We start from the raw sequence: 144,179 nt of genomic DNA, 5'->3' as shown, positions 1-144,179 counted from the left end.
GCAGTTCTCGCCTTCCTTTAGCTGGTGGGTTCCCCGAGGCCTGGGAAACATGACAAGCCAGAGTTAAATTTGGGCTCAGAGCTTCATTATAATATTTAAATGAACAACCCACCTCCTGGGAACGGGTTGGTTGCCCGCCCCCCGCGCCACCCCCCCGCCCCACCCACCTCCCATCCCGCCTCCATTAAAATCAGAAGTGGGCGGGTTGGAGGTGGGTTCTGGTCAGGATTCAGATTTTTAGCTCTTTAACCCCCCACCCGACCCCAACCCACTGATTTTTGGAGATTAAAATCCCCCCCCCCCCCCCACTGTTTTTAAAAGCTTCCCCACCACCGACGTTGAACTGACTGGCCTATAATTGCCAGGTTTATCCTTCTCCTCTTTTTTGAACAAGGGTGGAACATTTGCAAACCTCCAGTCCGTTGGCACCACCCCCCATATCTAAGGAGGATTGGAAGATTGTGGCCAGCACCAGCCAGCGTTTCTGCAGACTAGAGTCTTTCAGTAACTGTCTCTCATTCTGCCATCGCCATTTACACCTCATCTAGAATCATCTTTTGTTTCTTAACTTGTCCCATTACCATCTCCTTTTGCCTTGCACCATCATCCCTTTTGTCTCTTAATCTCTCCTGCCTTCCACCCTATCACAGACCTTCCCTTTTGTTCTTTCCTCCCCTCCCCCCTCTCCCTGCCCCTACACTTGCTTAAAAACCTGTTCCATCTCCAGCTTTGTCCAGTTCTGACGAAGGGTCATCGACCTGAAATGTTAACTCTGTTTCTCTCCTCACAGATGCTGCCCTGGCCTGCTGAGTATTGCCAGCATTTTCTGATTTTATTTCTGTAGACCAGCCCTTGCACAAGTTCTGCAATCTTTCTTTTTTTTAAACAAAAGCAGCTGTGGAAATTCTGGATGAATAGAAAATGCTGAAAATGCACAATAGGCCAATGAGCGAGTGCGAGAACAAGGAAATGAGTTTCTGTTGCGGCCTTCCATCAGAACTGAAGAAATGATGGCCGCGTTCTGGAACGCATGTGGACTTTGTTCACAAGGAGGATTCCACGTGTCATCGAGTGCTGCGTTTGTTAACCCTCAGATAGCAATGGAGGATACCTAGCTTGTCCCTTGTAGAGGTTCTACCCAAACACAGCCACAGCAAGACATGTGTAATTTCATATCACACATATATATAAATATGGGCAACATCCTCAAGAGTGGAACTTAATGTTATATTTCCATGGTAATCTGTGGCGCGATCGCACCTGCTTCTGCCCTCAAGTCCGGACCCCACCAGACTTTACACGGAAATTAGCAGAGCACCATGGGACAAGCAGGTATTGGTGCCACTTTGGGCACTTCTCTGGCGTAGCCCACCCCCGACAGCAGGAAACTGCGCCACCCAATCCCACTACAATCTCCATGTCCCCCCCACCCCCACCCCTGTTTAAGGTGCCCAATCTTTAAAAAGAAAATAGGAGGAGATTAGTGAAAGTAAACGTGGGCCCATTAGAAGCAGCGACAGGAGCAATTATAATGGGCAATAAGGAAATGGCAAAGACATTAAACAAATACCTTGGGCTGGATTTTCATTGGCCCGTGGAGTCGGGATTGAAGGCGTGTGGGGGTTTAAAATCCCAAAATTGTGGGTCCCGACCCCATCCCACACCCAGCCCGCCTCCATGCCAGTTTCAAAGGAGGTGGGTACCCGCCCCGCACTGTGACCCGCCTCCCCGAGGTGGGAAGGGGATTAGTGCCAATTAACTGCCTGTTAACAGGTAGTTAACAGGCAGTTTTTAGCCTAATCCCTATTTTCATTGTTGAAATGTGGGATTCCCGACGGCTCCAAACCACGCCAAGTTAGCGAGGTGGGCCGTCAGGATGAATGGCTTGGAGGGTTCGAGATGTCCGGTGTTCAGGTGAGTGATGGGTGCATGAGTGCAGAGGTAAGTGTGTTTGGTCTGTGTAAAGTGTTTAAAGAAGTTCTACTGACCTTTACTTACCTTTACAGCCTTCCTTCCTTCAGGTCTCGGGAGTTCCTCATCTCACCGGCACAGAAAGCAGAATGGCCGCCAGCTGTCAAAATCTGCATCCTCTGCTTTCTGTTCCGGGGTGATCTCTAAATCATCCTGAGAGGAAGGAATTAACCTGGAGTACAGATTGTCAGTGTTTGGCAGCTTCAAACAGCTGTGAAACGCTGATATTTCATCTGTCAAAAGGTCTTGACAGGTGAAATTTCAATCTGTGACGTCACCTGTTGCCGGGTGGCCCTTAATTGGCCTGCTGAGCCCACTGGGTGGGCTCAACAAGGTCAATCAAGTCTAAATCATGTGGGTTGGCTGGAACTCGATGGAGGCGGGACTACAACCCCGAAATGGTAGGACAAATCCGACCGGGCCAATTACCGTCCCATCAGTCTACTCTCAATCATCAGCAAAGTGATGGAAGGTGTCGTCGACAGTGCTATCAAGCGGCACTTACTCAGCAATATCCTGCTAACTGACGCCCAGTTTGGGTTCCGCCAGGGCCACTCAGCTCCTGACCTCATTACAGCCTTGGTCCAAACATGGACAAAAGAGCTGAACTCAAGAGGTGAGGTGAGAGTGACTGCCCTTGACATCAAGGCAGCATTTGATCGAGTGTGGCATCAAGGAGCCCTAGCAAAACTGAAGTCAATGGGAATCAAGGGGAAAACTCTCCATTGGTTGGAATCATACCTAGCACAAAGGAAGTTGGCTGTGGTTGTTGGAGGTCATTCATCTCAATCACATGACATCACTGCAGGAGTTCCTCAGGGCAGTGTCCTAGGCCCAACCATCTTCAGCTGTTTCATCAATGACCTTCCCTCCATCATAAGGTCAGAAGTGGGGATGTTCACTGTTTAGCATCATTCGAGACTCATCAGATACTGACGTAGTCCGTGTCCATATGCAGCAAGACCTGGACAACATTCAGACTTGGGCTGACAAGTGGCAAGTAACATTCGCACCACACAAGTGCCAGGCAATGACCATCTCCAACAAGCGAGACTCTAACCATCTCCCCTTGACATTCAATGGCATTACCATCGCTGAATCCCCCACTATCAACATCCTGGGGGTTACCATTGATCAGAAACTGAATTGGACCAGCCATATAAATACTGTGGCTACAAGAGCAGGCCAGAGGCTGAGTATTCTGCGGCGAGTGTCTCACCTCCTGACTCCACAAAGCCTTTCCACCATCTACAAGGCACAAGTCAGGAGTGTGATGGAATACTCTCCACTTGCCTGGATGAGTGCAGCTCCAACAACACTCAAGAAGCTTGACACCATTCAGGATAAAGCAGCCCGCTTGATTGGCACCCCATCCACCACCTTCAACATTCACTCCCTCCACCACTTGCGCACTGTCGCTGCAGTGTGTACCATCTACAAGATGCACTGCAGCAACTCGCCAAAGCTCCTTCAACAGCACCTTCCAAACCCGCGACCTCTACCACTTAGAAGGACAAGGGCAGCCGACGCATGGGAACATCACCACCTACAAGTTCCCCTCCAAGCCACACACCATCCTGACTTGGACCTGTATCGCCGTTCCTTCACTGTCTCTGGGCCAAAATCCTGGAACTCCCTTCCTAACAGCATTGTGGGTGTACCTACACCATATGGACTGCAGCGGTTCAAGAAGGTGGCTCACCACCATCTTCTCAAGGGCAATTAGGGATGGGCACTAAATGCAGGCCTAGCCAGCCAGCGACGCCCACATCCCATCAATGAATAAAAAAAAAAAATTTTTAAGTGGCGACAAATCCCCAGGACCTGACGACTTGCATCCTAGGGATTTAAAAGAGGTAGCTGCAGAGATAGTGGATGCATTGGTATTAATCTTCCAGAATTCCCTAGATTCATGAACAGTTCCCAAGGATTGGAAGGTAGCAAACATAACCCCGCTATTTAAGAATGGAGGAAGAGAAAAAACGGGAAATTATAGGCCAGTTAGCCTGATATCAGTAGTAGGCAAAATGCTAGAATCTATTATTAGGGATGTGATAACAGGGCACTTAGAAAATCATTATATGATTAGGCAGGGTCAACATGGTTTTATGAAAGGGAAATTGTGTTTGACAAATCTGTTAGAGTTTTTTGAAGATGTAACTACAGTAGTAGGATGGATAAGGGGGAACCAGTGGACGTGGTGTATTTGGAATTTCAAAAAGCATTCGATAATGTGCTACACAAGAGGTTATTACACAAAATTAGGACTCATGGGATTGGGGGTAATATACTAGCATGGATTGAGGATTGGCTAATGGACAGAAAACACAGAGTAGGAATAAATGGGACTTTTTCGGGTTGGCAGGCTGTAATTAGTGGGGTGCCGCAAGGATCAGTCCTTGGGCCTCAGCTATCTACAATCTATATCAATGACTTAGATGAAAGGACTGAGTGTAACGCATCCAAGTTTGCTGATGATACAAAGTTAGGTGGGAAAGTAAGCTGTAAGGAGGACACAAAGAGGCTGCAGAGAGATGTAGACAGGTTGACTGAGTGGACAAGAACATGGTAAATGGAATACAATGTGGGGAAGTGTGAAGTTATCCACTTTGGTAGGAAAAACAAAGAAGCAGAATATTTTTTGAATGGTGAGAGATTGGGAAATGTTTGCATTCAGAGGGACCTGGGTGTCCTTGTACATGAATCACAGAAAGCTAACATGCAGGTACAGCAAGCAATTAGGAAAGCAAATGGTATGTTAGCTTTTGTTACAAAGGGATTAGAATATAAGAGTAAAGAAGTCTTACTACAATTATACAGGACATTGGCGAGGCCACACCTGGAGTTACTGTGTACAGTTCTGGTCTCCTTACCTAAGGAAAGACATACTTGCCTTAGAGGGAGTGCAGCGAAGGTTCACTAGACTGGTTCCTGGGATGAGGGGATTGCCCTCTGAGGACAGATTGAGTAGGTTGGGCCTATATTCCCTAGAGTTTAGAAGAATGAGAGGTGATCTAATTGAAACATATAAAATTCTTAAGGGGGTTGACAGGGTTAATGCTGAGAAAGTGTTTCCCCTGGCTGGGGAATCTAGAACATGGGGTCACAGTCACAGGATAAGAGGTCGGCCATTTAGGACTGAGATGAGGAGAAATTTCTTCACTCAAAGGGTTGGGAATCTTTGGAATTCTCTACCCCAGAGAGCTGTGGATGCTCAGTCGTTGAGTATATTCAAGACAGAGGTCAATACATTTTTGGGAACTAAGGGAATTAAGGGATATGGGGATAGTGCAGGAAGTAGAAGATCCGCCATCATGTTGAATGGCGGAGCAGGCTCGAAGGGCCAAATGGCCGACTCCTGCTTCTATTTCTTATGTTCTTAAAAAGGAAAGAACTTGCAATTATAAAGTGCCTCTGGATTTCCCAAATCGCTTCACAACCAAGGAAGTACTTTTGAAGTGTTGTCACTGTTGTAATGTAGGAAACACAGCAGCCAATTTGTTCACAGCAAGCTCCTAGAAACAACAATAAGATAAATCAGCAGATCATCTGCGCTTGATGTTTTGATTGAGGGATAAATGTTGGCTGGAACACCAGGAGAATTCCGTTGCTGATTAAAATATGTCATCGGATCTTTCACACCCACACAAGCAGACAGATAGGACCTTGTTTTAATATCTCATCTGATAGACAGCACGACCAACAGTAAAGCGCCCCCTCAGCAGTGCACTGATGTGTCAGCCTCGATTATGGGCTCAAGTCTCTGGATGGGGCTTAAACCTACTGCCTTCTGACCCAGAGGCAAGAGCGCTCCCACTGAGCCCCGGCCGACACTGCCTTGGTTTAGGATGCAGGCAGCAGAGTTTTGGACAAGTTGCCAGTTTCACGGCAGAACCTGCAAGACCTTCATCCACTTTCTCTGGAGCCATGAACTGACTGCTCCTTACCCTCCGCTCAGCTGGACCAGTGAGTCAACCAGTGCCATTTCCTCAATACTGTTTGGTGATCCCTGGTTGAGTGCAAGTGAGCGTGAAAGTGATGATATGGGTGAGATTCTGCAATTGGCGCCAGATGTAGACTCATAGAATGGTTACAGCACGGAAGAAGGCCATTTGGCCCGTTGAGCCCGTGCCGGCTCTCTGCAACAGCACTTCAGCTACTCCCGCTCCCCCCGCCCTTTCCCCGTAGCCCTGCAAATTTCTTCCCATCAGATACTTATCCAATTCCCTTTTGAAAGCCGCGATTGAATCTGCCTCCACCACCCTTTCAGGCAGTGCATTCCAGATCCTAACCATTCGCTGCGTAAATAGTTTTTTCTTACGTCGCCTTTGGTTCTTTTGCCAATCACCTTAAATCTGTGTCCTCTGGTTCTCGACCCTTCCACCAATGGGAACAGTTTCTCTCAATTTACTCTGTCTAGACCCCTTATGATTTTGAGCACCTCTATCAAATCTCCGCTCAATCTTCTCTGCTCTAAGGAGAGCAACCTCAGCTTCTCCAGTCTATCAACGTAACTGAAGCCCCTCATCCCTGGAATCGTTCTCGTAAATCTTTTCTGCACCCTCTGATGGGCTGGGTATCACGTCTTCACTTCAGTCATGTGCTCCGTCTTTGCTTGCTATCACTGAATTATGTCTTTGTCATCTTATTTTGGAGTTTCAGGCAAACATTTTTTCCTGCTACAATCTGTTTTGATAATCAGAGTATATTATCTATGCAGTTGATCACCATGAACTGACTGTGTCCACAAGACCTGCAACCTCTCCATCTTCCACAACTTGGCACATGTTACTCTCCAGTATTTCCACTGGCTCTTCTTCCTTAAGGATTAATGGCCAGACGTCTGGGAATCTTTCACCTGTGACCTGCCGTTCTCTGGCATTGTGGCCTAAGCTCTTCTGCAAGGCGAATACTTAAATGTGAAGTGGTAGCAGCAATCTCTGATCTTTAGCTCAAGTGGCATTCAAAGTGGGGAGGGAAATAAAAAGACCTTAAAGGAAATTGAACGTGGGAGGTGTTAAGTATGTGTATTGTATTGAACAATTAACACAAAGACTTAAACGTATAACTCAAACAGGTCTTTACTGGTTGGAGGTAGGGACTATACTGAATACAAGATTACTGCACAGTGCTTATATACCGGTGTGTTCACCCCCGGTATTACGTCTACAGCAGCCTGAGAAAGTAGTACATCTCTTAAGGTGGAACAGGCTTAAGCTCTCTTAAGGTGGAACAGGTTACATACACAACACTCCTCCCTTCTTAGCTTTATAGTCATCCCCCCATTTAACCTAACGTAATAACAGATATACATATATAACTTCATGTTTAACGTAACATAATAACATATATACATATATAACTTCATGTCAAAACAGATCACAGATTCAGTCTCTGCGGAAAACAGTTCACAGATTCAATCTCTGTGGTGTAGTCGGTTCACGTTACTCATTCAATAGTCCTTTCATGGATTTAACAGCTTGAACTTCCGAACTGATTTGGCTCCGTTCGGAGGGACCACGTGTGTGATCTGGTAGAGGTGATAATGGTTCAGATGGGTCATCTTCTGTTTCGACTTTTCCTTTTCTGCTTCTTGGATCCTCTCTGGGCTCCACTGTCAGCTGCCAGCTGCATGCAAAGTTTCTCCTTCTCTTCCTCCTTTTTCAGTAGTAGCGCCACCATCTCCCGGTGTTTCTTAGACTTTTTGTGATTCATCATGGTTTCTGCACTTTGGGAGTTTTCATCACAAGCTGGGCAGACCAGGTCACTATAATATTCAGTGTCACTCAATAGGTCATGGTAATATTCGGTGTTGTCCTGATCTAGGCCAGCGAGAGGGTCTTCTATTTCCTCCATACCCAGCTGGGCGTTAGCCAGCTTTTGTTCCAAGTCCAGACATCTTTCCTGAAGAGACTTCTTCATGCGTACCTCTTCATCCAGCTTTTTCTGGGCTTTCAGCAAGTCGTTTACTAATGACCTCATTTGAGATTTTACTACTTCAACTTCTTTTGGAGATTGATTGATCGGACTATTCAATCCCTCTACCGGAGCAGCTGTTTCAGCGGTCTGTTGTTCTATGTTGACGTGAGTCAGCGTACTTTTGGCATCCAAGGGCTGCTCTGTTGCAGTCATCTCAGTCTGTGTTGCCACCTCAGCTCTTCCAATAACCTTTGAGAGCTCCGAACCCCTTTCGTTTGAATATTGAAGTTCGTGTTCAAGTTTTTCCCATTTCAGAGTCCTGTCCTTCAGCATATGCAGGAGTTGGCTGACCGTTAACTCCTCTGACATCAGACGTTTTGTGTGCTCCTGCTCCATTTTCTCCATCAGCTGCTTCTGTTGTCTTTCCAGATTCTCCAACTCTATATCAAAGAACTCTTTCGTTGCATTCAACTCTTGCTCAAAACGGCGAAGCATTTGTTCTAATTGCTGTTGTAGTTTGAAATGGAGTTGAGTTCGAGCCCGGTGTCCCTCAGAAATGGGCACATCAGTAGACTTGCCAGACTCAGAATCCACAGTTAAACTATGTTGTTGTTGCTCAGTGGAATTCTGTGCTGAAACTTTGTCTTTTGCACCTGAGTTGGGCTTACCATCATCCGTTCCAGAGTCTGGGCCGACTATCTTCACCGAGTTCTCACTCGTTATTGTTTGTAGGAAATGCCAGTCCATATTCATTTTCCTAATCCACTCCCGTCCTAGTAGTGGAGGACCTCCTTCAGATATCACATATAAGTCCATTATTTGACTGTCTTCGCCCTTGTGGACCACTGCAACCTCTATTTTCCCGATGGGGTACACTCTTTGCCCCGTGTATGTTTTCAATATAATCCCCGTATCCTGTAGGGGAATATGTTGGAATAACTTTCCGTAATCTTTCTTATTTATGACCGTCAATGCCGATCCAGTGTCCAATTCCAGTTTTACTTGGACTCCTTCTATCTGAAGAGTGACCCAAATTGTCTGGAGGTCTGCACCCTTACCAGCGTTGAGTACTCTTAAGCTAGCCAGTTCATTACAGCTTGCGTCTGAATCGGACTCCTGTTCGGTCACCTTGTGTACCTTTGCGTATTTTCCTTGCGGTGACTTCTTGTTGCTGGTCTTCTTCCCTGACCTGCATACTCTAGCTATGTGTCCAAGCCTACCACAAGTTCTACATTCTTGGTTTTTAAACCAACACTGGTTCTGATCATGCGTTGTCTTTCCACAACGATAACATTTGCCAGAACTCACACCCAATTTGTGTGCACTGAGCTCCGGTGACCGTAGCTGCATTACTGCCGTGCCTCTCGCTGCGGCTTCGTGTGCTGCTGCCATAGTGACCGCCTTCTCAAGCGTCAGCTCATTCTCCTCGAGCAGTCGCTTTTGTGTATCCTGTTTAAATAAACCACACACAAATTTGTCTCGTAGTGCATCTGTCAGTCCCGTTCCAAACTGGCAATATTTCGCTAATTTACGCAATTCCAGCAAATATTCAGCATTGCTTTCATGCTGTAGCTGCCTTCTGTCGTAAAATTTAAATCGTTCCGCTAGCATCAGCGGCGTGGGGTTTAGATGATCTTTCAGGACAGTAACAATCTCATCGAACGTCTTATCCGCCGGTTCATCTGGTGATAACAGGTGTTTCAATTGCCCGTATGTCTTCGCACCCATTAAATTTAATAATGTTAGAGCTTTATCTTGGTCACGAATTTTATTGGCCTTACAATAATTTTTTACTCTTTCAACATATATGGCCCAATCTTCGAGGTCATTATCAAAGGTGCTAATATTCCCGTGTTTAGGCATTGTAGATTTGCAATTTCTCAGATTTTCTTTTCTTTACTTGTTATCAAAGATGGCGGCTTCCCGCTCTTGCCGTCGTCCTCCGCCCACAAAATGGCGGTTTTCCCGCGCTTGGCGGTCTTCACTCGTCCCCCGACGCCGTCTCCCTTCAGCCCCCGAGTGCGGCCCTTATCTTCGCCGCGATCGCCCGAGTGCGGCCCTTATCAGCGGATGCGATCGATGGCCCGGCTGCGCCCCTCACTTCAAAGCGGCCCGGCCCTTATCTGCCGATCGCTATCGCCCTACCTCTCTCTTCCCCCAGCCCTGTCTTCTACTCCGGTGCACAAGCTGATGGAGGCTTCAGGGTCCTAATGCCTGTCGCTTCCAGTGGGTGGTGTGGTTTGAAACCTCTCTTCAACCGCCGTGGAATAACTGCCGCAGGGTAAGAACCTGACTCGTCGCCAGTGTTAAGTATGTGTATTGTATTGAACAATTAACACAAAGACTTAAACGTATAACTCAAACAGGTCTTTACTGGTTGGAGGTAGGGACTATACTGAATACAAGATTACTGCACAGTGCTTATATACCGGTGTGTTCACCCCCGGTATTACGTCTACAGCAGCCTGAGAAAGTAGTACATCTCTTAAGGTGGAACAGGCTTAAGCTCTCTTAAGGTGGAACAGGTTACATACACAACAGGAGGTAAGCGTCAAAGGGTGAACATGAATGGCAAGATGTGAGAGTAAGTTAAGTGGAGGGGTCCATGTGAGGATCATAATGGCGCACGGAGCAATTTGTGCTCAGTGAAACCCTACAGGGCCATGAAAGTAGAAAGAAAGAGTTGTATTTATATCGCACCTTTCACAAACTCAGGACGTCCCAACGTGCTTTACAGCCAATGATGTAAGCCAATGACTAAGACCAGGAAGTAATGCCTTCTGTCTGAAGGTCTCACCAGGCAGTCCTGGCCTGTAGTTAACAGGTCACTTACCTTTGTCGGGTCATTAAACATCTTCATCCATTGTAGGGGAATCCTTGGAGTTAGGGGAAGGCCACTGAGTTCCACTCTCGACTCCTAGCACTGCATGCGGGCGGCAGTATTGCCTTATCTCTTGCCTCCAGTCCTAAGGATGGCATCTCTCCTCCTACCTAATGGCATTTCTGTTTTTCTTCCAGTCACCTGGGCCCCTTTAACTGAAGCAGGCATTTAAATCCTGCTTGGGCCATACATTCCACCTTACTCCACCAAACAGGTGTCCCAGGGCGTAAATAACCAGTTACTGGTGAGGCTCATATCCAGGCCCCAGCTGCAATATTGGGATTTCTGACAGGGTCAATGCCACTTGCCACAAACAATAGGCACTACAGGGACTCAAATTCGTAAACCGGCAGTTGGCAGTGAAGAGGTCTGCCAATGATGTAGGAAAACTCCACAGCCGCATTTCCAATTAACATTTCTAAAATAATTCGCCCTGTTCTCTGGAAGTTACGCTCAAAAGGGTCCTAGATTCCTAAAAATTAAAAAGGCTCAAGAGTGACATTTAAAACAAAATGATTCTTTTATTTTTGTTCTCTAGCCTATAAAGGCTAATATATTAAATTGCTATCAGAATGATAGCTTAATTTATTTTGCCATTCACAGGAACTTGACAATTAACATAATTTCTATTACAAACATGGAATATAAATGTTAAACCTACAAGTATTTGGCACTTAATTTTTCACATGATATGTTAAAGGTATTCTATAGATAGGTAGATAGCTGATGTAGTGCCTGACAACAGGGAAATATTTGTATTGAATAAAGTTCATAGGTTTATAGGTTTTCAAAATGATGAAGGGAATTGATCCAAGTGATTTTTCACAGAGATGAAAAAGACAAATAACAGGAAACTGAAGCTAGGAGTAAGAAATAAGTCACACTGAACTTTCCCCCAAGGGGTGAGAGAGATGTTCAAGAAGTTATCAGAGAAATCTGTTCAATCATTTTATTCTGTAAAAATACTGAATCCACCAATGTTCTGCAGGTTGAGCTCGCACACTTTGCAAAACATTTGGAACTGTTTAAAAGGCTTTGTGGGTTTGCAATGTTTCTATCAGATTTGGTGCAATTATTCCATTGCTACTTTGCTAGTGTGACACAATGGGCCACTGATTTATGTCCTTTATGCAACTCACAAAGGCTTCTTCGACAGCACCTCCCAAACCCGTGACCTCTACCGCCTAGAAGGACAAAGGCAACAGGCGTATGGGAACACCATCGCCTCCAAGTTCCCCTCCTGACTTGGAAATATATGGCCATTCCTTCATCCTCGCTGGGACAAACTCCTGGAACTCCCTCCCGAACAGCATTGTGGGAGTACCTTCAAAAAGGCAACCCACCACCACCTTCTCAAGGGTAATTCAGGATGGGCAGTAAATGCTGGCCTTGCCAACGATGCCCACATCCCATGAATGAATAAAAATAAATGTAAACTAGAATTAAACTTTTAGAAGCAGATTTTCCTGTTATTGCACCAGGACCTGTGGGAGCACCTGGACAACAAATAAAGGAAGGCGGGTGGAGGGTGATTTGCCAGTGATAGAGCTTGTCTGAATTTCAGTCCATTAAAGGTATTAAAAGACACAAAAAGTCAGTTCAAAGGGCAAAGCTAATAATGTTATTGGGAAATTATTTGAATGTTCTGTTCTGTTTAAAACTTTGTGGAGTCAATTTTAACCTCCGGCTTGTATCGGGTGAGTGGGGTGTGAGGTATGAGGTATTTTAACTTCATCCATATGCCACCAATCAACTGCCCACCTGTTCAGCAACTGGGAGAGCAAGTTCGATGGCCAGATTCTACTGGCATCCACGAAGGAAGGTTCTCTGGTAGGCAGGGAGGTCGTATAGAGGGGGTTTGGGAGGGTCTCCCAGGAGTGAGGGTGATGGAGTCTGGGGCAGGGGAGACTGCGACTTTTCTTGTACGGCCCGAGAAAGATCACTCCTGCTGACCAGGCAGGAGAACCATGGCGACCTCCCCAATCAGGCCATGGTTAAAATGTAACCAGGATCCCCTTGGTATAATGCCACCCTGATTTGCATAAAGTTATGAGGCTCCTGCTCACTTCTGCCACGTGCCCCAGCCTCCTAACAGAGGGTGGCCAGCGGGATCCAGTGAAAGCCGACAGCTAAGGGGAAGGGGAGAATGTGGAAAGGGGAGAGGGTGGAAGGGGAGAGGGTGGAAGGGGAGAGATGGAAGGGGAGAGTGTGGAAGGGGAGAGTGTGGAAGGGGAGAGACGGAAGTTGAGAGGGTGGAAGGGGAGAGTGTGGAAGGGGAGAGGGTGGAAGGGGAGAGGGTGGAAGGGGAGAGTGTGGAAGGGGAGAGATGGAAGGGGAGAGTGTGGAAGGGGAGAGTGTGGAAGGGGAGAGACGGAAGTTGAGAGGGTGGAAGGGGAGAGGGTGGAAGGGGAGAGGGTGGAAGGGGAGAGTGTGGAAGGGGAGAGGGTGGAAGGGGAGAGTGTGGAAGGGGAGAGGGTGGAAGGGGAGAGGGCGGAAGGGGAGAGGGCGGAAGGGGAGAGGACGGAAGGGGAGAGGGCGGAAGGGGAGAGGGCGGAAGGGGAGAGGGCGGAAGGGGAGAGGGCGGAAGCGGAGAGTGTGGAAGGGGAGAGTGTGGAAGGGGAGAGGGTGGAAGGGGAGAGGGCGGAAGGGGAGAGATGGAAGGGGAGAGATGGAAGGGGAGAGTGTGGAAGGGGAGAGGGTGGAAGGGGAGAGGGCGGAAGGGGAGAGGGTGGAAGGGGAGAGGGTGGAAGGGGAGAGTGTGGAAGGGGAGAGATGGAAGGGGAGAGGGTGGAAGGGGAGAGGGTGGAAGGGGAGAGTGTGGAAGGGGAGAGGGTGGAAGGGGAGAGGGTGGAAGGGGAGAGGGTGGAAGGGGAGAGGGCGGAAGGGGAGAGGGTGGAAGGGGAGAGTGTGGAAGGGGAGAGATGGAAGGGGAGAGGGCGGAAGGGGAGAGGGTGGAAGGGGATAGGGTGGAAGGGGAGAGGGTGGAAGGGGAGAGGGTGGAAGGGGAGAGTGCGGAAGGGGAGAGGGTGGAAGGGGAGAGTGTGGAAGGGGAGAGGGTGGAAGGGGAGAGGGTGGAAGGGGAGAGGGCGGAAGGGGAGAGGGTGGAAGGGGAGAGATGGAAGGGGAGAGGGTGGAAGGGGAGAGGGTGGAAGGGGAGAGACGGAAGTTGAGAGGGTGGAAGGGGAGAGGGTGGAAGGGGAGAGTGTGGAAGGGGAGAGGGTGGAAGGGGAGAGGGTGGAAGGGGAGAGTGTGGAAGGGGAGAGGGTGGAAGGGGAGAGTGTGGAAGGGGAGAGGGTGGAAGGGGAGAGGGCAGAAGGGGAGAGGGCGGAAGGGGAGAGGGCGGAAGGGGAGAGGACGGAAGGGGAGAGGGCGGAAGGGGAGAGGGCGGAAGGGGAGAGGGCGGAAGGGGAGAGGGTGGAAGGGGAGAGGGTGGAAGCGGAGAGTGTGGAAGGGGAGAAGGTGGAAGGGGAGAGGGTGGAAGGGGAGAGGGTGGAAGGGGAGAGATGGAAGGGGAGAGTGTGGAAGGGGAGAGGGTGGAAGCGGAGAGGGTGGAAGGGGAGAGGGTGGAAGGGGAGAGGGCGGAAGGGGAGAGGGTGGAAGGGGAGAGGGTGGAAGGGGAGAGTGTGGAAGGGGAGAGATGGAAGGGGAGAGGGTGGAAGGGGAGAGGGTGGAAGGGGAGAGTGTGGAAGGGGAGAGGGTGGAAGGGGAGAGGGTGGAAGGGGAGAGGGTGGAAGGGGAGAGGGTGGAAGGGGAGAGGGCGGAAGGGGAGAGGGCGGAAGGGGAGAGTGTGGAAGGGGAGAGGGCGGAAGGGGAGAGGGTGGAAGGGGATAGGGTGGAAGGGGAGAGGGTGGAAGGGGAGAGGGTGGAAGGGGAGAGTGCGGAAGGGGAGAGGGTGGAAGGGGAGAGTGTGGAAGGGGAGAGGGTGGAAGGGGAGAGGGTGGAAGGGGAGAGGGTGGCAGGGGAGAGGGTGGCAGGGGAGAGGGTGGAAGGGGAGAGGGTGGATGGGGAGAGGGTGGAAGGGGAGAGGGTGGAAGGGGAGAGGGTGGAAGGGGAGAGATGGAAGGGGAGAGGGTGGAAGGGGAGAGGGTGAAAGGGGAGAGGGTGGAAGGGGAGAGGGTGGAAGGGGAGAGGGTGGAAGGGGAGAGTGTGGAAGGGGAGAGGGTGGAAGGAGAGAGACGGAAGGGGAGAGGGTGGAAGGGGAGAGACGGAAGGGGAGAGTATGGAAGGGGAGAGGGTGGAAGGGGAGAGACGGAAGGGGAGAGGGTGGAAGGGGAGAGTGTGGAAGGGGAGAGTGTGGTCTGTGAACAGTCATGTTTTTCAGCTTCCTCAAATTCATACTGGAATCCCTAAAAATTGTATGTTAATTTAAAAGTGCCATGAACGCTGCTGCTTATATTTTTGAAAATCACCACTTAGTTCACGTCCCTTTTACCCTGTGGGGCTGAGAGTGCTAAAGAGAATTGGGCCCATTTTAATTTGGCAATTCATTTCCCATTTATTACTACATAAACAAAGTAAAATCAGCATCTTGGGAAAACCCATGACGTGAAGGAGAAAGGCAGCCCAATGTGTACAAGCTAATTATCCCGCTGTCGTTGTTGGCTCGCACCCCAGAAAGGTTTTATTGCTGTACACATTCTTTCGAATCTCTACAGCCATTTCCTTTAGATGGCCTGAGTTCATGCTGGAGCAGCAGGCACTGAATTCAAAGACAGACACCTTTCATATCTGTATCATTCCCTGTGATTTTGTATCATTCACTTCAAACAAAGACTTCAAGATGTCTAAAATCCTTGAAATATTGGAGCTGGAAGTAGAGATGATTTTTTTCTGGAGAAACGATATTAATTATCATAATACAACATTTATATATCAAGGATGTATTTTCTACATGACATAATTGTATTATTAACAATTTTACACTAAAATTTCTGGTTTTGAATATGTTAATATATTGCTGTTCGGAAATCTTGTCAGCAATGTATATGATACCTGGAATTCTTTAATAAAATTTAAGAACGTATTTATTATTCTAATTTTTTCAATTATTATATATGCAAGAATGCCAGGAAATTTTCACAAAGGAAAAATGCAAATATAAAAGTAATTGCTGTGCATTTCTTTTACAAATTGCTCAGTTACATTGTTCAAGGGTTCTACGAGACTCTGAAATAACTCTGGCAAAATATTATGTCATTCAGAAATCATCAACGCAGTCATTTATGGTTATTCGCACAGCGACCTGGGAATGGCAGTATTCCTGTTTATAACAGGTAAAAAGATTTATTTCCTTTGTCTTAGGTTCCAGAGCAGTGCAGTGCTGAACTAAACCTTATATTGGCCCAGAATTTCGGGTCTCCACGGGTGAGTACGTACAGGGTACTCACCCGTAGGCCCAATGGAAGTGCCGGTTTCCTGCATGCACTGCGCATGCGCGGGAAACCGGCACTTCCGTTCCCTTGAAAGGAGGGGCTCAGAAGTCGAACGCGTGCGCAGGAGAGGCTGCGTGTGCGCATTGAACTTACGTCTTTTTTCCAGGTTTTCCCGAGAGGGTAAGTCTCCAGAAGTTACACATTTAAAAAGCAGTCACAAGGCCTGCTTTTTACAAGGTAAGTAGTGAATTAATTAAAATTAAAACATTTTTTCCACAGGTTTATTATTTTTAAATGCTTTAAAGAAAGGTAAGTTTATTTTTAGCCCCATTAGAAAATATAATTACTTTTTTCAAAAATTTAAATTATTGTTTAAAATAGTTATTTCATGTAATTTATAGTTTATTTTAAAAATGTGATTTAAAAAAAAAATTATTTGAAGATTTAGTGATGTTTTGGGGCTTGTAGTATTTCTAAGTTTGACAGCCCTTCCTGTCAAACTTATGAACGAAGCATTCCCTGCTCCGATTGGCTTCCCATGGCCCACGTGATCCCAGGGGACGCATCGAACTAACTGCGCCCCTGGGATACGCAAGCACTGCGCGCCGGCAGCTGGAGCAGGCCCAGGATCGGAATTCCACGGGGGCCCACAGCACAATGGCCGGCGCGCAAGTTAAGTGCAGGTGTTCTCTCAGAAACGGCTTCCAGAACTTACTTTGGGCTGAATCCACAAAGCTGTCTGAGGATTTGCAGGAACCATTTTAAAGTGTCCCAATAAGTTGATCACGGGGTCTGGCAGCCATTTTGAATGCCCCTTTTTCTGGGCTTCTTTTAAAATAGTCTTTAAAATCATGGCCTCTTCTGCCATTCGACCCTTTATAATATAAAGTTCAATTTTGCGAATCCTACACTCCCCCCTGATGATACTGTAACTTACTTGAAGTATCATAATTCTGGGTGAGCAAAATTTTCTGACTTTCCATAATCTAACCATTCCCAGTATTTACCTATCTATGACCCCATGACACATGCATTTCCCATTTCAGAAAAACCTAGTGTACATTAAGTATCTATAGATGGCAATACCTTGGAGTTAAAATCTGACAACTTACTTCCAGGTGTGGAGGGGGGCCTTATACCCCTACATCACCTGGTGCATGCACACTATCTTTTAATAATAACAACACATCTAATACACTTCAATACAAAAAATAAAGTACACACAAGAAAATTAAAATGCACATGAATACATGTCAAAAATAATACAGAGGAGGGAGGGAAAACTTTAACTTTATACAAAGCAGCAAAAATCTAAACGAGTGTTTCTTCTTCTACCCGCACATAATGCTCCCTCCATTCCCCTCTATTCTCGTACTTTTGTGAATGTTTGACCTCTTTACAGTGTACAAACAGTAAATAAACTACAATGATAACCTGGCACACTACAAGAATGTGGGAGGCTATCCTAATCCAAGAAGGGACTTCTATATTAGTGAACAGGTCCCACCACGGTGGGGTCACTATATCTAATATGTCTGCCCCTATCTCTAAAGTCTTCTGCTCCAGTGTACAGAAATGTTTCTGTGAAACAACAACGGCTTTTAATATCTTGGTGAGGTGTTCAGGGAGATGGGGAATGATATATCCAAAATGTGCAACTAATCGCTGCAGATCGGTGAAATTCTCTTTAACAGTGATGTGAACAGTGGAAGGTTCAGGAATGGGGACAATTCGCTCTTTGGCCACTTGAACTTCTACCCTGGGCTTGAAACAGAAGCTGCTGTCACTAACCGGACACCAACCGCGGTGTCCATGTTGGTAGTGGGGCACTGCAGTGGTGACACAGTATGTCCCACCTCCTATATATGCCACCTGCGGGGGCACATGGCCTTGTGCCATTGCCTCCATGGTGTAATTTATAGGCTTCGCGCCAGCAGTTCTGAACCCGCACTGTGGTTTTGAATGGGCATTCAAGTGCTGGGGACACAGGATGATGTGTGCTCCCCGGCTCCGGCACCCGAAGAGGTCGGTACCCGTCATTGCATGCTCCCATCGAATGACGTAAGGTGGGACCCCTGTGTAGCGAATGTGCGCACCCCCCTGAATGACTCCAATGTTCTCCACCCTGTATACTGGGGCGGGTTTAGCTGTCTTTCCCATCACCGGCATTCTTACCACTATACCCATAATGGTATGATTAGACCGTCCACAGTCCACTGGGACTAGGTAGGCCTCTGAAGCTAGTCTGAGTTGGCACGGACTCAATGCATTCTCAAAAGGGTGGAGGGCTGCGAGGTGCTTGTTGCTGATCCAGGAGGGGACCAAACCTTGTTTCAAATCCTCCAGGTTACTGCGGCCCTCGCCCAGTAACCACGCCCCGTATAGCACACAAGCTTCATTCTGCACAGCCTGATCGGACGCATTCCGATCCTCCCTGATGAGAGCATTTACCATTTTCGCATGTTTCTCCAGCTCAGCTATTATCTCTTTTAAGTGTAGTGTCATGGCCTGGTCCTCATGTAACTCAGAACCCACTATCTTATTCTCGTCAGTCAGTATCTTTCTTAACTGTGTTTTCAAACCATTGATCTGTGTTTGCAGCTCCACATCATCCAGTGTGTTGATGACGGAAGTTCCTGCATTAAAAGCTGTGAAAATATCATTTACTGCACCCCTTCTTTGCCTTCCTATCCTGTCCAAGACCTCATGTGGTGTGGTGTACAATTCGGCTCTGTCGACATCGGCAAAGTCGAATTCGTAAAACTGTTTAAACATGTTTGTTAACAGGACCTGGTATAATTGCTCCGTTTCCCTGGGGCACCACTCTGGCAACCGCACCTTGGTGAGGTTTAAAATCACCGAAGCCACCGCGTAGTGCACCCCTTGGTACAGCACCTGACCTGTGGGTACCAATACCAATCCGTTCCCGGGTCCCTTTGTTGTGGTGGGGCACCCTTCCTTGAGGGCTTTAGGTACCGGAATTGTGGGCAGGGGCTTGCGGGGTCGGGTGATGAGCTCAGTGGCGTTTACTGGGATCTGAGAGTATGGGACTCCGCACGCCCGTGAGCTGACGTCCCACCTCATTCCTTGTCCAGCATCCTGCCACTGCCTTTGGAAAAAGATGGAGACGCCTGTGGGGCAGACGCATTCTGAACCCCACATACAGATGTAGATCCGCTCATCTGGTTCCCACCATTTGTCCCAGCAGACACTCAACCCCCCATGAGTCCCCATAATAGTCCGATGGGTATTGTTACCCAGTCTCTCCCACTCGACCGTGAAGTTCTTCATGGTCTTACTCAGCTTCCTGAGCCACCACCAGCGGCTCAAAGGTACATGTCCCAGACAGTTCAAACAAATCCTTTTCCCAACGGTGACGCTGATTCTTGGTGCGATGATCCTCACCCTGGGGCACATCAGAGACATTTCTCTGTATGCGAACCCTGTCTGGCTGGAGTATTCAGTAGAGTTCGACCCCAGCCAGCCTGGCCATCTCCCTTCATGGAAGTAGACAGCAGTCTCTTCAGCGTCCCGTGGGCCGGTTCCATCAGTCGCGATGGGGCCTCTGCTGCCAGAGCACCCATAAATGGTGGAGTCCTTAGTGCAGCCCCGGTAGGCCCAGCTCCATCCGATCAGCATGAACGTGACAAGGATCCCTCTCATCTTTCTCCTGGTTCCTGCAACAAATTAAACAATGCCGCCAGGCTCCCGAGAGATTCTGGCTTAGGTGAAGGCATGATCGGGTCTTTCGACCTCGATCCAAAACAACACACATACTGAGCAGATTCCAAAACTACTTATAACTCTTATCATTTTAATATTTACTCACCTTAAACTTAAAACTAAAACTTAACTTATGTACAGCGCCACCCATCCCCGGGCGGCTTGCCTAATCCCTGATTGGACTGCAGCTCGCCGCTCCTTGCGGTGGGGCTGCAGTGACCTGTGGCTTGGGTTCCCCGCAGCCTTTTGCTGTCAATCGGGGACTGCGTTTTGTCAGGGATTTCTCAAGTCGGCGTTTACTGAGAACGGGGGAATCGGGCCAAGGTTTTACCGGCTGAGGCATTCGAGTCGACCTGCGAAGAGGTACTTTGGGCGTGGCTCCCTTAGCAAACGGACCTTTGGGTGGGACTTTAGCTCTCACAGCCCGTGGCTCTTCCACGACTGTGGGCTTCAGCTCCCTCCCCTCAGGCTCCGCCCCTTCGGGATTTGGGTCTGTGGCAGACGACTCCTCCTCACCTGTCCCTACAGGTGGAGAATCTCCGCCCCCAATTTCTACCTCCCCCACGCTTGAGTCGAAGGCGGGACCTCCGTCCTCTGACTCCACCTCCTCCAGAATCGTGTCGAGTGCGGGGCCTTGCTGTTCGGGCTCCTCCTCGTCCGAGTCCCAGGCCATAGGGGAAGCCTCCTCCCAGGTGGGCGGAGCAGCTTCTCCTTCCAAGCAGGCTACAACGCCAGCTTGTGTGGTCTGTGACTCATCGCACGCCTCAGGCTGAGGATCTTTACCCTCAGACCTGGCTTCGGTTGCTGATACTCTAGCACCCGGTTTAAACAGTTTGCACCGTTTTATGTGAAACCACTTGTTGCAGCGGGACACCTCTACTGCGCGACTGGCCGGCGCCGGTGGATTTTGCACCGATTCCTGTCTATCCTGGTCTGTACCTCTCTCGCCAGCGTGGAGGGTCAGACCCAGGAATTTGACTTCCTGCCGGCCGACCTGTGCTTTCGTTGGGTTTTCCTTGACACTCTCTATCCCTTTCATACTTGTACCCGCTCCCCAGAGACAATGATTTCTTAGGTCCACGTGGATCCCGTGGGCTACCAAGAAATCAGATCCAAGAACCCCCGTTCCATCCCCTGCCTCCCACTTCATTAGTGTACATCTCCACGTGGCGCGGAGTGGTCCTAAATGAATGGAGAGGGGAAGGGAATGCGTGCCAGTCCGTTCCTCGCCCGTGAAGCCCGATAGAAGGTATGGAATCCCGGTGGATAGAGGCGAGGCGGTAGGGTCATCTGCATGGATCATGGTGCACGGTGCTCCCGTATCCAGCAGATAGGTCCCTTTCACCTCTTCCACCTCCATCTCCACGAGGGGTCGTCTCCATACATCATATCGCAGCGCACACAAGTAAACGGGCTGTGCCGGCTCTAGTCATGTGGGCACAGCGGTCGAGGTTTCAGGAGCGACAAGACCAGTGGTGACGGCTATCTTCCCCTGCGAAATCATCAGAGACCGCATTGTCTCTATGATTGATTCAATCGCAGTGGGATCCATAACTGCACCAGCTCTTTGTGCTGGGGCAGGAGCTACGGCTTGGGTTTGGGCTGGTGCTGGGGCGGCGGTCTGGGCTTGGGCTTGGGCTGCGGGAAACTTTCCCTTATTATCCTTCCACGGATTTCTACAGTCCTTGCGCCAATGTCCATCCTTCCCATCCCGTAACAATTGAGCTTGGCTTGGGCAGTGCGATTCCCCTCCTGACGCCACTCCTTCTTGCTTGGGGCTGCGGGTTTTGCCTCATGCACCTTTCCCTTCTGAGGAGGTGTTTCCTGACCGCTACAATTCTTATACGCAACGTTGAGCTGGCGGAGCACCGTCTCCTCTGTGACACCGGGACCTTGGGGATCAAACCAAGATCTGGCTAGGGCCCGTATCTGCGGCAAGCTGTTGGTAACCAAGCAACGGAGCCAATGAACCCGCTGTTCGTCGTTCATTGCAACCCGTTCAGGCATGCCCAGACAGATGCATCGATACACTGGCCACAGCCTTTCTGCGAAAACCCGTGGGGGTTCTCCAGGTAACTGCACGGTCCCTTCCACACGGTCGAACGGACTACCGTCGTCCACTCCCATTACTTCTAAGACTTCCTCCCTGAGATCTGTATACCCTTTCCGTCCCCTCTTACTCTCATCTGAGAGGCACTGAAGGATTGTGCAATCCAGGGAGAAAAGCAACAGTTTCACCTGTTCCTGTTCATCACAGTCATTAATAAGAACATAAGAACATAAGAACATAAGAAATAGGAGCAGGAGTAGGCCATATGGCCCCTCGGGCCTGCTCCGCCATTCAATAGGATCATGGCTGATCTGAATCTAGACTCACGTCCACTTCCCTGCCCTCTCCCCGTAACCTCTAATTCCCTTATCTGCTAGGAAAATGTCTATCTCCATTTTAAATTTATTTAATGTTGCAGCTTCCACAGCTCTCTGGGGTAGCAAATTCCATAGATTTACTACCCTCTGAGTGAAGAAGTTTCTCCTCATCTCAGTTTTGAAAGGGCAGCCCCTTATTCTAAGATTATGCCCCCTAGTTCTAGTCTCACCCATCAGTGGAAACAACCTCACCGCATCCACCCGATCAAGCCCCCTCACAATCTTATATGTTTCGATAAGATTGCCTCTCATTCTTCTGAACTCCAATGAGTAGAGTCCCAACCTACTCAACCTTTCCTCATACGTCAACCCCCTCACCTCTGGAATCAACCGAGTGAACCTTCTCTGAACCGCCTCGAGAGCAAGTATATCTTTCCTTAAATATGGAAACCAAAACTGCACGCAGTATTCCAGGTGTGGCCTCACCAATACCCTCACCAATGGCTGCTGTTTCCTCTATCTCCCTGAAATGAATCGAGGGATCTCCCTTTACTGTGAGTCGTGTGAGGTGGCTCACCATGGACCTTAATTGCGGGACAGCATATGGCACCACGAGCTGGTTCTGGTGGGGTCCGACATCGCCATTGGCGGCATTGGGACCGAACCTCTGGTGCCGAGCGGGACACATTGGTGCCGGTCCCGGCTTCACTACCAGTGGCTGTTCTTCCTCACATTCCACCTCGGCTGCCTCCTCTTTTATCACCCCCTGTTTTTCCGGCCAAGTCTCACTATAGCTCGGTGGTGCTGAGGACTCGGTGACTGGTACCACAACTACTTCAGCTGGAATCGGCTGTTTTGATTCCTATAAAAAGTCCATGTGACTGGCTTTCGGGCTGACGAGACACACCATGCCTTTTGCCTTAACCAGGGCCGTTCTTAGGTCCTCTATGGTCTTTTGGCAGGGGCCGTGGTCTGTGCTCTCAAACCCATGCTCGAGGGCTAGCTTGTAAGCTGCCTTAACCTCCACTACTCTCTCCTCCTGCGCTCTTAGTTGTTGTGCGAGGCAGGCGTTTTTCTCCCGGATCCTCGTTTCATTGATCTTTGCCTCAGTAACCTGGCACTCCAGGTACTCTATCCTAGCCTGATGTTGACTAGCTACCACTTGGCGTTCCTGATTCAGCGCTTGAAGCGCTGTGATGAGTTTTTCCCCTGTCACGGGGCCGTGCATTCACGGGGCCGTTATGCTAGGGTTTCGGTAGTGGACCCAAGCGCAGGAAACCTATCCAAGGACTCGAGACCGGGTAGAACTCGAAAGATGCTTCACTTGAGACTCGAAAACACAGAGACATGGTAACACTCGAAAGGAGATTCAGTAGAGACTCGAGAACGCCAGAGACACAGCAAGAGCTGTTACTTGCAGGCAGGTGAGCAGAGGGAAGTGCCGCTGAAGCTGTTTCAGTACCCCCCCCCTTTTAGGGACGGCACCTGACGTCCCATAAGCCTAAGATGATCACAATTTTATTTATTTATTTATTTTTATTTTTTTTATACTTTATTTTAGCGAGACTCGAGAATTAAACACAAAAAACACAGTGGGAGCTCGGGAGCGCTCGAGAGTTTAACAGCAGAAAACACAGCAAAAGCCCAAATATTTGCCCAAGATAACTTGAGAGTTTATCTTGTGCAGGAGAGCTCGAAAGTTATCTTGTCCAGGAGAACTTGAGAGGTTATCTTGTCCAGGAGAGCTAGAAAGTTTAATTTGTCCAGGAGAACTTGAGAGTTTATCTTGTCCAGGAGAACTTGAGGGTATCTTATCCAGGAGAGCTCGAAAGTTATCTTGTCCAGGAGAACTTGAGAGTTTATCTTGTCCAGGACAGCTCAAAAATTTAAACTTGTCCAGGAGAACTTGAGAGTCTATACGATCCAGAAGAACTCGAGAGCCCAACCCGTCCAGGGGAACTTGAGAGTATCTTATCCAGGAGAGCTCGAAAATTTCTTATCCAGGGGAGCTTGAGACTTTTATCCAGGAGAGCTCAAAAGTTTCTTATCCAGGGGAGCTCAAGACTCTTATCCAGGAGAGCTCAAAAAGTTTCTTTTCCAGGGGAGCTCGAAAGTTTATCGATACCAAAACCGAAGAGTTCAAGAGTTTATTTTGTCCAGGAGAACTCGAGAACTTAACTTGCCCAGGAGAGTAGCAAAACACAGTGGGGGGTCTTCCTCCTAGGAAACTCGAAAATTAAACACAAAGACACAGCGGGGAGTCTTCTTCCGAGGAGACCAAATATTTGCCCAAGAGAGCTCGAGAGTTTAACACAGCGAAGGCCCAAGAATCTAGAGAGTCCATTTGAGAATTTAACACAATGGGAGGCCCAGGAGACTTGAAAGTTCACTTGAGAGTTTAACACAATGAAGGCCCAGGAAATTCGAGAGTTCACTTGGGAGTCTAACACAGTAGAGGCCCAGGAAGCTTGCAAGTTAACTAGAAAGTTAACACAATGAAAGTCCAGGAAACTTGAAAGTTCACTCGAGAGTTTAACACAATGAGGGCCAGGAGGCTTGAGAGTTCACTCGAAAATTTAACTTGAGAATTTAACACAGTAGAGGGCCAGGAAGCTTGAGAGATAAACACAATGAAGGTCCAGTAGACTAGAAAGTTCACTCGAAAATTTAACACTATGAAGGCCCAGGAAACTTGAAAGTTCACTTGAAAGTTTAACACAATGGGAGGCCAGGAAACTTGAAAGTTGACTCGAAAATCTAACACTATGAAGGCCAACAGGAGGCCCGAGAGTTCACTTGGGGGTCTAACACAGTAGAGGCCCAGGAAGCTTGAGAGTTGACTTGAAAATATAACACAATGAAGGCCCAGAAGACTTGAAAGTTCACTCGAAAATTTAACACTATGAAGGCCCAGAAGACTTGAAAGTTCACTTGAAAGTTTAACACTATGAAGGCCCAGTAGGCTTGAAAGTTCACTTGAATTTAACATAGGAGACTTGAAAGTTCACTCGAAAATTTAACACAGTGGGGGTCTTCTTCCTAGCAGACTCAAAAATTAAACACAAAGACACAGCGGGGAGTCTTCTTCCTAGGAGACCAAATATTGCCCAAGAGAGCTCGAAAATTAACTCGAGAGTTTCAAACCTTGGCTGGTTGGTTTCTGCTGAGTCCATGTATGGCTCAGTCCTACTGTCACGGGGCCGTGCATTCACGGGGCCGTTATGCTAGGGTTTTGGTAGTGGACCCAAGCGCAGGAAACCTATCCAAGGACTCGAGACCGGGTAGAACTCGAAAGATGCTTCACTTGAGACTCGAAAACACAGAGACATGGTAACACTCGAAAGGAGATTCAGTGGAGACTCGAGAACGCCAGAGACACAGCAAGAGCTGTTACTTGCAGGCAGGCAAGCAGAGGGAAGTGCCGCTGAAGCCGTTACATCCCCACCCATGGCCTTTTCCTCTATCTCTGCTGCCTGGGTTGTGATCCTGGCTGCCTGTGCTGCAACGACCCGGTCCAAGATCTGGACCTGCTTCTTGTAACACATCAGCCACACTGCCTTCTCCACTGACTTCTTATGCTCTTTGCTCTCTGTCCACCTGATGGCTGCGTCCACCAGACGCCCATCCAGTAAGAGATCGGAAATCCACTGCTTAGTGAGATTTACCTTGCCAAAGACATAATCCACTATCCTCTCATCCATTGCATTTCGACCATTCAAACTTGGATCTATTACATTGCAATCCTGCTGCCAGAGTCCTGCCCCGGTCGCCATTTTCTGTAAGGGCTTTTAGATCGCAGAGGTTTCTCTCTCTAGAGGCCTCTCTCTCTTGCACAGTAAAACCTTGAGTGGTTCGACCCACTCGCCCCTTAGATTCTATACTCTGGACTTTGGGGCAGGAACTACAATGTAGAGAAAACACTTATAGACCAAGTTTGACGAAACAAAATGAAATTTTATTGCATATGGAAACACAAATCAAATGCAAGCAAATAAGAGAATACATGGGAGGGGAAAAACACAAACAAATCATAACGACACAATACTAACTAAGGCAAATACAGGCATATTATACTCTACAAAAATCATCATGAAATAGGGAAACACACGGAACATCGAGGGACAACAACTCATGTTAATTATACCCTTAAATATCCACCCCCTTAAACCTATCTAGATCTGATTATGGAGGGCCAGAAACATGCTCACCAATCCAACTAGGAAGTGCAAGGTTTTGAACCAGTCTGCGTTTGGTCCTTTCAGGCGTCCCGTCTCCACGTGGATCGTGGAGCCCCAGCGAGCTGCGCCTCACCTCTCTCCTGAGGTGGGGGTCGGGGGCGGCTGGACACCGGCTGGCCTGGATGTCGGCGGGGTCGGGGATCGTCGGCTCGACCCCGGTCAGGTTCTTTCTGTCGTTTTATTTTGTCTCTTCACCCGAGCCTGGAGAGGGCCTCTCGTTTCGACAACGGCCCGGGGTTGGTCGATGATCTCCCGATGTTTTACCCCGGGGCGGGACGTCGGTTCGAACGACCTTCTTGATGGCGGCTTGGTCTTCTTCTTCTTCCTCTCCGTCGATGGAGAGGAGTCCCGCTGATCTTCTCCCGAAGCGACTCCTCTTTACCCAGCTCAAAAGCTGGACAGGCCTGCAAGCTGGAAAGCTGACGAGCGTGTCTCCTGTGTCTCCTTCCCTACTCCTACCCGTGTGTTCTCACAATTATACTTCTTTTCCAGAAGCCCTTATCTTGTGCCAAATCAGGTTAGTCTTTGTTTAACTTTTGGCGGGCTTGTTGCACAACGGGGTAGTTATTATATTTTAAACTGTTCTTGGATGGCCGTTAACGGGCCATCTCTGGTCTGGAATGACCTTCATTGTTTTTAATGTCCTGGTGATGTCCTTAACGGGCCCTTGATGCTCTTCTCATGAATATGAAACTGTTCCCTTTTGTCTGGGTCAACATTTAGATGGCCTTTATCTACAGGCCGATCTTAACTGGGTCTGCATCCAATCTATATTTATATGTGGGTGTCTGGTTTCGTTCTCTCAGAAACGGCTTCCAGAACTTACTTTGGGCTGAATCCACAAAGCTGTCTGAGGATTTGCAGGAACCATTTGAAAGTGTCCCAATAAGTTGATCATGGGGTCTGGTGGCCATTTTGAATGCCCCTTTTCCTGGGCTTCTTTTAAAATAGTCTTTAAAATCATGGCCTCTTCTGCCATTCGACCCTTTATAATATAAAGTTCAATTTTGCGAATCCTACAATTACTGAGAGACACAGCCGGTGAGCCCCACCATCACCCCACCTTTATCCTTCCCAGTTCTCCTATGAATGACATGGCTCATCCTGGAGTACAACTTTCTAGCACGGAAAGCATGTAGTCTCCAGTATTGCTTACACAGCCAGTGCAGCAACACAATGTAGTGAACAAAGAACAGTTTGAAATGATAGTCCGTCTCATACAGTTAATGTACCAATTAAAAATCCATAGTAAAGTATCAGTGAAACATTATACCTGTCCAGCTGAGGGGCAGAAGAACCTATTAACATAATAATTATCTTTTTACCTTAAGAATATTAATCTGGTATATAGGTCCCTCAACTATCTTGTTACAAATATTCAGCATGAAATAGTTATAGATGCTTAATTGGCATTAGAGAATAGAAATAATCTGCTTTTTACGGATTTATTCTTCATTAGGGAAGAACGCAATAAGATTCATCGCACCATTCCTGATGGAGTCTTTTCAATGCTGATCAGGTTACCGTTATACTTGGTGCTCATTGATCTTTCAGCATAAGAGCCAAACATTAAAAGAGAAAACCATTTGTTGCCCATAGCAATGCGAAGATGGTCCAAAGATTGATGGGCCCAATGTGCAATTGTAATCTCTGGAATTCAATTAGATCGTGGCAGATCTGTACATCAACACCATTTACCCACCTTTGCTCCACATAACCTTTGATACCATTACCTAACAAAAATCTATCAATCTCAGTCTTGAAGGCTCCAATTGACCATGGCTCAGTTGGTGGCACCCTTGCCTTCTGAGTCACAAAGGTTGTGAGTTCAAGTCCCACTACAGAGGCTTGAGCACAAAAAATCTAGGCTGACACTTCCGGTGCAGTGCTGAGGGAGTGCTGCACTGTCAGAGGTGCTGTCTTTTGGATGAGACATTAAAACGAGGCCCTGTCTGCTCTCTCAGGTAGACGTAAAAAGTCCCATGGCAATATTTCCAAGAGCAGGGGGAGTTATCCCCTGTGTCCTGGCCAATATTTATCCCTCAATCAACATCACTAAAAACAGATTATCTGACCATTATCACATTGCTGTTTGTGGGAGCTTGCTGTGCGCAAATTGGCTGCCATGTTTCCTACATTACAACAGTGATTACGCTTCAGAAAATTACTTTGTTGGCTGTAAAGTGCTTTAGGATGTCCGGTGGTCGTGAAAGGTGCTATACAAATGGCAAGTCTTTCTTTCTTCTTTCTTTCTTTCCAATTGTCCCCCAGCTTCCACAGCCTTTCGGGAGAGAGAACCCCAGATTTCGATAGAATTTCAAATGAGCCCCCATGAGTGCAAAAGACCCTCTGGTGCACTCAGTCATAGGGTGAGTTTTCCTGTGATAGCCGAGAGTGAGCACTGGAAGGGAGTATTACCGACAGCCTGAACCTGACCTTACCCAACGTGCACATTTCCAGCAACGATCATGATTAGGTGCATGAGCCCTGGATGATGACCCGCCCCTAACTCAGGGGCGCTGAGACCTAACACTACCCTGACAGATAATTCAGCTGTCAATGGGGATCGAACCAAGTCGGTACTCTCAAGCTATTCATGACATTATCCTGTCGAACTATCGAGGGAGCCTCCTGTGCACTGTTCTAAACAATATTCATAACGATTGAAAAGCACCAAAGTTTGAGAGATGTTTCAAACTGATTGCTCAGAGCTTGAAATGGAATGGCGGCACACACAGACGCAGCGGCTTTGCTTCTCCCAGGACGGTGCTATTTACGTTTAATGTTAATGTTATTTGTACTGGACTCATGGGAGCTTGCAAGATCACATTTCGTTGTTCATGTACTTGTGCATTGTACAATGACAATAAAGTTGAATTATTATTATTATTATTTAAGGTCATCAAAATCAAACATTTGAGACATTTTTGAGTCACCTTTCTGGTGGTTAACCCATTCACATATCCATGTAAGATAAAGCTGTAAAATAAATCAACATCTGTTTCCAGACTTTGACATCCCAGCTGTTTGTTCAGACGCTGTTTACACTTTACACCTCTGCTGTTTCTAGATTACCTACCTGTGTCTCTGAGTGAACAAGAACCCTAACAGGTAATGTTGATTTTTTTGCCCACTTTTACGATATTTATACACTGTAGCAGTTACAAGTTAGACATCATATACGTGACACCAGAATCTGTTCACTACTCTGATAATTGGGTATATCCACGTTTGCGTAGGTTTGTTTTGGATGAAATCTATTTCTCCTGAGCTGACTTAATGGCTGTGTGTGTGGTGAGATTGCATGAAATAATCTGTGTTCCTTTAATCCTCACAGCTGGAGGCCGGAAGAGCTATTGGATCACCCGATGCCTGTTTTTAGGGTGTGAAGTCCAATATGGCATGCAGTGTGCACGTGCACAGGCCGGCCGGGAGAGTGCTGCATGCCAAATTGGTTAGGGTGCCCGGGAGTAGTCCAAGGCACCTGCCTGGAACTAGTGTGAGGCCCACTGCCCATGTGAGTCGCGGCCCAATGCCCATTTCAGGCCCTTTGGGAAATTAGATCACGACTGATCACAGCAGTCACCGCTCATGCTGTGGTCAGTGTCTCAGGGTGTGGCTCAGTGGGCAACAGCCTCGCCTTTGAGTCAGAAGATTGTGGGTTCAAGTCCCACTCCAGAGACTTTAAGTCCAATGATTGAGGCTGTTCCTTGCAGTGCTGAGAGAGCGCTACACTGTTAGCGGTTCTGTCTTTCGAAAGAGATATTAAACCAAATTTCTTCTGGATGCTGGTGCAATTGTATGTATTTTTGGAAGTTTTCTAGATAGTTCAAGTTTCAGTACTCTTCAGGAAGTGGTCTGGCTGGGCCTTTAGTTATTTTTGTGCCATTAAAATATTCTGGCGAAAGAAGTTGCTTCCAGCCATGGGTGGCCTGGTAGGGCTTTCTCTGGGAATTGAACATGACTGGGAGAATGAAGCGAGGCCGTGCAGAGAAGGACAAGCTGCTAGAAGAGGGAAGAGGAGGAGGGGGAGAAGGCCTCTCAGTAGGAGTCCATATCCGTCGAGGGTATTTAGGGAGCAATTCTCTTACCTCAACTTCAGCGAGGACCAATGCTTGAGGCGTCTTCACTTCACAAAGGAGGTAGTCATTGAAACCTGCCAACTGCTGCACTCACAACTGCAACCTCAAAACACGACATGATTCGGCAGAGTCAACATGGTTTTATGAAAGGGAAATCGTGCTGGACAAATCTGTTAGAGGTTATTGAGGGTGTAACTAGCAGAGAAAACAATGGGGAACCAGTGGATGTTGTATATTTGTATTTTCGAAGACATTCAATAAGGTGCCACACGTGAAGTTGTTACACAAGATTAGGGCTCATGGGATTGGGGGTAATATATTAGCATGGATAGAAGATTGGTTAATGGACAGAAAACAGAGAGTAGAAATAAATGGGTAATTTTTGGGATGGCAGGGTGTAACTAGTGGGGTACCGCAAGGATCAGTGCTTGGGCCTCAGCTATTCACAATCTATAACAATCACTTAGATGAGGGGACCGACTGTAATATATCCAAGTTTACTGATGATACAAAACTAGGTGGGAAAGTAAGCTGTGATGAGGATGCAACAAGGCTGCAAAGGGATATTGACAGGTTAAGTGAGTGGGCTAGAAGGTGGCAGGTGGAGTATAATATGGGGATGTGTGAAATTATGCACTTTGGTAGAAAGAATGGAAAAGCAGAATATTTTTTAAAAGGTGAGAGACTAGTTAATGTTGGTATTCAGAGGGATTTGAGGATCCTTGTACACAAATCATAGGAAGTTAATATGCAGGTTCGGCAGCAATTAGGAAGGCGAATGGTATGTTAAAGGGCTTGACAGGGTAGATGCAGGGAGGATGTTTCACCTGGCTGGAGAGTCTAGAACCAGGGGTCACAGTCTCAGGATAAGGGGTCGGCCATTTAGGACTGAGATGAGGAGAAATTTCTTCACTCAGAGGGTGATGAATCTTTGGAATTTTCTACCCCAGAGGGCTGTGGAGGCTCAGTCATTGAGAATATTCAAGACAGAGATCGATAGATCTTGTGGGTACGAAGAGCGTCAAAGGATATGGGGTTGGGGCGGGAAAGTGGAGTTGAGGTCGAAGTTCAGCCATGATCTTATGGAATGGCGGAGCAGGCTTGAGGGACCTTATGGCCTACTCCTGCTCCTAACTCTTACGTTCTTAGGGCAAGGACCGCATTGCATTCAGCCCTTTCTGATTGACAGCAACTCTCTCTACAGCCTCGATTCCCTCTTTAACCAATATTTCCACTCCATCTGCTTTCTTATCTGTTCTAGCCCTGCTGAGTATATTATTTTCCAATCTTGTCTAGTTTGCAGCCACGTTTCTGTTAATGCCATTAAGTTTTGATCTTCCCATAAAATATTTGTTTCCAGTTCCCCCAGTTTATTTCAATACTTGCATTTTTTTACTTTTTGTTTTAGCTTTTTATACCACTACTTTTCTGATGATTAATTTGTCAAAGCTGGCAGCCCGACCACCTACGCTTCAGTCTTTTCCTTGTTTATATCTAGTCCATTCGGATTTTATTCCTCCACTCTGTATTCTTCTTGCAAAATTATTTTCTGCATATTATTATATATTTCTCCATTCTCTATTAGCTCCTCCTTCCTAGTTGAATTAAGATATTAATTGGATTATAACAAATATAGACAAATAATATGAAGCATTAAGGAAATAAAATATTTTAAATAAATAAGGGACATGTTTTATTTAATCTTTTATTTCCTTAGTCTATTGCTTTCCTGAGATGATCTGTTATATCATTCCACTAATATTTCTTCCCTGTATGCTTTATACATTTATGATATATACGTGTGTGTGTGTGTCCTACTTTTAGTGATCCTATTTTTATAAACGTCCACCTTATATATTTCAGTTCCGAGCAAAGTTTGCACCTGAAATATCGACTGTCCATTCTCGCCATAGATGTTGATTGATCTATTGTGCGCTTTCAGCTTTTTCTGTTTTCGTTTCAGATTTCCAGCAACCGCAGTATTTTCCTTCTTTCTTAGAGATCCAGTAAAACTGTGGCTAATGGCCGATCATTTCGCCCTCGTGGATTTGTCCAAGGTCATCGATATTCTGGAGCTCCCGCAACAAAACTGTCCTTACATCTTACAACAACCATGTAGGACTGAGAGGAGGAGGAATGTCTTCACTCAAAGGGTTGGGAATCTTTGGAATTCCCTAACCCCAGCGAGCTGTGGAGGCTCAGTTATTGGAGTACATTCAAGACAGGGATCGATAGATTTTTGGATATTAAGGGAATCAAGGGATATGGGGATAGTGCGGGAAAGTGAAGATCAGGTCGAAGATCAGCCATGATCTCATTGAATGGCGGAGCAGGCTCGAGGGGCCGAATTGCCGACTCCTACTCCTATTTCTTACGTTCTTATAAACATAATTCTTCAGAAATAGCAAATCTATGCCATTTTCTTTCTATATATAACTGTATATTAGATATAGATAAGCTCAGGGAAGTCAAATTGAAATTATTCTTGAGCTGATTGGGTAGTTCCTTTATCACAGTCCATGAAAACTTAGATACGCACTTGAAGTGCCGTAACCTACAGGGCTACGGACCAAGAGCTGGAAAGTGGGATTAGACTGGAGAGCTCTTTTTCAGCCAGCGCAGAAACGATGAGCCGAATGGCCTCTTTCTGTGCCGTACATTTCTATGATTCTATGAAGACAACACCAATATGTCAACTTGACGTTCTATGGCCCTGGACTGTGATGGTCGGGGGATTTTGAACGGTTACATTGGCATTCATTCTCATTGAAACTGGAATGGTTCAGTAGCTTGGAAAGAATAATTTAAATGCCCATATATTCCACAAGCAGGGCAATTATAGCTGATTATAGCGGTCAACAGAATTATTGACATTATAAAACTGACGTGTGTCTATTATCATAGCAATTTTGTTCGACAAGGCTTCCCATGCTGCCTGTGGCTACCAAGGTGGATGCATTTATCGAGCAGAGGATTAAGATTACTGCATCTTTGCACAATATTTGGTGACATTCAACTGTACTGATTCTCAATGGTTAGCTTTTGAGTGCCACTGAAACATAGGATTCACGGGCAAATAGTTCATATGTCTCAATAAATAGATATCATAGCTGAGAATTCCGTCTTATAATATCAAAACTGAAGAAGTTTATAAGAAAGAACAAATGTGGATAAAAATAATCAATCAATCTGAAGCTTTTATTCTGTACAATGCGCTTAGAAAATAAAAATAAGATGCCAGAGAAAGTAAACCTGATACTGTCAGAATATTCACCCTGAGACCAGTGGATTTCACTTCATTCAAATTGACTACATCTGTATTGATTATTTTATCACCGCATATCAAAGGTGATCCAGACATTACATAAATATTCTTGTTCCCACATTAGCTGCATTCTTCTAATCCTTTATGACATGAACAGACTATCTTCAGTTCTACAATATGGCAATTCCGTTAAAGAAGATTACATTTATTTTAATTCACTGCAAGAGATTACATAAGAACAGAAGAATTAGGAGCTGGAGTCGGCCATACAGCCCCTTAAACCTGCTCCACCATTCAATAAAATCATGGCTGATCTTCGACCTCAACTCCACTTTCCAGCCCAATCCCCATATCCCTTGATTCCCCTAGAGTCCAGCAATCTATCAATCTCAGCCTTGAATATACTTAATGACTCAGCATCCACAGCCCTTTGGGGTAGAGAATTTCAAAGATTCACAACCCTCTGAGTGAAGAAATTCCTCCTCATCTCAGTCTTAAATGGCCGACCCCTTATCCTGAGATTATGCCCCCTAGTTCTAGACTCTCCAGCCAGGGGAAACAACCTCTCAGCATCTACCCTGTCAATCCACCTCAAAATCTTATATGTTTCAATGAGATAGCTTCTCATTCTTCTAAACTCCAGGGAGTATAGGCCCAATCTACTCAATGCTATCGCACATTTTGTACTTTTGCCGAAGACCAGTTTTACCCACTGGTGTGCCTTGTGATGCTGGCCTCCCAATATCAGCAGGTTGTTTGATTTCCTTGGACCATGTGTCAATGCAGCAACCAATTATCTGCAAACCGTGCAGGGTTTGAAAGCTTGTCAAAGTTAGCTGCTGAAGACAATCTTCAAAGATCAGATGGATAAAGGTGCTAGTGCAGGCTGTTAGTTTTAGGGGTGGTCATATGAGGAGAGGTTGAGTAGATTGGGACTCTACTCATTGGAGTTCAGAAGAATGAGAGGCGATCTTATTGAAACATATAAGATTGTGAAGGGGCTTGATCGGGTGGATGCGGTGAGGATGTTCCCAATGATGGGTGAAACTAGAACTAGGGGGCATAATCTTAAAATAAGGGGCTGCTCATTCAAAACTGAGATGAGGAGAAACTTCTTCACTCAGAGGGTGGTAGGTTTGTGGAATTTGCTGCCCCAGAAAGCTGTGGAAGCTACATCATTAAATAAATTTAAAACAGAAATAGATAGTTTCCTAGAAGTAAAGGGAATAAAGGGTTACGGGGAGCGGGCAGGAAATTGGACATGAGTCTGGGTTCGGAATGGTCATGGCCCTGTGGGTAGTGGAGCGGGCCCAGGGGCCGTGTAGCCTTGTTCTGCTCCTACTGTGTTCTAATTCTGTTAGATTTCAGGAGATGGTTTTATTCCTGTTCCTGGCTGGGGTGGAGATCGCCTTTACAGAAGGTAAGTACTGTAGAAAATATAGGGACAGAGTGATCTCCTGGAAGAATTTCGATCGCCTAGATGGGTCGGAGAGGAATTTCCCAGATTTTTTTCTCCCAAATTGGCCATTGGGTCTTTATCTGGTTTTTCGCCTCTCCCGGGAGATCACATGGGTTCGGGTGGATGCAGAGTGATAGAAGATTTGAGGTTAGGATCAGATCAGCCATGATCTTATTGAATGGTGGAGCAGGCTCGAGGGGCCGATTGGCCTACTCCTGCTCCTATTTCTTATTTTCTTATGTTCTTATGTTACTAATATAATGGCAGTGCATCAATCTCTGTAAGGAGGGAGCCTCCATATTACTCCCACAGACTGAGGGGGTGGTTGTTGTCTGTCTGAAGTCAGAGGCCGGGCAGTGGGTGAGACGTGTGCACCAGCTGCCCGGAGGGGACAGCGTGAGACTCCGGCGATGTTCTCAGTTTGTAATGTATTTTCACATGGTTTGTCACATGAATTATCACATGGTTTAGTATGAGCATGCTCAGTTCGCTCTGGCCTAGTAAACAAGCACATGGACCAGCAACTCACCCTGTCTCTGTCCTTCATTTGTTCTACTCACATATATTATATTTTTGGCGACGAGAATGGGATCCCAAAGCCATTTTTAGCAATCATGGAAGGACACAGTGTTCAACCTTTGAGAGGAATAGTTTAAGGTGAATTTGTGACACCTAAACTGAATTTTTGTGATGTTTTACTGTTAATGCTCGTGCAGAATCGTCCATGCTTCACCTTCGTGTGTATACACAGCAACAGCAGCGTTGATTCTCACAGGTACACAGGTAGCATGCTGAGTCACTGTTCAACGGGATCGAGACAATCATGGCTGAGCCTGTGGGGTCCATCGGAAGCCTCGGCATGTATGACCGAGCTCGCGAACCATTCAATTCTTACATTGAGCCAATAATATTATTGAGCCCGAAAGTACCAATGAGAATGTTCAAGCTCAAAATAAAGGGAGGAATTTTGCCAGCCCTGGGGCGGTGGGACTGCTGGGAAAATGGCAGAAACTGGGAGCGGGTACCGAACCTGCCCCCAACCCGCCTCCATGCCATCTTCCCGGGAGGCGGGTCCCCAACTCGCACTGGGACCCGTCTCCTTGAGGTGGGAAGGGGATTACAGCCAATTAACTGCCTGTTAACAGGCAGTTAAGAGGCTTATCCCCATTTTACCCACATAAGTGTGGGCTTCCTGACGGCTGCGAACCTTGCCAGGGTCAGCAAGGCGAGCAGTGGGTCTGCGGGGGTGAGAGGGGTCCAAAAGTCCGCTTTGGAGGTGAGTGATGGGTGCAAATATGAAGAGGTAAGTATGGGAGGTGAGTGTAAAGTGTTAGAAAAAGTTTACTTACCTTTGCTTCTTCCTGCAGGTTTCAACCCTTGGGGATCCGGAGGCTCCTCATCTCAATGGTAGAGATGACAAAATGACTGCTGCATTCTCAGATGCAACAGCCATCTGATTTCTGCTCAGGAAAGAGGTTTGGTGAGTCTTGAGTACAAGGACTCACCTTAAAACAGAGATTGTCAGTGTTTGACAGCTTCTCAAAGCTGTCAAATGCTGACAATTCATCTGTCAAAAATTTTTTACAGATGAAACGTCATACGCTAACGTGCTGTGTCACCGGCTTTCCCTTAATTGGCCGGCTAAGCCTGCAGGGTGGGCTTAACAAGGTCAATCAAGGGATAATAGCGTGGGTTGGCCGGACGTCGCTGGGGGCGGGACTGAAACACGACAACCAGCAGTCCCGCCCCCAACGCGTCCCCATTGACAAAAATCAAGCCCAAAGTCATTCGTAAACGTAAAAACCTATTTTTCTAATGGAGATCGGGCCAGATGTCTACGGAACGTTGACAAATGAACTCACGCCCAGGAAAGTGAAGGATGCGTCGTTTGAAGACATTGTCGAGAAACTGGAGGACCATTTTGACCCAAAGCCATTAGAAATAGCAGAGAACTATAAGTTTGGTACCAGAAACCAAAAACAAAGTGACACCATCAGTGAGTACATTGTAGCTCTTAAAAACTTGTCTTTGCATTGTAACTTCGGCCCCTTTTTTGGATCCTACGTTGCGAGATAAGTTTGTGTGTGGACTGGTGGATGAGCGCACACAGTCCAAGTTACTGAACACTCCAAACCTAACGTTTGACATAGCAAGCAAAATTGCTCTATCTATGGAGATGGTGTCTAAGAATGCTGGGGAGCTCCGTCCAACTCAAGGGACTAGTGCAGCTGAGGTCTACAGTCACAAAGCCACCGCCGAACCTAAAGCTGTGAGACCGAGTCAAAAGCATGTCAGTGAGAGCAGTTCAGTGAATTGTTATCACTGCAATGGAAATCAATCACCACAGTCCTGCCAATACAGAAATGTGAAGTGTTTTCACTGCTAGATGCAAGGCCATATTTCAACAGCTTGCAGAGCTAGATCAAAAGCAGGAAGTAAGCACCATTCTAGTGGCAATGCAAAGCAGCAACAACAAAAGAGAGTTCACAATATTGAAGTGAACACAACTGATGTTGAAGACTAGGCATCTACAGTATCTATGCCACTAGCGGCAATGCCAGCAGTCGTGAGAAAGACTTCCATACAAAACTTCTGATCAATGACCAATATATTGATATGTGTATCGACACAGCAGCGGACTGCTCTATCATGAGTAAGGACACATATGAGAGTAAGTTTAATCAAATACCACTTACAAAGAGTACCGTAGAGTTAAAAACCTGCTCCGGAGAAATCCTAGAGACGTGGACAAATGGAATGTACAGTTCAGCATAATGGCCAGTCAGTAAAGCTGCCTATTATTGTAGTGAGCGACAACAACAGGCCAACCCTCATGGGCAAAGACTTGTTGAGAAAGTTAAAACTAGACTGGAAAAACATCTTCAATGTAGATGCTTCAAAGAAGCGACTGGACACAATGCTGAACAAATACGAAAGCATGTTCACAGACAATTATGAGGGCATCACTGGGTATGACGTGCATATCCGCATCAAGTCCAATGCAAAGCCTGTCTATTGTAAGGCAAGGCCGGTCCCCTATGTGTTGAAAAGTCAGGTGGAGGAAGAGCTAGCGAAGCTCAGAGTGAACGGAGTGCTAGTAAAAACTGACAAAAGTGAATGGGCTACCCCGATTGTGGTAGTGCCCAAAGCAAACAAAACTGTACGCTTGTGCGGTGACTGCAAAGTTACTGTCAACCAAGTAGTTGACGATGAGCAGTAGCCATTACCTACATCACAAGATTTGTATGCAGCACTCTCTGGGTCAAAGGTTTTCTCTAAGCTTGGCCTGTCGCCTGCTTACACTCAAACTGAATGTTGACAAAGAGAGTAAACAGTATCTCACCATCAACACACACAAGGGACTGTACTCATACACCAAGCTGCCATATGGTGTAAAGTCCTCCCCCAAAATCTTCCAGGCTATGATGGATAAGATTTTGCAAGGAGTTCCAAATTGCTTATGCAATCAAGACGATGTGCTGATCGCAACAAGCAGTGAGGAAGAAAATCTAGAAGTGTTAGATATGGTGCTTCAAAGGTTGAATTCCCAAAATGTCAAATTGAAAAGGAGCAAATGTGCTTTTGTGCAACCCAAGGTTGTGTACCTTGGTCTGAAAGTTGATGCAAATGGCTTGCAACCAGTTAAGGAAAAGGTTGATGCTGTCATCAATGCTCCAAAGCCACAGAACGTGTCTGAGTTAAGATCTCTCCTTGGAATGGCCCAGTACTTCGCACATTTCTTACCTGAGTTAGCGACCATGTTCACTCCGTTTCACGAGCTCCTCAAGAAGGATGTCCAGTGGAAGTGGACAAAAGCACAACAGGAAGTGTACGACGCTTGTAAAAGAAGTCTCTCTAGCGATGCTCTTCTTGTGCACTACGACACAGAGCGTGAGCTTAAGTTAGCGTCTGATGCTTCCAGCTATGGTGTGGGAGCTGTCGTAAGCCATGTAATGGATGACAGCAAAGAGAAACCAATCGCGTTCGCATCGTGAACCCTCACAAAGAGCGAAAGAAACTATGTGCAAATTGAAAAGGAAACACTCGCCATAGTGTTTGGAATCAAGAAATTCCAACAGTTCCCAATCAGCAGAAAGTTTACCCTGATAACTGATCACAAACGGCTCCTAGCAATATTGGGGCCCAAATTTGCCATCCCTGCAATGGCCGCACCAAGAATGCAATGTTAGGCAGTGTTGTTGTCACAATATGACTACACGATTGAATATCGCACTTCAAAGCAAAATGCAATCGCAGATGCCTTGTCCAGGTTGCCACATGAGGACTCGTGTTGGGAGTGAAAGTGAGATTTTCACTCTAGGTGCAGTTGACAAAGACTTTCCCGTGAATGCAACTGAGATTGCAGATGAGACTCAAAAGGACTCAGTACTGAAAAGAGTGTATGAAAACACCTTGAATGGATGGACTGATCAGTGTATGGACACAGAATTGAAACTATTCCATAACTGTCGTACTGAATTGTCTTGTGAGCAAGGTTGTATCAAGTTGGGAAACAGAGTGGTGGTACGTACTTCTTTGAGAGATAGAATTCTGGCCGAACTTCATACTGAACATCCAGGGATCGTCAGAATAAAATCAATTGCAAGAAGCTTTGTTTATTGGCCTGGATTGGACAGTGATCTTGAATCACTTGTCAGCAAATGCAGCGTTTGCCAAAATTACAGAAACAAACCACCCAAAACTCCACTACAACCCTGGTCATGGCCAAGTAGACCTTTTCAGAGAGTACATGTAGACTTCTGTGAGAAAGCAAATGATTATTTCCTGGTACTTGGTGTAAAGTCTGTGGGTTGTGCAGTTAATAAATACACAGACTTCAGAAGTAACAAACAAACAGGTCTTTACTATTCGAAGGTCCGGGCGAATCTGCCCCAGCAATCATGCCACAACACTTATATACTGGTGTGGTCACTATCGGTATTACAGTATACAGAAGCCAAACAAATAGTGCCACACCTAAAGTAGTTCCCTTAAAGGTGAACGGTTACATTCAATAGTTCCCTTAAAGATAGACGGGTACATACACTACAATCCTCCCTTTTTAGCTTATTACTTACAGAGTCCCCGTTAAACATACATATCTTCAAATTCCTATAAAGCAAATTACAGATATAATCTCGGTGGAGTCAATGTCATATAAAACAATTTACAAATATAATCTCGGTGGAAACAGTTCACAGGTTCAGTCTCTGCGGAAACAGTTCATAGATTCAGTCTCTGATCTTGACTCGTTCCGAACAACATTTCTTTGGTGTAGCCGGTTCACCTGGCTAGCGTGACTCCTCCATAGCCTTTTTCTTGACGTAACAGCTTGAACTTTCGTCCTGTTGAACCAGCAGTGCGGGCTTTTACAACCATCTGGCTGTCTTGACATTTTCCAGTTTTTCAACTAATTTAGCTCCTTTCGTAATGTCCCGCCTGGAATGGTAGAAGTGCTAATATTTTAGACAGTTATTATCTTCTGCTTCTTCTTTTTCTTTTCTGCCTTTTTGAAACTCTCGGAGCTCCTTTCTCGGCTGCCAGCTGTAGCGCCACCAACTCTCTATGTTCCTTAGACCTTAAGTGCTTCATCCGGATTTCAGCACTTTGAGAGTTTTCATCACAAGCTGGGCAGACCACATCCTCGTAATATTCAGTGTCACTCAACAGGTCATGGTAATATTCAGGTTCGTCCTGAGTTAGGCCAGCGAGAGAGACTTCTTCTTCCTCCTCACCCGTCTGGACGTTAGCTGACGGTGGTTCCTTCCCTAAACATCTTTCTTGAAAAGCCTTCTTCATGCATTCATATTCATCCCGCTCTTCCTGGGTTATCTGCCATTCCTTCACGACGGACCTCATTTGTGAGTTCAATACCTTCCTTTCCATCGGTAATTGCGTTATCAGGCTATTTAACCCTTCTACTGAAATAACGGGTTCCACATTCTTCTGTTCACCTTGACGTGATTCAATGTGCTTTTGGCATCCTTGTAAAATTTGTGTTGCCACCTCAGCTATCTCCGTGACTTTTAAGAGCTCCGAACTCGTTCCCCCTGAAGATTGAAGCTCGTGTTCAGATTGTTCCCCTTGCCGAGTCTTGTCCTTCAGCATATGAAGGAGTTGGCCGACCGTTAACTCTTCCCTGGGAACACGGTGGATCAGAGTCTTCTCCATTTCATCCACCTCTTTCTCCAATGCTTCCACCTTACGTTCCTCTTGAACTTTGGCTTTCAGCGCTCGGCAAAGTTGCGCCCTGATGCTCTCTAGTTCATGTTCAGGGACCATTCTTACAGTGTCCTGTTCTTCCACTGAAAGGATTCCCAGTCGAATCTGTTCTTCAAGTTGTTGAACCTCGGTCATTGCCGCCTCATACTTGTCTTGGGTGTTGTAAGAGCCATAAAAGCTTAAGAAAATACTTTAAAATAGTGGCTAAATGGCATAATACAGTTAATTTACCTGACCGACTTATTGTATTAAGAAACCCCCTATTTTCTTGCTCCAGTAGTATAGTCCGACACCCCCTTCATTCTTGCCACAATGGAACAGTCCCTAAGCCACACATGGGTGCAGCCATTTTACAGTTTAAACTGCACGTGGTGAAAGAGGCAGAAGCTGCGAGGTTTGGAGCAGTACAGTTTTTGACCGTGTTCGTTTATACGTGTTTGCTTTGTAATTCCGTTTGTTAAGTGTTATAGTAAACAGTTTAAAAGACAAAGCTACGTTTGGGAACGTTTTATTTCGACACGCGTCTACTCGTTGTTAAAGGCCCCACAGCTCAGTGGCCTGCCTGTTTGGAAACTAAGAAGCGCCACTACATTAGTCAAAAACTTGCTCCCTAAGAAGGAAGGGACGGAATCGTCGGCGAACGTATACATGAATGGTCATGGAGCCAGACGACAATATAAGAAAGCGAAGGTACAGTGACTGTTACTTGCTTTGTTCATTCTATTGAGAAGCTAAATAAGAGCTGCGGGTAAAATGGCCGAGGCCTTGCGGAGCCAGGAGCTTCCCTCAGCCAGAAGGATTGCTAGCCAAAAGAGGGAAATAAAGCTCACCCCAAAGGCAATGGAAGAGAAGTTACATAGAAGCATAGGTGCAAGGAAGGCTAAATTAGCTCAGATAACTGGAAAAATGAAGATAATTGATCGCCTCATGGAAGATAATGCTAATATTAAGAAAGCTGAAGACATAATGTATTACGATTTCTCCAAGCTGCATGAAGAATTTAATGTACTCAATGAAGATGTATTAGCACTTCTGTCTGAAGAAGAGGGAAACGATGATCAGCACAACTGGTTTGATCTTAAATGAACCAGCATTAAGGACTATATCAAGGCCACGGAACAGTGGATTTTAAAGATTCGTCAAGATGCTGATACAGCAGAGAAAGATAAAGTTGACGATGAAGTCGGACCAGACGATAGCATTTCAGAGACTTCCGCCAGACCGAGCAAAAATCGAAAAGAAGGTAGCTGTGTTTCTGGACGCAGGTCAGTCGCTTCCACCACAAGCTCGTCGCGACGCATGAGAGCGGAGGTTGAACGGGCGGCGTTGATGGCGCGCGCAGCATCTTTAGCGGAGAAGCAAGCTCTTGAATGGGAAGCGGCCCGACTGCAGGTCCAAGAGGCCCAACTGCAGGCCCAACGGGCCCAGGTGCAGGCAAAGAAAGAACAGCTGGAGATAAAAACAGCTATCGAGGTCTCAGACGCCAGGTTGAGTGCGTACGAAGATTATGAAGGCTCACGGGATGGCGGGAGCCACTGCCAGTCAACGTTGTCACATAGAGTTGGATCCAGGGCACCTTCAAGAGTTACAACAGAGCCCGAAGGCAATCCCCTGGCATTACAGCGTGGAAGAGTGGCCTCTCCACTAACAGGAGCACGTGATGCTACCCCAGACGTCAGACGGTCTAGACTAGACCCTGCTGATGACCACCAGAGGCCTGAAGACACAGGGAGAAGCCTATACCGAGTGATGCAACGTCAGAACGAAATTACAGAGATGCTTGTAAAACAACAGGATCTGTTTCGACTCCCTCAAAGAGACATACCAGTGTTCCAAGGCGACCCACTCAAGTATAAGCCCTTCATCAGATCCTTTGAACAAGCCATTGACTCCAAAACAGAGAGCAGCAGTGATAAGTTGTACTACCTGGGACAGTACACCAGTGGTAAACCACAAGACCTGGTCAGAAGCTGTGAACACATGAGACCGGACCGGGGATACATAGAAGCCAGGAAGTTGCTGCAGGAGCACTATGGTAACGAGCTGAAGATAGCCACTGCATATATTGAAAAGGCTACCAAGTGGCCACAGATCAGATCGGAGGACGGAGAGGCATTGAACGCATACGTTCTTTTCCTCATAGGATGTCGCAACACCATGGAGGATGTTGAATTCATGGAAGAGATGGACAATCCTACGACTATGAGAATCATCATCTCTAAGCTTCCTTACAGGATGAGAGAACAATGGAGAAGAACAGCCTTTGAGATAATGGAGAGACGGAAAAGTAGAGCCAGGTTTGCAGACTTAGTGAATTTCATAGACAAACAGGCTAAAATTGCTAGGGACCCATTGTTTGGAAACATCCAGGATGTCAGCCCGACTACTGATGGAAGAGTGAAAGCCAAGCCTGTTGAATCAAAGACTCTCAGGAAAGGTGGTTCCAGGGGAAGCAGCTTTGCAACTATCGTCACTCAGGCCGAGGAAGAAAGGCCCCAGAACTCCTCTACCAAAAGGAGCAGCACAGGGACGTCTGCTGATGCCTTTCAGAAGCCATGCTTATTCTGCCAGAAGAATCATACATTGGATTTCTGCAGCGACATCAAAGCACAGCCACATAAGGACAGAATCGAATTCCTGAAGTACAACGGCCTATGTTTTGGATGTCTCTCTCAGGGGCACCTGAGTAGAAACTGTAAGCAAAGAACAACATGCAGAGAGTGCACTCGGAAACATCCCAGTCTGCTGCATATCCATAAAGAAGAACAAGTCCCTAAGAAGAGTGAAGAAAACAATACCGACGAGACGGTTGTTTCAAGTGCTCTGGTGTCGCTAGAACCAGAGACTTGTGGACTTACTGGGGCCGGTGACAGTGATTGTATTCTCGCGATCGTACCAGTAAGGATCAAGTCTAAGAGGAGTGAGAAGGTTGTGGAGACTTACGCCTTCATGGATCCAGGTAGTTCAGCAACGTTCTGCACAGAATCACTCATGCGACAGCTGAACGTTCGAGGCAGAAGAACAGAAATCCTATTACGCACCATGGGTCATGAGAAGGCAATGCAAAGTTATATCCTGTCAGACCTAGAAGTGTGTGGACTTGAAGAGAAGGACTTCATAGACCTGCCTAATGTTTTCACACAGAGGGAGATTCCTGTTAGAATAGGGAACCTAGCCCTGCAGAAGGATGTGGATAGATGGCCTTACCTAGAAAAGGTGCGTCTCCCATACATTGAAGCAGAAATTGGCCTATTAATTGGAACCAATGCCTACAAAACTATGGAGCCATGGCAGGTGATAAACAGCAAGGATGACGGACCCTACGCCGTCAGGACAGCCCTTGGATGGGTAGTCAATGGACCGGTAAGGAGAGATGATGGCAACAAGTCGAACAAGGAGGAACGACAAAATGTCACAGTTAATCGCATCTCGATCGCAAGCATCGAAGAGCTGTTGATACAGCAGTTCAACGCAGACTTCTCAAAACGCAGCTGTGAGGAAAAGACAGAGATGTCACAAGAAGACCATCAGTTCATGGATTTGATGACAAGGTCTACACAGTTCATTGATGGCCACTATCACATTGGTTTGCCACTGAGAAGACAGACCGCGAAGATGCCGAACAATCGCTGCATAGCAGAGCAACGCGCCATCAGTCTAAAGAGAAAGCTGAACAAGAACCCCGACTTTCACGAAGACTACAAAGACTTCATGAGAAACATCATAGCGAAAGGCTATGCTGTAAAAGTGCCTGAAGAACAGTTGAACAGAGACGATGGAAGGGTCTGGTACATTCCTCATCACGGGGTGTATCACCCAAAGAAGAAAAAGATCCGTGTAGTGTTTGACTGCGCCGCCTCATTCAGAGGAACTTCACTGAATGATCAGCTGCTTCAAGGTCCTGATCTTACTAATACCCTCATTGGCGTCTTGACTAGGTTTAGACAAGAGCTCGTTGCCATGATGGCAGACATAGAATCAATGTTCTACCAAGTCAGAATCCCTGATGAAGATGCTGATCTTCTGCGTTTCCTTTGGTGGCCAGATGGCGACGTTAGTCAAGCGATGGTGGAATGTAGAATGGCCGTACACTTGTTTGGAGCCACATCATCTCCCAGCTGTGCAAGCTACGCTCTCAGAAAAACTGCAGAAGATGGCAAAGGCAAAGCACCATCAGAGGCCGTGGAGACAATCTTCAGAAACTTTTATGTCAATGACTGTCTGAAGTCCGTGTCAACAGAAGACGATGCCATCGCACTGTCAAGAGACCTTAGAACTCTGTGTTCGAATGGAGGATTCCATCTGACTAAGTGGATAAGCAACAGCAGAGCAGTTCTAGCTTCTATCCCAGAAAAGGAAAGAGCCACTGAAGTCAAAGATCTGGACCTGAGCCACGATGTCCTTCCTATCGAGAGAGCTCTTGGTGTACAATGGTGCATCGAGTCAGACACGTTCAACTTCAGGATAATGGTGAACGAAAGACCATCCACAAGACGAGGGATTCTCTCCGTGGTCAGTTCCATCTACGACCCTCTCGGATTCCTGGCACCACTCATTCTGCCGGTGAAGCTGATGCTACGAGAGCTGTGTAGAGACAAGAGAGGGTGGGATGAAGATATCCCAGAAGGTCAAGCTCAGAGATGGCACAGATGGCTGACAGATTTGCAACAACTTTCTAGCTTCAACGTCAGTAGATGCATCAAGCCCGCGAGTTTTGGAGTTACAAGGACGGCTCAACTACATCATTTCTCGGACGCCAGTGAGGACGGCTATGGCACGGCTACTTACCTCTTGCTGACAAATCAACAGGGCCAGAAACATTGTGCCTTCCTCATGGGGAAATCCAGGGTGGCTCCGCTGAAGCAGGTCACCATCCCGAGACTGGAATTGACGGCAGCGGTTGTTGCAGTTAAAGTTGACCAGGTGATGCGTAAAGAGTTACAGCTCCCATTAGAAGAATCTGTCTTCTGGACGGATAGCACGACGGTGCTGAAGTATATAGAGAATGAGAAGATACGCTTCAAGACCTTCGTAGCAAACAGAATCTCATCCATTAGAGAAGCTACACAACCATCTCAATGGAGGTATGTAAACACCTCATTAAACCCAGCAGATCAAGCCTCACGGGGATTGAAGGCTGAAAACTTCACGAGGAGCGAAACTTGGATACAAGGCCCAAGTTATCTGCTGGAAACAGAGAGATCATGGCCAGAAAGACCAGATATGCCAAGTCAGATTGCTGAAGACGACGTCGAAGTCAAGAGACCAGTCACAGTAAATCTCATAAATACAAAAGAGAACTTCGACACAGTGAACAAGCTTGTTAACCATTTCTCAGGATGGCACCAGTTGAGGAAAGCAGTTGCATGGTTCCTAAGGTTGAAAGAGTTGCTGCTACACCGGAGCGGTAAGAGAAAAGAGTACCGAGCCACTATCAGTCAGTCTGAAAGTAACCCTGATAAGCAGAGAATGCTTCTACAGCAGTACATGCATCAGCACAAGACCACATTGGGCAAGAATTCACTGACCGTGGAGGATTTGGCCAAGGCTGAGAAGGAGATAGTTCGCTTCAGTCAAAGACAAAGATACCCAGAAGAAGTCGAAGCTCTACAGCGAAATACTCCAATCAAGAAAGGTAGTCATATCTACAAGCTGGACCCTACACTGCAAGATGGAGTACTGAGGGTGGGAGGGAGACTAAACAAATCTGCTATGCCAGAGGAGGCCAAGCATCCTGCTATCCTTTCTAAGGACCTCCGGGTTGCTACTCTCATTCTTCAGCATATACACCAGAGTATTGGACACAGTGGGAGGAATCACGTGCTTGCGAAGCTAAGACAAAGATACTGGATTCCAGGAGCTAATTCCGTAATAAGAAAAATACTCTCTGAATGCATTGTTTGCAGACGGTTACACGCTAGAGCTGGGGAGCAGAAAATGGCAGACCTGCCTGAAGACCGTTTGTTACCAGACAAGCCCCCATTTACAAACGTAGGGGTGGACTATTTCGGGCCTTTCGAGGTAAAGCGAGGACGGAGCCTTGTCAAGAGATATGGTGTGCTTTTTACTTGTTTGACCATCAGAGCAGTTCATATTGAGGTGGCACACACGCTTGACACGGATTCCTGTATTAACGCCTTGCGGCGCTTTGTCTGTAGAAGAGGACAGGTGTCCATTATGCGTTCTGATAATGGCACCAATTTCGTCGGAGCGGAGAGAGAACTACGGGAAGCGATTGAAGGTTGGAATCAGCTTAAAATACAGGAAGCCATGATGCAAACAGGAATTAAGTGGATCTTCAATCCTCCGGCTGCATCCCACCACGGAGGTGTCTGGGAAAGACAGATACGCACCGTAAGAAAACTACTCAGTTCTGTACTGAAGCAGCAAGCGCTTGACGACGAGGGACTCCAAACCGTTCTGTGCGAGGTCGAAGCCATCATTAATGACCGACCGATAACTAAGACATCAGATGATCCCAATGACCTCGAAGCCCTGACTCCGAACCACCTGTTGTTGTTGAAAACACAGCCAGCCATGCCCCCGGGAGTCTTCAAAAAGGAAGATCTGTATGCCCGTTGGAAGTGGAGGCAAGTTCAGTATATGTCAGACCTTTTCTGGACCAGATGGACAAGAGAATACTTACCTCTGCTACAGGAGCGTCAAAAATGGTCCAAAACAAAGAGGAACTTCATTGTCGGAGACATTGTCTTAATCGTGGATGATTCAGCCCCTAGAAATTCTTGGTTGATGGGAAAAATAATTAAGACCATGCCAGACTCCAGAGGCGTCGTTCGTCACGTTTGTTTGCAAACCAAGACCAGTACCCTGGAAAGACCGATCACAAAGCTCTGCCTGCTACAAGAAGCAGCGTGAAAGGTTCCTGAACGAAAAAAGTGGACATTTATATTGTAAATATGTTGAACTCATTAGTTTATGACTCTTAAGAATGTTTGAGTAATTGATATGCTTCATGTGCCTAGTCAATTAGGGGCCGGAATGTAAGAGCCATAAAAGCTTAAGAAAATACTTTAAAATAGTGGCTAAATGGCATAATACAGTTAATTTACCTGACCGACTTATTGTATTAAGAAACCCCCTATTTTCTTGCTCCAGTAGTATAGTCCGACACCCCCTTCATTCTTGCCACAATGGAACAGTCCCTAAGCCACACATGGGTGCAGCCATTTTACAGTTTAAACTGCACGTGGTGAAAGAGGCAGAAGCTGCGAGGTTTGGAGCAGTACAGTTTTTGACCGTGTTCGCTTATACGTGTTTGCTTTGTAATTCCGTTTGTTAAGTGTTATAGTAAACAGTTTAAAAGACAAAGCTACGTTTGGGAACGTTTTATTTCGACATGCGTCTACTCGTTGTTAAAGGCCCCACAGCTCAGTGGCCTGCCTGTTTGGAAACCTAAGAAGCACCACTACAGGTGTCCTTCAATGTTTTTATAAGTTCTTGGACATCCTGTCTTTCATGCTCTGCCATGATTTTCACCTCTAATTGCTCATCTATGGATGGAGCTTCTATCGATGAGTCTGTCTTGGCCTTGAGTTCATCAAGAATTTCCTGCAGCCTTTGGACTTCTTGCTCATGTTCAACCTTTAGTTGTTCATATGCTTCTACTGAAACTAGCTTTTCGGAGGCTGCCGAGTTAACCCCCTCCAGAATTGTAGCCTGGGCCTGTTCATACTGTTCTTTCAACTTCTCACACTCTGCTTGTAAGGAGTCGTAGAGAAGAACTGGAATAAAATCCTGGCTCCCTGAAGATTCCTCTTCCTTTGGTTCATTCTGTAAATATTCTAGTTCCTGAACAGCATCAGGGGAATGTGATTGGTATTTGACCACGATGGCTCTATGGTCGCTCTCTGCTTGAGCTAGCTGTCTCTGTAGTCTTTCCAGGTTCCCCCATTCGGTGTCCCAGAACTTTTCCATATTTTTCATCTCCTGTACGAGACGGTCACTCAACTGTTCTAATTGTTGTCGTACTTTGACATAAGTTTGCGTCCGAGCTCGGTGTTCTTCCGTCATGGATGAATCCTTTGCTTGAACAGGCTCAGAATTCTCTGTCAACCTGGAGTTCTGCTCTGCAGCTTTATTCTTCTTGGTACCATAAGTCCTTCTGCATGTCTTCGTTTTCTTTCCCATCGTCGGCAAGTCCCTTTTAGCCTTGTCTTCCATTTCCGACTTGGTCTTATCATCATCCATTTCAGAATCTGAGCTAATAGCTTGCACTGAGTCCTCCCTCATTATGGCTTTTAGGTAATGCCATTCCATGTCTATTTTCTTAATCCACTCCCGTCCTAGAAGTGGTGGTCCTCCCTCAGGTAATACGTACAAGTTCATTCTTGGGTGTTCTTTACCCCTATCTCTCACCTTGACTCTTATTTTCCCCACGGGGTATATGTTATGCCCCGTGTATGTCTGTAATACGAACTTGGTATTTCTTAAAGGTATGTGAGAGAATAGCCGGTGGTAGTCCCTTCGGTTGATGACTGATAGAGCTGATCCAGTGTCCAGCTCCATTCTTACTTGGATTCCAGCTATTTTTAGTATGACCCAGATGGCCTGTAGATCCGTTTCTTTACCCACATTGTGGATTCTCAGACTACCCAGCTCCTGGTTGTTTGGGTCTGAGTCTGAATTCTGTTCGTCTGAACTCTTCTCAGCCACCTTGTGTACCTTGTTGTACTTTTCTGGTGGTGGCTTCCTTTGATTATTGGTCTTTTTCCCGGACCGGCATACCTTCGCGATGTGACCCAGTTTGCCACACTTCCTACACTCTTGGTTCTTAAACCAGCATTGATTCTGGTCATGCGTTGTCTTCCCACAACGGTAGCATTTTGTTGTGCTTGAAGTAATTTGGTCCACCCCGAGTGCCGCCGCCTTTAGTTGCATTTCCGCCGTTCCTTTCGCTGCGGCTTCGTGCGATGCAGCTATAAGGACAGCCCTGTCCAGTGTGAGGTCGTTCTCTTCCAGTAGTCGCTTCTGCGTCCCTTCTTTGGACAATCCGCATACGAACTTGTCCCGCAGCGCTTCTGTCAGATTCCCTCCGAACTGGCAGTATTTCGCTAGCCTACGCAGTTCGACTAAGTATTCCGCATTGCTTTCGTCTTTCTTCTGCGTTCTTGCGTAGAATTTGAATCGTTCAGCCAGCATCAGCGGTGTGGGGTTCAAGTGGTCCTTCAGCACAGCCACAATCTCTTCGAAGGTCTGATCCGCTGGTTTATTTGGTGCTATTAGATGCTTCAAGAGCCCGTATGTTTTTGCCCCCATCGAGTTTAGCAATGTTATCGCCTTGTCGTCTTCCTCTATTTTGTTGGCTTCGCAATAGATCTCTATGCGTTCCACGTACGTGGCCCAGTCTTCTATTTCAGAATTAAAGTCGTTAATATTCCCTCGCTTAGGCATCTTTCTTCCCTTGGAAGCAGCACCAGTATTTCTTTAAGTATTCTTATTTATTTGTTTCTAAGATGGCGGTTTTCCCGCGAAATCGGCGGTTTCCCGCTCTTTCCTTCTCTCCCCGCCCACTTCAATGGCGGTATGTCAATCAAGATGGCGGTTTTCCCGCGAAAATGGCGGTTTCCCGCTCTTCCTTTCTCGCCCCGCCCACTTCAATGGCGGTTTCCCGCTTCTGGCGTCTTCTCCGCCTAATGGCGGCTTCCCGCGTTTCTTCCCGGTGGAAGGGGTACGCTTCCCCCACAGCGGACAGGTTCAGCCGCTGGCTGGCTACCGCACAGCTCCCCTTACTCGGCTATGTCTTTTCCTCCCGCCCACACGGCTCTACCGGCGCTGGGTACACCCCATTAACGGAGGACAGTTCAGCCGCTGGACTGGCTCTCGCGCAGTCTCTCTCTCCGTACCCGGCTCTGTCGCTCTCTCACCCGCACGTTCGGTGCTACCGGCTCTGGGTACCCCGTTGGTGGAGAACAGCTCAGCCGCTGGACTGGCTCTCGCGCAGTCTCTCACCCCGTTTTCGGCTGTGTCTCTCACCCACTCCCGCACGTTCGGTTTTGCCAGCTCTGAGTACCCCGTTGGTGGAGAACAGCTCAGCCGCTGGACTGGCTCCTCGCAGTCTCTCTCTCCGCACCCGGCTCTCACCCGCACGGTTCCCGTTCGCCTCCCCAGCCCTCTCGCAGACCGGTGTTTCCCTCCCCGGCTGCGGCTGGGTTTCTCTTCCCGCGCCTACTCGCAGGCTCAGCGCTTCGTGGCTGCGGTCGCTGCCCGGAGTTTTCCCGCCGATCGCGGTCCGGCTGTCACCCGACGCCGTTGGACCCGACTTTTGGCCGGCACAGCTCCCCCTCGACCGAGGTCGAGTGCTCTGCCCTTATCCTCCGGATACTTCTACACCTTCCCCTACTCACAGTCTCTTCGGCCGCCTTGTTTCTTGCTGGTCGGCTCACTCCGCACCGTGGCAGAAGGGTAGTCAGTGCCTGTTGCTGATACAGCTTTTGTTGTTAGTCTTCCTGCTTTCTGTTGCTGCAGCCTCGTGTTTTCTTTTGGTAGCACGACGAGGGCGGTTGTCTCTCTTCGACGCTCTTCGTTGCTTTTGGTAGTCTTGCCGCAGGGTACGATCGGACTCGTCACCACTGTAAAGTCTGTGGGTTGTGCAGTTAATAAATACACAGACTTCAGAAGTAACAAACAAACAGGTCTTTACTATTCGAAGGTCCGGGCGAATCTGCCCCAGCAATCATGCCACAACACTTATATACTGGTGTGGTCACTATCGGTATTACAGTATACAGAAGCCAAACAAATAGTGCCACACCTAAAGTAGTTCCCTTAAAGGTGAACGGTTACATTCAATAGTTCCCTTAAAGATAGACGGGTACATACACTACACTTGGAGATAGTCACTCAAAGTGGATTGAAGTGAAACACATGAATATACTACAACTGAACGTACCATAGATGAGTTGAGGTTTATCTTTGCATGTCATGGCTTACCTGAAGAGCTTGTTTCTGACAATGGCCCTCAGTTTCATTCTGCTCTATTCCAAGAATTCATGAAACGGAATGGTATCAAACACACTCTTGTTCCACCATATCACCAGCTTCAAATGGAGCAGTCAAAAGGTCAGACAGAATAGTGTAAGAAGCTCTCAAAAAGCAAGTGTTGCAGAGTTGTTCGGGACTCAGCATGAAACAATGTTTGGCAAATTTCTTGCTGAAGTTCAGAACTACTCCACACACTACAACTGGATATACCCCAGCAGAACTCTTGATGAAGAGCAGATTGAGAACACGACTGAGTCTTGTTTAGCCAAATTTGTCCTCAAGAGTTGAACAGAAACAGTTGTGTTAGAAACATTATTATGACATCAATCAGAAAGAACGCAGTTTCAAACAAAATGAGTGTGTTCGTGTTCTCAGTCCCCCTGGCAAGTCGAGTTCACACACGTGGGATGTAGGAACTGTGGTAGAGGTTAGTGGAACCAACAGGTATTTGGTTGAGATTGTTGACAACATCCGAAGTGTTCAAGTAGATCAAATGATCTCTGCTAGAGATGAACCAAGACGTGATCTTGAACCACTTGATCATGAACACATACATGAGTTTGACTCTGTTCAGACTTCAGTAACTGAAGTACCAGGTTCAATCAAGTCTGAGATAGAAACAGGGTCATCTTTGAGTTTGGAACGAAAACAAATTAGCCTGAAAATTGGATCAACACCAAAATCTTCAGTAAGGAGATCAGGAAGGCTCCGCAAACCTGTTATTAAACTGGATTTGTAGTTCATTTAAAAGAAAAAGAAGCCAGGAGTTTTTGTTATGTGGTATATGCTGGGAAAGGTGGGACCATAGTTTTGTTGTATTTGAGGGGAATACATACATTCCTTTTAAGGGGAAAGCAGTGTAATGTATTATCACATGGTTTATCACATGGTTTAGTATGAGCATGCTCATTTCGCTCTGGCCTAGTAAACTAGCACATGGACTAGCAGCTCATTGTGTCGCTGTCCTTCATTTGTTCTACCCACATAAATTACACGGTTGGTTCTCATTATTATGAAGTCAGGAAGCTGCCAAAATGAGAGGCTCTCCCAATAGACAGCCCACCGATTTGGATGCAGAAAATCGCCCAGTGTGGCCATTTGTCCAGAGACTGCAGCAGCAGCTTAAAAGGGAAGAGAAGCAACACAGCGGAGAGGGAATCAACATGAGTGTAAAACCTACAGCAGCAACTATATAAGCTTTCCAACATGTTACAGTGGAAAACCCACAAGCGACTGCCAGAATAATGTCTCCAAAAGCTTCATCGATGTGTAACCTGACAGCAGCTGGCGATCCCTGGAACGAGTCTCCTCCCGACTTGTACCACCCACAGTTGGTAGGCGGGAGCAGGGACTGGCGAGAGTCAGGTGGACAAAGACATAAGTGTCATTGGGGTCTAAATGACGTGACTTGACCCCTATTCCCTTGTACGCATGAGGCTCCCATCTGCTACCGATGGGGGATCTGACTGCCGGGATTCAAGTCCGCCTGAAAATCACAATGGACATCAAAGCAGCAGAAAGTCTCCAGGACCAGCACCAGCTCCATTCTGGTTCCATTACTGCCCCTTTTTGTGTCTGCAAACAGGGTGGTAGTGAGACGTAAACCACTGCCTGTATGAGTTAAAGAGTGTTCCTGCAGAAGCTGGAAGCACGAGACACTTTTAAACTGTCAGCCTGTCCTATTACAAATGATCACACACACATAATTATTTTGTCGTTATCTTTGCTTCTGTATATCATCTAATTATTAATAAATTTAAGGTGTAGTTTTAGCCTGTATAAAGTGGGCCCAGTAGTTGGTATTTTTTGCCTTCGGGACCGACAGGAAATGTGGTGGGAATCCAACATTAATTGCACTAAGTTATTCACTTTGATCTGGGTTAATTGTTGGACCCGAGATTCATTAGCTCAATGCAACAGAGGCAACAGAGAGCGAAAGGTGCAGAGTTTGGGATACATTTTCCTCTTCATCACATGGGCGGTAATCTGAAATCAACCTTATGCTCGTGTCTAGCAAAAACTTCCTGTTACAATTTGACTGACACCACTGATAGTGTGAGGGAGATAAAGGCACACTTCAAAATACTGAAAAAGCTGGTAGGTATTTAGAAATTGTATGGATTAATTCCTAGCAACAAACTCTCATTGTCCGCTACTCTGTTTGCTAAATTACCACAGGTAAGAAGCAAAGATCTGCCAAGCGTTGGAAGCTCTGATGTATTCCTTATTTCCTTCTGAAAGGAGGAGTTAAAACGGGCCGAACAGCCTTCTTTATCTGTATTCCTCTTATGAGCTTGCACAATAGCTGAAAGTTGTATTTTATATAGCCATCAACAATTCAGAGTCAACAACACTGAGTTTAGAGTTTTACAAATTGATTTTAGAATAAGATGCCGGATGTGTTTCAATTTACCTCAGAACATTTTTCGAATAAGTGTACCAGAGAATCCTGCGGTCTATTTTTGTTCAGTATGAACTTCATATACATTCTGAGAGGGGCCATCTGATTAAAAGCCTTAAAAACCAGCTATCAGCAGGTACAGCAGAACAGAATCCTATGGCAGTGGCCAGTAAAGTTGACAGAAAATTATATGCACCTTTACTGACTTTTTTTTTTAATACAGTTGAAATTCCCTCAATGTTCAATATATTAGAAAAGTTCCGCTGTTTTTCAGTCTGTGAAACACTGTAGGAGTCGACTAGTGCAGGAGGCAGTGACAAAACATTAGCATTATCCCAGTTACAGTAAACGCCAGAGAAACTCCCTTTCATAGAGTTAGAAATTTGCAAGAAACAGGAAGAAATGAACTCCTGAACAAAGTACCATAATTTTTTTTAAATTCATTCCTGGGATGTGGCCGTCGCTGGCAAGGCCAGCATTTCTTGTCCATCCCTAATTGCGCTTGAGAAGGTGGTGGTGAGCTGCCTTCTTGAACCGTTGCAGTCCGTGTGGTGAAGGTGCTCCCACAGTGCTGTTAGGGAGGGAGTTCCAGGATTTTGACCCAGCGACGATGAAGGAACGGCCGATATATTTTCAAGTCAGGATGGTGTGTTACTTGGAGGGGAACTTGGAGGTGATGGTATTCCCATGCGCCTGCTGCCCTTGCCTACAATCTAGAAATAAGGCTGAGGATAATTAATAATAAGCCCAACTGGTGGCCTCTATATCAGTGGTTAGTCAAAATTATTGGCCTTTGTGGGCCCAAGATAATTTAAGGATGACGCTGACACCAAATCGGCAGTGGCCGGTTTAATATGGAGCTGAGAGAAGCTCCTCGTGGCTCCATAATAAGGTAAACAAAGAACGGCCGGTTTGGCTGCTGAGACCTTGAAGCAACTGATCACAGCACAATGCAAGATGTGCTTGCTCACAGACCAATTTGCAAAGGGGCTTGAAATCATGGTTAGGCCCCTGATTTGCCTATGCAATTAGCCTAAATGCATGCCCTGGACACCTACTGAGCAGCCCTAACCAATATGGCAGGCAGTGGACACAGGTCACCCGCTATATTCCATCCTAAGTCACCTCAGGCGCAACGCCATCAAATTTCTAGACCCCTAAGTCTTAGTAGAAGGCTTGGTATAGATCTAGTATAGACCCTTTTGAAAGGTATTAGAACTTGCTTTTGTATCAGGTGTCCCATCATATCTCTAGAACATTGTCCGATTAGGATATGCTAATATTGGAGATTAGTCAGAACGATGGAAGTAGCAACTAGCAGACATGTTGGCTACATCCCATGTGAGGTGCGAGTATCAGGTATTGGCCAGAACAATGGAAGCACCCAAGCAGTGTCACATTAACTATCTGGGATGAAACAGCGACTTACTTGTACTTCTTGCAATTTAGTATACTGCATTCGCTGCTCACGATGTGGTCTCCTCTACATTGGGGAGAACAAGCGTAGATTGGGTGACCGCTTTGTGGAACACCTCCGTTCAGTCTGTAAGGGGGACCCCGAGCTTCCGGTGACCTGTCACTTTAATTCTTCGCTCCACTCCCACTGAGACCTCACTGTCCTCGGCCTCTTGCATTGTTCCACTGAAGCTCAGTGTAAGCTCGAAGAACAGCACCTCATCTTTCGATTAGGCACTTTACAGCCTTCTGGACTCAACATTGAGTTCAACAATTTCAGACCATAACCTCGGCCCCTATCCTATATGTATTTTTTATCCACACCTTTTGTTTGTGTCTTTTCTTCTCTCCCACATGGCAGCTGTCTTTCATTCTGCCAGCGCAATTTACACTTCATCTCTAGCCATCCTTTGTTTCTTAACCTGTCCCATTACCATCTGCTTTTGCCTTGAATATCTCTCAATATCTCTTAACCTCTCCTGCCTTCTATCCGATCACAGACCTTCCCTTTTGTTCTTTCCTCCCCTCCCCCCTTTCCCAGCTCCTACACTAATCTGTTCCATTTCCTGCTTTGTTCCAGTTCTGACGAAAGGTCATCGACCTGAAACATTAACTCTGTTTCTCTCTTCACAGATGCTGCCTGACCTGCTGAGTATCTCTAGCATTTTCTGTTTTTATTTCAGATTTCCAGCATCTGCAGTATTTTCCTTTTGAACTATCTGGGATTGTTTAGGTCGTCCTGTTCCTTTTGTAATAGGAACTGATTAACAGCTAAACCATCGAGATGGCTATTATGTCAAGTCTGGAGGTTTGGCGAGAAGGAACCTCGCTTCAATAAACATTCTGGGCATCATGTGATATGACTCACATTAAAAGGGGGGGGTGGGGGGGAGATACTTTAAGAGATTTCACCTGGAAGGTCTTTGAACATGTGACAGATGACAAAAGGGGGATACAAAAGAGGTAACAGCTTCTTGTAGTTCGAGCTCACGGGACGGCCGGAAGTCCAACACCTACGGAGGCCAAGCTTGATCACCTCGGGTCTGCAGGAAGCCAGGTTGTTTGAGTCTATTGTATAACCGCAATAGTTATTACACTATTGGTGTCTGAGTAATAAAGTTGCATTTGGACAATACGCTCGAGCTAGAATCACGAGGAATCATTTTTATTGAGTTAAGAGATTTCCTTACAAAAGGTGGAGTCCTCTTCACACTATAATGCAAAAATAGGGCCCAGGACCTGGGCTTATGTTCAGCCTAGACTGATGGAATGAAATTCTCTCCTCTCTAATGGCTACAAGCATCCTACATAAAATAAATGGCAAAACTCTCAGATACTGTGGTGACACCTCTTTCAAGATCCTATTCCCACCCTTCAAAGCTGCTCAACCATAGGGTTAAAAAAAAAAATCAGGGTTGCAAACTGAGTACCAGAGAAAAAGAAATCCCCACTCAAGCCTTCTTGGGCAATGCCTTCCTCGACATAATTTCCCTCCAGCCCACATTTTATTAACACTCTATCTAGATTAGCAGCACTTTCTTCCCCCTTTGAACATAGAGGGAGTGAAATTGCTCTTGGGCATTTTCCCAGAACGAGTGACAGCGAATTGGCAGCTTGTTTTACACCCTGACTGATTCTGAAAAGAAAATCGGGCGGGTGTAAAACGAGCTGCCAATTTGCTACCACCCAAGGCTGTAATGTATGTACCTTTAAGGGGAGAACTACTTTTTACAGCTCCTGTATACTGTAGTACCAGCAGTGACCACACCTGTATATAAACCCCGAGTAGGGATCTGTACAATTAGTTTTAGAGTAACCCTCATCCAGTAAACACCTGTTGATTGTTCCCTGCAGTCTCTTGTCTAATTAGTGAAGGAAACACAACATCAAGATGCACGGATCTAACAAAGGCCAAATTCACCTCCAGAAATCGGACGCATCTTTCTCAACAGGGCGAACGATGAACGACAAAGTCAGCTCGGTCCTTTCTCAACACAACACTTCACTTTGGGTGTAATTGGTTACATCGGGTCTGAAAGGGATGTTTTTCCAAATGTTTGTAGCCCAAAGTGATCTAAATTTTAAAATATGAATTAAGTAGGATTTTTTTAAAAATCTATCTTTATTGTAAAATTCAGATTAAGAAGTATATTTGTTGGCAGCCATCTTCATGATTCTTGACATTGAAGAACATATCGAAGATTGGCAGTTTTGGGCTGAATTTTGCCAGCGCTCAGAGGGCGGGTTTGGAGGCAGGTCTGCTGTCAAAATCAAAAAGATTGAGAACGGGCCGGTATCCCGCTCTGAACCCGCCTTCTTGTGAGTTTCCCAAGTGCCGGCTCTGCCTGCTCTTTACAGACCCAGCACTAAGCGGTGGGTCAGGCAATTCTGATAGTTAGCAGGGTAGTTAAAGCAATTGAATCAACATTTTACCATGTCCAAAGCATTTTCTCAAGTTTTTCACGAGGTTCCCGTCGCTCAGGGATCACACCAAGTCAGTATGTCGGGCTCTGAACAACTCCATTTCTTTCAATAGGTCACAGCTGCAAAAGTGGTTTAAAACCTGCCATTTTACAGCTGGTCACTTTCCAATCTCAAAAGCTACAGCCTTCAGTACTTGGAGCCCACTTTTGAGCTTTATGCACTTTTGAAGTGTTTGGAGTAATCTCTCTATCCACTGTCACCTTCTTGGAGCAACCTATCTCAACATTGACAGATTGCTTCTGTCATCTCAACCTCACCTGCCATCTATTCCATCGGCATCGGTGCCCTTGAAAAAATCTCATCTTGGTCCTCAGAATCCCAACACGATCAGTCCCAACACCAGCATCACCGGGCACACCAGCAGCACCAACATCCACACCAACCTTCTCCGCAATCAACTGATGCTGCACTGGACACAGGGCATCATCACCCGTGCACATGGCTGCCCGAGACGCCAGCGATGGCCTCACCATGTCCAGATTTGCTTCACTTAACACCCTGGCTGCCACATGATGCACCAGGTTGGCACCACCCCACACCAACACCAGAAAGTATCCCAAGCCATTCCTTTCACACTCATCACCATTGGGGGTGGGGAGGGCGGAACGTTATGTCTCACCATTCACTGCAACTCACTAAGCCACTTTCAAAGGTGCACACAAATCTGTCCAAGAGTGCAAATTGTTGAAATTAAAGATCTCAATATTTGACAGCACATTACCAGAATCTTCACGTGAACATTGGCTAAACCACCCAGCGTGCAAAATTAAGGCACATGGGATTGGGGGCAAGGTATTGACTTGGATAGAGAACTGGTTGGCGGACAGAAAGCAAAGAGTTGGAATAAACGGGTCGTTTTCCCGAGTGGCAGGCAGTGACTAGTGGGGTACCGCAAGGATCGGTCCTAGGACCCCAGCTGTTCACAATATATATTAATGATCTGGACGAGGGAATTGGATGTAATATCTCCAAATTTGCAGAAGACACAAAGCTGGGTGGGAGTGTATGCTGTGAGGAGGATGTCGTGAAACTCCAGTACGATTTGGACAGGTTGGGTGATTGGGCAGAAACATGGCAAATGCACTATAATGTGGATAAATGTGAGGTTATCCACTTTGGTGGCAAAAACAGGAAGGCAGATTATTTGAATGGCAATAGATTGGGAGAAGGGGAAGTGCAAAGAGACCTGGGTGTTCTTGTGCACCAGTCGCTGAAGGTAAGCATGCAGGTGCAGCAGGCGGTTAAGAAGGCAAATGGTATGTTGGCCTTCGTAGCAAGAGGGTTCGAGTACAGGAACAAGGGTGTCTTGCTACAGTTGTACAGGGCCTTGGTGAGACCGCACCTTGAGTATTGTGTGCAGTTTTGGTCGCCTTAACTGAGGAAGGACATTTTTGCCATGGAAGGAGTGCAGCGAAGATTCACCAGGCTGATACCTTGGATGGCAGGAATGACGTATGAGGAGAGATTGTGTCGATTGGGCTTATACTCACTGGAGTTTAGAAGAATGAGAGGGGATCTCATCGAAACCTATAAAATTGTCAGGCCTGGACAGACTAGATGCAGGAAGGATGTTTCTGATGGCCGGGGAGTCTAGAACCAGGAGTCATCTTCTAAGGATAAGGGGTAAGCCATTTAGGACTGAAATGAGGAGGAATTTCTTCACCCAGAGAGAGAGGTGAACCTGTGGAGTTCTCTGCCACAGAGGGCGGTGGAGGCCAGTTCATTAAATATATTCAAGAAAGAGTTGGATATATTTCTTAAGGCTAAAGGGATCAAGGGATATGGGGAGAAGGCAGGGACAGGGTACTGAATTTGGATGATCAGCCATGAACTCATTGAATGGCGGAGCAGGCTCGAAGGGCCGAATGGCCTACTCCTATCTTCTATGTTTCTATGTCTACCTTTGTGTGTTGTTAGTTGGTATGATTGCAGTAGGATGAGGGTGAGTGTGAGGGGTGGCTAGTGAGATGGGGAAGTGATAATGTAGATAGAGAGGGATGTGTGGAGGTGCAAGGTAAGTTGGTGTAAGGATGTGCAGGAGTAGGGTAGGGAAGGCAGTGTGATGGGGATGTGATGAGTGGCACAGCAGGATGAGGTTGAGTGTGGCTTGGCAGTAACGTTTCGTGATCTACTGAAATTAATTAAAAGGTTTGTGCCACTGCAGCCTGGTCCTCCTGATTACATCCCTGCTTGTGTCCTCCTATGCCATGTGCAACCAGATGTCCTGGGAGGTGTCTTCCACCCATTGGAAGGGAAGAGAACCTCCCTGTGTGCTGTGATTATGGAGGGAGTCATGGGAGAGCCTGGGTGCAGCTGTGCACCTTTGTGCAGTGTTTGTCAGTATTTGCAGAACACTGACAGCAGAACCGTCAAACTCAATTTGGACATGGCCCCTTTAAGGAAAGTGGCTGATAACCCGTCATCAAATGACGTCATCAGACCCGCTTCCTATTAATTGGCCAGGAACCCCGCAGGGCGGGCTTAACGAGCCCCATCGGAATATCTTGTTGGAGGCTGGGATTGACACAGATGCGAGGTCCCCACACACCATCGACGTGGCCCGCCCCGGACCTGCCGAGGTTGGAAAATCCAGCCCATTGTGTCTACGATGCTTTCTGGTTGAAAATTCAAGGGAGCTTCGTGGTATTTTGGATTCAAAGTTTAGCCCTACAATGGCAAAGTTCCTCCCACTTTGTGCGAGGGAAGTAAAGCGATAAATTTAATATTTAAAAATGTGGAATACAAATTTTGGAAGCAAAAAATTAAATTTGGTAAAATGATTAATGAATACTAAAAATGAAAGTTAAAAAGAGGACAGAGAGAATAGGAGCAAAATTTAAATTAAGGACTGCAGAGGTAAAATGGTTGAACTATCTTCACTACTGTAATATTAATTTTCATCAATGTCACAGTGCATGAATAGAAAACAAATAAAAACAGTTTTACACATTAAAAAATATTTAAAATAAAAAATAAGCATTCCCCTGAAAGCATGCAGGGGAATTTGAATCTATCTGCCTCTGGTACCAGCTTTAAATTAGAACAGGCTGTACTGAGGCAGTCTGTAGAGGAAATCCCCAATTATATCATAGAACACAACTGGAGAGGAAAGCGCGCAGTGCAGTGTTGCCGAATTGTGCCTGCACATTCGATAAAAGAGGGCTAACCTTGTCCAAACTCATATCTTGCCCCAGGGAAAACAAGCAATAAAGTTTGTTTTTTTAAATAAAATAATTTGCAGCTCGAGTAGATGCGAATAAGGAGTGTGGGAAGATGAGGTACAAAGAAGAGGTTTTACAATTTTGGTGGAGAGGAGTCTGGTGAACATCAGAGGACCAATGAGGCCGGAGAATATTGGGAGGTCACCAGCAGAGACCATGACACAACAGCAAGCATGGGGACAGGACCAGGGAAAACGTGGCATAGATGCAACACCGACAGGATAACAGTGAAATCAGGGTTTTTATTGTTAAAAAAAATAACCCCTGCTGGGTGACTATAAGGGATCATATCCTGAACCAGAAATATTCTTCCTTTGAACAACTCCTCTGGCAAAGGTTAAAAGGTAAAAGGGAACGTTACGCTTCTAGAACCTGTTAGAAAGCTGGCCGTAACATTTGACCAGAGACCAATCAAAAAGTGAAAAAATAGGAAGAAAGGATATTGTGTCAGAGTGGTTGATCCAAGTCTTGAACTAGTAACTCCCTTCCCCAAAGTTTGTTGCACATTGTGTATATATTGTAGCAATGGTAAGCATAACTACTGGTGAAAGTACAAAATGAAAATTAATGATAACACATTTATAACAGAGATGCAAAGAAGAGGCAGGGCAAGAGGATGTGAGGTTAGGTAAGGAGAGAAGGTTGCGAGCAGATATCATGAGATAAGTAAGGTCAGAAATGGGGATGAATGCACAGTGTTCAGCGCCATTCACAGCTCCTCAGATAATGAAGCAGTCCATGCCCGCATGCAACAAGACCTGGATGACGATAAGTGGCAGGTAACATTCACGCCACGCAAGTGCCAGGCAATGACTATCTCCAACAAGCGAGAGTCTAACGACCGCCCCTTGACATTCAACGGCATTACCATCGCCGAATCCCCCACCATCAACCTCCTGGGGGGGGTCACCATTGACCAGAAACTTAACTGCACCAGCCACATAAATACTGTGGCAACAAAAGCAAGTCAGAGGCTAGGTATTCTGTGGTGAGTGTCTCACTTCCTGACTCCCCAAAGCCCTTCCACCATCTACAAGGCACAAGTAAGGAGTGTGATGGAATACTCTCCACTTGCCTGGAAGAGTGCAGCTCCAACAACACTCAAGAAGCTCGACACCATCCAGGACAAAGCAGCCCGCTTGATTGGCACCCCATCCACCACCTTAAACATAGAAACATAGAAGATAGGAGCAGGAGTAGGCCATTCGGCCCCTCGAGCCTGCTCCGCCATTTAATGAGATCATGGCTGATCATCCAAATTCAGTACCCTGTCCTTGCTTTCTCCCCATATCCCTTTAGCCTTGAGAAATATATTAACTCCTTCTTGAATATATTTAATGAACTGGCCTCAACTGCCTTCTGTGGTAGAGAATTCCACAGGTTCACCACTCTCTGGGTGAAGAGATTCCTCCTCATCTCTGTCCTAAATGGCTTACCCCTTATCTTTAGACTGTGACCCCTGGTTATGGACTCCCCCGCCATCGGGAACATCCTTCCTGCATCTAGTCTGTCAAGTCCTGTTAGAATTTTATAAGCTTCAATGAGATCCCCTCTCATTCTTCTAAACTCCAGTGAATATAAGCCCAATCGACCCAATCTGTCCTCATACGTCATTCCTACCATCCCAGGTATCAGTCTGGTGAATCTTTGCTGCACTCCCTCCATGGCAAGAACATCCTTCCTCAGATAAGGCGACCAAAACTGCACACAATACTCAAGATGTGGTCTCACCAAGGCCCTGTACAACTGCAGCAAGACATCCTTGCTCCTGTACTCAAATCCTCTCGCTATGAAGGCCAACATACCATTTGCCTTCTTAACCGCCTGCTGCACCTGCATGCTTACCTTCAGCGACTGGTGCACAAGGACACCCAGGTCTCGTTGCACTTCCCCCTTCTCCCAATCTATTGCTTTTCAGATAATAATCTGCCTTCCTGTTTTTGCCACCAAAGTGGATAACCTCGCATTTATCCACATTATACTCCATCTGCTATGCATCTGCCCAATCACACAACCTGTCCAAATCATACTGGAGTTTCTCGGCATCCTCCTCACAGCACACACGCCCACCCAGCTTTGTGTCATCTGCAAACTTGGAGATATTACGTCTAGTCCCCTCGTCTAGCTCATTAATATATATTGTGAATAGCTGGGGTCCTAGCACCGATCTCTACGGTACCCCACTAGTCACTGCCTGCCACTCGGAAAAAGACCCGTTTATTCCAACTCTCTGCTTCCTGTCTGCCAACCCGTTCTCTATCCAAGTCAGTACCTTGCCCCCATTCCCATGTGCTTTAACTTTACACGCTTATCTCTTATGCGGGACCTTATTGAAAGCCTTCTGAAAGTCCAAATACACCACATCCACTGGTTCTCCCTTATCTATTCCTCCAGTTACATCCTCAAAAAATTCCAGTAGATTAAAAAAGCACGATTTACCTTTTGTAAATCCATGTTGACTTTGTCCGATCCTGTCACTGTTTTCCAAGTGCTCTACTATTACATCTTTTATAATGGACTCCAGCATTTTCCCCACTACCGATGTCAGGCTTACCGGTCTATAATTCCCCATTTTCTCTCTACCACCTTTTTTAAACATTCACTCCCTCCGCCACCAGCGTACCGCGGCTGCAGTGTACACCATCTATTGATGCACTGCAGCACCTCCCAAACCTGCGACCTCTTCCACCAAGGACAAGGGCAACAGGCGCATGGGAACACCACCACCTGCAAGTCACACACCATCCTGACTTGGAAATATGTCGCTGATCCTTCATTGTCGCTGGGTCAAAATCCTGGAACTCTAACAGCGCTGTGGGAGTACCTTCACCAAATGGACTGCAGCAGTTCAAGAACACAGCTCACCACCAACTTCTCAAGGGCAACTAGGGATGGGTAATAAATGCTGGCCTGGCCAGCGACACCCAGATCCCATAAACGAATAAAAAGAATACCACTAAGCAGGGAATGAGGTCATGTGTTATCAAGATGGATGACGGAATGCTCTATCTACGATGCTGGTAACATAACATGTAAGATACAGACAAATGTGCAATTTTTGTATTGAGCATGCAAAGGCTTGTGTAATCTTAGTAATCAAACTAAAATTTAAAATCTCAAGTTATCAGTGTTTTTTTGAGTCAATCATTATTAGAAACAAGCCATTCATTGCTGATTCCCTTAAAAGTAAAAAGTGAATTGGGCGAGTGAAGACGTCAGTCTAATTCTTCCTTAACATCTGTAACAGAAGGGTACAATATTCGCAATTTCTTCTGCTAAATGAATTGCAGTTTTGCACCAACGTCCTTCGCTGTCCAGTGGGAGGGTGTAGCTTTGCGCTCGAGATTCCAAATGCAGCAAATTCCAATTGTGTAACCAAAGGGAGTCACTGCACAGAAGTTTAACACTCAACTGAGGGGAGTATAAAAAGGAAAATGAGTCGCCCTAGACCCCAGTGTCAGTTATTTTCGGCAGCCCAAAAATTGCATTGGCAAGGAGTGAGAACTAATCAGAGGACCTGTAAGGCGAGTAAGGGATATGCATAAAATAGCACACAGCTAAATTAAAGGTAATTTGATAATGGTAGCTTATCTTAGTGTCATTTAAGTCACACCATGAGTAGTGCGCCATGCACAGAGAAGCAGAGTACCCTTACATCATGCGTTCCATCGTGTTTCACCCACTACTTGGTCATTATTCCCAAGCTCCATCAATTAGTATTTGTACCCTATGCCAAAAGACCGTACAATATTCACCTGCTATAGGATTTAGAGGTGATATCTAGCAGTCCTAATGGCACCGGTTAATAAATATGGTGAGGCCAAATAGAAAGTTGGCTTGCAACTTACAGAAATAGAAAGTGCTCAATGCTGCATTTTAAATTGTAAAATAAACCGCACGGTTCAAAAAAAGCCCAATATATAATGGAAAGCAATGAAATGCCTTTCCAAAGTGATGTTTGTTTGACGAATCAGCAAATGTGCCTAACTGGTATTGAGTACTGGAGTGTTACACACCTGAAGGCAGTGATTGTGCACTAAAAGCTGGGGGTCCCGAGATTGCAGCTTATTAGAAGATTACCAATTGAAAAGTCCCATGGTTCTGGTTCTTACTGAAAGCTTTAAAAATGGTGAAAAAATAGCGTGGATTGTAGAAGTTAAACAGATGTCTGAGAACAATGTCCTTGCCAATCTCGAGTAGAAGGTTTGTGTTTCTGTGCATGTATGGGCACTGACATGGAGAATCTTCAACAATTCCTTTCAAATTGACTCCAAGAGGAGGAACCGTTTTTTCAACAGGTATGTGGAAACATGTCACTATCAAAAGCTACTAGCCTTCAAATAAGTTTCTGAATGTCTAATGATGGATGATACTATAGTTAACCCTTTCCTATTGAACAGGAATTCAGCTGCCACTAGCATTTTAGGATTTATTCCAATTAAAATTTAAAATGCACATTTGAGAATTGAATTCACTTTTCAAAAAGGTAGATTTGTTTCTAGGTAATCTGTAGGATGGGCACAGCGTGATTCAACATGGAGTAGTAACAGGGTCTCGGTTTGCCTGTCCACATCCCGTCTTTCGGATGAGACGTTAAACTGAGGCTCCATCTGCCCTCTCAGGTGGACATTGGAGATGCCATGACACTATCTGAAGAATAGCAGAGTTCTTCCTAGTGTCCTAGCCAATATTTATCCCTACTCCTGCTCCTATTCCTTATGTTCTGTTCAACCAACATCACTAAAGGAGGATAATCTGTTCATTATCACGTTGCTGTTTGTGGGAGCTTGCCGTGCACAAATTGGCTGCCGCCTTTCCTACACTACAACAGTGACTATACTTCAAAAGTACCTCAAAAGTACAGAGGGCAGCACGGTGGCATAGTGGTTAGCACTGTTGCCTCACAGCGCCAGGGACCCGGGTTCGAATCCGGCCTCGGGTGACTGTCTGTGTGGAGTTTGCACATTCTCCCCGTGTTTGCGTGGGTTTCCTCCGGGTGCTCCGGTTTCCTCCCACAGTCCAAAGATGCGCGGGTTAGGTTGATTGGCTATGATAAATTAACCCTTAGTGTTAGGGGGATTAAATACGTGGGGTTACGGGGATAGGGTGGAGGCTCGATGGGCCGAAATGGCCTCTATCTGCACTGTGGGGTTTCTGTGATTCATTGGTTGTAAAGCGCTTTGAGACGTCCTGAGGGGGTGAAAGGCGCTACAGAAATGCAAGTCTTTCTTTCTACTGAGAGACACAAAATGGTTAACGGCGGGTGAATGATAAACAAGGGAAGAGTCTATAAAAAAGACTAGTGTTTACTGTGACATATTGGGGGCCAATTTTCCTCTGCCAAACACCCCATGTGTTCCTGCTTCTGCAATGTTACCCAGAGCAACTTGGAACACGATGCCTGGCCTCTTGTCACTTTTCACTGCTTATGGCATCCCTTGGTATGCAAGGCCTTTTGAATTCAACACAGATGACACACGAGTGATGGCCTAACAACTACAGCAATCATTTTTTGGGGATTCTGACGGGTGGATGTGTGACGAGGGCGGGACAGACAAACCGTCACCAGCTCCTTCCAATCGGAGGACCTTAAAAGGGGGATGCCCCCAAACCTCTTCAGACCTCCAGAAAAGTAGGTTTAAAATTCTCACGGGCCCGCAAGGAGGAACAGCAGGGATGGAGAACATCAGGCTGCTGTTTCTGAAAAAGTGGGAATTTGCTCAACTTCAGGTCTTTCAACCAACAGCAGCACTCAACGTCCCTCTGCCAATCCAAATGCAGCGCCCGTTAACAGGAGGAATTCCCACCCAGGCTACACACAGCACAGGAAAATTACCCGAGCTCGGAAATTCAGTTCAGTTCACGCAAGTTCAAAACGGATGCGGTTAAAAGGCTCGTTCACGGAGGAGAGGGAGGAGGAAAATTAACCATTTGCCACAACATAGTTACAGTGCAATAAATCACAGATTATTTTCCAGGTTTAGCACATCTTGTAAAGCGGCAAAAAAATGGTAAATGGTAAAAATGTGTGTGCATAATGCTGCCATATTGCTCAGTAAGCTAACAAGCAGATAATTCCGTAAAGAAAAGACTTGCATTTATATAGTGCCTTTCACGATGTCCCAAAGCTCTTTACAGCGAATGAAGTACTTTTTAAAGTGTAGTCACTTTTGTAATGTAGGAAATGCAGCAGCCAATTTGTGCATAGCAAGCTCCCACAAACAGCAATGTGATAATGACCAGATAATCTGTTTTAGTGATGTTGATTAAGGGATAAATATTGGCCAGGACACCGGAGATAACGCCCCTGCTGCTCTTCGAAATAGTGGCCATGGAATTTTTACGTCCACCTGAGAGAGCAGACAGGGTCTCGATTTAACATCTCATCTGAAAGGCGGCACCTCCAACAGTGCAGCACGCCCTTAGCACTGCACTGGAGTGTCGGCCTAGCTTTATGTGCTCAAGTCCCTGGAGTGGGACTTGAACCCACAACCTTCTGACTCAGAGGCGAGGGTGCTGCCCACTGAGCCATGGCTGAGCCTTGATAAACACCAACATGCAGGTAACGATGCCCAGAAATCTTAATATTTGTTCTCAGTGCCTCTGAAATACTGAATGCTGTTCCTTCAAACAAGCCAAAATGCATCGCTGCAATAGGGATACGAGTTTGAATAAAAATAAATTCAAACCTCTAGTTCTTTTTTCATGGTTTTTATTACTGTTGCACCATTAATACAATCACGTATAATTTCAAATGCATCCATTTTACAATTCTCATCATTATCAATATGTGCTGTGGTGGTGGAGGCATTAGTGACACTGAATGGGGGAGAAGCTGACATTGCAATGAACGCAGACTTGCTTGCCACTTACTGTTAAACAGAACTACAGGTGCACCCAACAACGGACATGCATTAACTGATCAAGAGAAATCTAGGTAGGCTACGTACAATGGGAAGTGTATGTTAGTCTGAAATACTTTTGAGACCAATCTATTGTATCTGGTGTGTCATGAGAAAGGGAGTATGGCGGCTTATATCTGACAGCTGGCAGTACCTCGCTGTATAAAATCAGGCTGGAAAACAAACAAAGATGTTATCTGAATATCTGATTGCTTTGGCACAGCCCCACTAACTATCACTCGGCAGAGTCACAACCTTTATCCTTTTGTGTTGGTTTTGATCCTTAGCATACTTGCGAGGTACGTCGTTTTCAGCTGATGAGCAGCAGATTTTTATTCCACCCGCTTTAACTTTCAGACATCAAGATTTAAGTCCCGGAATTTTTCAAAATGTGGCTTGAAATTTCCTGACGGAATTTCTCAGCATGGGGATATATCCTCTTGGGAGTTTTCTGGTAAAAGACAGTCGGATCAAGTTTGTTAGTACAGTTGAAATTAATGCAGGTTGTGAGTGGTCGTCGAACGGGGCTATCCATTATTCTTGCACAGCTAACGTTTGATCAGTATTGGCTGAAGAACCCTCTGAAGCTGTGACATCTGCTGGCGTAGCACTGTCTGAGGCTGCAGGAATAGAGCTCGGTGCTTCTGCTGCGGGCACCTCCTTGGAAGAAGCGGCATCAGTGGTGCTCGGGGCAGAGTCCAAATTCTGGGGCTCCGCTTTTTTACTTTCCTCTTGGGTCAGGTGAGTGGGCGAGACCTCAGTCTGTTTGGCCTCTGCTTCAAGCTTGCTAGAGCACTTTTCTTCTGTTTGGCTTTCGGGAGCGGGTGCTGGGGTTTCAGAGGGCTGGGTGGACGTCACTTCAGTGCTGGATTCGGGCGCTGCTGAAGTCTCACTGCCTGTGGCACTAGTGGCAGGGGCGGCCTGGGGTGGCTCTGTCGGCTTTTCCACAGTAGGTTCCCCGGACTGAGGCTCTGCTTTTGCTTCAGTGGAAGCTTGCGAAGTTTCAGCTTCAGGCTTTTGAGTTTCTTCCTTATTCACTGTTTCTTTATCCCCTTCCTTAGCCTCCGTCGTGCTGTTGGCAGCCTGGCTCTCTTTGCCCTGTGAGGCATTTCCTTCCGTGCCCTCTTCAGAGGTTTTGGGCTCTTCCTGGTTTTCCTTTTTTGCCTCTCCATCTTCTGCTGTTGTTCCTTCAGCCAATTTATCAGTCTCTTTGTCACTGGAAAGTTTATAGTTCTTCTTCTTCTTCATCAGAGTGTTCCCCATTTTATATGCTCTGAAATAAATAACAGAAGTCAGTCAAACCAGCGTCTACAGTCAGTTTGATATTAATTAACATTAAGTTGCAATGATTCTGATTGGAGGGTATAATCCAGCATGACAACTTTACACAAGCAGTTTCCATTATAAGTGTGGACATAAGAATTTATAACAGACCGATTGTAGGGATATAAAATGGGGTTAGAATAATGTCTACATTCCCTGGTCCGATTATTCCCCTGTCCTCTAACCGTGTTCCCCTAAAGGCTATAGTCGGTCTTGCTTCCCCATAGCAACGCCACAGTCTGGATATATGAAGTTGTGGTCTTGTGGAGCAGTATCTACAATGGCCTCCATCCACTCCGAGCATGGCAACCATCGGAAGGAGGGTGAGACCAGGGGCAGGGATTCTGTATGTCACAAGTCCCTACACCCTAATCCTTCTCAGGGATCCAGTGTAAGCTCAGTGGGTGCACGCCTTGTCAGGACAGGTGTACCTCCCCAATCATTGGCCTGGGAAGGTGGCCTGGATTCACCTTCAAGAAATAATTTTTTTAATATATTTCAAAGTGGCCCCCTTACAAAGGGAACTTTTAGGGCCCCTTTAACTTCTCAATGGTGGTGGGGCGGGGTGCAGGCCTCTCAAGTCAGCCAATGCTTGAACAGGCTTTCCGGTCTTCAGTATGGTGGGCCCTAGATGTTCTGCTAGTGGTGGAGGCATTCCCCAATGGCACGATAATTAGGGAATCTCTCCCTGACCCCAAAAAATTCTCGAGGGACAACAGTCAAAGCTACAAGCGTAAATGCTGGCAGTGCAAGCTAACAGATTTTCAGAGCCCTTTTATGTTTGCATCTTATCTACAAAACTTTACTTCCTGTTGTCACACTTTTCTGTCCACTTTTCCCACCCTGCAATTGTACAATCTGACCATCTGTGGCTGTCCCACAAATTGCTCAAATGCTTTCTGAAAATGTTTATTGTGAAACAATTTTAATCCACCATTTTTTCCCCCCCTCAGTGACTGAAATTCTTAGGGGGAAAAATTCAGTTGTTTGCGCCTCAATACGGCACTAATGGGACGCAAAGCAACTAGCGCCCGGGCGCGGTGATGTTTGTGCCGCTTGCATTTTGCGGTGGCGCTAAACACTACCGCCACGATCTCCTGCGCCGGCAGATCATGACGTCAGTCGAGTGCGCAACGCACCAGTCCGGATATTGAGTGGTGCCCCCTGCCGCTAGCAACGACAGGTTGAGGGGAGTGTTTTGCAGTCAGAAAGGGACTGGGGAAGTGCTATTTAAAGGCAAACGCTTCCTGCCTTTTTTTGTTGGTGACATTTTTGCACCACGCATTCTGAGAGAGAGAGAGAGAGAGAGATATGTGTGAAGGAGTTTTGAGTACTGAGCAGCACTTTGCAGGTTCATTTTGATTTGCCCTTCCTTGCTTCACCAGCGCTCTGAGGTAGCGCCTCGCTCCCTCGGCCTTTGCGCCTTAAGACAGGTGTGAAGCGCCTGATTTAGCACTCCAATCACCTCCAGGGGCGATAAAAGCCAAGTTTGCCGTCGGAGGCAAATTATTAGCGCCAGGCGCTAAACTTTGCGCACAGCCGATAATGGCGCCCCAAACGGGGCGATACTGAATTTTCCCCCCTTAATGTCTAAAATAAGGGTATTAAACAAAAAATATTTAAATTGTATGTTTTGCAATAATAACTTATCAACTGAAGAGTGTTTGTTAACACCTTCGTTACATTGTTTATTTGAAAGTGTCAGCACCACCCAAAAGCCTGGGATTGCACTTGATATTTATGCCCAGTCCAGTGATGCCGAGCTGAATTTACATTGTGTCATCTGAGCGTGTATTTAATTTCCCAGGAAGCACCAGTACTGTTTAGTCAACCACACAGACTTAATATTTTTATTTCTAGCGGTTTCTGTTCGGTTAATTTTCTAAATGAATTGAAGAAAAGCTAGAGAACAATTTTCAAAAGCTTCAATCAGATTAGGTTTACTCTGTGCAATGATACTGAAGATCCACTATAATATATGAAAAATATTGCATCTCCTTTATTTCATGATTCTGTCACATTTTCGTGTCAGCTTTTACCCGTCATAAATCGTTATGCTGATATTAATGATGGAAACTGCTGGTGTAAGCAGGTCGAGCAGTGACTACACCCACCTACCAGTGGTCACACTGAAGCTTCTCATTCTTGCAATTACTATCTCCTCAGCCTACACTGCCAAGAAAGTTCCACATTACAGGAAAGATGCGATTGCACGAGAGGGGGTGCAGAGGAGATTTAACGAGGATGTTGCCAGGACTGGAGAATTTTAGCTATGAGGAAAGATTGGATAGGCTGGGGTTGTTTTCTTTGGAACAGCGGAGGCTGAGGGGAGATTTAATTGAGGTGTATAAAATTATGAGATGGCCCAGATAGAGTGGATAGGAGGGTCCTTTTTCCCTTACCAGAGAGGCCAATAACCAGAGGGCATTGGTTTAAAGTAATTGGTAGAAGGATTAGAGGGGAGTTGAGAAGAATTTTCTTCACCCAGAGGGTGGTGGGGGTCTGGAACTCACTGCCTGAAAGGGTGGTAGAGGCAGAAACCCTCATCACATTTAAAAAGTTCTTGGATATGCACTTGAAGTGCCGTAACCTACAGGGCTACAGACCGAGAGCTGGAAAGTGGGATTAGGCTGGAGAGCTCTTTTCAGCCAGCACGGACACGATGGGCCGAATGGCCTCCTTCTGTGGTGTAAATTTCTATGATTCTAAAGTTCTATTCTTCAACCAACTCTACCTCTCTCCTTCCTAAATCACCCTAACTGTTGCTATTTAACTACACAGAAAAATATAAAATCAAAGAATTATATAAAACAACAACAAAATGTATGACTTTAAAATGGGAACTAAATCATATCTGTGTAGCCCAGTCCAAATGACCCCTTGCCCCCTCGCCCTGCTTCAGCTGAAGACTACCCTTAGTGTTGACTCCACATGTGCAGCGTGACGGGAGAGTGGCTAGTATACTAAATAAAGACATTAAATAAATTCCACAATTGCACCACAACTTCTCCCTCCCCAAAAAATATCCAGTTTACATTATACTAGCCCTTAAGCATTTTTCAAATTTTACAATAATCTATATTTCTTAACATGTGTTAGTTTGCTATTTTTTTTTATTATTGGTCCCATTAATGACTGGCAATGTAATCCCCAGGAAGCAGATAGGGCCACTCAGATAAGCTTCAATACAACTGATTACTGACTCAATGGCCTCGATATTAACCCCTCCCCCCACCAGACACGAGGGGCGGGAGAGGGCCGGAGGGGTTAAAAATGAAAAAAACTGGGAACGCGACCCTCACCCGCCGCGTAAGCACTCGCTGCTTCTTCCACAGCAGGATACCAGGGTGTCCGAGTGTCCCACAGTGGAGAGGCAGATCTCCCCCATTAACATATTTAAATCAAGCTCCCAAATTGCAATTGGGAGCCAATTTGAAATTGACTCAGGGGTCGGGAAACCCGGCAGTGAAACGAAGGCGGGAGCTGTTGGCTCCACAAGGCAAGTGCCTTTCCCAGCACTCATTGTGGGCCAGGAGGGATAGGAGTGCTCCCCCCAGACCCTCAAGGGAGCCTTAAACCTCCTCCCTCCTGAACGGCAGCCTCTCCCCCCCACCCCAGCCCTCCAATCGTGGCCAATCGCAACCCCCCCTCAAGCCCCGATCGCTGACCTCCCCACAGCACCCAAGCACTGATATCCTTGCCATGTCCCAATTGCAGCCCCTCTCTCCCCCTCCCGATCCCCGTCCTCTCTCCCCCTCCCGATCCCCGGCTTCGCTCTCCCCCTCCCGATCCCCGGCCTCTCTTTCCCCCCCCCCCCCGATCGCGGCCACTCTCCCCCCTCCCGATCCCCAGCCTCAATCTCACCCCTCCCCATCATGACCTCGCCTCACCCCCCTCCTCCCCTTTCGATTTACAGGGACTGTCCCCAAGGATCTCCAGCTATGGCCTCCTGCCACTGGTTTTCCCGCCTGTCAGCCGGCCAGACTGTCCATTTATCTGGCTGCCAGGGTCACAGGCTAACGATCAGGAGCTGGAACCGTGGCGCTTCTCCCCCCCCCCCCCCCCCCTAATCAGTGTCTACTCAAGCTAATTGCGGCACCCCGACTGCCAAATGACTTAGCACAGTCTGGAGAATGAACGTGGGACCTTCCTTGTTTTGTGGCCCGCTGCCCAAGGCAATATGGCCGTAAACATTGGGCCCAGTCTCTGCTCTTAGCTTTGAAAGGAGAAAGAACTAAGCAGCCAAGTAGGGAAGAAAAATTATTCGGGAAACTGGGAGACCAATACTGATTGATGTTCCCCAGTTCATTAGTCTGTGTTCCAACATGGATAAAATGAAGTCCCACTTGAACAGAGATACACTTTATACAGCACGATGAAGGCTTCCATCTGAACCACACCAGAGGATACAAACAGAAACACTTAATGCCCAGGGTTTAGATGATAAAATTTCACTGTTCTGATAGAATTGAAAATGCTTTTAGTATTGAATAATTAAAGCATTTATTGGAAAGTCTTGCCTGTCTGACCATCAGATGCACAGGAAGTATACGAAGATCGGAGGGGGAAGTCTGCATTTTTCGTCGAGTATTTTTCCAAAGGCGAGGTGCCTGCAATAGCGGAGCTTGAACTACCTGTGTTCAGTATAACTTAGCTAGATTGTTCCTTACAATTGGAACTGCCCAAAATGCATGCATTTCATTTTAATTAAGCCACATATTCCAGCTAAAATGGTTCAACCATGACTTACTGAAAATAACAATGCAGAAGTGGGTCACTTTTTAACACTCTGTCTAAAAAGGTGTTGGACCAATAAGAATCTTCCAGAATGTCAGGCTTTTAAACCAGAAATGTTACCTTGCAAACCAAACTACAAAGTGTAGTTGAGACCCTTAAAAATGGGCCTTCGTAGATATGAAACATTGACAAACACTTTAGACAGGTCAAAACATTAACAACATGTCTGTCTGTCACTATTGCCTAACACAGTTGGAAAACACAGTAAAACTATCTTCAGATAGGCTCAGATGTTCAAGACGAAGGACTCACTGTAGTAAATCCAGTACACCTGCCCAATGCACATCAAAGACTCCAGCTCCGCATCATTAGAATATAAACAATATGCAATGACAATGTGACTCAACTTGCTATACTGGTGGGATACAGGATTACTGAGCACATGCACATATATGGGATCAGTGCATCTCAAGTTTCCTACTTATCCTCTTCCCTCAAATTCTTTGCAAAACATTCAAAATCTACTGCTACGGTCAGCTAATTAGAACGTTGCCAAAGAGCTGTGTTTTTTTCCCCACTCCAATATAATTTATGACATTAACGAGCGTAAAACAGCAACAGTCACATCGAACAGACAAAAAAAAAACCCACATCAGGGCTTGGAAGCCAGCACCTTACCCCTAATGCAATCACGTTTGGAAAGGACCACAATCTACGTGGGATGTAGAAGGGGATTCTCCCACCACAGAGTGACAGAGAAGCAATCGCACCGTTTTATGTTTTCAGAGCTCCACCGAAGCCAAGCCCAACACAATCACTCTTGCGCAGTCCTGGCCCTGCTCATGTGACGAACTGCTAAAAGGAATCGTGTCAGCAGCCACATCCTGCCACAGCTGTGCACAGAATCTTTGCAGAAAGCAGCAGCCAGCTGTCTGTTTATATATGTGTTTCCCGCCCACATCCCAGAGGGTGGAGCCAGTACCTAATTGGTTAAACCTGTGCACCATTCAGAGGTATATTATCACAGAAATCACAGAAACCCCACAGTGCAGATAGAGGCCATTTCGGCCCATCGAGCCTGCACCGACACATGTCCCACCCGATCCCCGTAACCCCTACACCAACACATATCCCACCCTATCCCCGTAACCCCACGTATTTAATCCCCCTAACACTAAGGGTCAATTTATCATAGCCAATCAACCTAACCTGCACATCTTTGGACTGTGGGAGGAAACCGGAGCACCCGGAGAAAACCCACGCAAACACGGGGAGAATGTGCAAACTCCACACAGACAGTCGCCCGAGGCCGGATTCGAACCCGGGTCCCTGGTGCTGTGAGGCAACAGTGCTAACCACTATGCCACCGTGCTGCAAAGATTCTGCACATGCTGCATTGACAGAAGGTTTTAAACTGGCGCGACTGTGCATCGAATTGATGTGAAAAGCATTGGCAGCTCTCCCTCTGCTCTGGCCCAATAAGGCTCCCTTGAGGCTTAAAATAAATTTAAGTTTCACCGCGTCAAGGCTGTTCAGCCCCTTTAACTGGGTTCGCTTCATTTTTGCTTGTTGGGTACCTTGCTTCTCAACATAGACTATGTAAGTGGTGTTTCCCTCTTGATGGCAGATTCGCACCTAGAATCATAGAAATTTACGGCACAGAAGGAGGCCATTCGGCCCATCGTGTCTGTGCCGGCCGAAAGAGCTCTCCAGCCTAATCCCACTTTCCAGCTCTTGGTCTGTAGCCCTGTAGGTTACGGCACTTCAAGCGCATATCCAAGTGCTTTTTAAAATGTGATGAGGGTTTCTGCCTCTACCACCCTTTCAGGCAGTGAGTTCCAGACCCCCACCACCCTCTGGGTGAAAAAATTTCTCCTCAACTCCCCTCTAAACCTCCTACCAATTACTTTAAATCTATGTCCCCTGGTTATCGGCCTCTCTGCTAAAGGAAATAGGTCCTTCCTATCCACTCTATCGAGGCCCCTCATGAATTTATACACTGGAGCCTCTTCTGCATAGATAATGTCCCCAATCCAGGAAAGTGCCTCAGTGACATGGTGGGCCTGGGCAGTGGGAGGTGTCAGAATAACTGCAGAAGAAGATCCAAAAAAAATCTAGCTGGAAGGATTGAAGGATAAACTGAATCATACCAGTTCAGATTAGTTTACAAAAATACATTAAATGTAAACTAATGTGGATACTTTTAATTGGCCCATCCTTCCATTGATGTAGACAACTATTTTAATTACATAAAAAATAAAATGCTGATTTTTTTTTTAATGATTCATCGCTATCCAAAAGGACAAGAGGGGTGTCGACCAATGCTCCCCCTAATTTATTTTTGGGTGCGCGGCCCCTTTAACGGGCTGTGCAGCCCATTCACAGATTTACGTATGCGTGAAATTTCACATTGGAAAAGCCAATTCCAGGCTGTGCGGCTTAGAGGGAACATTGGTTTCGACCTTTCATCAGCTTTCACAGAATCACAGAAACCCCACAGTGCAGATAGAGGCCATTTCGGCCCATCGAGCCTGCACCGACACATATCCCACCCGATCCCCGTAACCCCTACACCAACACATATCCCACCCTACCTCCGTAACCCCACACATTTTAATCCCCCTAACACTAAGGGTCAATTTATCATAGCCAATCAACCTAACCTGCACATCTTTGGACTGTGGGAGGAAACCAGAGCACCCGGAGGAAACCCACGCAAACATGGGGAGAATGTGCAAACTCATTAGTTTATATAATGAGCTGACACCCAAAATGTTAACTTGCCTTTGCCTCTTTTCGGATGTTACCACACTCGCTATGTATTTCCAGAACTTTGTCATTTATTTCAGATTTCCGACATTTACATTTTATATCTCAACCAATTTGTGTATCCTGCTGTCATATCCTGCTGTCATGAGATCATAGCACTTTGCAACAGAAATGCTAATTTGATGGGAGAAGTCTTTTTGATAAAAAAAACTATTGGCAAATAGATCCAATATTTGTAACATCGCTCCATTATTACTAATCTTAGAACATTGGCTAGAAATTACTGTGAGTGATACGAGTGCATAAAAAACACTTCATGGGGGTCGAGTCTGTGCCCTGCTCCATCCATTGCTGGAAATCAGGAGCTGAACACCCACAGTCTCCCATCACCAGCAACATCTCCGAGCAATGAGACGAATCACCAGGTCATCTGCCTTTTATTTGCTATTCGTTGAGGGAGGAAAGTTGGCCAAATCACTGAAAGAACGCCCTGCTCCTCTTCCAATAGTGTCACGGGATATTTAATGTCCACCCAAACAGGCAGGTGGGACCTTGGTTCCATGTGAAGAGATCCATCTCTAATAATACAGCACCGCTTGATACTGCAATAGAGTATAATTTGTGATTATGAGCTGAAATCTTGGTTGGGTCTCAAATCCATAACCTTCCAACCCATAGAAACATAGAAGATAGGAGCAGGAGTAGGCCATTTGGCCCCTCGAGCCTGTTCTGCCATTTAATGCGATCATGGCTGATCATCCAAATTCAGTACCATCTCCCTGCTTTCTCCCCATACCCCTTGATCCCTTTAGCCTTAAGAAATATATCTAACTCCTTCTCTTGAATATATTTAATGAATTGGCCTCAACTGCCCTGTGTGGGAGAGAATTCCACAGGTTCACCACTCTCTGGGTGAAGAAATTCCTCCTCATCTCAGTCCTAAATGGCTTACCCCTTATCCTTAGACTGTGACCCCTGGTTCTGGACTCCCCTGCCATCTGGAACATCCTTCCTGCATCTAGTCTGTCCAGTCCTGTCAGAATTTTATAAGTTTCAATGAGATTCAACCCAGAGCCGAGAGTCCTGCAAAACAATCAGAGCTGGCAACAGGAGAACTAGGAGCAGGAGTAGGCCATACGGCCCCTCGAGCCTGCTCCGCCAATCAATAAAGTAACTGGAGGCATCATCTCCTGAGCTGGTTTGCCAAACTTCTTCGTAGAAATTTTTGGTGCAGCTCCCAACTGTTATCATTAATGACATTTTTTCCACAAACGCTTCAGTACAGCGGCTGGTTTTATTCCAAGGTCTGGAGAGTATTTAACTCAAGGCAGAGCGGCCCTGCCAGGTTTCGACAGTGAACTCAAGAATACAGAAGTGCAAGTATTCTGCAAATGTCATTTCCTGCTGGCAGCAAAGCATAAATGAACACATCCTGTCAGTTCTTCAAAATCTCTCTGTAACAGGAAGAAGGGCAAAGATTGAGAATCAATCAAAGACAATAAAAACCCTGTTTTACCAAATTTAACTGAAAGTTGGGCTAAAATAGTCCTCCAATAAATTCAACTTGAACATTTAGGATGACTTTCTTGCATCTTCCTTGACTGGGGTTATAGTTGGTCACTTTAGGCATTGCACGAGGTTCACTACAAATGGCTTCTAGCCAGATTAAGGTGCAAAACAAGTTGTGCAACTCTTCAGAAGCTGCTGTGCATTTCATTCCCATGCACACTCAGCCAGTCCTTTGAAGGGCTTCACTGTGTTGCATTATAAAATTTACAGCTTGGTTCGTTTGGCAGCCTCTGAATCAAGAACTTGTGTGCTCAATCTCCTCGCCAGGGCTTGAATATATAAATGGAAAAATGGCATTCCAGTACAGTACTGAGGGAGTGCAGCATTGTTGGAGATACCATTCTTCAGATGGGACATTAAAGCAAGGCTCCCTCAACATTTTCCAGTGGTTCAGTTTTCTACGTCCTGTGGTGCTATTTGAAGAACTGCCAGCGAGTTCGCTCAGTGTCCTAGCCAACATTCCTCCTTCAATAATACCACTGAAAACAAATTAACCTGTCATCTATCACACTGATATTCGTGGGATCTAGTGTACAAAATCTGCCTACATAACAAAAGTTGCCGTATTTCAAAGTGACCCACTGTATGAGAAATGCTTTGAGACATTTCTGAGAGACATGATAAAGCGCCCTTTGAATACAAGTCTTTCTCATTTACAAACGCATCTAATATCACGCCAGAGAGCGGTACATACATAAAATTCAATCTACTGCCCGCTACCACAAATACAAACCCAGGGCAGTAAAAACTTCTTGGCTTAGAGAATTATTCCTGGAGAAATGATACCAATGCAGTCCAATATACAGACAGCAAAATCTCATTATAGAACTGAATAATTAGGGATTATTTCAACAATAGGACTTTAAAGAACATGTTGCTCTATTGCCCATTGACAGATGTCGAACCATTACAGCATGGAAATGGCCTCCTCATTATTGCAGGGCTTCTGCCTATTTCTCTCAATAGATATTTTAATAATTGTTGAAATCATTAATTTCCCTTCTCCCTTTCAAAATTCCAAAGTTTGCTTTTTTCTACTGATCCCATACTTTCTTGCCCCATCTCCAACCTCTCTTTTCTCTCCAAAGTCCTCGAATGTGTTGTCGCTTCTCAATTCCGTGCCCATCTTTCCCGCAACTCCACGTTTAAATCCCTCCAATCAGGTTTCCACCCCTGCCGCAGTACTGAAACGGCCCTTATCAAAGTCACAAATTACATCCTATGGGACTGTGGCCATGGTAAACTATCCCTCCTCATACTTCGACTTGTCTGCTGCCTTTGAGACGGTAGACCATTCCATCCTCCTCCAATGCCTCTCCACCATCGTCCAGCTGGGTGAGACTGCACTCACCTGGCTCCATTCTTATCTATCCAGTCATAGCCAGAGAATCACCTGCAATGATTTCTCTTCCTGCTCCCGCACCATTATTTCTGAAGTCCCCCAAGGGTCTATCCTTGGCCCCCTCCTATCTCTCATCTGCAAGCTGCCCCTTGACGATGTCATCTGAAAACACAACATCAGGTTCCACATGTATGCTGACGCTACCCAGCTCTACCTCACCACCACCACCTCGCTCGACCCCTCCGCTGCCTCTAAATTGTCTGACTGCTTGTCCGACATCCAGTACCGGAGGAGCAAAAATTTCCTCCAACTAAATATTGGGAAGACCGAAGCCATTGTCTTCAAACACATTCTCTAGCCATCAATTCCACCCCTCTCCCTGGCAGCGGTCTGAGGGTGAACCAGACTGTTTGTAACCTTGGTGTCGTATTTGACCCCAAGAGGAGCATCCGACCACCTATCTCTGGGCCATCAGCAAGACCGCCTACTTCCACCTCCATAACACGGCCCGACTCCGCCCCCTGCCTCAGCTCAACTGCTGCTGAAACCCTCACCCACGCCTTTTTTACCAAAGACCTGACTATTCTAATCCTCTCCTGGCTGGCCTCCTTAAAAACTACCTCTTTGACCAAGCTTTTGGTCATCTGTCCTAATATCTCCTTATGTGGCTCGATGTCAAATTTTGTTTCATAACCCTCCTGTGAAGCGCCTTGGAACATTTTACTACATTAAATGCACTATATAATTATAAATTGTTGTTCATATAAATAGATCTTGGTAATTATGCAAATTTCCACAGCGAGTCTGTACAGGTCTTATTGAAAAGGCAACTTAGACTATTGGCCAGCTTCCATTTATAACTACATCCTTATTCTTCAGTGATGACAGTACCACTGTGCCGTACACAAAACCTAGCAATAGCTTTCTGTCACTGACATTTATACTTCTAAACCCCTTCAGATAACAGATCATGAGTGGTCGGCAAACATTCCCCATCATTTCCGTCTTTCTCTTCAAAGTTCCATCACAGTTGCTTTAGGTTTGCAATCTTTCATGCGTACTATTATTTATATAGAAGTATCAAAACAGTAATAATAATGTGCCATGTTAAGTCAAACACCCAGGGAGCAATCTTCTTCCGGGTTAGGGCCTGGGCATAATCAAAGTCAATGAATTGCTATTTTGAAGTCACCAGAAAGATAACCAAAATATTTTATTAAAAGTCCAATTTTAGTTACTTCCAATGCAGTCTGATATTTCAAAACCCCTCCTCTGGTTAAAATAGAATTTAAATTGCTCATCGGCACATCAGTAGTCAGTAAAATGTTAGAATCTGTTATTAGGGATGTGGTAACATGGCGCTTAGAAAATCATATGATTGGGCAGAGTCAACATGGATTTATCGTGTTTGACAAATCAGTTATAGTTTTTTTGAGGTTGTAACTAGCAGGGTAGATAAGGGGGAACCAGTGGATGTAGTGTACCTGGATTTTCAGAAAGCATTTAATAAGGTGCCACTCAAGAGGTTATTGCACAAAATTAGGACTCATGGGATTGAGGAATGGTTAATGAACAAAAAACAGAGAGTAGGAATAAACGGATCATTTTCGGGTTGGCAGGCAGTAACTGGTGGGGGACCACAAGGGTAAGTGCTTGGGCCTCAGCTATTTACAATCTATATTAATGACTAGATGAGGGGACTGAGTGTAATGTATCCAAGTTTGCTGATGATACAAAGCTAGGTGGGAAAGTAAGTTGTGAGGAGGATGCAAAGAGGCTGTAAAGGAATATAGACAGGTTAAGTGAATGAGCAAGAACATGGCAGATGGAATATAAAGTGCAGAAATGTGAAGTTATCCACTTTGGTAGGAAAAATAGAAAAATAGAACAGCAGAATATTTTTTAAATGGCAAGAGATTGGGAAATATTGGTGTTCAGAGGGACCTGGGTGTCCTTGTACACGAATCACTGAAAGTTAACATGCAGGTACAGCAAGCAATTAGGAAAGTAAATGGTATGTTAGCCTTTATTACAAAAGGATTGGAGTACAAGAGTAAAGAAGTCTTATTGCAGTTATACAGGGCCTTGGTGAGGCCACACCTGGAGTATTGTGTACAGTTTTGGTCTCCTTACATAGATACATAGAGATAGGAACAGGAGTAGGCCATTCGGCCCTTCGAGCCTGCTCCGCCATTCAATGAGATCATGGCTGATCTTCGTCTGAGATCATAGCTGATCTTACCAGTTCAGTACCCCGTCCCCGCCTTTTCTCCGTAACCCTTAATCCCCTTAGCCTTCAGAAATATATCCAATTCTCTCTTGAAAATATTTATTGAATTAGCCTTCACAGCCCTCTGTGGCAGGGAATTCCACAGGCTCACCACTCTTTGAGTGAAGAAATTCTTCCTCATCTCTGTTTTAAATGATTTGCCCGCTATTTTTAGACTGTGGCCCCTGGTTCTGTGCTCCCCGGCCATTGGAAACATTCTCTCTGAATTCAGCCTGTCCAGGCCTGCCATAATTTTATATGTTTCGATGAGATCCCCTCTCAATCTTCTAAACTCCAGTGAGTACAAGCCCAAACTATTTAATCTCTCTTCGTAGGTCATTCCCGCCATTCCAGGTATCAGCCTGGTGAATCGCCGTTGCACTCTTTCCATGGCAAGAACATCCTTCCGCAGATGGGGCGACCAAAACTGTACACAATACTCCAGATGCGGTCTCACCAGCACCTTGTACAGCTGTAGTAAGGTATCCCTATTCCTATACTCGAACCCCCTTGATATGAAGGCCAACATACCATTTGCCTTCTTAATCGCCTGTTGCACCTGCATGCTCTCCTTCAGTGACTGGTGCACAAGAACACCCAGGTCCCTCTGCACTTCCCCATCTCCCAATCTATTGCCATTTAGATAATAATCTACCCTCCTGTTTTTACCCCCAAAGTGGATAACCTCGCATTTATCCACATTATAGTGCATCTGCCACGTATCCGCCCATTCCCCCAACCTGTCCAAATCACACTGTAGCCTCCTGACATCCTCATCAGAGCCCACCCCTCCTCCTAGTTTAGTGTCGTCAGCGAATTTGGAAATATTGCATCCAATTCCCTGATCCAGATCATTTATATATATTGTGAACAGCTGGGGTCCCAGGACAGATCCTTGCGGCACCCCGCTGGTCACTGCCTGCCACTCCGAAAACGAGCCGTTTATTCCAACTCTCTGTTTTCTATCCGCCAGCCAGTTCTCTATCCACGTTAATACTTTGCCCCCAATCCCATGAGCCTTAATTTTGCATGATAATCTTTTGTGTGGAACCTTATCGAAGGCTTTCTGGAAGTCAAGGTACACCACATCCACTGGCTCTCCCCCATCTATTCTACCAGTTACCTCCTCAAAAAATTCCAGCAGATTAGTCAAACACGATTTACCCTTTGTAAATCCATGTTGACTCTGTCCGATCCTTTCCCCATTTGTCAAGTGCTCCGCTATTTTATCCTTAATAATGGACTCTAGCATTTTGCCCACAACCGATGTAAGGCTTACTGGTCTATAATTCCCTGCTTTCTCTCTACCCCCCTTTTTAAATATTGGGGTAACATTAGCTACCCTCCAATCCACGGGTACTGTTCCCGAGTCAATGGAGTTCCGGAAGATGATCCTTAGAGCATCTGCTATCTCCAGGGCCACCTCCTTAAGTACCCTAGGATGTACTTTATCAGGCCCTGGGGATTTGTCGGCCTTCAGTCCCCTCAACTTACCCAACACCATATCCCTAGAGATACTAATTTCTGTCAGCTCCTCCCTCTCATTAGTCCCTATGTTTGCCGATATTCCTGGGAGGTTATTTGTGTCCTCCTTTGTGAATAGAGAACCAAAGTATGAGTTTAATTGGTCTGCCATTTCCTTATTCTCCATTATATATTCTCCCGAATCGGACTGCAAGGGACCGACTTGGGATTTTACCAGTCTTTTCCTCCTGATATACCGATAAAAGCTTTTGCAGTCTGTCTTTATGTTTGCTGCAAGTTTACTTTCGTATTCTATTTTCCCCTTCCTGATTAATCCCTTTGTCCTCTTTTGCTGTATCCTGTACTGCCCCCAATCTTCCGGTCTGGTGCTTTTTTTTGCCAGTTGATATGCCCTTTTTTTTGATTTTATGCTGTCCCTAATTTCCCTCGTTATCCACGGTTGAGTCACCTTTTTAGGTTTATTTTTATGCCAAACCGGTATAAACATGTTCTGGAATTCTTCCATTCTATCTTTGAATGCTTGCCATTGTCTATCCACTGTCAATCCCCCCAGAAACACCACCCAATCAATCTTACCCAATTCCCGTCTCATACCCTCGTAATTCCCTTTATTTAAGTTCTGGACCTTAGTCTCTGATTCAATTTCCTCACTCTCCATCTCGACTGAGAGCTCGATCATATTATGATCGCTCTGACCCAAGGGGCCTCGTACAAGAAGATTGCTGATAAGTCCCTTCTCATTGCACAATACCCAGTCTAAAATGGCCTGATCTCGAGTCGGCTCCTCGACATATTGGTCCAGATAACCGTCCCGAAACCTAAGGAAGGATATACTTGCCTTAGGGTGAGTGCAACAAGTGTTCACCAAACTGATTCCTGGGTTGGGGGGATTGTCTAAGAGGAGAGATTGAGGAGACTAGGCCTATATTCCCTAGAATTTAGAAGAATGAGAGGTGATCTCATTGAAACATCTAAAATTCTTACAGGGCTTGACAGGGTAGATGCAGGGAGGATGTTTCCCCTGGCTGGGGAGTCTAGAACCAGGGGTCACAGTCTCAGGATAAGGGGCCGGCCATTTAGGACTGAGATGAAGAGAAATTCCTTCACTCAGAGGGTGGTGAATCTTTGGAATTCTCTACCCCAGAGGGCTGTGGAGGCTCAGTCGTTGAGTATATTCAAGGCTGAGATCGATAGATTTTGGATACTAAGGGAATCAAGGGATATGATGATCAGGCGGGAAAGTGAAGTTGAGGTCAAAGATCAGCCAGATCTTATTGAACGGCGGAACAGGCTCGAGGGGCCGTATGGCCCACTCCTGCTCCTAATTCTTATGTTCTTATGAGAGTAGCTGAAGCAGTGCACTGTTGCTATAGTACCAAGCAAAGCAATTGCCACAAACACAACTCAAACTTCTGAATAAATTTGTTCAATTCTCACATCTATCCTCAAAAAAAAAAAATCACACTGTTTCCTCGTCACTGACATTAAGCATAATTCAATATTTGGTAAAATTAATTTGCAGTCAGCGGCGAAGCAAAGGCGTTCATCGCTGGCCCCGAAAAAAGCTGCCCACAAAGATCTCGCGATCTTGGTGGCGCGAAGTTTGCCTTTTTCGATGTGCAATTGAGATCAGCGTAGTGTAGTGGGAATTCCACAGTGCAAGCTGCTATGACAAGAACAAGCTGTCTAAGCAGCCAATCACAATGCAGAATTCTCACAGGCAGCGAACCAGGAAGTGAAGAAGCTCCTTTTATTCTGACTTTTTAAAAACGCTATAGAGAGCAGAACAAAGATTGGGGCTCTCACATGGGGAAAAGGTAAATGGGATGGCAGGAATGATGTATGATGGGATGGCAGGAATGACATATGAGGAGAGATTGGGTCAATTAGGCTTATATTCGCTAGAGTTCAGAAGAATGAGAGGGGATCTCACTGAAACTTATAAAATTCTAACAGGACTAGACAGACTAGATGCAGGAAGGCTGTTCCCGATGGCCGGGGAGTCCAGAACCAGGGGTCACAGTCTAAGGATAAGGGGTAAGCCATTTAGGACTGAGATGAGGAGGAATTTCTTCACCCAGAGAGTGGTGAACCTGTGGAATTCTCAACCACAGAAGGCAGTTGAGGCCAATTCATTAAATATATTCAAGAAGGAGTTGGATATACTTCTTAAGGCTAAAGGGATCAAGGGATATGGGGAGAAGGCAGAGACAGGGTACTGAGTTTGGATGATCAGCCATGATCGCATTAAATGGCGGAACAGGCTCGAGGGGCCGAATGGCCTACTCCTGCTCCTATCTTCTATGTTTCTAAACTTGAAATAAAGATGGGCAAACTTTTAAAAAATATAATTTTTTTTATTTTATTTTTTTTAAAGTTGCTTAAAACTTTTTAGGGGGAGAAATTGGGTGAGCAGCGCCACCTGTTAGCGCCTAAAGAGGCAGTCAGTGGCTGTAGCGCCACTGGCTGCGTCTCCCGCGATATTCAGTAGGGGCGCTAATGATGGCATTAGGCATTTGCGCTGCGCCGCCACCGATGACGTCATCGGTGTGCGCAGCACCCCATTTGTGCCCCGTTCGCGATATTTGGTAGCGAACGCTGCAGTTGCGCCGTTTGCTACCCGCGCCCGGTTCACGGGGCCTTATTGTGCCGGCAGCGGCGCAAGTTAAGGTGGAGGTGCGGGGCGGCCGCCTGCCAGCACCTCCGTCCCCGACCTCCTAACCACCCCCCCCGCGGCATTGCCGGCTGTTTCCCGAGAGCCCGGCACTTCTCCTTGGTGCCGGGCTCATTTGCCGGCACTCGCGAGCGGGGATCGCGCTGTTGCAGGCACCTCCCCCTTAACAGTGGGAGGAAGGCCTGCAGTACCGCAGCGTGCCGTGCCGCAGCGTGTGGCGCTGCAGCACGTTGCGCTGCGATATTCAGTTTCAGCGCCCTAAGAGGGACGCGGAGCGCCTCGAGCCTCGCCCCGTGTCCCTCAAGGAGCAATGAAACTGAATATCTGCCGATCGCTAAAGCCTCGAACGCTGCGCTAAATCCTGCGCTCAGGCGACTTTTGCGCCACTTTGGCGCCCCAACCCAATTTCTAGGCCTTAATTTTTAAACATAATGGAGAAATTTGACACACCACAAAATTAAAATTAGTTTTTCAGGGCCATAAGATTTGTTTAGCAGTCAGTCAGTCAATAAATACGCTGTTAAAACCCCAGTTACACCTAATCAAACAAGGTCTAACTTTTAATGGGGTAATTAACAGCAATATTACTGCAGATAAACCAAAGTTTTCATCAGTTCACTGATTTCCCTGATTACACTGATTCCCAGCTTGGGGTGGGGGGAGGGGGCACAGCGCAGCCAGTGTCGGAGCAGTGAATGACTGACTGCAACTTCAGGATTTCCGCGTTACGATGTGCATGCGCTAACTCCTGAAGTTGCAGTCAGTTTCAAAGGGATAATAACAGCAAGCGCTAAACATTAAAACTACATCTGCATTTGCCAGTACTGTAATTATATAATAAAAACACACTACAAATATCAATTGCAGTCAGTTATTGAACCCAGTCCCCAGTCAAACAGTTGATTTCAGACTCTGTGCCCTCGCCAACTCCGTCCCTCTCCCTGGCCACTGTCTGAGGCTGAACCAGACCATTCGCAACCTTGACATCCTAATTGACCCTGAGATGAGCTGCTGACCCCATATCCTCCCCATCACCAAGACCGCCTACTTCTACCCTGTCTCCGCCCCCGTCTCAGTTCATCCGCAGCTGAAACCCTCTGCTGTTGCCTTGGTTACCTCAAGACTCAACTATTCCAATGCTCTCCCGGCCGGCCTCCCATCTTGCATCCTCCGTAAACTTTAGCTCATCGAAAACTTGGCTGCCCGTGTCCTAACTTGCACCAAGTCCCGTTCACCCATCACCCCCTTTGCTCACTGACCTACACTGGCTCCTGGTCCAGCATCGCCTCAAATTTAAAATTCTCATCTTTGCTTTCAAATCCCTCCATAGCCTCGCCCCTCCCTATCTCTGTAACCCCCTCCAGCCCCACTGCCCTCCGAGATCTCGGCGCCCTTCCAATTCTGGCCTCTGGCCACAGAAGTGGCAGCAGAGAGCAGGTGAAACTGTGCCCTGCCCACTTTCCTATCCTATCAGCTCCAGATCCACCCAAATTCGTGTGGAATGGGAGGGGAAAATCTGGTTCCTTGCTAAAATCAGCAAACAGAAAGATGTGCTCTAAATTTCTGTAAACATCAATTAATAATATATTTTCTTTACTGAAAGCACTGCATGCATCTTAAAGAAGAAAAGACTTGCATTTATACAGCGCCTTTCACGACCACCAGACTTCTACAAAGCGTTTTACAGTCAATGAAGTACTTTTGAAGTGTAGTCACTGTTGTAATGTGGGAAACGCAGCAGCCAATTTGCGCACAGCAAACTCCCACGAACAGCAATGTGATAATGACCAGATAATCTGTTTTTTGGTTGAGGGAGAAATATTGGCCAAGACATCAGGGATAACACCCCTACTCTTCTTCGAAATAGTGCCGTGGGATCTTTTACGTCCACATGAGAGGGCAGACGGTGCCTCAGTTTAACGTCTCAGCCGAAAGACTGCACCTCCGACAGTGCAGCACTCCCTCAGCACTGCACTGGAGTGTCAGCCTAGCTTTATGTGCTCAAGTCTCTGGAGTGGGACTTGAACCCACAACCTTCTGACTCAGAGGCAAGTGTGCTACCAACTGAGCCCAGCTGACACTGCCATGATTTTCAGCAGCAAATGAAACTCTTGATACAATTTTGGACATAGACTCTTCTGGATGTGGTCTTCGGGTTATCGTGCCCAGATATAGAAGCATGAATCAATCCAAACTACAAGCCAATCAGTAAAAGTAAGAAAATTAAAATCAGTAAGAAACCATGGTTTGAAATGGACCAGACATAAGGTTTTTTTTAGAAATCAGGATTCCAATTGCAGACAAAAGTTATTGTTCATACGAATGCCTTGATTTCATAAACATAGATAGAGATGCAAGCACAGCAATTGAATTTCCCAACTGCGACAAGTCACAAGATGCAACGGCTGCCACTTGACCCCAGACTGAGCGGAGTGAGTGCCTGTGAGCAAACATTCGATATGGAGGGCAATAAGAAATCTTAAGTAAAATTACCCGGACATAATATTAAGTGTTGGGATAAAATGCATTTAGTTGGGTCAAATGCTTTAACATAGAAACATAGAAGATAGGAGCAAGAGTAGGCCATTCGGCCCCTCGAGCCTGCTCCGCCATTCAGTGAGATCATGGCTGATCATCCAAATTCAGTACCCTGTCCCTGCTTTCTCCCCATATCCCTTGATCCCCTTAGCCTTAAGAAATATATCTAACACCTTCTTGAATATATTTAATGAATTGGCCTCAACTGCCTTCTGTGGTAGAGAATTCCACAGGTTCACCACTCTCCGGGTGAAGAAATTCCTTATCTCCGTCCTAAATGGTTTACCCCTTATCCTTAGACTGTGACCCCTGGTTCTGGACTCCCCCGCCATCAGGAACATCCTTCCTGTATTTAGTCTGTCTAGTCCTGTTAGAATTTTATAAGTTTCAATGAGATCCCCTCTCATTCTTCTAAACTCCAGCGAGTATAAGCCCAATCGACCCAATCTCTTCTCATACCTCATTCCTGCCACCCCAGGTATCAGTCTGGTGAATCTTCGCTGCACTCCCTCCATAAGTATAAATCTGCCAATATTCATTTAAAAAGGCAAATCTGAGAACACAACTAAATTCGTAACAATTTAAAAATGCATTATGCATGCGGCACATTGTTGGGGCATTAATGTGGGCCGCAGGTTTCATCTCCACTCCACAACAATCGCCCATTGATCCAGTGGCGCGAGCGGAAGTCAGGTGCATCGCCACAGGGATGATGGGGAGAACTGGACCAAGTCATGCCTTGGCTGCTATTGTGCAACTCCTGGGGACTTCAAACCGCAGCCCCAGGAAGAACAAGGGCAGAAAAAAAAAATGAGGTGCAAATTGCCGCCCAGAGAGGGAGACAAGGTGGAATCACAGGATTTTGTTCATAGCTTTGGGTATTTGCATTCTCCACTTGGCCTTAAAGCCATCTGAAACCTGAGGCTCTTTTGTGTCAGTTGTTAAGCTTTTTGATGCCTCGTGAATGCCTAGTGCACTAAATAACTTAAACGGAAAGAGAAAGAAGTCAGCACGAGCAGCTCAACAATGGCGGCAAAACAATACAAGTGGTACTTGGGATAAAAATGTAAAAACGATACACAGTAAACAGTGGAAAAGGTTAATAAATTCACCGCTGGAAAAAGCAGCATCAGCCACAATCATGTGGTTTTCTGGCCTGAAATGATAATATATCACACTGATTTATTGCCCTTTTGCTGTGCCATTCTACCCTTGGGCCACAAGGCACAGTATCACTGCATAACAAGAAGGAGGAATTACTGCAGAGCTGTTTATATGCACAAGAAGAATGTTTTCAAGCTTTTCACAGGGAGGATTCCACCAACAGAAATATCCTTTTCGCAAATATTCTGGACCCGTATATACAAATGACACATTTTTGAAATGTCCCCAAATGTGTACGATCTTTCACAAACGGCACTGTGGTGTCCTGGCCAATATTTATCCCTCAATCAACATCATTAAAAAAAAACGAATTATCCGGTCATTATCATATTATTGTTTGTGGGAACTTGCTGTGCGCAATTTGGCTGTCACGTTTCCTACCTTACAACAGCGACTACATTTCAAAAAAGTACTTCATTGGCTGTAAACGATTTGGGACGTCCAGTGGTCGTGAAAGGCGCTATATAAATGCAAGTCTTTCTTTCTTTAAATGTGAAATTAAAATAGTTTACAGTATATTACTGGGGATGTCACAATATCCTGGGAGTGAGTTGAAAGACAAATTTAAGGATTCTGTTGGCATTCATAATCTGCTTTAGTTTTGCTTTCCTCACACAGGTAGTCAATCCTGGGGGCTCTATAATTCACCTGTTCTGTATCATCAGCTGGAAATGGCCATTATCTGCTACTATTCTTTTTCAGAGGTTCGTCGATTGGGCCATATTCTCCACCACAACAGCTGGCGGGCAACATCGCAACACAGCTGGCGGGCAACATCGCAACAGAGCTGGTGGGCAAGATTCCGTCTGGTCCTTATGTTTTTGCAACATTGCAAACATGCTGAAAGATCTTCTATGGTACTTGCAACAAAATAGTCAAAGCATTGTAAAAGAACATGGTTCCAATTTTACTAGAAATAGTGATCAGAGAAAACCTTGCTGGTATGTTTATGATGTCCCGAGCATATGGGGACCAGAAGAAATCTCACCTCATTCTCCCATTTGCTCTGTAGCTTGCTTGCTTGTTTTAAGACTTTCAGTCTTCTGGTTTAAATGTATTAAAAAAAAAGCTTTCTTTAACCACAATACTGCTACCTAAATTATTTCCGTTTTCTCATCATAAAGTACACCTAAAGACACGTAGGCCAGGGGAGCAGAACTCCAGCGTGATTCCAGCAAGGGGGGGGAACGGCCAAACTCACGTCTGTCGGCTTCTGCCCCATGTAAGATTCCCTAACAAGTTCCAGCGCAGGAGGGGCGGGTATTCCATACCCTGCAGCCAACTCTGGCGGCCATTGCCAGGCTACCCTGGGAGTTCCACACAGCACACCCCAAGTAGAACCAGCAGCTGTTTTTAGCACGTGCGGGATCTGTTATAGGCCTCCTGAAGGCCCCAACAATAAAAAACCATTAAGGTAATTGATCCCATGCACCGGCTACAGGGAATTAAGATTGTTTATGTGCTTTGCCAGCTGAGCAGTGTGGGCACCGCTGTTTCACTGCTGGTCGCCTTAGATTGCCACGGTTCATGGGGTTTAAAGAAACAACAGCTAAAATGCTGATGTGGGCCAGGAACCTTTTCTAATCTGTATTATGCTTAAACTCTGGAATTCTGAAAGGAGTAACAGTAAATCTCATAATAATTGAGATAATTTTCTCCTAAAACTATTTCCATTGGTCATATGATTGGAATTAAGATGAAACTTGTTGGGAATTCATTAGGAAAGATTTGCAGCATCCCACATTCCTACTTGCCGTTCTGATTTTTCTGGTTGTATCTTCCAATAAGACCTGAGGAGTGAGATCAAAATTTTATTTCAAATATTTGCTTTGAAAAACACCACAGTAGGTTGCTTCTACAATGTTCTACCAGAGCTACGCAGAATGACTTGTAGCAAGAGCATTTATATAACTTATGTATTAGAGATTCAAACTGTCTTTGCTTGTAGAGATATTCATTTGTTTTTTTATTACTGACAAACCTAGATGAAGGACAAAAAATTATAGTAAAAGGACTCCAGGAAAAGAATAGGGGAAAATATGAGCTAAATTCAGATAAGGTAACACCAAGACTGCATTTTAAAAGCCTGTAGATTTGGAACAGAGGAGGCGGAGAGGAGATTTAATTGAGGTGTATAAAATTATAAGGGGCCCAGATAGAGTGGATAGGAAGGTCCTATTTCCATTAGCAGAGGAGTCAATAACCAATGGGCATAGATTTAAAATCATTGGTAGTAGGATTAGAGGGGAGTTGAGGAGAATGTTTTTCACCCAGAGGGTGGTGGGGGTCTGGAACTCACTGCCTGAAAGGGTGGTAGAGGCAGAAACCCTCATCACATTTAAAAAGTACTTGGCTATGCACGTGAGGTGCCGAAACCCACAGGGCTACGGACCAAGAGCTGGGAAGAGGGACTAGGCTGGAGAGCTCTTCTTTCGGCCAGCACAGACATGATGGGCCAAATGTCCTCCTTCTGTGATGTAAATTTCTAAGACTTTTTAAGCTAGGAGGGGAGGTGGTATCGATGGGGTAGGAGTGAGGGGAGATGGTGTCGATGGGGTAGGAGTGAGGGGAGATGGTGTCGATGGGGTAGGAGTGAGGGGGGATGGTGTCGATGGGGTAGGAGTGAGGGGGGATGGTGTCGATGGGGTAGGAGTGAGGGGAGGTGGTGTCGATCGGGAGATAGGAGTGAGGGGAGATGGTGTCGATGGGGTAGGAGTGAGGGGAGATGATGTTGATGGGGTAGGAGTGAGGGGGGGGGATGGTGTCGATGGGGTAGGAGTGAGGGGAGATGGTGTGGATGGGGTAGGAGTGAGGGGGGATGGTGTCGATGGGGTAGGAGTGAGGGGAGATGGTGTCGATTGGGTAGGAGTGAGGGGAGATGGTGTCGATGGGGTAGGAGTGAGGGGAGATGGTGTCGATGGGGTAGGAGTGAGGGGAGATGGTGTCGATTGAGTAGGAGTGAGGGGAGATGGTGTCGATGGGGTAGGAGTGAGGGGAGATGATGTGGATGGGGTAGGAGTGAGGGGGGGGGGGGGATGATGTCGATCGGGAGTTCCACACATTTGGCATCTACGAAAGAATGATTTTGAGTCGGAAATGATTTAATGATTCTTTATTTCAAAGCATCTCAAAGGAGTTGGAATTTGTAGGAAAGCATTTTGGAGTTTAGGAGAAAGAAGTGAGGAAAGTTCAGAAGAGCAATGAACATAATTGCATCGATAAAGTAGGGAGAGATGGGAAAGGCAGGATGTTAGACATGAAAGGATGAAAGGAGGAAGACAAGGTCTTTTTGGTTATTCTGTGGGGGATTGCAGGAGTACTGCTGGAACAACGTATCCATATAAAGTCTAGTTTGAACTTGGGCTTTATGGAGAATTCAGTTGTTGAGGGGAAAAGTATTTGGTACATAAGAGGAAATTGAATTTCGCAGAGGCAGCATTAGGAACAGCAGAGGTATGAGCATTTATATAAGCACCTAAGTGAGCATTTATATAACCGAGGGACATCGCAAAGTGTTTGATTTGAAATCCGACCTGATACTATGATGCAATGCTGTAATACACAACAGGGAAGAGCCTAACAGATTGCAAAACAAACTTGTTGTGTCACATCATATGACAGGAAGGAATCTTGATTCATTGCATCATTGCTTATTATACACAAGCCACGAAACCTGAATCAGATGAAGAACTGAGCAGCTAAACTATGGGGGTGCATCAATGTAGCACATCCCTCAGACTCGAATGATTGTATAAATCATATAACATAGAAGATAGGAGCAGGAGTAGGCCATTCGGCCCCTCGAGCCTGCTCCGCCATTCAATGCGATCATGGCTGATCATCCAAATTCAGTACCCGGTCCCTGCTTTCTCCCTTTGATCCCTTTAGCCTTAAGAAATATATCCAACTCCTTCTTGAATATATTTAATGAACTGGCCTCCACCGCCTTCTGTGGTAGAGAGTTCCATAGGTTCACCACTCTCTGGGTGAAGACATTTCTCCTAATTTCTGTCCTAAATGGCCAACCCTTTATCCTTAAGACTGTGTCCCCTGGTTCTGGACTCCCCAACTATCGGGAACATCCTTCCTGCATCTAGTCTGTCCAGTCCTGTCAGAATTTTATAAGTTTCGATGAGATCACCTCTCATTCTTCTAAACTCCAGGGAGTACAAGCCCAATCGACCCAATCTCTCCTCATACGTCATTCCTGCCATCCCAGGTATCAGCCTGGTGAATCTTCGCTGAACTCCTTCCATGGCAAGAACATCCTTCCTCAGATAAGGCGACCAAAACTGCACACAATCATCAAGATGTGGTCTCACCAAGGCCCTGTACAACTGCAGCAAGACATCCTTGTTCCTGTAGTCAAACCCTCTCGCTACGAAGGCCAACATACCATTCGCCTTCTTAACCGCCTGCTGCACCTGCATGCTTACCTTCAGTGACTGGTGCACAAGGACACCCAGGTCTCGCTGCACTTCCCCCCTTCTCCCAATCTATTGCCATTTAGATAATAATCTGTCTTCCTGTTTTTGCCACCAAAGTGGACAACCTCACATTTATCCATGTTATATTGCATCTGCCATGTTTCTGCCCAATCACCCAACCTGTCCAAATCATCCTGGAGTTTCTCAGCATCCTCCTCACAGCACACACGCACACCCAGCTTTGTGTTGTCTGCAAATTTGGAGATATTACATCTAGTCCCCTTGTCTAGATCATTAATATATATTGTGAAATAGCTGGGGTCCAAGGACCGATCCCTGCAGTACCCCACTAGTCACTGCCTGCCACTTGGAAAAAGACCCGTTTATTCCAACTCTTTGCTTTCTGTCTGCCAACCAGTTCTCTATCCAAGTCAATACCTTGCCCCCAATCCCATGTGCCTTAACTTTACACGCTAATCTCTTATGCGGGACCTTATCGATGGCCTTCTGAAAGTCCAGATACACCACATCCACTGGTTCTCCCTTAGCTATTTTACCAGTTACATCCTCAAAAAATTCCAGTAGATTAGTCAAGCACGATTTACCTTTTGTGAATCCATGTTGACTTTGTCCGATCCTGTCACTGTTTTCCAAGTGCTCTGCTATTACATCTTTTATAATGGACTCTAGCATTTTCCCCACTACCGATGTCAGGCTTACCGGTCTGTAATTCCCCGTTTTCTCTCTACCACCTTTTTTGAATAGTGGGGTAACATTAGCTACTCTCCAATCCATGGGTACTGTTCCAGATTCCATCGAATGTTGGAAGATGATCAGCAATGCATCTACTATTTCTATGGCCACTTCCTTAAGTACCCTAGCATGTAGATTATCAGGCCCTGGGGATTTATCGGCCTTCAATCCCATCAATTTCCCTAACACCATTTCCCTACAAATACTGATTTCTTTCAGTTCCTCCCTTTCATCAGACCCTATGTTCCCCAGCATCTCTGGGAGGTTATTTGTGTCCTCCTTTGTGAAGACAGAACCAAAATATGTATTTAGTTGGTCTGCCATTTCTTTGTTCCCCATTATAAATTCCCCTGATTCTGACTGCAAGGGACCTATGCTTGACTTCACCAATCTTTTTATCTTCACATATCTATAAAAGCTTTTACAGTCAGTTTTTATGTTCCCTGAAAGCTTACTCTCATATTCTATTTTCCCTTTCTTAATTAATCCCTTTGTCCTCCTTTGTTGAATCCTAAATTGCTCCCAATCCTCAGGATTATTGCTTTTTCTGGCCAATTTATATGTTCTCTCCTTGGATCTTATGCTATCCCTAATTTCCCTTGTTAGCCACGGTTGAGTCACCTTTTTTGTTTTATTTTTGTGCCAAACTGGGATGAACATTTTCTGTAGTTCATCCATGTGGTCTTTGAATGTTTGCCATTGCCTATCCACCGTCATCCCTTTGAGTGATATTCCCCAATCAATCCTACCCAACTCGCGCCTCAGACCATCATAGTTTCCTTTATTTAAATTGAGGACCCTAGTCTCTGATTCAACTACTTCATTCTCCATCTTAATGAAGAATTCGATCATATTATGATCGCTCCGATCCAAGGGGCCTCGTACAACAAGATTGCTAATTAATCCTCTCTCGTTACATAATACCCAGTCTAAGATGGCCTGATCTCTGGTTGGTTCCTCGACATATTAGTCCAGGAAACCATCCCGTAAACACTCCAGGAATTCCTCCTCCACAGTATTGTTATAGATTGGGCTAACCAAATTAGTATGTAGATTAAAGTCACCCATGATGGCTGCTGTGCCCTTATTGCACGCTTCTTTAATTTCTCTTTTAATGCCATCCCCAACCTCCCACTAACGTTTTCTGCCCCTTGGTATTTCTCAATTCTACCCATACAAATTCCACATCATCAGAGCTAATATCCTTCCTTACAATTGTGTTAATCCCTTCTTTAACCAGTAATGCTACCCCACCTCCCTTTCCTTTTTGTCTATCTTTCCTGAATATCGAATACCCCTGGATGTTGAGTTCCCAGCCTTGGCCATCCTTGAGCCACGTAAACTGTGGTGTCTATGCAGAATATCAGAACTTATTGGATTACATCCTGGGATATTTGTTGTAATGAACTATAATGTCATGAATAATGGATAGCAAGGAAATATGCAAAAAATGTAGATCTCGTCTCGGTATATGCGCTCGAGATGTACTCCGCCAGCTTTGACCAGGACACCGGGGATAACTCCTCTGCTCTTCTTTGAAATAGTGCCATGGATTTTTTTTGCATCCACCTGAGGGGGCGGACGGGGGCCTCGCTTTAACGTCTCATCCGAAAGGCGGCACCTCCGACAGTGCAGCAGTACTGCACTGGAGGGTCAGCCTAGACTTATGCGCTCATAGTACGCTGGAGTGGGACATTAATCCCACAACCTTCCTGACTCAAATTGAGAGCGCTCCCAACTGAGCCGCAGCTGACACGCATAGTACTGAAGTTTTGCAATTACTGTGTATACGTCTTTGGTGCACCACAAAAATTTCTGTAATCTGATCATTAATCCTTTGCTCAGATTAAATGATAATTAACGATGATTAAAACTGAGCTACTGTGCAACAAAGATTTAGGATTATTTCAGTTGATGTCCCACATAAAAGAGCATCTTAGATGGGTTCAATTTTGGCTTTGACGACTGCACAGTTTGAGTGGAATTTTAACTCCACCTGTTGGTCGGAAACCGGGTCGGTGGTGGGGCAGTTAAAATGGAAAACGTTACCCACTGGCCTCACGCTCCAATCCCGTCGACTGCTCATTTTAAATCACAGGCATCAAGGACACGAAGCCAGCAGGATCCTTCCTTAAGTGTGCAGATCGGGTCCCAGTGTTGTCACATCGGGACCCGATGCCATAGTAACGCTGGTCTAAGCGGGGAAGTGGCAGCAGATTTCCTGTCGGGCTGAAACAGGCTGATCACTGGGAGAAGAGGCCCTGCAAGGATGGTTAGCCCGGGGAAACAGGAGCTGCTGCAGACTCTACAACGGAAGCATATTAGTGATGGACTCCCCTGCCTCAGACTCCCTCCCGTTCCTAAACCGCTGAGGTTACCGGAACTCCCGGAACCCCCCATCCCCGCACTTACCTTGGGCCCAGACAGCAGCTTCCAGTAGCTCCACTGTTTTTGTTCAGCAAGTCAGCTTGGCAAGTTAATGAGGTCTGGCCGTTAAAAATCAGTTGAGCCTCGTGCTGAGAGGCTACTTCCCCGCCCGGGAATGAATATTTCCCCCCTTTATCCTAAATTAGAAATAAATTTAGGAATCTGCCCATCAATAAGCCTGAAACCTCAAGCTCCCAGAACGCATTCAATCTATGAGAGTTTAAACAGCTTAGCCAAGGCGGGTGGATGGAGTTAAGATACAGATCAGCCATGATCTCATTGAATGGTGGAACAGGCTGGAGGGGCTGAATAGCCTCCTCCTGTTTCTATAGTTCTCTAAACAAGGATTGTAATTTTCTGCATGAATAATTAACTAATCTTTAATAAACGCTGAGGACACTTGACAGGCACTCTCTTAATCACAACAAATGGTTAATGCAGCTAAGCCTCAATTAAAAGGGGAAGAAGCTGAAAACAGACATGAATATACTGTAATGAACAAAATTAGATTTTTTTGAACGCAAGATCCTGTAGAGGAGTTCATTGTGAAGCACGAACCTCTACTTTTGCAGAAAGAGTCCAATATTTGAAAAAGAAAAATGTGAAAGGGGTGTGAAAAGGGCAATGGGACGCAGTAACAGTCTTTCAAAGAGGCAGCGAAGGTCGAAGGCAGATTGGGTCAAACTGGGGAGGGACAGAGCATTTTACACTTAATGTAGTTCTCCTCATAACCCCCCCGCCACCGCCCAAGAACACAATGGGGATCATTTTGGCTTTATGCAATAGTATAAAACAGGCGATAGTGAATTGGCAGCCTGTTTCACATCTCTCCCGATATCTATTTCCATTGACTTCAATTTTTGATAGTTTTACACTGTTGCACAAAGTCACAATTGCCCTCAGTTAAATACCAGGTCATTCGTGTCATTCTAGTCAGCTTTATTTTCTTCAAAATCATGCTTAATATCTTGTTGGAAAAGTTTAAAACAAGAAAAGGAAGATTTGCATTTCTATAGCGCCTTTCACAGCCCAAGGACGCCATAAAGCGCTTTACAGCCAATGAAATACTTTTTGAAGTGTGGTCACTGCTGTAATTTAAGGAACTGCGGCTGCCAATTTGCACACAGCAAGATCCCACAAAACAATGAGATGATGGCCAGATAATCTGTTTTTTTAATGATGTTGGTTGAGGGATAAATATTGGCCCGAGGACTCTAGGTGAACTGCCCTGCTCTTCTTCCAATAGCGCCATGGGATCGTTACATCCACCTAAGAGGTCAGAGACCAGGCCTCAATTTAACATCTCGTCCAAAGGCGCACCTATGAGAGTATAGAGCCTCCTGATTACTGCACTGATGTGGCAGCCAGAACTACGTGCTCAAGTCTCTGGAGTGGGTCTTTGAACCCATGACTTTCTGACTCAGAGGCAAGAATGCGACCACTGAGCCAAGGATGACATCCCAGTGTCAAAATAAGCATAGAGGGTCTCATTTGCTAGTTAAGCCTAAAGTCTGAATGATAGAGCAACATTCTACAAGTACAAACATGATAGAGATTACAGATAGTGCAGCTGAGCAACAACTTTCGAGCCTTAAAAGTTTCTAATCTTTTCTACTGCATAATGCAGGGGCCCTGGGAGCCCAGCCAATTCAGCACAAAGTAGAGATCAAAGCTGGAGCCTTCGACTCCACTTCCAATTGAGTAAAGCAGGCTCATTTACATGAGCTGACAAATTCTGGTAGAATAATTGTATCTGAAGGGCAGCTTTTGCTGTGTGTCAGCTGTGGCTCAGTGGGTAGCCCCCTCGCCTGTGGGTCATGAAGGTTGTGGGTTCACAGTCCCACCCCAGAGACTTTGAGCACAAAAATCTAGGTCCGACACTCCAGTGCAGTGCTGAGGGAGTGCTGCACTGTCGGAGGTGCCGTCTTTCGGATGAGATGTTAAACCGAGGCCCCTCTCTTCGGTGGATGTAAAAGATCCCATGGCACTATTTCGAAGAAGAGCAGGGGAGTTATCCCCGGTGTTCCTGGGCCAATATTTATCCCTCAGCCCACATCACTAAATCAGATTATCTGGTCATCATCACGTTGCTGTTTGTGGGAGCTTGCCGTGCGCAAATTGGCTGCTGCGTTTCCCACATTACAACTTCAGAAAATGTACTTCATTGGCTGTAAAGCACTTTGGGACGTCCGGTGGTCGTGAAAGGCGCTATAGAAATGCAAGTCTTTCTTTCTTAGAGATAAAATGTGGGGATTTCTGGTCCCAGACATCAATGATTCATTAAAACTTCCCATGACTAGAGCAATGGAACAAGCAAGACCGCCTCTGCCTTATATACAACTTTGTAGAGTGCAGCAACAGAGGCATTTGCAGAGCCCATTTGTAAGACTGCTTTCGTTAAAAACTTAACAGGTTTAGATTTAGTTACCTTCATTCCCTCCTGACATTTTAACAACATTTACCTAGGCTTTGAAGGGGTTTCGAGTACTGTCTCCTTCGGTGCTGTCTTGGGTGTGAAGCTTTTGGGTTACTGGCTATAAACATGCAACACAATTGTGCCAATCATGTTGGAAACGTCATTGTGCTGTTTGCACATGGTACCGCCGGCCAGAAATGCTATACTTTTCTGGATTCTTATTTCACCAAGAGAGGCAAGCTCCTTTACGAGTGCCTTACACGTTCCTTTTCATATCACGTTAACTTGTGAACAGACTCTCCCTAAATTACTAAAGTAAGACACGAACAGCAACTGCACTATTGATGCCATACCCTTTCAGCACGGCCATATATTTTCATTATATTCCAAAAACCTGCAGCATAGTACTGGGTTAACTAGTCATATCTAACAGCAACAGTCAGTTAAAATAAAATGGAACAACTTCAAATTGCTGGAAATTGGAACTGAAAGTAGAAATTGTTGAGAATTTGTAGCGGGTTCACCAACAAAAGGCTACATTCGCAACATTATCCTGTCTTTTCTCGGTTTTAGTTGCTGATGGCCCTGTCGTGTATTTTTGCTATTTTCTATTCTCTTCCCCGTTACAACATTTCTAGAAAGTTTATTTTTAAACACAACAATTATTCTTTAGGAAACTTGGGTCGAGAATAAAGGAATAAATCCTTCAGTCTAGATCAGGCAAACAATCAGCTCAGGTAGATGCATCTACAGTCATGGTACCTTTCAAATCTCTGCCCATTGGCAACACAACTGAACTCGTTTAGCCCAACCATTGGCAAAATGGTGGGGAAACATGTAGTAAGAGAGTTACAAGCCTCAACAAATAAAGAGACACTTGGCAGAGAGTTATTGCAGCAATGGAAGAAAGTACGAACATAGGAATTAGGAGCAGGAATAGGCCGTTAATGCCCCTCGAGCCTGCTGCACCATTCGATAAGATCATGGCTGATCTGCTACCTCACCTTCACTTTCCTGCCCGACCTCCATATCCCTTGATTCCCCTAGAGTCCAAAAAATCTATCTCTCTCAGCCTTGAATATCCTCAACGATTCAGCATCCACAGCCCTCTGGGGCAGAGAATTCCAAAGATTTACTACCAACAATATCAAATTAAGGGGATAAAGGTCCTCTACTGCACAGGGCATTCCAGCAGAGGGGATGTAAGTTTCAATCATCGAGGCTGCTGAGATTCCAATTGAATCCGTGCTGCCATGGGCAGCAAGTTCCCACACAAGGAAAGAAAAGACTTGCATTCATATAGCACCTTTCACGACCACCGGACGTTTCAAAGCGCTTTACAGCCAATCAAGTACTGTACTTTTGAAGTGGAGTCACTGTTATGAAGTGGGAAACGCAGCAGCCAATTTGCGCACAGCAAGCTCCCACAAACAGCAGTGTGATAATGACCAGATAATCTGTTTTAGTGATGTTGATTGAGGGATAAATATTGGCCCAGGACACCGAGGATAACTCCCCTGCTCTTTTTCGAAATAGTGCCATGGGATCTTTTACGTCTACCTGAGAGAGCAGACGGGGCCTTGGCTCAATGTCTCATTTAAAAGCTGGCACCTCCGACAGTGCAGCGCTCCCTCAGCACTGCACTAGAGTGTCAGCCTAGATTATGTGCTTCAGTCTCTGGAGTAATAGCAGGATTTCACACACTCTCAAAAAATTACCAAAGGTAATCAATCAGTATTTGACATCGGGAACTTGGAGAGAGTTTTCCGAGCAGGCTATTCCTGAAATTTAGGTAGTCCAAACACTTAACTCTCCTTTGACAATCCCTTAATATTTGGGACTAGACTTTCACTGAACATTATTTCTTAAATATGCCAAAATTAAAATATCAGGCGTGTATTCTTAATTTCCTAATTTAATATGACAGCCTTAATTTGGCAATTAGCTTAAAGTAGGAAATCAATTTTGGTTTCATTCCTTCTTATCCCGTGTGCATCTACTTTGCATAATTCTACTTACTCTAATTGGCAGGTGGATTATGCAAGACTCTAATAAAACTGAAAAATATACAAAAGGTAATAAAATCCCAAGGACTGGAGAAAGAAATTATTAAAAAATTAAAATGAAATGATAACTCCTTATGGGACTTGACTAATTTGTAATTAAATATCTTACCAACCACTGAAGATATAAGCTAGTCCATAAATAATTTCTCAAAAGCTGGGCCCATTATATAATCTAGTTCAGTGGTTCTCAAATGGGGTCCGTGGACCCCTGGAGGTCTGTAGAGACTTTCTGGGGGGTGGGGGGTGGGGGGTTCACAAAATAATGTGGAAGCATGGCCGGATGCAGGCTTGGTGGGAGCTGGGGGGCGGGAGCAAGGTGCGGCCACCACACGTGCAGAGCGGAGTGGGCTGGCTGTCTCACCTAGGAGGGGAGCGTGCATGGGGGAGTGCCGAGAGTGGGCAAAGATCGCCAGAAGAGGAGCTGGCAGAACTATCCTGTGACCGCTCGCTCAAACTTTCTTCCCCAGCCAGCTGCTGATCCCCTATTTTAGGGTCACTTTCCCTCCCTCACCTGGGGAAAAGCATCACACCAAGGACAGACATACTCTGCAGTGAGAAGCAGGCGTGGCCATCTCACTGATATCTGTAAGTAAATGCCTGTTTGCTTAAAAAGAAAGACTTCCATTTATATAGTGCCTTTCATGTCTCAAAGCACTTTACAGCCAATGAAGTACGTTTGAAGTGTAGTCACTGTTGTAATGTAGGAAACATGGCAGCCAATTTGTGCGCAGCAAGCTCCCACAAACAGCAATGTGATAATGACCAGATAATCTGTTTTTTAGTGATGTTGATCGAGGGATAAATATTGGCCAGGACACCGGGGAGAACTCCCCTTGCTCTTCTTCGTAATACTGCCGTGGGATCTTTTACATCCACCCGAGAGCTGACGGGGCCTCGGTTTAACATCTCATCTGAAAGACGGCACCTCCGACAGTGCAGCACTCCCTCAGCACTGCACTGGATTTTTGTGATCCCGTCTCTGGAATGGGACGTGAACCCACAACCTTCTGTCTCAGGGGGCGAGGGTGCTGCTCACTGAGCCACAGCTTACACTACATTATTAAAACACTCTTTACATGCAGCACTTTCACATCATGAGTATTGTATAGCATTATTATTTAGATGGGGTGTCTGTGATTACTAAACCATTTGAAAAGGGGTCCCTTCAACCAAAAAAGTTTGAGAAACACTGATCTAGTTGGCCCAGTGCAATTCAGCACAAGGCTTTCTCCAATCTCTGCAAACTAACAGTTAGAGGCAAGGTACCAATATTGGAGCCATTTTTGCACCATGGAATTTTTGACATTTTGGCAAATCCTTTCTTTTCAACAATACAGTGTGACATGAATCAACTGAGCGGCCTGCGGGTGGCGCTATCCAGGGAGAGTATAAATACTCGGGCACGGGCCCAGCTTGCGCAGGACATTCTCAACAGGAACTAGTGAAGGACACAACTAGACCTCCATGTTGTAAAACATTTGATTAAAGCCTTGTTTAATACTCAGACCAAGTACCTAGTAGTTTTCTTACGTCACAGTGACTGTTGCTAGCTTAAACTGTTGCTACATCTAATTGTGTGTTTCTGAAAAAAATGTTTTTCAACAAGTTACACAAAAGTCCCTATACATCAACATTTTATTGCTCAATGTCATTCTGTTCAGACATTTCAATCCATAAAAGATTAGTAAAACTAATTACAAAATACACTCAAAGGGGTCGATTTTCCTGGAGCCGTCAGGCGGGGTTTCAGGCGTGTGTGGGGGGTGGGGGAGGGAAATCACGATTTCAGGGGTCCCGACACCATCCCGCCCAAAACCCCGCCCCACGCAAGTTTCAAGGGCGGCGGGTACCCGCCCCGCACTGGGACCCGCCGAAACCAGGCGGGAAGGGATTAGTGCCAATTAACTGCTCGTTAACAGGTAGTTAACAGGCAGTTTTTAGCCTAATCCCTATTTTGAGGGGTGTCGTGTGGGATACCAAACGGCTCCAAACCACGCCAGGTTAGAGCAGGCGGGCCGTCGGGTTGAAGGAGTTGGAGGGGTCGCGATGTCGGTGCTCAGGTGAGTGATGGGTGCATGAGTGCAAAGGTAAGTGTGTTTGGTGTGTCTAAAGTGTTTAAAGAACTTTTACTTACCTGTACTTACCTTAACAGCCTTTCTTCCTGTAGCCGTCGGGAGCCCATCACTCAGCCGGCACTTAAAAGCTGAATGGCTGCGATCTGTGAAAAGTGACAGCCTTCAGCTTTGAGTGCTGCTGAGAGTTCTAACTGAGTCTGTGCAGAAGGGCTCATGTTAGAACTCAGACTGTCAGAGTTTCACAGCTTCAAACAGCTGTGAAACACTGATATTTCATCTGTCAAGAACTCTTGACAGATGAAATTGCAGTCTGTGACGTCACCTGTTGCCGGGTGGCCGTTAATTGGCCTGCTGAGCCCGCTGGGTGGGCTCAACAAGGTCAATCAAGGGAAAATCACGCGGATTGGCCGGACATCGAAGTAGGCAGGTCTAAAACCTGAAAGTTGTAGTCCCGCCTTCTTCCCGACAGCTTCAGGAAAATCGACCCCAAAGTTTAATCCTGCTGGTGGATCTCAGCCTGTTTCAGTCATACTGAACAGTCACTGCCCTTGAGATGAAAAGAAAAGACTTACATTTATACAGCGCTTTCACAACCATCGGACGTCTCAAAGCGCTTTACAGCCAATGAAGTACTTTTGAAGTGTAGTCACTGTTGTAATGTGGGAAATGCGGCAACTAATTTGCACACACAGCAAGCTCCCACCAACAGCAATGTGATAATGACCAGATAATCTGTTTTGATTGTGTTGGTTGAGGGAGAAGTATTAGCCAGGACACCAGGGATAATTCCCCTACTCTTCTTCGAAATAGTGCCACGGGATCTTTTATGTCCACCTGAGAGAGCAGACAGGGCCTTGGTTTAACGTCTCATCTGAAAGACGGCACCGCTGACAGTGCAGCACTCCCTCAGTACCGCACTGGAGTGTCAGCCTAGCTTTAGGTGCTCAACGTGCCTGGAGTGGGAGTTGAACCCACAACCTTCTGACTCAGAGGCAAGTGTGCTACCCACTGAGCCACGGCTGACACAAGAAGTCTTTATGGATACATCTTTTGCAAAGCTCTACTATAGTTGACTTCCTCGCATCCCCTCCCCACGCCCAAAAATACTTTCTCAAGTACAATTCCACAAGGCTTTGGTAACAGGCAGGCTCAATGCTGGGTCACTGTACAACTCACAAATATAGCTAGCATGCAAAATTTCACACTGACCTCTTGCCTCGAGAATTTATTCAAACCCTCAGCATTCTAGTTCCTATTTGTTGTGCTTACTGTATGGGTCCTCTTTAGTCAGCAGGTTCGGGGTCAAGCGAGTCTGAGTTTGTTTCTAGTTCTAGCCCTGAAATCTATCTTTAATTCTTAGTGTCATCTCAAACGGCAAATGTTGCAACATTTGTTCTGTGGAAAGTGTTATCTGGGCAATGTAAGAATTGCAGCTTTAGGCCGCAACCAGAGGTTTCATTACTCCAATTACAGTAAGGAGTGTTCGGTTTTCTCCCTGCCTAAGGGGATAGGTAGTGACACAACAGCACAACAAATTCCCAAATCAGTGGCAGCTATCATAACACCCACGCAAAAGCAACAATAATATTAACTAAGAGTGTAATGGTGGTGTTGCCAAAATATGGTGTTATAGAGTGGGACGTTGATTCAATGTTTCCAGCTCTAAAGAGGTCCTGAATCCTGCAGGCTGAAGATGAAGAGTGAGAGTCTTCACTTACTGCCATCATACATCTCCTGGCAAATGGCAGAACAGCATCTTTAGTAGAGGCGTGGGAGCAAGTCACCTTCCCCCCACCTCTCAGTCATAACCAACGTTGCCGTGGCCCTGCGACACCTTAAAATTGAGCAAAATAGAAGGATTTTGTAATTTCATGAGAAAAAGTTGTTCTTACATTAACATCGAAAGAAAGAGGGATCTTGAAGATTTGACAGCGCAGTAATTCATATTTTGGTTGCCTGATAGTGCCGGCGGAAAGCTCAAACCTTTGGTGGCCGGGCCGGGCCTCGTTACCAGGCCTCTCTGCCAGTCGCACTGTCGGCCTCTTTACCTATACTGCAGGGTAAAGCTGCTCTGAGCACACGCACAGTTATCTCTCAAAATGGCAACCGGGTTCTGTGTAAATCATAGGACCCCAATTTGCTTATTAAAAGGGCCTACTATCTGAAACTGGCGAGTGCTTTGGCCGCCCTGCACTAGGATCCTTTTAGGATGGCGCCGGCAGACCAGAAATGGAAACGGGGCCGGAAGGTTTCTCCCACGATTTTCAGATCAGTACCGCCCCAGTTTATGTCAAGTGAACACCTTCCCCTTCATTTCCAAAAAGCCACCCATTGCATGCGAGGTTCCACTGTAGGTTTGGGACCTCAGGTCATTTCAGCCCAAATGCACTCCCAGAATGCCCAAATTGAACACACTGGTCTCTCAAATAATTTTTGCCGAACTTGCTGCTTTTCAGTTACGATCATTAGTCAGCGCAACAATGGTTTTGAATAGTGCACATTGCATAAACTCCCGCTGTTGCCAGAGTCCTAAACTTAAAAGAACCATTTTGCGGTCTTATGAAGGAATGTAAATTTTATTTTACCTTACAATGCTTTGGCAGTCACTGTTGACTCATTATGAGGCATTAATAAGTTTCAGTTCTTGAACGTATTTACTACCCATTGGGGTTGGTAGAGATATATTGGATGATGTTTTCTTAATAGGAGTGCATTGGGAAAGAGGAATTATAAGGTTTCTACTCTACCACTAAAGGAAACTCAAAGCATAATGATTATAAATTTTACCTTGTTACATTACAACACAAATTCTACATGTAGCAATTTTTTTTAATTCATTCAGGGGATGTGGGGCTCACTGGCATGGCCAGCATTTATTGCCCATCCCTAATTGCCCTTGAGAAGGTGGTGGTGAGCTGCCTTCTTGAACCGCTGCAGCCTGTGCGGTGAAGGTGCTCCCACAGTGCTGTTAGGGAGGGAGCTCCAGGATTTGGACCCAGCAACGATGAAGGAACATCTCTTTATAAAAAAATTCCCATCGGCTCTTCCAATTTTCTGTCCTCCTCTCCTGAAGGTATATGGTTTCATGAAGCCAGCAGCCGTCTCATACCTCACCCAAGCGGCCATTCTAGGTGATGAGTGTGGGCAGACCAGTAAACCATGGAGAGCATCACAGTCTTGTCTAGACCTGACATCCACACTTTCCAGCAGCTTTTACTGAAACCATCAGGATTGAGATTCCTGGATGATTTTCTGCTCCTAGCAAAGGGAGACCAAAGTCAACTTTAATGCCCCAAACGCTGGGACACCTAAGATCTTCTCACTCACCACAGATCAGTTAGTTAAGGCTGGGTTATGCGCGGACTTTACCAACTAATCCAACAGGGCAATTAACCTGACTTTTTTTAAACATACACAATGGAATGCACCACGTTCTAATGTACGGGTCTCACAACCAATGCAAATTAACATATATAATCTGAGTGTTCTATCGGCAAGACATCTACCCACATAGATGTTTGGAGGTACAGAAAGAGGCACTGTTGATTAGTTAGCATTGGACAGTGTCTATGCCATACACTGTGTTTAAAAACACTGATGGACTCACTTCACCAGCACTTTGAGTTTGACTAGCGAGGACGGATTTTATGAAACCGTACTTCTGGTGGTGAGATAGATGACCAAGAGCATGGGTGCATGCCACCACCCCCCCATGACTTTCCGTCTGTTAAAATTTCATAAAACCTGTGATGTTTAAATAATTATAGTCAACTTAACAAATAAATCTCAAACTTGCGTTGAATACTTTTCCTGACGTTATTAGCTCGGTGTGTGTGCTTTTGCCCTCAGAATCACAGTTCAGAGCTGCTTGTACAAAGGAGGGTTTCAGCTGTGTTTGGTGCTCATTTAGATGTAAAGGTATTGATGCTGGGGAAAGTAACATTCTTCCATCAAGTGCCAGCATTAGGCATCTTAGGTGAGCTTTAGCACGTGATGGGTGGTAAGTAAAGCTATTGCTGTACTGCCCAGTAAATGTGCTTTAACCCCAATCTCAGAATAGCATAAGAACATAAGAATTAGGAGCAGGAGTAGGCCATACGGCCCCTCGAGCCTGCTCCGCCATTCAATAACATGGCTGATCTTCGACCTCAACTCCACTTTCCCGCCCGATCCCCATATCCCTTGATTCCCCTAGAGTCCAAAAATCTATCGATCTCAGCCTTGAATATTCTCAGCAACTCAGCATTCACAGCCCTTTGGGGTAGAGAATTCCAAAGATTCACAACCATCGGAGTGAAGAAATTCCTCCTCATCCCAGTCTTAAATGGCCGACCCCTTATCCTGAGACTCTGCCCCCTAGTTCTAGACTCTCCAGCCAGGGGGAAACAACCTCTCAGCCTCTACCCTGTCAATCCCCCTCAGAATCTTGCATGTTTCAATGCGATCACCTCTCGTTCTTCTAAACTCCAGAGAGTACAGGCCCAATCTACTCAATCTCTCCTCATTAGGACAACCCTCTCATCCCAGGGATTAGTCTAGTGAACCTTCGTTGCACCGCCTCTAAGGCATGTATGTCCTTTCTCAGATAAGGAGAACAAAACTGTGCACAGTACTCCAGGTGTGGTCTCACCAAAGCCCTGTACAATTGTAGTAAGACTGCCTCACTCTTATACTCCAACCCCCTTGCAATAAAAGGCCAACATCCCATTTGCCAACTTGCCTTTACTACACAGGTGTGACATTTTTATTCACCGTACTACCTAGACCGAGGTAGTTAGTGTCAGTTTTGTGGTGATTTGATCAAGCATGCCAAACTCCATTTACCACAAAATGGAAACAGGACAAAACAGCAAATAAGAAACATAAGCACAAGCAGGACTGGGTTGTTTGGGCTTCGCCGGGTTGCCCCGGGCTCCAGGTCCAGGTGGGCACCACTGCTGTAGATGAGCATATTGGGAATTTCAAAAAATTAAATTTTTGTTTCAAATGTTTAATTTAATTGTATTTTAATTCATTTTGAACATGTAATGATTTATTTTTATTTAACTGGTGCATAATTGTGTTTTTTCGGGGATTCCTATTATACGTAAATGGAATCACCTTAAAGTATAATGGGCATCCCCTTCTGCCATTGGTTGGGCCGGCCCACATGATCCCAGGGGCGCGTGCGAACCGCCTGCGCCCCTGGGATACGTGGGCCTTTGCGCAGGCCTATGCCTGCAGACCCAGGAACGCAAGTGTCCAGACCTCCGGGACCATCAGGTAGGCTCGTACTTTTCTTGCTGTTCGAAGGCACTCGCCCGCGGGAAGCCTCCGACCGCAAATTCAGGCCCATAATGTTTCTATAAGATCTCCTGCTCCCTTTCAAGGATGAAACGGCCAAATTTCTTCGGTCTTCCCTCATAACCCAGATGTTTGATGCTCGGGATCAGCCTCATCGCTTTTTTTTTTGCTCAGTCTCCAATGGTTGAATGGGGCGGAAATCTCCTGGATCCACATCCTGCCACAAATTACACCACTCTCACTAGTAGGCAATCCGCCCAATTTGTGCCTTCCCACTCCCCAAGAATTTGGGGTCTTTAGTTTTATATCAGCAGCATCTGAATGAAAGTGGCATCCGAAATGCTAAAGCAGGTGATAACCAGACATCAGGAAGCAATGCAAGCATTTGTATGTTTATTAAATCAGTATACAGTTGACCAATTTCTAGACACATGCAAATTAAAATATGTCAAAAGCTGACAATACGATATGCTAACCTGTCTGGACACAACATCCTCTCATTATGACGCATGCTAAAAATAAATCGGGCATAACATAATCATGTCCCCATGACCAAGGCATCTCCACAGATGTGGTCAATCTTGCTCTTGCCAAAGAAGGTGCCATCAAAATTCAAAAACGAAGGAAACTAAACAGCCAAATGAAGGGACTAGGCAGAGCCAAGTTTATATTAGAAATTAGAGAGAGTTTTTTTAAAAAAAATACAGCACCCATCTGTAATGATCAATAACATGTCATTCTATAGTGGACACTAGGTGGAGCCGTAGAGCTGTATGTATAAGACTACACTACCCAGCTGTATGTATATTAAGACTACATTACCCACGAGGCACTAGGCTACCCACAAGGCAGCAGTCAAGATGGATGCCTCTACAGATACTGTACCTAGTCCACATGTGCTCAATAAAAGTGTCTAGCAAAAGCTAGCTGTGTTCATAATAAGAATGTCTATTTATTAATGAACATAAGACCATCTATCTATTTATATATATATTAAATTTTCTTCAAAGCAATTTATGCAAAGTTGTAATTACCAGAGAAGGATTCCTGCTGTCTCTTCCAAGAAAAAAAGGTTATTTTCCTAGAATCACAGTGAGGGAATTTAAGTGAACATGTTCTGACTAAGCAAAAGGAATTTCCAAATGGTCACTGTGGTTTAATCAGTGCAATAGGAATGCAGGAACTATTTTCGACAATCTTTCTGAAATTTGCCATCAGCAAATTTTGCATGATAAATGAAATCTACATAGAAAATGACACACTGGGTTATCGCAGCTGTGGGGACTGGGAGTACACAAGAGCTTTCATACAGTTCAAGGACATGCATTTCATGAAGTCAGGCAGTTTTCCAAAATGACAGCCATATCAGGTCAGCTTCTGAGACATCCTGTTAATGAGTTTCCTTGGTTTTTCTTTCTTCTGTGAATTATGTAACCCTTGACATTACAATGCTCTCTGGTCCACTAAAATAAAATATAAATACTCTCCATGAACTCTTATGTTTTTCAACAAAATATCAGGGGCCTTGGAAATGGAATCTTGGAATCCACAAGCAAGAAGCTCCGAATGGGTAATTACGTTTGCAGATGTTGATTTACTACAAGAATACTAAAGCTCAGATTATCTGGACTAAAACATGGATCGTTTTAGTTTCCGGGTAACTTCACAGTATTACATGTCAGTGTATTCATAAATACTGTTCCTGCAAAATGACAAATGAACGCAATTGCATGTAGGTTTTCTGAACTACAGCATATCAATAGCTATGGGGTACAGTAGCAAAGTAGTTATATTACTGGACTAGTAATCCAGAAGCCTGGACTAATGATCCAGAGACATGAGTTCCAATCCCACTCACAGCAGCTGGGGAATTTAAATTCAGTTAATTAAATAAATCTGGTAACCATGAAACTACCAGATTGTTGTAAAAACCCATCTGGTTCATTAACGTCTTTTAGTGGAAGGAAATCTGCCGTCCTTACCCGGTCTGGCCTATATGTGACTCCAGACCCACAGCAATGTGGTTAACTCTTAACTGCCCTCTGAAATGGCCTAGCAAGCCACTCAGTTGTACCAAACCGCTACAAAGTATAAGATCACTGTGGGAGTACCTTCACCACACACACTGCAACGGTTCAAGAAGGCGGCTCACCACCACCTTCTCGAGGGCAATTAGGGATGGGCAATAAATGCCAGCCTTGCCAGTGACACTCACATCCCATGAATAAATTTAAAAAAATAATAGTTGTAAGTATTACAACATGTCCAAGGTCACTTTTTTGGAATAACTTTCTGATATGGATGAGCATTGAGCAAACTGTGACTCAAACTGGGCTAAGTAAGGAACTCAATTTGTCCACTTCAGGTCTAGATGCTTCTGACCTCTATTGCATGTAGCTGGCTGACCACGGGTTTCCTGATTGTTATCATGGTTATTGAGTAAGTGGCCAAGTTCTTCATTGTGTTTTGAAAAAAAGATCTTACTTATTGACCAGAGGAAGGAGGTGGAAGGAAGGATTCCAAGAGTAGTGTAGTGAATAATCACCTGATAAATTGGGCTGGGACATTGCTCAAACGGTTGATCTTTGGCAAAGCATTATAAGACAGCGGGTTTTATATATACCGAGAACTTGCAAGTGCCTCTGACCTCTGGACATGGACTGATCGTGCATACAGAGCCCTGGTTGATTGAGGAACGCTGCTTCCTACACATCCACAAAGCACAAATTTTGAGAAGTGAGATTCCTGACTCTGAAACAGAATTTTAAGTACAAGAAAGAGATCTGGGCGTTCTAATGCATAGATCTCTAAAGCAATGCCGTGAAGTGATAACTAGATCAAACTCGGTGTTGGGGTGCATTCATAGGACAATTGATAATAAGACGAGGCACACTATTTTGTCCTTGTACAAGACCTTGGTCAGGCCTCACTTGGAATAATGTGTCCAGTTTTGGTCTCCTCACATGGTGAATGATAATGGCACCAAATTTGCGGTCGGAGGTGTACCAGAAGAATACGCCTCCAAACCGAAAAAAAATCCGAACTTACCGGGTGTCTCCAGAGCTTCGAACTCTTCAGGCAGGATTTTCATTGGGCCGTGGAGGCGGGATTGGAGACGTGTGGGGGGTTAAAATCCCAAAATCGGGGGGCACGAACCCATCCTGCCTCCATGCCAGTTTCAAAGGTACCCGACCCACGCTGGGACCCGCCTCCCCAAGTTTTTAGCCTAATCCCTATTTTCATTCTTGAAGTGTGGGATTCCTGACGGCTCCAAACCACGGCAAGTTAGCGAGGCGGACCGTCGGGCTGAAGTGCTTGGAGAGGTCGAGATGTCCGGTGTTCAGGTGAGTGATGGGTGCATGAGTGCAGAGGTAAGTGTGTTTGGTGTGTGTAAAGTGTTTAAATAAGTTTTAATTACCTTTACTTACCTTTACAGCCTTCCTTCCTTCAGGTCTCGGGAGTCCCTCATCTCACCGGCACAGAAAGCAGAATGGCCGTGATCTGTCAAAAATTGCAGCATTCAGCTTTCTGTTCCAGAGAGATCTCTAAATCATCCAACTTGAGCACAGATTGTCAGTGCTTGACAGCTTTAAACAGCTGTCAAACGCTGATATTTCATTTGTCAAAAGGTCTTGACAGATGAAATGTCAATCTGTGACGTCACCTGTTGCCAGACGGCCCTTAATTGGCCTGCTGAGCCCACTGGGCAGGCTCAACAAGGTCAATCAAGTCAAAATCGCGTGGGTTGGCGACAACTCGATGGAGGCGGGACTACAACCCCGAAAGTTGTAGTCCCGCCTCCTACTCGCCTCCTCAATGAAAATCCAGCCCTTCGGGTCCTGGGCCCTGCGGGCATACGCCTGCGTATAGGCTCAGGGATCCATGGGGCGCACGCGGTTCACAAGCGTCTCTCGGATCACGTGGGCCCAGTCAACCAATCAAAAAGTACGGAATCCCCATAAGCTTATCAGAAATCCCCAAATAAGTAAGAATTCACACCATTTAAATAAAAACAAATGTTCCCACGTTCAAAATTAATTAAAAGGCCTTTTAATTAAGCATTTAAAATAAAAATTTAATTTTTTGAAAAATAAATTGAAACATTTTAACACGGGCCAAAATTTACCAAAGCTAATTTTAAATGTATGTGTATGTTTAAATCATTTAAAAAAAAAATTATTTTAACATTTATTTTAAGCCTTCTGCTGGTGAAAGAAGGCCTTATGCCTGCTTTTACCAGGCGTAAGGGTTTGGTGGGCATTCGCTAGGCAGTAGCCCAACTCTGCGCCAGCGAAAGTGAATTTGTGGCGGATGCGGCAGATCTGTCTGAGTGAAACTTGACAGATCGCAAGTTCCTGGTTTTCGCACATGCGCAGCGCATGCGGAAACCCGAAGCTTGCGGGGCCATTCCGAAGGCTTCTGACAGCGTACGCTGTTGGGAGCACCGTAATTTCAGGACCATTGAGGCTTTGGAAAGGGTGCAGAGGAGGGCCACCAGACTAATTCCCAGTATAAAGCACTTTAGTTATCAAGATAGAAACATAGAAAAATAGGAGCAGGAGTAGGCCATTCGGCCCTTCGAGCCTGCTCCGCCATTCAATATGATCATGGCTGATCCTCTATCTCAATACCATATTCCCGCTCTCTCCCCATACCCCTTGATGCCTTTTGTGTCTAGAAATCTATCTATCTATCTCCTTCTTAAATATATTCAGTGACTTGACCTCCACAGCCTTCTGGGGTAGAGAATTCCACAGGTTCACCACCCTCTGAGTGAAGAAATGTCTCCTCTTCTCAGTCCTAAATGTCCTACCCCGTATCCTGAGACTGTGACCCCTCGTTCTAGACCCCCCCAGCCAGGGGAAACATCCTCCCTGCATCCAGTCTGTCTAGCCCTGTCAGAATTTTATACGTTTCAATGAGATCCCCTCTCATTCTTCTAAACTCTAGTGAAAGATAGGCTGAAAGAGTTGGGACTCACCACCACCTTCTCAGTGGCAATTAGGGATGGGCAATAAATGCTGGACTTGCCAGTGGCACCCACTTCCCGTGAATTAATAAATTAAAAGTAAGATAAAATCTATTACCCGGGTACTTGTCATGTTTAAGTTCTTCTCAAATATTATCTTATAACTTCCTGCTCTCATCTACACGACTTACTGTGCCTCCTAATTTAATGCCATCTGCAAACTTGGATATACAGCTCTCTATTCCTTCGCCCAAGCCATTGATATACATGGTGAAAAGCTGAGGCCCCAGTGGGAATCGTGGAGAACACCACTTCTCGCATTCTGCCAATCAGAGTATATTCCTTTTATCCCTCCTCTGTCTCCTACCTCCCAGCCAATTATCAGTCCATGTCACAAAGTTGATGTGTCAACTGGACCTTCTCCAGAAATATAAGAACACCAATGTTACATCAGTACTGCAAACCCCACATTAACTGACCAGCTACTCCAGAAAAGTGTTTTCTCCATAGTGCAAGCAGCCTCTTCCTTTCAAACAGGTTCCAGAAGAAAAACTTTAATATGCAAAACAGTTACATTCATAGAAACAAGTCTACTGAAACAAACAAAACCGTTGATGGATTTCTGTTGCGCAATTATTTATCCACATCTCTTGCTGTCACTCAAACATTCCCAGTCATTCTGCATTGCTCTATCCTGCCGATTGTATTTCTATGTTCATAGAAAACTTTATATTTGCTTTTCATTTTGTCGCCTATTCACACCCAACATTCTCTTTTCCACCCATTTTAACTTGAAGATTGAAAATGTATTCCAGTGTTGATTTCAATACTACTGTGCATAGCTCCTTTATGCAAACTTTATTCACCCGTCTGATTTGTAGTCTAATCAACTACAATAAAATATCTTTCAATTCTTCAAGTTGCCCTGGGCAAACTATTACCTGTAAAACTAGACAAGAGGTCAAAGGCAGCTACCAAAGGTAAAGCAGAATCCACATCAACAATTCTATCAGTTTACAGATTACATGAATATATGCTTACAAAGTACTGCAAATCTTTTATGTATGCCTTAGATCACAATCCATCTTCTGGACGAGAGTTTTGGAAGAAAATGTTACCATAGGTTTAAGCAGTCAAGAGCCACAATACACTGTGTAACCAAACTCTGTTATGTCTTTAGTGAGCATTGCAGACAAGACACATCCCCACAGATAAAGGGAAAAGCAGCGGATGAGATACCAGGTTCCCTGTCGCACACCTCCCAACAGCTAATTACAAAGGGTTGGGGAGAGCTGTGAGGAGTTCATTAACCAGAAATAGTGCAGTGAGACTGATAGAAAAGGTAAGGTTTTAAAATATAAAATACACCTTTAATTAAAGGACAAATTCTCACTCTTCATGAAATGAATGAATTTTGAGACAATAGAGAATAATGTACTTCCCAGTAAAATCAGACTTTGAGATGTCTAGCATGTTCGGACGTGTTCAAGGCAGGTTTTTGGTCAAGTGATCAGGTTAAAAATAAAAAAAAGTTGCGCAATCAATCTTGAGTTCCAGCAACAGACTGCATTTAAATGAGGGGGATGTTTTATTTTGCTGTTCCCATGGGCCAAAGATTTTATACAAAATACTTAACGTAGCAAAACATCCCAAGATACGAATTACTGAAGAAAACGCAATGGCCGGGATTTTACTGACCTCGGCGGGTCCGTAACGGGCGATGTCGGTGGCGGCTCACGGCCCCGCGGCTGGCTCCATCCCGCTCTGTGAAATGGCTTTCCGTTGATTGGGCTCGTTAAGCCCGCCCAGCGCGTTTCCTGGCCAATTAGCGGAAGCGGGTCTGGTGACGTCATTTCATGGCGCGTCATCAGCCGGTTTCCTTAAAGGGACCATGGCCACATTTGTCTTGACATTGGTGCTGTCAGTGTTCTACAGCAGTGAGGTGCTGCAAACACTGACAAGCACTGCACAGAGGCGCAGGGCTGCACCCAGGCTCTCCCATGACTCCCTCCCTGTGCTTATGGAGGGAGTCACAGCACGCAGGGAGGTCCTCTTCCCTTCCCATGGGCGGAAGAGACCGCCCCAGGAGATCAACACAGCCTGGTTGCACATTGCACAGGAGGGCACCAGCAGGGATGTGGTCAGGAGGACCAGGGTGCAGTGCCGCAAATGTTTCAATGATCTCAGTAGATCATGAAACGTTAGTACAAAGCCACTCAACCTCATCCTCCTGTGCCACTCATCACATCCCCATCACTCTGCCTTCCCTACCCAACTCCTGCATATCCTTACTCACACCAACTCACCTTGCACCTCCACCCATCCTTCTCTATCTAGGTTATCACTACCCCACCCCCCCCATCTCACTAGCCACCCCTCATCCTAATTCAATCATACCAACTAAGGACACACAAGGGTAGGCACTTGGGTGTTTTATGCAATTTTCATGTAAAGTTTCTGTTAATGTGGTGTCATTGAAACCATTATTTTCAACACTGTGTTTTGGACAGATTTGTGTGCACCTTTGGAAGTGGCTTAGTGAGTTGCAGTGAATGGTGAGACATAAGCATAGTGGCTAGCACTGTTGCCTCACAGCGCCAGGGACCCGGGTTCGAATCCGGCCTCGGGCGACTATCTGTGTGGAGTTTGCACATTCTCCCCGTGTTTGCGTGGGTTTCCTCCGGGTGCTCCGGTTTCCTCCCACAGTCCAAAGATGTGCGAGTTAGGTTGATTGGCTATGATAAATTGACCCTTAGTGTTAGGGGGATTAAATACGTGGGGTTACGGGGATGTGTTGGTGTAGGGGTTACGGGGATCGGGTGGGATATGTGTCGGTGCAGGCTCGATGGGCCAAAATGGCCTCTATCTGCACTGTGGGGTTTCTGTGATAACAGTACCCCCTTCAACGGTCATGAGTGTGAAAGAAATGGCTTGGGCATTGTAGGGATGCTTTATGGTGTTGGTGTGGGGTGGTGTCAACCTGGCGCAGCTGGTGTGTACAGCGTAAAGTGAAGTAAATCTGGCCATGGTGAGGCCATCCCTGGCCTCACGGGCAGCAATGTGGTCAGGTGCTTGTGTCCTGTGTAGCAATGTTGATTGCGGAGAAGGTTGGTGTTGTTGCTGGTGTTGGGGCTGATTGTGGTGGGATTCTGAGGACCAAGGTGAGAGAGTATAAAGGGCACCCATGTTGATGAAATAGATGGCGGGTGAAGTAGAGATGACAGAAGCGATCTGCCAATGGTGAGAGAGAGTTCTTCCAAAGAGGTGAGAGTGGATGGAGAGTGGAAAGTGGAAAGCCTGCAGAATATGTGCTGGAAATGACTGAGCAACAGCTTCTGCCTGAGGAAAGTGAATATCAGTCCGGTGGGATCTTTTACTGTACATTTGAAGCTGTCAAATAATCAGCTGGAGCAATGGCCACTGAACTCATGCCTGAGCTTGACAGCCGTGGTCTGCGCACAGCAGGGATCCCGTGGTCATGAAGTTAAAGACAAACCGTAAGTGAAGAAAGGCTGTTAAGCATCTGGCAACTAGATGCTAATCATTTTAATTAGGTCCCCCGCTGCTGCCAGTCGCGTCTGCTCAGTGTTGACAGACCCGACATTGGGAAAAGGCGTGTGGAGACAGATTCACAGCGGGGTCCCAACCCGCTGTCAAAAAAATCAAATTTCCCACCTGACCCGCCATCGATCCCGCCCGCTGACCCCCCAGGAAAATTCCGGCCAATGTATTTAATACCTTTTCTATGCACAAACAAAAATCTTACTGAGTTGCTGATTATTATATCAAATTAAATTTTAAAGAGTTTCATCATCAGTGATCTTTAGGAAAAAGTTACTTGAAATCATGAATTTAAACATTACAGCCCCAAAACTACATGTGGCTCGTTGCTACTGACTTGCTACATGTGCCTGCTGATCTACTACAATTCATAGTATAAATTCTGTAGCACCATAGTCCTACATCTATATAGTTCTTATATTTACCATAGTCATTGGCAAGTATGTTTTATGCAACTTTTCTCCTTCTCTCTGGACTTCCTGTGCCACACATCATATCCAGCCTAATGACATTCGATGCATCACCATCAACACCCTGGGGTCACCATTGACCAGAAACTTAACTGGACCAGCCACTGTGACAACAAGAGCTAGGTATTCTGCGGTGAGTGTCTCACCTCCTGACTCCACAAATCCTTTCCACCATCTACAAGGCACAAGTAAGGAATGTGATGGAATACTCTCCACTTGCCTGGATGAGTGCAGCTCCAATGACACTCAAGAAGCCCGACACCATCCAGGACAAAGCAGCCCACTTGATTGGCACCGCATCCACCACCTTAAACATTCACTCCCTCCACCACCGGCGTACCGTGGCTGCAGTGTGTACCATCTACAGGGTGCACTGCAGCAACTTGCCAAGGCTTCTTCAACAGCACCTCCAGGGTGGGTGCGGGGGAGGATGCGGGGGGAGCGAAAACGGCCAAAGTACCTGACAAGGCCGGGAACGCGGAAGTCCTGCCGAACTTATCGGCAGGGCCTCATTAACATTTTTTCGCTCCGTTTCCAGCCCAGCAGCCAGACAAATGGACAGGCTGGCCGGTGGGCAAGAGGGAGGGAAGACCAGTGACAGGAGGCCGCAGCCGGGGAGCCTTGAGGACGGTTCCTGGCAATCGGGAGGGGAGAGGCTGCGATCGGAGCCGGGTTGAAGCTTCCTCGAGGGGCTGAGGGGAACACTCCTGCACCACCTGGCCCACAAGGAGTGCTGGATAAGGCACTTATCTTGTGGAGCCGGCAGTTACCATCTCCCTTTCACTCACAGGTTACCCGACCCCTGGGAAACCCACGCAGCAGCAGTCAATTTCAAAATTGGGCTCCCAATTGCACTGTGGGAGCTCGGTATAAATATGTTAATGAAATGTCTCACCGCCCATTCCCCCACCCACCACCACATTTGCAGTTAGCACTTCTGGATTGCCCAACAGGAAGAGCATCTATGCAATGCTTGAAAACCCCGCCCAACCTTTCTCTTTTTCTCTCCAGGGCCCATGTGCCAATACACAATAAATGTAAATTGTGCGTGCTACAATTTACAAATTCTTCTCTCTTTTGAAGCGGCACAGTGTTGCCCTGCTCAGTTGGTAGCATTGCTGTCAGAATTCTGATCTTCAGTAAAATGAAATAAGTAGCATTAGTTAGTTAATGTTCCCGTTAAGCTGAGCGGTCAGGTCCCGCGCAGATCCCTCGGCGGCTTTCAAATGGAAAAACCGTTAAAGGGGTCGCGTACCCAAAAATAAATTAGAGGGAAGATTGGTATTGGTGTAGAATATTTTCTGTTTGCTAAGACAAGGTGCAGCTTGTGCAGCAACGAGTGACATTAAATTACTGCAAAGGTTTTTTTCCTCTCAGGTTATTGTGAATAAGATTCTGATGGCAGCTCATTGACATGCAAAAAGACGTTAAATTGGCTTTTTCATTTTCTATCAGCTAAAATGTCAATAACTTACTCGCCAACATAAAAGAAAAAGGAAGACTTGCATTTCTATAGCGACTTTCACGACCACCGGACGTCCCAAAGTGCTTTACAATCAATGAAGTATTTTTGAAGTGTAGTCACTCTTGTAATATAGGAAATGCGGCAGCCAATTTGCGCACAGCAAGCTCCCACAAACAGCAATGTGATAATGACCAGATAATCTGTTTTAGTGATGTTGATTGAGGGATAAATATTGGCCAGGACACCGGGGATAACTCCCCTGCTCTTCTTCAAAATAGTGCCATGGGATCTTTCACATCCACCTGAGAGAGCAGACAGGGCCTCGGTTTAACGGCTCATCCAAAAGACAGCACCTCTGACAGTGCAGCACTCCCTCAGTCGCTCAGCACTGCATTGGAGTGCCAGCCTAGATTTTTATACTCAAGTCTCTGGAATGAGACTATGATGCCACAACCTTCTGACTCAGAGGTGAGGGTGCTACCCACTGAGCCACAGCTGACACTCTTAACAACATACTCCTTTACAATACTGAAATCATGTTCCTTTCCTATGGGGGTAGTAACTTTTGCTTTGCTCTGGAAATGTTTGCTTGCTACGCTCTCCGCAATGCCCGTAGCTTTCTCCTACGTACCAAGCTTGCAAAACGGAGGCGAGGAAGAAGGGAAAGACTACGGGGGGGAAAATTTGGTGAGGCCCCCTTTGGGGCGCTAACTTCGCCGGGGTGCTACTTTTAGCACCCCGAAAAAGTTAGCGCCCCTGCGCCGTAAATTCAGTGGTAGCACCCGAAGCAGGAGGTGGGGCGCTACTGGAAGCCCTACCCCTCCTATCTGGGGCGCTACTAGTGAATATCATGGCGCTACGTGCAACTGCGCCGCGGTACTGCAGGCCTCCCTCCCCTGATTAAAGGGGAGGGGCCTAGCGCTGCATGCACCGGGGCCCTGCTGGACCACCGGGGAGCGGGGTGCCGGGAAAGCAGCCCAGCACTCAAGAGGAGCGCTGGGCTGACCAATCGCGGCCGGCACCCTGAATAAAAGAGCAGAAGGGGGCAGGTGCTGGCAGGCCGCCAGAAGAAAAAATGGCCGTCTGACACCTGCCCCTTTAAATACCACCGCCGCGGCTCCAAAAACGCCACCCTGACCCTGTCGGACATATCGGCCAGCGACAGGTCAGGGGGCACAGCTGAAGTTTGCGGGCGGGGCGGGGCACACGGCGATGACGGCATCACCAGAGGCGCAGTGCCGCGGGGCGCTACCGTCGCCGGTAACCTCCCGCTGAATTTTGCGGGAAGCATTAGCGGCGCCGTGGCCAGGCGCTAGGGGGCGCTAATGGGAGGCGCAAAGCAACTCAATTTTTCCCCTACAAGTTTTCCCATAAGGCGAATCGGGGAATGAAGTCCCAGGTGAAAGACATTATTTAGAGTGTTTGCTTCCGACTTACTAATGTCCTATTAAACCTAATATTTTGGATAGTGACCAAAATGACGTAAAGTTGATAACTGGTCAGTTCTAATCAATAAATATGGAGGAATATATGTACTGAGACTAGTTTTCTGGGATGAGAATTTAGGGTACATATGAAGCCAGAAAATCTAATGCTAACATTAATGATTAATGACCATGTTTATCAACGAGGTAATGAAAAAAGTCTTGCCTCAACAGATTTTAATGACAATTTTTGATTCCATGCCCAACTCCCTGATCGTGCTCGCTACAGAGCAAATAAAACACTTAGAACACTGCATAATTTAAAGAGTTGGTTATTAAAAACAGGAGCGTTGGTGCTACCTCACACAAGCAAAGGAATCACTTCATTCAACCTGGGACCACTTTTACAGAGAAACTCATACTCCTTTAAGTTTCAGAAAAGGATGCCATCCCCTCATTAAGCCAAAAGGAAATAAGGTACAAACTACATTTCTCCAGGACATAGCAAGTCTCTGATGAAGAGACCACAGCGGACAAGTGCATGTATTTTCCTTCAGCGAGCATTTTATTTTCAGAATCTACCCATGAATTATGTGTTTGTGATGATGGATCTGCTGGATAATAGAATGGTTTTCTTCTGAGCACCTGAGGTTAGTATGAAGGATTGTTCGGTCAGATTATCTTACATCTGAAATCCAGTTCGAGTGGCACTGCTCCAAATTCAGGAGTAGGTTCAGGTAAGTTTTACTTCATATTAGTGGCCGTTCCTGGATCTGTGGCCGTGTAACCGGGGTTCCTGCACCTGTTGCTATGCAACAGGGACACCTGGATCTCTGGCCGGCATTCCTGCACCTGTTGCCATGCAACAGGGACGCCTGGATCTGTGGCCGTGTACGGGGCTCTCGTACCTTTTACTATACCTCTCTGTAATCCGGACTTTTTGATAAACCGGCACCACACCGGTCCCGGATAAAAAAAAGTTTCCTGTATTGAGCCTGAATTACAATCTCCCACATAATACTGTATTGTGGTCATTTCTTTCCCCAATTCGTTTCCTCCATTGGAGACAAGTAAACCAAATTAATTTAGTCTCAAAACTTTGTTATGAGCATGACAGAAAGAGACAAATATTCCCAGTGAAGGTCAATCTTTATTAGGCATGAAATGCCTTTTGGGAGCAATGCTGATCTTCACTGCAACAATGTGGCAAGCAATGCTTAGTCCTTCAAATCTCCTTTCTTCCTTCACATTCTAATGACATGATCAGGGTGAAACTAGACTTGGGCGGGAGCGCAGAATGTGGCTAGCGAATCGGCAACTCATTTTTACACCCCGCCCGATTTTCTTTTCCATTAATCGGGCGGCCAATTCGCTACCTCCCATTTTGTATTACTGCCAAGACCAATTTCACCCCTGCTATTTAGTTTATCCACTTTGGAAGCAAGGCAGGCTAGGAATCAAACCCAAGACTTGCTGGCCCTATAGTCAGCACTCAAGCAACTGACTTTCTCAACCTCTGCAAAGACACCTGAAAGAAAGATCAGAGAGAGCCCATTCCACCACAATTGTTTTCTGAAAATTTGAGTGAGGGTTTCTTATATATGTTATAAATAAATTTACAGAAAATAAGAATTTACATTTCTAAAGAAATTCACAGGATAAAATCATTAAAGACAGCGGTCAACAAGAACATTTGTAAAGAAACTCAGGATGGGTAATAAAACCGTTTCCAGCACTATCACGTGTTTTTTTTTGTTCCTGGGATGTGGGCGTCGCCAGCAAGGCTGTCATTTATTGCCCATCCCTAGTTGCCCTTGAGAAGGTGGTGGTGAGCCACCTTCTTGAACTGCTGCAGTCCGTGTGGTGAAGGTACTCCCACAGTGCTGTTAGGGAAGGAGTTCCAGGATTTTGACCCAGCGACGATGAAGGAACGGCGATATACGTCCAAGTTATCGGGAACGGTAACATAGTGGTTATGTTACTGGACTAGTGATCCAGACTAATGATCTGGACTAATGATCCGGAGACGCAAATTCAAATCCCACCACGGCAGCTGGGGAATTTAAATTCAGTTAATTAAATAAATCTGGAATAAAAAGCTAGACCAGGAAACTATCGGATTGTCATAGAAACCCATTTGGTTCACTAATGTCCTTTAGGGAAGGAAATCTGCCATCCTTACCCGGTCTGGCCTATATGTGACTCCAGACCCACAGCAATGTGGTTGACTCTTAACTGCCCTCTGAAATGGCACAGTAAGCCACTCAGTTGTAAAAAAACTGCTGCAAAAAAACAAGAATAAAACCGGATGGGCCACCCGGCATCGAACTCGGCACCAGCTACAGACACGACAATGGCACACCCAGCCCAGTTGACCCTGCAAAGTCCTCCTCCTCACCAACATCTGGGGACTTGTGCCAAAATTGGGAGCGCTGTCCCACAGACTAGTCAAGCAACAGCCTGCTGCATTTGTCCTTTATAAATATTCAAATGTGTTGTCTCCTCATTTTAGGTATGTGGAATATTTAATTAACTGAACATAATTAAGCTACAGTTTATGGGAAAGATAGTAGGGTATTTAATCATAAGTATCCTTGCGGCTGGCATTGTGATTTCAACGTTCAAAGTTATTTGATTTTATGAAAATAATCTTGCGTGCCTTTGGGCTATATCATAATAATAAATAATAGATTTACTAAAAATATACTAAAGGTTCCTAAATAAACTGGAAAATGTGCAAGAGGAAAAGTGTCATTATTCCAAAAGTATCAGAACATGGAAATTCAATCATAACATTCTTTTTGTATTTAATAGGATTACTGGAGTATTAAATGGATCTGAGGATTACAGTTAGTATTTTATGCTACATACTAGTACAACATTGGGCTTCCATCCAATTTAATATATGGTTAGCTTGCAGAACTAACTAGCCACAAGCTGAGTTCTTGACAATTATCGCCTGATGTATGCAAAATGTACACAGTACTTTAAACCTTTCAGAATGTAATTTTTAACTTCATCAACATGAGAGGGATTTTCTGCTAATTTATGAATGACAAAATGGAATTGGGGAGCCTTCAATTTGTGAATAAACTAAATAAAAGTCAATCTTTATTAACTTTGGTGCAGAAACGATGTATTCCTTTTTGAACGGGACGCTTTAAGATGAGTTTAACTAAACAACATAAGTGGTAGATAATTAACTTTAGTAATACATTTGCAGGAGGGTGTTTACTACACTAAAATTAGCACTACTCCAAGTAGATATTGGAAAAAGCTGAAGGAATGGAGCAGTTTCAAACACGTAGACCAAAATGCCTTTGCACTAAGTGTTCATGGCAGGCTAATAACTTAGTGAGAAATGCAATTAGAATCCCATAGATCTCAGGAAGGAATGTTTCTTTTGTGCAATCCTTGACCTTTGGAATTTTTTTTTTGCAAATCTTGCAACAGCACAGAATAGGTAATTCTTTGAGATCGTATTTGTGATTTGGAGGCATGCCATTTGGCCATGTTTTAAATTCATGGATGCTAACATAGCTCAGAGATGTTCCTACCAGTTTGTTTTGCTGGCCATTTTTCGCCTTCTTTCAAACCTCACCAGGTTGACTGCTGACTGTCTGCTCCAAGAGTGCAATGTGTTCTCTTCATAATAGTCCACCTATTGAACTAACCAGTTAATTGCCCGTGGGGTACAGCCAGAGTAATTCAGCTAGCTGTAAAGGGAGTGCAATATTCAAAATCTTAAACAGAAAAGAAAAAAGACTTGCACTTTATATAGCGCCTTTCACAGCCATTGGACGTCCCAAAGTGCTTTACAGCCAATGAAGTACTTTTTGAAGTGTAGTCACTGTTGTAACATAGGACCGGTATTGTAACAAGTCAATTGTAGCCAATTGGTTTGCAATTTTTTATATATATTCCCAGTCATTCTTGTGTACATATTTCACCTGCAAAGCAGGTCAATTCGGAGCACCACTGATAACTACTTCTGAGGGAAGTTGTAATTCAAGCTATATCGGTTGAAAGACAGTAAAGAAAGGCAATAAGGTTATTTTTGAATTCCATACATATTACGGTTCATAATCTATTTTCCTGACAAATAGTCTAAACATGAAAAATTAACCTATTTTTCTTTTCACGGATGCTAATTGGGTCCTGACGAAAAGTCATCGAGCTGAAACGTTAACTCTGTTTCTCTCTCTCCACAGATGCTGCCTGACCTGCTGAGTGTTTCCAGCATTTTCAGTTTTCATTTCAGATTTCTTGCATCTGCAGTAGTTTGCATTTGCGAAGTGGGTCAGCTGATTATTTCCAGAATTTAATTTCAAATTTCCAGTATTTGTATTTTTTCTCCTGGTTAAATCTTGAAACTGCCAACTCCTAGTTGCATTAGCAAAAAAATGTTAAAACCATGGGTTCAGCAATGACCAAAACTTCCCTATACGGTCAATGGAAGCGTTGCAAAAAGGAAAGAGATTTATTTTCCTACTCATTGATTTATATGTTGGATGGCATAACAACAGGATTCAACTGAAGACAACTGTAACAAGGGTAAATGGCTCATGAATCTGACTGGAGTACCACTCTCAGCACTGTTAGATTTGGAAAAAACACATATTTGGAGTTATTAATTGGAAAGTCATGGATTTCCCATATGCTATGCTCCAGGAACCCTGATTCAACCAGTGATTGTTAATTACACATCTGAACTGCTATATACAAAGGGCCGAGCTCCTGGTAACAACACGGTCTAGAAGGTAGCTTGACAGGCAAAAGCACTGTGTGAAGTTTGCCTCTGGTATACTAGAAATTGATTCCGAACGCTAAGGTGCAGCTGCTCTGGTGTCTACCCATAAATATGGAGGTCTGATTTAAGCATTAGCAACTCATAAGGTGCTGCTCCGGAGTCCTGTGCAGCACTGACACAAAGCTGGGTGGGCGTGTGTGCTGTGAGGAGGATGCAGAGAAACTCCAGTATGATTTGGACAGGTTGGGTGATTGGGCAGATGCAGCATAATGTGGATAAATGCAAGGTTATCCACTTTGGTGGCAAAAACAGGAAGACAGATTATTATCTGAACGGCAATAGATTGGGAAAAGGGGAAGTGCAACGAGACCTGGGTGTCCTTGTACAACAGTTGCTGAAGGTAAGCATGCAGGTGCAGCAGGCGGTTAAGAAGGTAAATGATATGTTGGCCTTCATTGCGAGAGGATTCGAGTACAGGAACATGGATGTCTTGCTGCAGTTGTACAGGGCCTTGGTGAGACCACATCTTGAGTATTGTGTGCAGTTTTGGTCGCCTTATCTGAGGAAGGATGTTCTTGCCATGGAGGGAGTGCAGCGAAGATTCACCAGACTGATACCTGGGATGGCAGGAATGACATATGAAGAGAGATTGGGTCGATTAGGCTTCTATTCGCTAGAGTTTAGAAGAATGAGAGGGGATCGCATTGAAACTTATAAAATTCTAACAGGACTAGACAGACTAGATGCAGGAAGGATGTTCCCGATGGCGGGGGAGTCCAGAACCAGGGGTCACAGTCTAAGGATAAGGGGTAAGCCATTTAGGACTGAGATGAGGAGGAATTTCTTCAACCAGAGAGTGGTGAACCTGTGGAATTCTCTACCACAGAAGGCAGTTGAGGCCAACTTATTAAATATATTCAAGAAGGAGTTGGATATATTTCTTAAGGCTAAAGGGATCAAGGGATATGGGGAGAAAGCAGGGACAGGGAACTGAATTTGGATGATCAGCCATGATCTCATTAAATGGCAGAACAGGCTCGAGGGGCCGAATGGCCTACTCCTGCTCCTATCTTCTATGTTTCTATGACAGCCCAGCAACATCTCGCCATTGTTGGAGCCGATGGATTGATTTGAACCTACTAACTCGCAAACAGTTGAGATTAACAGCCGCAGCTCTTAGCCAAGACTGTAATGGTAGAGGCAGAATCTTGAGCACTGAAGGGAGACAAACACAGTGCATACTCTGTGTGCAGACCTTACAACTTGCTGAATTGATGGCATGATCCAAGGTTTTTTTTTTTTTTTTTTATAAAAAGAGATGCAGATAGGCAACTATGTTATACTGTTATGCTATACTTTATTGTGCTACGTTATACTCTTTGCTGCCGATGCCAATTGAGTTCCATGTACAGATGACAATGATGTAGACTTGGGAACATTTTTGCCATTCCTCTCTGCTACACCTGGTTCTGCGGAGTTCAGTCAGATGTTTCTTCATTACTTAATGCAAACCCAACCATTAGACATGGGTCATTGACTTTAGTTCTTGAGCACTGACATGAATCTTGTCATTCATGTGGAAATGACTTATGAAATGATACTGGGCGGCCTGCTGGTGGCGCTGTCCAGGGAGAGTATAAATACTCGGGCATGGGCCCAGCTTGCTCAGGACATTCTTTAACAGGAACTAGTGAAGGGCACAACTAGATCACCATGTTGAAAAACAGTTGATTAAAGCCTTGTTTAATACTCAAACCAAGTGCCTAGTAGTTTTCTTATGTCAAGCACTTGTAGTCTGCTTAATTTATGGCAACTTCTTATTTGCTGCTCAGAACCCTCTAATCCATCAGTAGTCATACAGCTCTGTTTTTTGGCTGATGAAAGTATGACTTTGTAGTGCCGTTGGTGTCTGCAGCAACATTTCTCATCTGTCACAATAGGCCATTGCCTATTTCTTGCTCACCTGATCCAAGTCAATTTGAAAGTCATGGTTAGAAGTGAGCGTTCACCCATAACCTATGGGTTCCACCCAATCAGAGCTTAAATGTGCCCTTTACAAGGAAAGTTAAATGCCATTACTGCAAAAATGTATTAAGCACTCCTCATTCAATGTGAAGCTCTTTAAGCAGCCAGATTCGTACTACAGATTTAAGAAATGTTCTTTAATGTTATGAAGTTTAATTAGCAACAAATTAAAAGGGCCATCGGCCCATACTGGAGTGTTCAGAAAGGCTCAGTTCCTGCAATCGCCAGGATCTGCCCAGTCTGGAAATGTTTGCACAAAACCTGGCATCATGCTGCCTCTCTGCTGCAGAACCACAAACTTTTGCAATGTTTTCAAATTTCTAAATGTTGTCTCTTACTCCAAACTGCAATAAAAATAATTTGAGGTGCTGGTCATCATGAGGTAAGATGCTGATTATTCAGTTTCTGTATAGATGGAGAATACAAAGGATAATATATCATGCAAAGCATGCATCGAAACCATATATAAACAAATATTATTGAAAACTGCATTGGCTGCTACATCATTATGTAGTCCACAACATGATATAATTGTCACGGAAGAACAGCAGAGTTTCTTAGGAGAATTTAGCCAAGGGATTCTTTGTTTATTTCCAGACATTCTTTTTCTCTAACACCGCAAGGTTGGAGGAGGAAGAAACTGAGAATCAGACTGTGTGAGCTACCCGCCATTTTAATGAAAGTAGGACTGAATGCTTGCGTTTGTAAAAGGAGCATCATCGCAAAGTTTGCTTTTTGTTTTGTGAAATAATGGCATCATTTGCATTGCAAAGATACCGTATCAGCACCGAAGCATAACATTGCAGATCATATTGAATACAGTCATTGTATTCACCTTCCCTCTGCAAAGCAGCAATGAATGCCTGTTAAATCACAACATTTTTTAATGAAGACCCATGTTTCCAAGGCTATAACCAGTTGCAATCTGCCTAGAAAATGGTTAGTTAACTTGCGCCTAGCCTTAAATTGATTTGTGGATAATAGAATGTCTCACTCTGATAAGTTACATGCTTACAGGTGAAGGTAGAGGAAGAAACACACGACAGGGTAACTTCCTCCATCTCCAGAGCCTTTTTTTTTTCCAGTCTAGCCATATCTGCATCACCAAAATCGAAGAAACACATTTTGGGGCTGAATATTGTTGCTTTAATATTCTCTCCACACATAGATCTGTAATCAACAGCTTAAAAAAATAGCACAGTAACAAGTGAGCATTGATTCAAAATGGTTTCAAACAGTTGTTGCATTTGCAATACATTTACAGCCAAGCCTCTCCCTGATACACCCTGGAATTCTCAGTTGGTGCCAGACTACATCTCCAGGCTTGTCTATGCTGAAGTCTTGTGGTTTCGACATTTTTTCCCCTCTCTCTTGATCATTCTTGCAGGCTTTTTTTTTTGCTCATTAAAGAAAATAGATCACAGATAAACGTTTATAGAATTAGGAGAGAAGCAAAAAAAAAATAGAAACCACAAGATCACAAGGGTGTAGATAAATGATGTGTCGTCTCATACATAGGTGGGAGTTGTGGAATTGAACCAGGTTAAGGAGCCCTATTGTTCTACTGACTGGACAGAGATGACAGAATGATTTATGGAGATGTCTTCCTTCCCCACCCTGCAGTGGAGCGCATGCGTCAGGGGAAACAAAGGAAATAAATTGCTATATACATTAAATCCACCGCAGTCTCTATGAGAATCGCTGGGCCAATTTATGCTGGGAAATCTATTCCGTTGAAATTGTGCTTTAGGTTGCAAAATCTAAAAAAAAATCCTAAATCTCAAACATTTGGACAATAATACACATGTGCAGAATGTATGATAATTTCATTACAATGTGCATTTACAGATGATCTGTGCACTCTCCCCCCACCCGGGTGGGCATCAAGCCAATGCATCGGTATAACGTTTCCAGATGTGCTCGACCTAAAAGATGCTAATCATTTACAGTGAATTCCTTCATAACAGTCATAAAAGTCATAAAACCACCGGCTTCATCGATGCAGTAAAATTATTTCCTCAGTAAGTCTCTTGCCCAGCGACTGATCGCCATTGCAACTATGCTATCTATTCTCTGTATTCGCAGAGACTAAAACTGCATTCCACATGATTTGGGTAACCTGGGATAATGGCACTTTATAATTCTATAAAATACAAACGGGTTCAGATGTTGCGGGATGGGGTGGGGTGGGGTGGGGGTGGGAGGGGGTCAGCTTCTGTTAAATAGACGGCTCGGTCAATTTCATACGGTGGAAATCGACTAGCTAGGAAATTGATCAGTTTCTATGATCCGCGGAACTGCCGCCCCCGCCGCGGCTCGATCTGTCTGGCTAATAAAACACAGACACCGACAGTGTGTCCCTCGTATTGGCGGCGACAGGTTGGTCAAGTCAGTTCAATGGACAAGACTTGATTCGCAAACCCACCCGCCCCACACACCCTTTCCAGATCATTTCACGCCACCTTCCTAAAAGCACCCTCTAAAAATAGAGCAGCTAACTGTGGTCTATATATTTTTTTTTTTTAAAGTGACACCTATTCCATTCACACAGCGCAGCCACAGTCCTTTAAAAACGCACACACACCCCAACTCCCCCTCTCAACACACTAGTCGAGAAGGAAGAAGTGCGGCCAATTAATTTCAAGTCGCCTCTTTGTTGTCAGAATGCACGGCTTCCCCTCCCGATTTGCCCACTCCCCTCCCCAGCAGCGGACCAACAGAGCAACAAAAAAAATCCTTTTCGAGGTGCTTAGGTTTCTAGACAGAGAGGAGTGGAGGGAGAAGGGGGGGGGGATAGTAGCACCAGGTCGGTCTCTTACCGTTATTCCGATCGCCTTCTTGTTTGAATCCCCGCTGGCCGAGCTTATGCTGGACTGGGTTGCACTGCCTGTGTGTGTCTGACCTGCTTCAGTCGCGGCGAGTGTGTGGAGGGGAGGAGGAGGGGGGAGATTTACGCCAAGCTGTTGTGCTGCTGCTGCATCTCGCCGGAGAGTGTGGGCAGGAGCCGAGCGAAAAAAAAAAACCTCAGCCCATTTGTAAAATATGACTCTTGAGATGGCGCTGTGAGCACAATTGGACACTGGGATTGGCATCACGTGTTCTTTCAGCACTTCCAAAAATCCCAATTGAAAAAGCAGCAGCCAGCTTTGAAGTATATTCTGATAAATCATTTAATTACAAAAAAAAAGAAATTGGCACGCTCCGACAAACGCCTCCCTTTTTAAAAAAGTTTTAATTTTTTTTTTGCAAATGCACACACCCCTTGCTGAAATTTTAGCTCAATCCCTGAAATGTTAATGTTACTTAAGTAAGTCCCGTGTAATTAATTTTCCGAGCGAGCACTGCCCGTGGGCTATATCGAGATGTGTTTGGCGTTGCGAGGACCATTCTTTAAAATTGCATGTTTAACCGCTTGAACTGCGGGCAGCATGATGTCCAGAGGGTAGAAGGGAAAATGGAACCAGGCTAATAAATGGATCTTTTTATTCCCCCCCAGGCTAATAAATGGATCTTTTTATTCCCCCCCATTAACTTGCCGAGGTATTCTTTGCTGTTTATCAGAGCAACAATTCTTGTTAAATATTGGACTTTGGTTAAAACTAAAGGGTGCTTGCTGAAGTTCTTTGGCGCCCTCTGCAATGTTTGCTGATAATCGCCGCACTGTCACTCTGCAAAAAACACTACCTGAGAATGCAATATAGAACCAGTGCAATACAGCTTTAAACGGTTTAAGAGGCGAGTCGTTCGATTCTCGTCTCCTTTTATATTCGAGAGGCTAAACAAAATAAAACCTTTTCACTGTTAAACCTTCCATAAAAAGTTTTTTTTTTAAACTTACCAGGGTCCGATGGATCTCGGATACTCAGTGACTAATGAGCTTGTGATTAAAAAAAACAATTTCACAATCAGGTCGAAGTTTGGCTTTAGGCAGAGAGGGGTTAAACGCGTTTCTTAGTTCCAGGGCCGGCTTTCGCTGTGAGTGCATCGCTTGCTGCCCGACGTGTGTGTCACTGATGGCTCGTCTGTCCAATACTGCCGTTCCTGCGGCTGTTCAGGGACCCTGCCATGTTTCAATTGGAGAGAACTGTACCGAGTCGGCTGCCAAGCAACCAGTGCGTGTGAACTGAATGTCGATCAACCCCCGTCTCCCTGGAAACACCGCACTTTCTCTTGTCCGCCGTGCACTGGGGTCTAAAATGTGGTGATCTACATTGAAACCCCACACATGCACAGAAATGCCATACCCGGGACTTTGGATGTTAACGCTGGCTAAACAGCATCATAATCAAAGCTCTTTCTATAGCATAGAACCAGACCCAACGACAAGCAATTCTGAAATCGTCATAGAGTCATAACGGCACAGAAGGAGGCCATTCGGCCCATCGAGTCCCTGCCAGCTCTCTGTTCCAGTCAGTCAGCCCCATTCCCCCACTCTATCCCGGTAGCCCTGCAAGTTTATTTCCCTCAAGTCCCTATCCAGTCTCCCCTTGAAAACATTAAGTGTGCCCGCTTCCACCACTTCCGTCAGCAGCGAGTTCCAGGTCCTCACCACTCGCTGCGTAAAAAAGGTTTATCCTCACATCCCCCCGTATCTCTTGCCCAAAACCTTAAATCTACGAGGAACATATTACATATTATCTTTTGTTTCTTAACTTGCCCCATTACCATCTCCCTTTGCCTTGCACCATCTCTTAATGTCTTTTAATCTCTCCTGCCCTCCATCCTATCACAGACCTTCCCTTTTGTTCTTTCCTCCCCCCCTTACCCTGCCCCTGCACTTGCTTAAAAACCTGTTACACCTCTAACTTTTTCCAGTTCTGACGAAGGGTCATCGACCTGAAACGTTAACTCTTTCCCTCTCCACAGATGCTGTCTGACATGCTGAGTATTGCCAGCATTTTCTGTTTTTATATTATATCTTACTATGAATTTGCTTTTTTTTAAAAACGAAGTTTTGAAAAGTTAAATGTGAACACTCGTGTCCGCAAGCCAATTGCAGATCATTTCAGTTTTACTGCTGCCATTAACATTACATGAATTCTTCTTCTCCTTCTTAGGCAGTCCCTCGGAACCGAGGATGACTTGCTTCCACACTAAAAATGAGTTCACAGGTGACTGATGAGTCCAATGCGGGACCTACAGTCTCTGTCACAGGTGGGGCAGACGGTGGTTGAAGGGGCAGGTGGGTGGGGTGCTTGGGTTGACGTATGCTCCTTGCGCTGCCTGCGCTTGGCTTCCTCTTGCTCCCGGCGAAGAGACTCGAGGTGTTCGGCGCCTTCGCGGATGCTTCTCCTCCACTTTGTGCGGTCTTGGGCCAGGGATTCCCAGGTGTCGGTGGGGATGTTGCACTTTTTCAAGGAGGCTTTGAGGGTGTCCTTGAAGCATTTCCTCTGCCCACCTGGGGCTCTCTTGCCGTGCCGGAGCTCCGAGTAGAGCGCTTGTTTTGGGAGTCTCGTATCGGGCATACAATGTTTTATTCAACCATATAAAAAGAAAATCCCTGTTCAGACAGCCCAAATTTCAAGCTTTCCCATATTAATGATGCTATATTTGTCCCTAATAGGATAGCTTACACATCTCCATATTTTTGGTTGTCTAACACGTATTGATTTGTCAACGCACATCTCAGCATTGCCCAAAAGCCAAGATACATGTCTTTCTTTTTCTCAATAGAATAGCCTATATTCGATGTTGTGCAAAATCGGCAAAGAGAAGATTGCGAATTCCAAACGTTACTTCTTTCAGGAAATCTAAAGAGCCCCAACAATCCCAAAACTGTGTGTGCCATTTAGATTCACTAACTTGTCCCACGTTGCAGTAATCCACCTTTAGCATCACATTTAAAAGTAAAATCATTCCTGATGACAGATTTCTGCCCTCACTTCATCACCTTTGGCCGTTGCCTGTTAACTGTCAGGAAAGTTAACCTCTTGCACTACCATATTTTTCATTAGTGCAAAAGCCCTTCAGCTTTGGATGGACTCAATAAAAACATAAGATGTAAGAGCAGGAGTCGGCCATACTGCCCCTCGAGCCTGCTCCCCCATTCAATAAGATCATGGCTGATCTTTGACCTCAACTCCACTTTCCCGCCCAAACCCCATATCCCTTGATTCCCCTATGGTGTATGTGCCTTTAAGAGCCCCAGGTGTGCGTAATACCGGTAATTGCCACTTGGGCTATATAAGCCTGTGTATTGTGTATATCCTTTAGAAACCCCCCCTAGACTTGCTTAGTAAATACCGATGAACCAACTCCTGTCTTCAGTGTCTTTATCTACACACGGACACTACACTGGCGACGAAGTGGAAACGGACTTACCTGCAATTCGGCAGCACCTCAAGGACATCGATTCCTCCAGCGTCCAGAAGACTCAAGGAAGTAAGAGAAACTGTGGTTTCACCAGCTGGCCAAGCTGGTGACAGGTACTGCGCTAATCCTTCCTGGGCGTCAGGCTGGTGCTCCAGCGGCGGGGTCTACAGCTGAGACAGGCAGCGAAATCGGAGGCAAGCAATAACGGACTGGGAGGGTGCACTCGAGAGACGGCCAGCGCGGCAAGCAGGTCAGCATTTAGACCTCCGTCAGGAACGAGTCTCCAACAGTGAATAAACGGAAACCACAGTAAAACAGCGTTGTTATTGGTAGCAGCGGCGGGAAAGCGCCATATCGTTGCTACAGAGAGAGAAAAAAAGCGCGGGAAGCGCCATATCTTTTCTGAAATGCCTAAATCTGGTAATATTGAGGCTTTTGATGGCGAAATAGAAGATTGGACCACATACGTGGAAAGAGTAGAGGTTTATTGCACTGCAAATGGAATAACAGATGAAAAAAAAGCTTCAGTACTTCTGAACTTAATGGGTGCGAAGACATACGGGCTGTTACGAAATTTAATCACTCCAGCCAAACCAAAGGACAAGACTTTTAAAGAAATTGTTGATACCCTGCAGGAGCATTTAAACCCAACACCGCTGCTGATAGCGGAACGATTCAAGTTCTTCAAGAGAAATCAACACAAGAATGAAAGTAACGCTGATTACCTAACCGAATTAAGAAAGCTATCAAAGTACTGCCAATTCGGAGCAGGACTATCGGATTATCTTCGAGACAAATTTGTTTGCGGTCTCTTAAGTGAAGGAACACAAAAAAGACTGCTTTCTGAAAAAGATTTAACATTGGACAAAGCTTTCAGTATGGCTGTATCATACGAAGCAGCAGCAAAAGGAGCTGCAGAGATACAACAAGAGACACAGGACTTCGGCACCCATAAAATGACACAGGAGTTCGGAAGATGTTATCGCTGCGGCAGATCCACCCATAACCAGAGGGACTGCTGGTTCAAGGGCAAAGCATGCAGGCAATGTGGTAAGATTGGACACATTGCACGGGTATGCCAATCTGGACAAAATAAATCCACTGACAGAAAACAAAAAATCAATAAAGAAAAGTACAGGAAGGTACAAATGATGACGGACAATAGCTCCGAAGACCAGAATAGCGATAGCAACTCCGGAAACAAGAGACTAAGCTGTCTCAAATTACATAATGTACTTGCCAAAGAGGATTACCAAACCATTTGGGTTACCCTCACAATAGCAGGGTCCCCAGTTAAAATGGAGCTAGATACAGGATCAGCTCTAACCGTAAAAAATCGACGAGATTACGAGAGGCTATTTTCGCATATACCTCTAAAAGACACATCCATTATCTTAAAAACATATACGGGGCAGAAAGTCTACCCCAAAGGAAAAATAAGGGTGCCTGTGATATACAACGGCAAAGAAATACAAAAGTTGTATTTATACATTCTACAAGATGGTGGTCCACCGTTGTTGGGACGTGAATGGATAAGGAAGATACGTTTAGACTGGCACTCCATTCAGGCACTGACGGTGACCAGTAAGGAAAAAAACAATGATGACATCATACCTGAACGATTAAAAGACATCTTGGCCAACGCCAAAGAAGTGTTTCAAGAGAAACTAGGAACCTTGAAAGGCATCACCGCCTCAATAAAAGTGGAAGATACAGCAATTCCAAAAATTTTTAAGGCAAGACCGGTGCCATACGCAATACGTCCGGCAGTCGAGGCAGAGCTGAAGAATTTGGAAAAGGCAGGCGTATTATCCAAAATAGATTGGAGCGAATGGGCAACACCCATCGTTCCAGTCATGAAAAAAACATTGAAAAATAACTCTGAGGAACAGAAAAAAATTCGCATCTGTGGGGACTTTAAGGTGACTGTAAACCCGGTCCTTCACACGGTACAGTATCCTCTTCCGAGGATAGAAGATATTTTCGCCTCACTATCCGGAGGGAAACGTTTCACAAAAATTGACTTGGCACAGGCATATCTACAGATGGAGGTTGAGGAGACCTCTAAAAAGTATCTCACAATAAACACACACAAAGGCCTGTACCAGTACAATCGACTGGTTTTTGGAATAGCATCAGCTCCAGCTATCTGGCAAAGAGCTATGGAGCAAGTCCTGCAAGGGATTCCGGGGACTCAATGCTACCTAGACAACATCCTTATAACAGGAGAAAACGACAACGAGCACCTTGCCAATTTGGAGCAGGTGCTCACTAGGCTGAAAGAACGGGGCCTACGAGCAAATCGCCCCAAGTGCGAATTTTTCCAAAATCAGATATCATATTGTGGCCACATAATTAATAAGGAAGGGTTGCATAAGTCACCTGAAAAAATTGAAGCAGTTATAAAAGCCCCAGCACCTGAAAACGTTTCACAATTAAGGTCATTCCTGGGATTAATAAATTACTATCATAAATTTTTACCGAACTTATCAACTATTCTACACCCTCTTAATGATCTTCTACAGACAGGAGTGATTTGGAAATGGAACGAAGACTGTAAACGTGCCTTCCATAAATGTAAAGACTTAATCACATCCGAGAAAATTTTGGCTCATTACAACCCATCACTACCAATCAGACTGGCATGTGATGCATCCCCTTACGGCATAGGAGCGGTATTGTCCCATAGATTCCCTGATGGCTCGGAACGGCCGATAGCTTTTGCGTCACGCTCATTGAACTCAGCTGAGCGTAGCTATGCCCAGATAGACAGGGAAGCACTCAGCCTGGTATGGGGAGTGAAGAAATTCAACCATTACCTACACGGACAAAAATTTACCTTGCTGACTGACCAACAACCCCTCATCTCCATATTCAACCCTAAAAAAGGTGTCCCCATTATGACGGCACAAAGACTACAGAGGTGGTCCCTTTTTCTAGGGGCACACCAATACAACATTGAATACAAAGGGTCAAAACAGCATGGGAATGCTGACGGTTTATCACGCCTACCGTTGCCAACGATAGAAGAGGCACCTACAGTAGACCCAGTAGAGATATTCCACTCTACCATAGTGGAATGTCTACCGGTGACAAATTCTGCCATTGAAAGGGAGACAAGAAATGACCCTACTCTCTCTCGGGTCTACGATTTAACAGTGAAGGGATGGCCAGCACATGGCGAACCACTGTTGCCAGCATTCTCGCAAAGAAGAGAACAGCTGTCAGTGTGCCGAGGAACCTTGATGTGTGGATCCAGAATGGTGATTCCACCCAAACTCCAGGATAAAGTGCTAAAGGAGCTTCACGAGGGGCATCTGGGTGGAGTGAAAATGAAGAACCTAGCTAGGGCGTTTGTATGGTGGCCAGGTATCGATGGAGACATCGAAGACATGACCAAGAGCTGCCTAGGATGCCAGAAGGTCCAAAATGCTCCGCCACAGGCCCCTCTACATCCATGGGAGTGGCCCTCATCTCCCTGGCAAAGGGCGCACATCGACTTTGCTGGTCCATTTATGGACTCAATGTTCTTAATCGCAGTTGATGCACACTCCAAGTGGCCGGAGGTAATAAAGATGTCCTCCACCACCACGGAAAAAACCATCACAGTATTAAGGACCATATTTGCCAGGAATGGGCTGCCGGAGCAGATATGTTCTGATAATGGACCGCAATTTGTGTCCGAAGAATTCAGAAAGTTCTTAAAGAACAATGGGGTAAAGCACTACACGTCCGCCCCATACCATCCCGCCACCAATGGATTGGCTGAAAGGTTTGTCCAGACCTTCAAGAAGGCCATCAAGGCCATGGGTAATGAAGACATAAAACTTCAGCACAAGGTGGATAACTTCTTATTTGCATATAGGAATGCAACGCATATGGTTACTAACCAAACTCCCGCCATGATGTTCTACAATAGAAACCTAAGATGCCGGCTGGATTTGGTCAAGCCCAACATCCGAAGGGACGTGGAGAACCGGCAGTTTCAGGGTATGAATGAAAGGCCAACTAGGGCCTTCCAGATAGGCCAACCGGTTTTGGCCCGGGACTACCGTACCGAGAAATGGCAGCCTGGAACTATCTGCACACAATTAGGACCACTGATGTATACCGTGGACATCGGAGACAGCATAATAAGGCGCCATGCTGACCAAATCATCAAGTCATCCGAAAAGGGACAACCTACACCACCACTCTATACATCTAACGATGAAGTAGAGATACCCATATCTACCTCCGATCCGGTGATACTGGAGCCCGATGAACCCGACACTGGCCTTCAAGCCGAATCAGCCTTGCCAGAAGAATCTACTACACCACCAGAAACTACTACACCCCCGAGGCGTTATCCGGACCGAGTCAGGAAGCCTCCTGAGAGACTAACTTATAATTAATTAATACAGCAATGTATATTATTTTGCATATAACATGTAATTAATAATTACTTAAAATATGATGTACTAGTTAGCTAGAAGGGGAGGAATTGTGGTGTATGTGCCTTTAAGAGCCCCAGGTGTGCGTAATGCCGGTAATTGCCACTTGGGCTATATAAGCCTGTGTATTGTGTATATCCTTTAGAAACCCCCTCCAGACTTGCTTAGTAAATACCTATGAACCAACGCCTGTCTTCAGTGTCTTTATCTACACACGGACACTACAAGACCCATATGCTATGCATCCCTGAATAATTTTCAAAAAATCTTTAGAAATGGGACTTATGCTCATGGACATGAGGGTGGTAAATGTTACACTCTGAGGTAAGGAATGATTCATAAAATTATAGACCAGTTAATCCATTTCACTTGTGGGTAAATTTCTATAGATAAATTTTGAGAGTCCATGTAATGCCAGATTTGCAAAAGGCAAGTCTCACTTGGCAAATTGATTTTTTGAGGAAATCACCAAGATTTCCAGCACCCGTGGTATTTTAGTGATACCAGCTTTTTATTTCGAGATTTAAAAGAAAACTTTTCTGAGTACAGGGGAAACAGTGCATGGGGAATAGAGAGTAACGAGAGATATGAGTTAAGATGCTTACCTCAGCTAGCCTTGTGAGGCCATTAAAGTTTTCTCATCACTGCAGCCATGTCCTGGGGGTAGTACTTCTGCCATCTCTGCCTACTCATTCCGGGCAGCTTGCCTAGATATCTTCCTAAAGCCTGGTAGACAGATTTTTGCAAGATAAAGGAGTGAAGGGTTATGGGGGGTGGAAGGGAAGTGGCTTTGAGCCGAGGATCAGCCATGATCTTATTGAATGGCGGAGCAGGCTTGAGGGGCCAAGTGGCCTATTCCTCTCCTATTTCTTATGTTCATATTGCCAACCTCCTTCCACCTAAACATCCAGCACAGTGTCCGTAAACCAGGGGGCCCTCATAATTTCTGCTGTGCCTGCTATTGTGCAGAATCTTCACTGACAGTCGCCTACAGCCAAAGTGCACCTCCTCTTTAAAAGGTGCAGGCTGCCTTTAAAGTGGCAGCAGCAAGGCGCAAAATTGATGCCTGTAATTAGGTGGAGCAGGCCGCCTATTTTATTCAAATAAATGAGGGGAACGAATTTGGGACCTTCTTTGTGGCCACATGATGTCCAAGCGCAGCACCCATTCTCTGCACAAAAACGCATTTACAGTAATTTATTCCACATGATCTCATAGTCATAGAGTCATAGAGTTATACAGCGCAGAAAGAGGCCCTTCGACACATCGTGTCCATGCTGGCCATCAAGCCCTGTCTATTCTAATCCCATTTTCCAGCACTTGGTCCGTAGCCTTGTATGCTGTGGTGTTTCAAGTGCTCATCTAAGTGCTTCTTGAATGTTGTGAGGGTTCCTGCCTCTACCACCCTTTCAGGCAGTGAGTTCCAGATTCCAACCACCCTCTGGGTGAAAAGGTTTTTCCTCAAATCCCCTCTAAACCTCCTGCCCCTTACCTTGAAACTATGCACCCTGGTTATTGACCCTTCTACTAAAGGGAAAAGTTCCTTTCTATCTACCCTATCTATGCCCCTCATAATTTTGTACACCTCAATCAGGTCCCTCCTCAGCCTTCTCTGCTCTAAGGAAAACAACCCCAGCCTGTCCATTCTCTCTTCATAGCTGAAGTGCTCCAGCCCAGGTAACACCCTGGTGAATCTCCTCTGCACCCTCTCCTATGTAATCACATCCCTCCTATAGTGTGGTGGCCAGAACTGCACACAGTATTCCAGCTGTGGCCTAACTAACGTTTTGTACAGCTCCATCATAACCTCCCTGCTCTTATATTCTACATCTCGGCTAATGAAGGCAAGTATCCCATATGCCTTTTTAACCACCTTATCTACCTGTCCTGCTGCCTTCAGGGATCTATGTACATGCACACCAAGGTCCCTCTGATCCTCTGTCCTTCCTAGGATCCTACCATTCATTGTGTATTCCCTTGCCTTGTTTGTCCTCCCAAAATGCATCACCTCACACTTTTCAGGTTTAAATTCCATTTGCCACTGTTCTGCCCATCTAACCATCCTGTCTATATCGTCCTGTAGCCTGAGGCTTCCTTCCTCGCTATTTACCACTCCACCAATTTTTGTGTCATCTGTGAACTTGCTGGTCATACCTCCTACATTCATCTCTAAATCATTAATGTACACTACAAACAGCAAAGGACCCAGCACCGATCCCTGCGGTACACCACTGGACACAGGCTTCCAGTCACAAAAACAACCTTCGACCATCACCCTCTGCCTCCTGCCACTAAGCCAATTTTGTATCCAATGTGCCAAATTGCCTTGGATCCCATGGGCTCTTACCTTCTTGACCAGTCTCCCATGTGGGACTTTGTCAAAAGCCTTACTGAAGTCCATGTAGACTACATTAACTGCACTACCATCATCCACACACCTAGTCACCCCCTTGAAAAATTCCATCAAATTGGTCAGACATGATACCCCCCTGACAAAGCCATGCTGACTATCCCTGATTAATCCCTGTCTCTCCAAGTGGAGACTAATTCTGTCCCTCAGAATTTTATCCAATAATTTCCCTACCACTGATGTTAGGCTCACTGGCCTGGAATTCCCTGGTTTATCCCTACTACCCTTCTTGAATAATGGTACTATGTTAGCTGTTCTCCAGTCCTCTGGCACCACCCCTGTGGCCAGAGAGGTTCTGAAAATTTGTGTCAGAGTCCCTGCAATCTCCACCCTTGCCACACACAGCAGCCTGGGATACATCCCATCAGGGCCTGGGGATTTATCCACTTTTAAGCCCGCTAAAACCACTAGTACCTCCTCCCTCTCAATACTAATTTGTTCAAGTATATCACCATCCCCCTGCCTGATTTCTATGCCTACATTGTCCTTCTCCACAGTGAACACCGATGCAAAATATTCATTTAAAACCTCACCTACATCTTCTGGCTCTACACCCACATTGCCACTTTGGTCCCTAATGGGCCCTACTCTTTCCCTGGTTATCCTCTTGTCCTTAATATACTTATAAAACACCTTGGGATTTTCCTTTATTTTGCCCGCCAGTGTTTTTTCATGCCCCCTCTTCGCTCTCCTAATTTCTTTTTTAAGTACCCCCCTGCACTTGCTATACTCCTCTAGGGCTTCCACTGTTTTTAGTCCTTTGTATCTGCCAAAAGCCTCCCTTTTTTTCCTAATCCGTTCTTGTATATCCCTTGACATCCAGGGTTCCCTGGGCTTGTTGGTCCCACCCTTGACCTTTACTCTCTCTATTTCCTTTCTGAAAGACTCCCATTGCTCTGATGTGGATTTTCCTACAAGTAGCTGATCCCAGTCCATTTTGGCCAGATCCTGCCTTATCATATTAAAATCGGCCTTCCCCCAATTTAGAACCTTTATTTCCGGTCCTTCTTTGTCCTTTTCCGTGACTACCTGTAGGGGGTGGTGTGGGGTGGCGCATGCGCCCAGTCAGTTTTGCCTCTGACTGTTTATGAGCGGTTCGAATCGCTCCCACGCCCCTGGGTTCTAGACACCGGACTTAGGTACAAGCGGTGACACAGAAAAGACTCGAGTAGACAGGTGGTTTGGATGTAAGCAAAACCAAGATTTTATTGAAAAGGAAATTAACACAATCTTATGAAAAGTTACTAGTATAAAATTTACAGGCAAATACAAAATAATTATACTTATACAGGGAATGGGGAACACACGGCACATCGAGGGAAAACAAACTATCTTAACAATCCTCTTATCCTTATCCCACCCCCTATACCTAACTAGATTAAGCTATGAGGGGCCAGAATTCATGCTCACCAATCCAAAGTAAAAGCCAACTGTTAACGAGTGCAGGTTTTGAAGTCTGGTCTCTGTTCCTTCTAGGTACCCCGTTGCCACGCGGTCTTCAAGGGCGCGGTGCTGGGTCTGCTACTGCGACACACCTTCTCCCCTCCGCTACCGTCATCGTCTCGTCTCGATGGGTTCTCCTCTTCTTCTCCCTCGGGCGGTCGTCGGCAGTAACGTTATATTTATCGAACAGTCATCAGTCGTTACCATTTAGATTTTACTAGCCATGCATCAAACGCCTGTATATTCGTTGCGGCGTAGACACCTGCATTATCGCAGTGTTTAACAAGGTGTTTGTCTTCACCGTCCACAAGGACTTTCTTCCCCAAGCGTCAGCTTATAACTAGGCGCTTGGTTTACTTATCGATACATTTTTCGCTGCCCTGCTCTGCCCTTATTGAGTTATTACCGTCTTCTTCGTCCCCACTCGTCTCGTCTCGTCGGACTGCCATACAAGTCCTGGGCTACCTGCTCAACTTCGTCTCACCCCTTTTCTGCGGCCTGGGCATCCTGGATGGTTATGGACTTGGGCCTCGCTCCCCTTCCTAGCAGTTGGTATGGTGTCACTGGCTACTGAAAATCTGCTCCGGGGAGAGAACCCGCCACGAGGCCAGGGCACAAGTATGAGCGGCAGCCCAAG

General features: G+C 45.6%; 1 protein-coding gene across 4 annotated transcripts; it reads right to left on the bottom strand.

Annotated features, from left to right (window-relative positions):
* Positions 1-68,756: 68,756 nt before the first annotated feature.
* LOC147117864 (uncharacterized) lies at positions 68,757-133,014 on the bottom strand. Of its 4 annotated transcripts, none has more exons than XM_085989247.1 (2): positions 132,783-133,014; positions 68,757-70,236 (listed from the first exon to the last, which is right to left on the bottom strand). In XM_085989247.1, exon 2 carries the CDS (start codon positions 70,224-70,226, stop codon positions 69,498-69,500), a length of 729 nt encoding a protein of 242 aa, XP_085845373.1. In that variant the 5' UTR covers positions 70,227-70,236; positions 132,783-133,014; the 3' UTR covers positions 68,757-69,497. The 4 variants fall into 4 exon arrangements, with proteins under 4 accessions (XP_085845373.1, XP_085845371.1, XP_085845374.1 ...); XM_085989245.1 differs by lacking the exon at positions 132,783-133,014 and adding an exon at positions 131,764-131,985; XM_085989248.1 differs by lacking the exon at positions 132,783-133,014 and adding an exon at positions 75,794-75,933.
* Between the last annotated feature and the right edge of the window lie 11,165 nt (positions 133,015-144,179).

Source organism: Somniosus microcephalus, chromosome 5 (assembly GCF_052327205.1).
Source record: "Somniosus microcephalus isolate GS21.2 chromosome 5, FLI_Smic_1.0, whole genome shotgun sequence".
NCBI lineage: Eukaryota > Metazoa > Chordata > Chondrichthyes > Squaliformes > Somniosidae > Somniosus > Somniosus microcephalus.
Note: the sequence above shows the minus strand (reverse complement) of the source record. Positions and strands in the feature narration are given on the sequence as shown.

What these genes read in the sequence shown, in the direction of transcription:
- LOC147117864 (XM_085989247.1), bottom strand. Translation starts at nt 70,226, where the DNA reads ATGGGGAACACTCTGATGAAGAAGAAGAAGAACTATAAACTTTCCAGT.